The sequence below is a fragment of the Microtus pennsylvanicus genome, chromosome 12 (genome assembly GCF_037038515.1).
Source record: "Microtus pennsylvanicus isolate mMicPen1 chromosome 12, mMicPen1.hap1, whole genome shotgun sequence".
NCBI lineage: Eukaryota > Metazoa > Chordata > Mammalia > Rodentia > Cricetidae > Microtus > Microtus pennsylvanicus.
Window position 1 is genome coordinate 12,363,744 of NC_134590.1, and position 144,179 is coordinate 12,507,922.

Consider the following 144,179-nt stretch of genomic DNA (forward strand, 5'->3'; position numbering starts at 1 on the left):
TAGCCACCTTACTGACTCTAGAATTGTATTTCAGAACTGTTTCCTACTTATGTTTGTATGCGTTAAGTTTGGAAGCAGATATAATCTAACTGTACAGTAAAAGGATCATTTTGTTTAACATCTCTGATAATGTAGTTGTGTTCCTTTGTCCATTCTATCTTAGAAAAGCTCTACTTTCTAATTATACGAGGCTTTTCCTAAATTTAACCTCAGAAATGCTTCTAGTGGGTTTGAGGAGATGGTTCAGCTGGTGGTATTTGCCTCCTAAGCTCGAGGAACCGAGTTTGATTCCCTAGAATCCATGTAGAAATGCTTGGTGTGGTGGCTCACACTTGTCCCAGCACTAATGTGGTTAAAAAGATGACTTTCTGGAAGGAAAACCTAGCTTAAATATGTAAAGGACCATCATTGAAACTACAGATTTACTCTACATTACTTAAAATTACTAGCATTTTTTTCTTTTACCTGTAATATGTTTAGATGTATAATTTTTGTTATGTAATTTAATTTTTCTTTGCATTTATCTACTTAGGATATGGACACACACTTGTGTGTATGCCATGGCATTTGTGTGGTCTTTGTTCTTTACTTCTATGATACGGGTCTTGGGGGTTAAACTTGAGTTTCCAGGGTTGCCAGCATGTATGTGCCTTTACTCTTTGGGCTATCTCTCTGGTTCCTAGACTTAACAGAATTTTTCAAGGCTACAAATATAGCTGACCATGTAATTTTTGTTAGATGCACACTTGAGTCTTTAATTTATACTTATTATTTTTCAATTTTAGTCCTTTGGTTGTATTTAGTAGCAAAATTCATCTTTGTCTGTTACTGGGTATGTGTTTTCTCTGAAACAAAGGAGGCTTTGTAAGAAAGACTCCTTGAAGTTAAAGGGGTTTGTGAGTCACCTGATGTGTATGCTGAAATCAAGTCCTCTAATAGAGCAGTTAACCACTGAGCCAACTCTCTAGCGCCCCCCCCATGATATCATGTGTAAGAAGTCATTTATTCTGATAAAGATACTTCTTCCACTTGCCTGCTTTCCTCTCTTGGCTTTTAGTTTGTTTACTTAGGTTTTTGTTGGATAAATTTTGATTTGACACTGAACATTCTATTATTTTAAAAATGGTATAGCCTTAGTTATTTTATCTTTGTGGTGCTGGAAAGTCAAAGCAGAAGGTTCTGCTTCCTTAGCAAGCACTGCTGTTATGTCACATTCCAAACCTGTTGTAGAGAGTTCAGTCTTCCCTCTGGTGGACAAACTGAATTGGGACCAGTCACTGTAGTCCAAGGAAAGATTGTAGTCAAGGCTGATTGAGGGCTGGACTTCAGTTGAATGTGATTTCTTTACCTGTTATTAAAAATGAATCTGTGTGTGTGTTTGTGTGCGCGCGTGTGTGTGTGCCTAAGTTTTTAGATCTCTATACTATCCATTTTTAGGATTTCATTCAGGAAATATCTAAGAGGAAAATCAGTCTTAGAGTTTGCATATAAAATGTCTCCCACAGATTCCATGTATAAAAACCTAGGTCCCCAACTGGTGGCACCATTTTCACAGGTGCTGGAAACTTCAGGAGATGGGGCCTCACTGGAGCCAGACCTTGGTGGAATTTGTCCCCAGCCTCTTCCTCCCTTTGTTTGCCTTCTTCCTCTTTCCCCCTTTTGCTGGAAGAGCCTGTCTTGTCCTTTTTATTTATTTCTCTACCTCCTTCCTTCTCTCCCCTCTTCCGCCAATGCTACCACTATTGAAATCTCTGAAACAGTAAGGCACAATAAGTCTTCCCTCCTTGTAAATGGTTCTGCCAAGTACATGGGTCATAGCTCTGAGAAAAACTAATACCATCAGCCAAGTGGGTTTTTCCCCTTGAGATTTCTGACCTCCAACTTCACTAGTTCCTTGTTTTATAAGTCTCAGATTTTGTCTCTCATTCTGTAACTCTCCTAAATGCTCTACCAGTTTACTCTTAGCTGCTTGCCCGTATCTTAGAATGCTAATATCACTTCATTATTCCTCTCCAGAGTCTTGCTTCTTCAGAACCCGGTTGTTACAGCAGTGCAGTAACTTTAAAAAAAAAATACCCAGTGTTTTGAAGTGTGTGTGTGTGTGTGTGTGTGTGTGTGTGTGTGTGTGTGTGTGTGTGTCAAAGTAAAATAGAGAAAGGAGTATTTCTTCTAGAAGGAGCAATAAATCATGGAAGCAGGGATGTAAAATAATATAAGGAAGAATTAGAGTCCTAAGTACAGTTAACAGTATGAAGGTTAAGGCAGAAAGTGACATGTGTCCCTTGTATTCGTCTTTTATATTTGTTTAAAGTCAAGTGTACCAGATAAGAATATAGTCTGCTATTAGGGAATGTTATTTCTCCCTCTTGATTATATGTCTGACATGGCAGGATAGTTAGTAAGCTCCTGTTTCTTGTGTCTTCTGATTATTGTTCCTTTTCTCTCCAAAGAGCCCATTAACTGCATCAGATGGTATTGCTACCTCTCTAGTAAATTTGTTTATTGTTGGTTTATTTGGATGGCTGAATTTTCCTTAAGTGCACAACTTCTTAATTAGAAGAAACTACCTTTACTTCTCAGAGATCTTTAGGAAACAGAGCTAGATTTTATTGGTAGCACCATGGGGCTCTTAAAATACAGGAAATTGTGTAATTAAGGACCTTGCCAACTGATAGTTAATCCAGTTCCTAACTGTAAGGCTATACTGATGTCCTCTCACCTAAAGAAGCCATAGCTCTAGACAGTGGTGTTTTGTCAAAGGTTTGATCCAACTCACATTATTGATAGCCTGACTCTAGGCTCTAGGTGTAGTTCTGTTGTTTGACTGCTTGTCTAGCCTACGTGAAGCCCTGGGTTTAGTACCCAGCACTGTATAAACCAGGTGTGGTGGTGCATACCTGTAATTCCAGTAGTGGAAGCAGGGGAATCATCCTTGGGTACATAGCAAGTTTGAGGTGAGCCTGGACTTCATGAGACCCTGTCTTTTAAAGAAAAAAATTTTGACTCCATTTTTCTGTCAAACTGGCAAAAGTCTGCAGGACATAAATTTATCTGCTACTCTATGCAATTAGAATGTTCAGGCTGACAGCTTTATTTTCAAAACTGCCTTAAGTTCTTTATTTGTTTGATTATAGAATTGTAGGATTGATTCTCTGGGCAACAGTCCCTGGTTCTCTACCCACCTTATTCTTGTTTGCTCTTCAGCAGAGCTTAACTATGTTACTGCCTTGAGTTTGAAATCATTTCTATCCTCCATAGCAAAGACCATGGGCTTAAACATCAAAATTCCTGTATTTTGTAGCACAGAGGACTCCCTCACCTCATTTTTTAAAATTATTTATTTATTATGTATAAAGTGTTTTGTCTGCATGTATACCTGTCCACCAGAAGAGGGCACCAGGTCTCATAGATGGTTGTGAGCCTCCATGTGGTTGCTGGGAATTGAGCTCATGACCTCTGGAAGAGCAGCCAGTGCTTGTAACCTCTGAGCTATCTCTTCAGCCCCTCACCTCATTTTTTAAGATATGAGTTAGTTGCTATTTCTTCTAAGAAGATTCATTATACTCCCACACAGGGCCAGGTGTCCCTAGAGCACCATATGTAACTCTGGCTTAATACCATTTAATGGTCTGCTTAGCTATAAGACTTACGTAACTTTCACTCACCAACTTCGTAGTGAGTTGTGAATAAAACATATTGTAAATTATTAGTATTTTTATTCATCATTGTGATGTTGTTCCTAAAGGGTTGACCAGAAGGTAGGTGTATGTTAATTCTCCACTAAAAATAGCAATTATAACTGAGTTTGGAGCTAGATGTAAGAATTATACAAGTGTGTTAGTTGGCTTGGTGATGTAGAAGAACGGACAAAAGTGACAGCAGGTAGAGGAGGACTAGAGTGAGAGGGGTCAGCGGATGCAGTGGCACGGACTTGAGTGAGCAAGTCATGCCTAGTAAAACTAGAGGAAGCGAAAAACAATAACGTAGTTCTAGCTGTGATTCTTACTTGAGGAGCTGCACTCTACAGAGACCATCATTGAATATTTTAATAGATGTTAGGTAATTTTGTAGGATAAAAGAATTAGCTTAGGTTGACAGCAGTCAGGTAAAGTATTTTCATTGTACTGTACTTCATAAAGAAAGATGAGTTAGCATAAGTCAGGGCTTGACTATATTTTGTAGGATGATCCTTTATTGGAAACACTATTCCAGTTTGGTACTTCATTGTGTTTACATGGCAGTTTGTGGTATATGAGGGGCTGGGGCATATGGCTCTGTTGGTAAAGTTTGTCTCCTCATATGAAGCCCTAGAATCCCAAGAATTACATAAACTCAGTGTGGTGGTGCACCTCTGTGTCCCAGCACTTGAGAGAGAGGTGGATCTGAACTTTAAGGTCACCCTCAACTACACAGTGAGCTTGAGATATACCTGGGCTAATCTGGCCCTGTAAGTAGTCCTCAAAAGGACTACTTAGCATCAGGAGTACATTGATTGTTTAGTAGTGACTGAAACTCAAATAAAAGTAAAATAATCCCTACTGTTTTAAAGTGTATTTAATCTTTTAAAACATAGACCTTTACTCAGAAGTTCAAAATAGTATTTAGGGAAATTAAGATGATTGTTTTGTTTTTAGTGAATTAATCCTTCTGCTTGATAGTCCATTTATATTTCCTAAGATAAGCTAATGAGTGGTATTTCCTCACTCAGAGTTGAGAAAATTCAAAATTATCAATTGGTAATAATTTACCTAAATTTTAAAATGTTGTGTTTCCTGAATATCTGAACTTAATTCAATCTGTAGATACTTGGTGAAATGAATTGTGAAGATTTTAATAAAGTAAATTATAATGTTAAATATGATATAGTATTTTCATCTATCTCAATTTTGAATGACCTTAAAACATTTTAACTTATTAGTGCATTTTCTCTTGTATTTCCTAATGTTTAAAAATATGTCACATTTATTAATTTTGTGTTTGGGCATTTGTGTGCCACAGCACATGTTGGAGATTAGAGGACAACTGTGGGAGTTGATTCTCTCACTGCAAATCTCACTGATTGAACTCAGGTCATCAAGCTTGGCAGCAAATGCCTTTACCTGCTGAGCTGTTTGTTCAGCCCTGTGTTAGAGAACTCTAAATGTACACCTAATGATAACTGAAACCTTATGATCTTTTATTTTTTTTAATTATTCCCTTATAGAATGTTTCTCCATCCCAGAGAGATGAAGTAATTCAATGGTTGGCCAAACTCAAATACCAGTTCAACCTTTACCCAGAAACATTTGCTCTGGCAAGCAGTCTTTTGGACAGGTTTTTAGCTACAGTAAAAGTAAGTATTGTAAGATACACTCAGGCATAGCTTCTGTTCAGAGACTTCCATGTTAAACCATAGGTCACTAGTAAACATGCTGTCGTGGCAGATGGAGAGATCTTGCGAGGACAGTATTTGTTTTGTTTTAAAATTTTGGAAATGACTCAGGTTTGGAGCTTTACATAGTATTTAACAAAAAAGAAACTTAAGATGTAAACTGGGGGAACGGTGAGCTAAATGTATATTTCAGTTTTAAAAACAGTTAGCAAAGCCTCAGCTCAGTATGATCACTAATGTTGCTCTTCTTCTTTTCGAAATTCTAGGCCCATCCAAAATATTTGAATTGTATTGCAATCAGCTGTTTTTTTCTAGCTGCTAAGACTGTTGAAGAAGATGAGGTAATGAATCCTTCTAAGATTTATTCTTTATGTTTTGGTAGGTCTTGCTTGGAGGTTTTTTTCATTTATTGTTAATGAAACCTTTTTTGCTATGAGAGGAAAGGTTGGGAGCCAAGGAATGCCACAAAAAATGTCATATAAGAGTTTTATTGGGAAAGACACAGAGGGTGGCTGCCTCTGCTGTGAAGAAACACAGCAAAGAACTAAGGAGGCAGGTTTATATAGGAGGAGGGCTTCCTAGGGTGGCTCAAAATTGGTGGGACTGTGTGGCCTGATCTTGGTCTTTTTTTCTCTGTAGGACGGAGATTGGCCACCTCTGTCTGGTCTCAAGGGACTGGACAAAGCCATTAGAGTAGTCTGGGAGCAGGGCCTGACCACTTGTGCTTCTAGGGTGTAAAATGAATACTGTCTTATAAACTACAGTTTCAGTTAAGTGTTGAGATGTGCTTGCTTTAGAACATCAGCTATCTTTTTGAAATTTAATTTTATGTATATTAGTGTTTTGCCTGAATGTATGTATGTGTACTGTATGCATGTGTGCCTGGTGAACACAGAGGTCAGAAAAGGGCATTGGATTCCCTAGGAGTTAATACAGTTGTGGGTCGCCGTGTAGATATGGGGAATTGAACTTGGGTTCAGAAAGAACAGCCACTGCTCTTAACCACCAAGCCACCTCTCTAGTTCTTTTTTTTTTTTTTAATTTTTTTCTATTACTTTACATTTTATTTGTCAGAACAAATACTGAAAATGAGTTCATTTCTGTCCTGAAATTGAGTTCATTTGTTTCCTGTTCCTTTTGCTTGGATAGAAAATTCCAGCACTAAAGGTATTGGCAAGAGACAGTTTCTGTGGCTGTTCCTCATCTGAGATTTTGAGAATGGAGCGAATTATTCTGGATAAGTTGAATTGGGATCTTCACACAGCCACACCATTGGATTTTCTTCACATTGTAAGTATATCCAGAATGTTTAGTTCTTACTATGAACACACAGTCTTGGTCCAGTAACTTGGACAGAGGTTGATCTATTTTGTATAGATTTGGAGAAAACTTTGAAATTAGTCAAGGAAAAATTAGATTCTGAAAATATATCAAATCACTGAATTACAAACTTTCGTAGTGCCTGAGAAGTTATTTCTATGTATACTTAGATATTTTCCTTAAATAACAATTTTGTGGTTTTTCCTCCCCCCACCCCCACCCCCCACCCCCAGTTCCATGCCATTGCGGTGTCAACTAGGCCTCAGTTACTTTTCAGTTTACCCAAATTGAGCCCGTCTCAACATCTGGCATTCCTGACCAAGCAACTACTTCACTGTATGGCCTGCAACCAACTTCTGCAGTTCAAAGGATCCATGCTTGCTCTGGCCACGGTTAGTCTGGAAATGGAGAAACTCATTCCCGATTGGCTTCCTCTTACGATTGAACTGCTTCAGAAAGCACAGGTAGCTACCAGCTTCACTTATGTTCTTCACACTTTTTGTTTCCTTAATGGAACTGAGAGGGTACTGTATGGTTTTAAAGTAAAACTAAGAGGGATTGGCGATTTAGCTCAGTGGTAGAAAAGGCCCTGGGTTCAGTTCTCACTCAGCTTAAAAAAATACCAGTTTGTAACTGGCATTTTCAAATGGTTTCAAATATTAACTACCTCAGTATACTGAAAAGTTTAGATGTAGTAAAGTAATAGTGCTGTGTGTTAGTAGCTTTCTAAAAGCCTTGTTCTGCTCATGCCACTTGAGAATTCAGGTTTATATTTGCACATTGGTGTCCATAGAGACTGATGAATTTTTCCCTTCTCTAGTGCACAGCTCAGAGATGGTGATTTTCTTAATGGTATTCTGCCTACATATATTCTAGAGGACATCAAATCTCATTACAGATGGCTGTGAGCCCCCATGTGGTTGCTGGGAATTGAACTCAGGACCTCTGGAAGAACAGTCAGTGCTCTTAACCTCTGAGCCATCTCTCCAGCCTCGAGATGGTGATTTTCTTTGTATATGTTCTGGGGCTCAAAGAAATTCATTTAAACTTGTCTTTTCCTTAACTGATTTGATAGGATCTTAGAAATCAATTTATTCATCAATTAGTTTCAGTTTGGAGAATTTGAGAGTTATTAGATGACATAGAACTTCGTGATTGTGAAGGCTAAAAAGGAGCTGGTGGTAGTTTGATTGCTGTGTATATTTTGTGAGCTATCTGATATGGGTGCTGGGATTTGAACTTGAGTCCTCTGCAAGAGCAGTATGTGCTCTTATCCACAGAGCCATCTCCAACCCTTTTTGTTTAATTAACACCTAAACCTTTATTAAAGAGGCTAATTCTGGGCATAGTTCTATCCTTGCTAAGTTCATCTGTTTTTATTTAGCTCAGAATCTAAGGTCTTTTTTCTTTGTAAGTAGACCCATGATGAGACCTAGACTTGAGGTTCTAGTGTCAGAGGCCTTACATCAGATCGTGTCAGTGTTGCCCCCTCCCTTGAGTCACACCCCATTCTGCATGCATTTTGTTCTGTCTTCCCTCTGCCTCTGCTCCTTCTGAACTTGGCACATATTCTCTGATTTGAAAGGCAAGCTAAGCTGCCTCTTGTTCCTCTTACGTTCCCCCTACCCAGCCCATTCTAATGCTCCTGTGTCACTGTGCATCTCCGCACTAGGATGGCCACATCTTTCTCTGTACTCCTTTATTGTAGTTGATTTATATGGCTATGCTCATGTCATCTACTTTCTGACCTATAGGGGCCCACCCTGATTATCGTATCAGGTAGTAATTAGGTGTGAATTCTGTTGTGGTCTCTCTAGCTGCCTGCTAAGTAATTGTCAAAGTAAATGTTCTTATTTAAAACTAGAGGATTAAATAAGTCCTACCATGGACTCCTGGTGACTCTTGAAAGGTACCTGATATTCCAACAGGTATTTTCAGTGTTTCATGCTGCTCACCACGTGTGGGTTCTCTGGGACCTATCACATGTGTCATGCTATTCTGCTCCTTTTTATTGGGAACCTATGTGATAGTGTGTTTATTGCTACTTGACACAGTCCCCTGGTCAGCTGTAGTTAGTAATATTTTTGACAGTGGTTACTATATTGAAATGGGGAGAGACAGTAATAAAAATGGCTAGTAAGGTTCTCAGAGCTGATAATAGATGGTTCATTTTAAATGCTTAAATTTTAAGAGAAAGATCAAGGACTTGTTTGCATCCAGAGTTGGTAATTGTAGTATATGTTCTTAGAACAAGTACACTTTACTACAAAAGCAGAAGATTGGGGCTGACTTGTTTTAAAAGGACAAATTCATATTGTGCAAGATTAGGATTTATTTTGGACAAAGTTTGTTTTGGGACCCCAATGGAAAGTAGAATTCAAATAGAGGTTATTTATTTAATGCTTAATGTCTTAACATTTTTTGATGGTCTTCACCTGTAAAAAAATAACTCTCAGGGGCTGGAGAAATGGCTCAGTGGTTAAGAGCACTCTGGCTGCTGTTACAGAGGACCCGGGTTCACTTCCAAGCACCCACATAGCAGCTCACAACTGTCTGTAACTCTTGTTCCAGTGGACCTGATGTCCCTGGAACACAGGCATGCATACATATAGGCAAAACTTCAATGCACATAAAATGAAAATAAATCATTAAAAATAACTCATTGATCTTCATCAACAGTGTTAACATTGCTCCTTTTAAATACAGTTTCAGGATCATGACCAGTGTACAAGGGGTTAGAATATTTGTGGCACTTTTACTCTTTTTAGGATGCTAAGTGCTTGTCCATTGTGATTTTCTGTCTATCTGTTCTCTTTTATATGCTGCTTGAAATGATTGGAAACCCTATTTCTTATCTGCTGTTACTAGTTTTTTAGCAGGGCCTACATCAATGTGCTAATAATTAGATCTAGTCCATAGAAGCCGAGCCACCTGAGTTCAGTCTCTAGAGCCTGTGGTGGAAGGGGAGAAACAGACTGACTGCACATCCTCCATGTGTGTGCCATGGCATATGTGCCCACTCAGACATGAGCATGCATGCATGCACACACAAGCAAAAACAAAAACTTAACAGTTAGGGACTATTAATTTGTCTTACCATAGTGTCTTAGGTAGTTCTTTACAAAAGGGAAGGCTAAGTGAACCAGGGGTGAATGCCACATTTTCTGTTACGTATTCTGATAGTTTCATGTAATTCTACATGTGTATTCTTCCAGTTGATTCTTGATTAACACGGTGAATATATTTAGTGATCAGCTAATGTAACAAAATGTATTCTTTTAGTGGAATTTATTTCCTATAGGATTGCAGACAGTTCTGCTATGTAGAGCAGGCTTTGTTGGCATAAGTTAAATATGGGTAAGAAATGTGCAAAGTAAGCTGAGTGTGATGGGCACACCTGGACCCCAGCACCTGGGAGGCTAAGCAGGAGAACCAAGAGTGGTAGCCAGCCTGAGCTAGAAGAAGAAAAAAAGAGACAAGGAAAGTAACTTCATAGTGCTACAAAATGTATAGGCACGGGGCTGGAGAGATAGCTCAGAGGTTAAGAGCATTGCCTGCTCTTCCAAAGGTCCTGAGTTCGATTTCTAGTAACCACATGGTGGCTCACAACCATCTGTAATGAGGTCTGGTGCCCTCTTCTGGCCTGCAGGCATACACACAGACAGAATATTGTATACATAATAAATAAATAAAAATTAAAAAAAATGTATAGGCACAACAGGGACAACTTGATCCTCATAATTAAATGTTTAAAAAAACATTGTTTAAAAAATACTCATTTTGTTTAATGGTTTCCATTGCTAATAGAGCAGTGAACAAAGAAAGTTTCTGTTGATGTAAGTGCCCACAGGTGCAGATTTATGCTCGAAGCATGGATATAAGCATATTTCAAAGAATGCTTGGTAGGTGGAAGAATCAGTGAGTGACGTAGAAGATGTGGTAGAGAGAAAATAAAGCTCAAGGGAGAGAAGGCACAGGATGGAACAGTGGCTGGTAAAGGCAACAGTGGACTGTGTTTGTTAATGATCGACGTCGTTTTGTTTATTTCCTGGTCCAGATGGATAGCTCGCAGTTGATCCACTGTCGGGAGCTAGCAGCACATCACCTTTCTGCTCTGCAGTCTTCCCTGCCTCTAAATTCCGTTTATGTCTACCGTCCCCTCAAGCACACCCTGGTGTCCTGCGACAGAGGAGCGTTGAAATTACATCCCTCCTCTGTCTCAGGCCCAGGTTTCTCCAAGGACAACAGCAAGCCAGAAGTGCCAGTCAGAGGTACAACAGCCTTCTACCATCACCTCCCAGCTGCCAGTGGGTGCAAGCATACCTCTGCTAAACGCAAAGTGGAGGAAATGGAAGTGGATGACTTCTACGATGGCATCAAGCGGCTCTACAATGAAGATAATGCTTCAGAGAATGTGGGCTCTGTGTGCGGCACTGATTTATCAAGGCAAGAAGGGCATGCTTCTCCCTGTCCACCCTTGCAGCCTGTTTCAGTCATGTAGTTTCAGGTGTTACCTTCCAGTGCACACTAGGGCTGACAATAAAAACCAGGAAAGGCTGTAGAGAAGGGCATGTGCTTTATCAGACTGAGTGAAGTGAGCCAGGAGAAAAGAAAAACAAGTGCCCTTTTTGTTCCTTTGTGTGGCTACTTACAATTCAACATTATTTAATATAAAGGCATATATTTATAGATTCAAGATCCAAAATATATTTAAAGGTAAAGTTCTTTGCACTATGTCAGTTCCACTTTTTTCTTTGTTAAAATAATAGTTTGCCCCATATCCAAAAACTAAAATAAAAATCAACGTTTAAGGGGGAAAGTTGCAAAATTCAATGCTAGAAACCTTGTTTCCAGTGTCCTCGGTTTTTCTCTTGTGTTTTCTTGCCTCTCTGTTGGATACTTAATAATCTTTGTGCTTGATGTATGTGTTCTGACTCCCACTGAATAGGTAGCCCCACCTTTTTTTTTTTTTTTAAAAAAAAAAAGCAATTCAGTAAGCAAATTTTTGTGTGGCATCCATGTTAATCCATGGCTCAAGTTGGTTAGTTCAAAAAGGGCACTTTGAGCTATCCTCATGAATCAATGGTAACTGAAAAAGTTCTCTTACTTTGTGTGTCTCATTTTAGTTGAAAAACAAGATGACTTGTTTTTTTTTTTTTACCTTTTTGCTTATCTTAAAGTTTAAAAATGGTGTGTAATTAGGACATTTTGAGCATTTTTGACATTTGTATAAAGAATTTCTTATAAAGTTAATATATCTGGGTGCTCACCAAAGAAACATGTATGTAACACATACTTAGATTTTTGTAACTGATCTGTTCTCGTTATTTTAAAATGAGTAGGAGCAACTGCCTAGCTATGGGGCAGCCGTGATTGGAGTCTAACTTAAAATTGAATTCAGTACCCTAGTTTATATTAAGCTGTCAGGATTTTCTTGATAAGAAGTTATTCCCCTTGTTTTTCTCTGAGTGACTTCTGCATCCTGAGCTCCCTTTGCAGTCTGAAGGCACTGTAGTCTGAACCATGGACTGGTGATAAAGCCTCTGGTAGCAATAAAATGTTGTCCTTAACCCTGGTTTCTGTAGGATCTTTTGTTTATTTATGGGAAGGTAAGGTTTCTGACTTCCTGGGCACTTCATTTTCAACCAAGGAAAGCAGTAAAAAAAACTTGAGAACAATCTTTGACCACAGGGTGTGCCCTTTAGTGTTTTCTTGCTGGTGGGCTGTGAACCTTACAGTTAACAACAGGTTAATGGGATGGTCTATGAGGGCGGACTCTAGCTTACATATAGATAATATTTTTAGGTCATTGATTTTAAGTTTAGCAGAGCAAGAGTGTCTCCAGGTTAACATCTTTTTAGAAACTTGTGGAAGACTTAACCGCACATTTATTATGACCTTAAATCCAATTGGGGAAGCATTATGTGTAAGGATGGGAGTTGGGAGAGGTGGGGAAAAATGAAAAAATGATTTGTGTGCAAGGGATTAGTCTCAGATATTTGTAGAAAATTCTGATTTTTAGTTTTCTTGATTCTGAATTAATGGGAGCTCCAGGTTCATAATGTTTATGATATGAATGGAGCACCCCCCCCCCCCCACACACACACACTCAGATGGTATAAAACTTGAGTCTAAAAGTCTGCATAGCTAATCTGTAATCCAGAAGCTGCAAAGTACAAAAGCTGGGAGACAGTAGGACTTTAGCTGTTTGGTCTTCAGGTTTCTTAATGCTAATGGTAGCCTAGTGCTGGCATGCAACTGTGGTCCTACCTACTAAAGAGGCGGAGACAAGAACACTGCTTTAGTCTGGGCTCCCAGGCAGTAATGAGATCTCATCTTGAAAACCAGTAGAGTGAGTTTGGAGTATTGTTTCCATGGGACACTGAAACAAGTGAGCTCTTGGTTTGGTTCAGTGGTTATTATAGTTGAAAGTTCTCCTTTCAGCTAAATCTAGTAAATATCTGGAGCCCTCAACCATCCCTCAAAACCCACTCTTCAGAACTTCAGCCTAAGACCCAAAGCAAACTAGCATTTCAGTGAAGAATATTCCTGTATTAAGAACATTTGTTGCTTTACCTGGAGCTTAGTCTGCCTTAAACTGCTCAGGTTACTTCTTGGTATTGCATTACAAACTACCAAGGTTTAGAAGCTTGAGCTTCATCTGTTGTAATTGTCTACTGCCTCCTGGTGGTTAAAAGGTGCATCATCCTTGAATCCTCCAGAAAAAACAGGATTTGCAGGCTGAAACTATATGCAATTGACTGTGTCCTCTAAAAGATGGATGGGAAGAAGTTGGTTATCAGTGGAGAGCAAAATGCTTTCTCTACAAGGGTAAGGGGAGCTGGGACAGTGGTCCGTACCCCAAATGGAAGGTCACATACATTTCTTGGTGTTTCTGACACCATGGTTGGCTGAGGGAAGGTGGTGAGAACTTACAGGTTCCCACCTTAGTGCTTGCCTGCTTAAGAACTGTCCCAGTGGCTGTTGTATCTCCTTGACATGCCTGCTTCACTCAAGATCCTGAAGTAAGGCAAGCTGTACTTGAGCATCACTGTCCAAAGCAATGTGATAGCCTCTGCCTTGAAGAGATGTGGTTTACGCTATCATGCTCCTCAAACATGCTCTCAAGGGGAGAGGGAAATTTTTTTGTCAATGTTCTCACCATCCTGAGGTGGATATCTTCATTTCACAAACATTGAGGGGTGAATGATGTTATCTTTAAAGTATCTCACATCACCTTTTATCTGACAGGAAGTTCTAATAGGAATGCTATTTCTGAAAGCTCCCAAGTTCTTGAACTTTTAAACTATGTTCATGTTTAATAATGCCCATTATTAAATAATGATTTGAGTTCTGCTCACTAGATGGTGCTCTCAGGAAAAGAGTAAATCATCTTTTTAACTTGGTGAGAAGTTGAATTGTTTGGATTGACTGTGGTACTAGTAGGCAGATAAATGATCAATCACCTAGTTACTAAGTCCCTCCTGATGCATCCTAATGTTTTGTGGTTATAATTTAGTCCATTTCAGGGTGTGTATATGTGTGGCTGTGTATGGACAGAAGTCAGAAGACAACTGGAAGCAGTTGGTTTTCTTCTTCCATCACTGGGGTCCCAAGCTAGTGCTCGGGTATGCCAGAATACTTACTGAGCCATCTCATTGACCTTTGTGGTTGCAATTGTACATGGCTTAAGGTATATATAGGTGTGGGCTTGCGAGACTGAAGAAATTAGCAAGGGGCAGGTAATGGTTACATACCAAGTCTCAAGCAAATAATGCAGAACGACTAGTATACATCAAGTGCCCTGATGAGTAAGTTGTGTGTAGTTCTACAAAGGACATTAGAAATAAATAGAAAAGGTGTGAAGGCATCCAGATCCCAGGGTCTTGCTGCTTTTGGTTTGAGTTGGATTTAACCGATCATTGGGACATAAGAGATGAAGTTCATACATTTAGGACAGTTGTCATTAAGGAATTAAAGTTTTCTATTCCTGATTGATTTGTTTTCGGATACACCGATGTATAAGATGCAGATGCAGGACAGAGATAAACTGCTTGGGCCCGCTCTGTTACTCTTTCTTTGAAGAAAAAAAAAAAGCATTAAGAGGTAACCAAGAATGTCTTACCTGCTGTAGAAGTTCTGGGTTGAGAATAAAAAGAACAACTCTTGACTCAGTATAACCTTCATAGTCTATCAAATGCCAGAACTGTTTTAAACTTACTGTGTTACATGTAGCTAAGAAGGAAAGAACACCTCTATGTGTAGCGAACTTGCTGCTCGTTTAGTGGAAACCGTTTAAGAGTAGGACACTCGAGAATGAAAACCAGTGTTAGCAAACAGCATGAGATGTGCTTGTGGGAGGATGGAGCCTGCTGCTTTTCAGAGTAAGATTTGTCCTTAATAGACGAGCAAGAGACATGGCAGGCATCCCTTTCCTTTGCTCCAAACACTTGCTGTGCTCAGGAGGTACACTGAGGGATAAGTACAAGTAAGCATGTGGCCACATTCTCAGCTCCTGGTGTGGGCTGGGCACATAGTACACAATGCAGTATTCAGAGGGGGAAAGGGTAGATACGGACAGCTAGGAAGAAGAGCTGTCCCCGAATCTTAGAGAGAAAACATGATGAGCCCAGCTTTTCATGGGATGTTACTCCATTCTTCTCACACACTAAGTTGTGCTTTGTGGGAAAGGGTCAAGCTCATGGTAACAGCCTCTGCTCCACTCATTTGGCAGGCACAGTTTCCACAGAGGACTGAAAGGAACCACCAACAATGAGGCAGACATGGAATTTCTGCATCTCTCGTGATGTTCTGCAGTGAGGCTGGATTGGGAGGGAATGGGCAGTTAGGCTCAAATGAACACATTGATTCCTTTCACTAGTCTGAGTACGGTAGTTCTAGCGACTGATCTGAAAGCTAGATGGTAGCAACATGAAAGACTAGGTGTCACTATAAACACTGAAGCACAAGGATCTTTGAAGGAGCCACAGTGCCCTGTTGATCTCTATGGCAGAAAGATAGTATCTGCAAAGCAGAAGGCTTTGGGTAGGTCATTAAATATGGTCACAGTTGTATTTCTTAAACATCTAGAAATGATTGCCCCGTAGTCTTTCTCAGTGGTGAACAAAAACTTTAGAAAGTTCTGTATGATTGGTGTCATCGATGCTGAAATGTCTGGATGTTTGGGCAATCGCCCCAGCTCAGCAGACACTAATTCAGGACATAATTCTCCTTCATGATATACTGTGCTGGCCTCAAGCAGAACACCTAGACATCATATACCTAGATAAGCAAATATTTGAAATTGAGTAATATTTTTTGAAGCTTGAGTGAAAAATAAAAAGGCTGTTGCATCAGAAACAGGTTCTAGTAGCTTGGTTCTGTTTTTCTTTCCCACAATCTAGATTAGGATAAGCTAGCATGTTTATTATTGCTGGTGATTGTCCTCAGCATAATTTCACAGGAGGACCTGAGGACCTGAGGACCCACCAGTTTGCCGACATATGAGAAAAGGAGCCACCTGAAGCAAATGCCAGATGAATGGCAGTCTATCTTAGGACAGGTCACAAGGAGTTCCACAACCAGTGAATGGCAGTCTATCTTAGGAGACAGGTCACAAGGAGTTCCACAACCAGTGAATGGCAGTCTATCTTAGGACAGGTCACAAGGAGTTCCACAACCAGGGTCACCATGGTCACTGAAGAGGCTAGCCTGCTTCAAACTCCCTGACCCCAGCAGGCTGAATGAAGGGAAAAAGCAGGAAACTAGACAGTCTTCACAGGCTGAACTCTGCTTCCAGACTTGATTTTTAAACATTGTTCACACTATGATCTGAAACAGAATGCTTTTTCAAAACAAACGATAGTATAAAATTGATATTAAGTGATTGAAAGAAGTTAAGAATTAGGCAAATTATACTTAGTGGTTTCAGCATGACCTCAGGTTTAACAGCAACAGTCTGGCATCAAAGTTGGTACCTACTCCCCTTCTAGTAGTCACAGCAGTGAAGTTTTGCCACTGTACACCTTGAAGGCACATTTGGGTCTCTTGCTAGCTCCAGTGGAACTGACTTTACGGTTAGGAATACTTTCTAGGAATGCAAGCTGCTTGCTAACAAACGCATCCAGTTGCTTTCCAGCAATCAGAATAAGTACTACCTTTCTTACGGAGGGGACCACTCCAAAGGATTCTGACCAAATGTAACTCACACTAGTGCCATGAGCTACCTCCTTTATAGGAGATGAAAATATTTTAAGATGAAAACAAGCAAAGCTATAGCAAGTAGTGAATTTGGAAGGTAACTTCATTCTTGACACTAGATAGGCCTTGACTTTTGTCTGAGAGGTGACTTAAGAGTGTCCTAGCCTTGAGCCTGACAGACAGGTCTGCACTGGAAATCACAAGCTCACTCAACTGACACAAGTGTTTCTGGGTGTGGGTGGGCTTTTTGCAGATAGTATAGGGGAAAAGTCATGTGAATCCCTCTGAAAAGACAGGAATTGAACCTTTGTTACCAATGAAGTTACATATACATTATGTATACATTAAGGGTGAAGGGATATATACATTATTTGGTGTTTGTGATTTCAAAAACAAAATAAAACAACAACAAAAAAAAAACAACCAAAACCATGGACAGGAGGTCAAATAGGGCTTCAGAACAAACAGAAAAGCAGGGACGGGCCAAAAGTTATTTTAAGATATCTTTAAATATAAATTGAGCCTCAGAGGCAGAAAAGTCATTTACCCAACACTGGCACAATTCAAATGTAATTAAGACTTGTAGATCAAAACTCTAGTAACAAAAAGGGGCATTTTTCAGATTGCATCTAAGATAAGAACATATTAAGCAGAATTTTGAGCCTTAAAATTAACAGTACTTCCCCTTGAAGTGAGCTTAAGACTGGCATAATTTTTGTTACCAAAACTAAGTTTGAATAACATACATAAAGCAGGACTGGCTAATTGGAATCCCCCACCCCCAAAACGAACAGAACTCCCTCTCCAGACAGTTTATATAAGGGGTGCAGGTAACAGTCAAATAAAAACGGCTGCTGAACTTAAAGGAAGATGCCCACTTCTTTCTCTCAAGAGGCAGATGGTCAGCTGAAAAGTAAGAACACCGTATCAATAGGACGTTCCAGAGGAAAACTGCAGCCACCTCTGCACATGCAATAGCAAATATTTATATATTTTCTTAATCCCACCCGAAACAACCCACAAAACTAACAGAAGGCAAGGGTTGTCCCGCTCTTGTGACCTGCTGATGGCTGAGGATCCTGAGAGGCTGGTGAGAGCTGCCCAGGGGATAGATGAGATGGGGGTACCAGGAGCTAAGAGTGCTCCACAGGTGTTGACCACCTCAAGTGGGCTACATGCTCTCTTCGGTCCATAAGGTCTTAGATCAGGAAGTTCAAGAAAATGGCAGCTAAGCAAGAGGATTCCAGCCCGAGTCCGAGTCAGGGCCCAAGTTCTCTAGTTCACTCTTTTAATGAATATTATTGTCACTATTTTTGGTAGTTGAAGTCACTTCGGTAGCCACTGAGGGTGGTGGTTTGTAAACAGACATTGACAAATACAAACAGCGGTGCAATATTTGACCCAGACTTTAAAGGACAGGAGGCGATGGCGGAAATGAGGTAACTCTTCCCAAACTCGTATGAGCAGGCAGCTCCTGCTCTTCTAATGCTGTCCATTAAGAGAGAGTAGGGCTTGGCAACGGGATGGCTACATAAAGAAGAAGCTACAGAGAGAAAAGAGAAAGGTTCAGATTCAAATTGATTCTTAAAGCCAAAAAAAAAAAAAGGCGCCTCTTTACAACCAGCTGTGAGGGTAGCAGTGTGTCAATTGAAGGGTCAGTGTCACTAAGCACGGCTGGGAGGGGTGGGTGGCAGTGTGGACACCGGACCAAGGGAGGGGAGGATGCCTCTGCTGGACACTGTGAGCCATGGATGCACTACAGGCAGGGACAGGAAGGACGAGTGTGGGGTTGAGGACGCCATAGGGCAAGTGTCTTGGAGAAGCGGGGCCAACCAGACAGCAGCACTGAAGTCCACCACACAAGGCAAGGAAGCAGGAGACAGTCCATCCCCATTTCTTTATGTGATGTGACAATCACGTGTGTGTACATAGGCATGTCAGGCAGGGACTGGAAAGAACTCACAAACGGGCACACAGAACAACGGTTGGGTAAAAATATATTTCCCCGCTTTAAGTCTTGGCACTAGTGATAAATGCATAGGTCACCTGTCGGCACACCACGTTCACAGACACTGGAGTTACTCAGCGGGCTGTTGAGCCAGCACTTTCATACTTGCAGGAACGATACGCTTCACATCAATACAATTATTTTAGTTCTTAAAAAAGACACGTGTCTAACATGCAGCTTACATACATGACAATTCTGCATTAACACTGAAAGAATACACAACAGTTTAGAAAACATTGGTTATCTCCAAACAGCAAAAACGACAATTCTACAACTACAGTTTAAGGCATTATCAGCATATTTTAAAATCAAGAAGTAGACAAAAGTTCTAATGCTGTTCACAGCTTAATTTTCAATTTATTTTCAAAAATTCCCTTCACACCTACTTACAAACTAGACTCTATAGGTCATAATTCAGGTAACAACTCCATAATAAGCGTCCTGTCAGCGGAACTAGGACTTTTGAAACCGGACACCTGACAAGTCCATACCCTTGTGAATGGCAAAGGCAAGGGATTCAAATGGACAGTTCCGGTAGGACCACACAGAGACAGCATGGTTTGGGGGAGGGGCTGAACACAGACTCGGTGGAACACTTAGGGTGTGGGGGTGTCAGGAAAGTGAGACAGCCAAGTCCACCCATCAGAGGCGCAGAGGATGGAGAGGAGGCAAGAGCTGTTGCTGGTGAGTAGAGGAGGAGAACAAGAAACCCGTGCCCAAAATCAAGTGGAATGGTCCCCCTAGCTGAGAGATGCCCTTTGAGACCAATTAATACAGAGCCCAAGCCGGGAAAATAGTCCTGACCTGCCACTGAATTCTGCTGCTGGCCATTCCGTCATACCCTGCAGCACGGGAGAGTTACAGGGAGCACAGATGCTCAGAAAGGAGCAAAAGATGCTCAGGGAGGTCAGCCAAAGCTGTCTGACAGAAAAATAAAAAAATAAAAACGAGTGGCCACTGTGCAGTTAGCACAAAGAAGAGACCATTAGGCTAAGGTCCAAACTGTAAGGGTATAGAAAGGCCGCAGAGACATTGTTTTCTGGACTTTTATCCAGTGGTTGGAAGGAGTTCCCTTCTCCCATTGACAGAATCCAAGGCCGACCACATGATGCTCTGCAGAACCAATACCCTGCCTACTTCCACTGAGGTCAAGAGGAAGCAAAAACTGTGGGGCAAAATAGAAACGTGGCCAGTATATAGATGTTTTCACTTAAGGAAAAAAAAATACTCAGACTGTACCTTCAGGACCCCTTCCAAAAGAAAAACTCAGCTGTCCCAATGGTTTTCCCTCATCTGAAACAGAAAGATCTCCGAGTCTTAGTCCTGTACTTACATGCAAAGGCGAAAGCATATCCAACTAGATTTGAGAGTATCGTTTATTCCGTGCAGAGCCAGGGACTACTGTGAAGAAAGGCACAGATACGGAGAGAAAAAGAGCAGCAGTAACAAAACTACGGGAGGCTGGGCGCGGCGGGAGGAAACAGTCTCAGAAGCAATATGGTTTTGTTTTTGTTTTTAACTTTCTTAGGATTCTCTTAGTTTTTTTATTCCCTGACTCTCCATAGGTTTCATTTTACTGTGAAAAAATTAAATGCCAAAAAAAGGAGAAAGAAATCCAATCAATAATCTTGGCATCAAAAAGTCAACTGGATGGTTTTTGAAATTTTGTTTTTTTGCTGAGCTTATCTTAAAAAGCTTTTAGGGATGTGAGAAATCAAATGCAAAGGGTTATTTTCTATTACAAGGCACAAAAAAACGGCTCACACAAGCAGTGGCTGGAGCAAGCATACAACACGAATACTCAAGCTCTTGTGTGGTGCGCAGCGAAGAAGCAAATGCAGCCACGGTTAGTGAGCATGCCATCAGTGCCTGCTGCTCCACAGCCAGCTAGAGAGATGGACGCAAAGCCAGGGTCTGCCTAGGGGCACCTCAATCAGTGAAGATGATGGCGGTGGCGGCTCCTCTGTGGCTTCTGTCCCAGCCTGGTCTGCACCCCAGTGAAGCCCATTTCCTTACCGTGCCTAAAGAAGCCTAAATCAGCTTATGAAAGACCACCGCTTTCTTATGACTGGGAAAGGAAGAAAGGAAGAACATGAAAACTTGGCTGGGACCAGACAGGGACTGGCTGGACAATTCTCTTTTTATCAGTGTGTGTCACAGCGTGAGATGCAGCGTGTTTTACCTGACTCGCATGAACTGCTGATGTCAGAGGAGAAATGTGGAGGCGAAGGACTGGGTTCATGAGAAACGTCAGGAGAGCAGGAAAAGCCAGGGGATCATGTTAGCATGGAGCAGCCAAGCAGAAGACAAGAGAGGAGAGGAGAGACAATGCGCTCTTCTCCCCCCCTCACACAGCAGGCAGATGGGGCGTGTCCTGGCACATGAGTTAGCGCTGCCCCGGGGGAGGCAGAGTGAGTTATGACCCCAAGAGACAGAGCAGGCAGAACTAGTCACAGTGAGGGGGCGAATGTGGAAAATTCCTTAGAGACAACTGGGTCTCAACACGAGTAAGGAGCTGAACTGAAGCTGAAGCTGACCGACAGCCTCACCATCCTCTACGCTGAGTAATGGTGCATTGGGCTCAGTCCCATCCTGCCTTAAACTGAGGACATCCTTTCCAATTTGTGCTACGGGGAATGCATTGGATAGCATCCTTTCTATTTGAAGTTTTTATGGCAGTTTTTTTCATTGCAGTTCATGAAAATTTCTATTAGAAGTAGCCAGCCTGCTTGCAGCGAATGCAGGTGTGTGGGGAAGGGTTGGGGAAGGGGATGGGGTATACCCCTCACTGTAAGTGGGGACCCAGTGTCCTCAGTGGAAGGTTCCTTAGCTAAGCAATACTTAATGAGCTGCTCTTTGGGATTTGGGCCTGTGAAAGCATCGGGGGCTCCCTGGTGGAGGTGAACATAGTCATGTTCCTAACACCGTTCCACAGTAGCTGGGCCAGGCTTTAGAATGGGCATTCAGATGTGGACTCCATCCCTAAGAGGGTCTGAGCAGACCACAAGCTCGCGCCAAATAACCAAGCAATTCAATGAAAGAGTCAGACAAGCCGAAAGCTGTCTATGATACCACTCAGCATTCTGCCTACTTTCCAGCCCACGCTGGGCTTGCGGCAAGTGTGAAGAAGAGCAATGAATTCAGGGGCTGCGCAAGCATGAGATGAATCATCAAGAAAATGCAAGTTGTTGTCATGGCTACTCAGGGTTTTAGTTCAGCTGCTGAGGCGGTGAGCTCTCACGTCAAACGTACAGGTAGTATTTTACCCCACTTTCCTTGGTCCAAAGTGACATACAAGTGACAGACATGCTTCCTGCTGCCACTTGGAACAGGCATACGAGGCAAATCATCGACTTTCCAGAAACCCAGTCCAGCCGCACGAGCATTTGCTGTTACCCCCTTGTTCTACGGTTTTCTATCACCCGACAACATTCAGCAAAATGAGCTAAGGGTTACTGGTGTGTGGGGAAGGGTGCAACACAAAATCAAACAGGGCACAGACGACAGAGATGCGCTATTACTGCCAAAGCAGGTGAATGCGGGAGCGTCCTTGGCTCGCCCGGATTTATGTGAAGCTTGCACTGCAAGTTAAAAAAAACAAAACAAAAAAGTTAGAGATGATAACAAATTAAACAAAAAGAAAATTAGGAGCGCCAGCACCAGCATTCATCGGTGGCGAATGCTCATGCAATGATTATGGGACGGACAGAAATCAAAAGGCAAAAAACTCGAGTAGGCTATTTGCCGGAAAAGCAAAGCAAACCTTGAATACTGAATAGAGAGCACGTGCTTGCGTCCCTTTTGCATGGAATTTCTATCCAGGGGTGACTTCCTGAAACCAAGGCACAGTCCAGTGCAAGGACCAACTGCTTGGTTTGTTTTCTCAAATAACACAAAACCACCCTCTGTGAGGAGTGGAGATCACACTAGGCTAAAAAGAAACTTCATCTTCCACTTCTGGGCTGAGGAAGGAGTCAGAGAATAAACAGACAATAGGCGTCTCTGCCAGGTGACCGGGAGAAGAGGCCTAAGGAGGCTTGCTACTGGTCTAGCTGGGCAGAGCTGAACAGGAACACGGTCTGAGCTACAGCAAGGCCAGGAGCTTTCCCCCCACTCCTAAGACCAAAGCAATACCAAACCTGGGATCTGCAAGGCTAATTGTAAGCAACTCCAAACATGCAACTTTGTTACTTAGCAAAAACCCAAACCAATTAAAAAAAAAAAAGTGCAGAGACGGCTGTGGAGAGTGCAGTCGGTGCATGCCAGTATAAAATGAAGACTCAGTTTTCTCTGGGGTCAGATGCATCTCAACCAGCGAACGCCTCCTGGCAACCATGTAGATCATTTTCAGGAGAGCAAGGGGGACACTGTCTCCTCAGGCAGTCCTACCATAGCAGGGCAGCCCCGAATGAGGAAAAGTGGCTTGGTGGCCAGAGATGGCAGAAGGTGGGGTCCCACTAAGGCAGAGCCAGGGTTAGTTCTACTTTGGAATCTTAGGAAATGCTGTATGCCCTCATGCCACCTACTTACCCATGCTCAAAAAGGGAGTATGTTGTTAGAATAGAAAAAAAATTAAAGAGTTTAAAATTATTAGAAAGTGAATTAAGATTGGCAATGGGCACACAGAGGATGGGGGCGTGCGCAGCAGTTGGGGGAGCAGCACCCTTCTGAAGCTTTCTGCTCAGCACAGCCAGCTCCTAAGAGCAACGGGGTGACACCCACACCGGCTGCGCGGATGGCCAGGAGGAAGAACCTTCCTCTTCCAGCTCAAAGCGCTGCTCTGGTTGCCCCAGTTACTGTCTCTCTGCGGTCCTCTCTAGCCAAAGCCTTCCCACTGTCAGCAACAATTATCAGGGGTATTTTTGAATTCAGGCCTCCACTCAGCCTTTGCTTTCATTATACAAGCGGGAGTATGGGAAGTGACACACAAAATACATGCCACTGCCAGGCACTGAGCCTGGTGGTTATTGTGACCCGAGTCTAACACCATTGATAATAAATGAGAATATATAAATAAATCTAAAATAGATTTTTAACACAGGTTTCATATAAACTTTAAAAGCATTATACATTGGTAAAGCCTAGGGCGGGAAGGAAAGAAGCCAGCATGGTCCAGAGCCCAAAATGTCCATTTCTAGATGGAGGTACGATAATCATCAGTTCTTAGAATTTTTATTGCTAAAAGGCACATCTAGGATACATGAAATATCCTCTTTAACACTGCTGGTCTTTTATAATAAACATTTCTAGTTTAGAACTTGTACCTCCGCCCCTTTAATGCTTCAGGGTAAGAAAGCAGACCCTTGGGCTTCCTAAGATCTGAGTGAGCAGATCCCCTCCCCCGCACACCTGTAATTTTTTTTTTTCAGATAAAGGCTTTGGATCAGGGTTCAATACCAAATGGCTTTGCCTCTGGCTTGCTAGCTGGGGATGCCACTCACTGTGTAAGGATGCCACTATCAGTATTAGAAGCTTTTCCAACACACAGCAACAAAGCGTTGTATTGAACTAGATTATCGAGGCAGGGTTTCTCTGATTTGGCCCACAGTTTGGGCTGCTGAACCCCTTTGATGAGTTGGATCTATACCAACCCCAATTAAAACCATACGTTATCTACACGGACTACTCCTGTTATTGCTTTGTGCGGCTTCCCGCTCCTTTGTTCGCTGGAACATTTCCTACTGCCTCAGAGCTTGCAAACGCAATGTGTGCAGAGCATGACTTACTAGCCTTCCAATATGTCACCAGAGTGCTGCAAGGGCTACAGGCACACCACAGATCCTCAGGGGTAAGCCTGCTGTGCACGAGCCAGGACTAGGTGGCGACAGAACTGGGCTGGTTTGCCTGCCTCTCGATCAGGACTGTGCAGACTCAGTCAAAGAAGGAAGCCTTTGCTCGCACCAGCACCACCATTTGCGCTGTTTTCTCCCAGCACCTTAGCATTTAAGGATGAAGAATGAGAACCCCGAAGCGGGCTCCAGGGTTGCCTGGACGGCCGCACTAGCCCAGCAGGTTCTCGAGAGGAGCGTGGCATCCCAGGGCTGGTAATGGGGCCGTGGAAAAGTGGTCCTTCCGTAGCACCTTACTTGTCAAACCCACAGCTACTGTCCGAGCACCACCCACCCCCTCTGCTCTTGAAGGCGACTCAATGGACAGCTTCAAATCACAGAAGTCTAAGGAAGTGCACCTCTTCGCTGATCTGACAGCTCTTCTGGGGTGCCATCGGAAGTGACCACACAAGAGCAGCAACTGGCCCTTTGGTACTTGAAATCAAGACTGTGCTGAAACTGCTCCCGTGTGGGATCCAGGAGTGGCATGAGGCTTGCTAGGGGCTCTGCTAAATGGGCGGGCAATTTTGGTTGAGTTACACAATAAAATAGTCGTCCAGCTTGTTGAATTTAGGAGAAAAAAAAAAAACAAAAAATAAACAGCGCCCACTAGCTGCACTTGGGAATAACATCCAGTAGCCGTTCCCCATCCTGTCTAACAGAGCGGGGAACCACGTGAGCAACCGTGAGCTTTAGAACACTCCTTTACCAAGGGTCATGAGAAGCCCTCCAGAGGCACTAAGAGAAGCCCGCCCATCTTCTCTGAGTCTCCTAGAGTTGGCACTGAAGCTGCTACAAGAGGCACAGGCTACTCCAGTCCTGACTGCGCGATCACCACAGTGACGTTCATAAGTTAATCAATCTCTTGTACCCTCTAAAAACCTCTGTCATCTTCCCTGCACTGTAGAGAAAAATACTTGCTTTTATTTTTCTGGCCACAGACCGGTTTCCAGTCTGTAAGTAGGAAAGGTGGACATGCAAGAGGAAGAGATTGTTAGCGGTCCCCAGGAGGCGGGCGACACCTGCTTACTTTTTCTTATCCTTGTCCTTCTTGGTTTGCTGGGCCCCAGACTGTTGGGCCTGGGACTGCAGGAGCTGAGCCGCTGCCTTCTTCTTCTGGAAGTTGCTCACCTCCTCCTCGAGCTCCTTCTTCTTGTCTTCCACCTTTTTCTTCTCCTCTTGGTGTGTCCGCTTCAGGAGGTCAAACTTCTCATGAAGCTGAGAGGGAGAAAGGAAAATGGGCTCGGCGAAAGGAACAGAAACCTGAGTGGTACAGGCTGTGTGGGTACGTGCAAAATCAGTGTGTAAAATCAGGGTGCCGTCAATGGCTGTACTTACTTAATGGTGGTTTGGATAAAAATGTACCCCCATAGGCTTAGTCATTAGGATGTTTGAATGCTTAGTCATTAGGATGTTTGAATGCTTAGTCACTAGGGAGTGGCACTACTTGGAAAGGATTAGGAGGTGTGGCCTTGTTGAAGGAATGTCGGAGGGGGCTTCCAGTCCTTGCAGCATTCTCTTCCTGCAGACCCTGATCTCAAACTCTCAGCTACATCATCAGAACCACGTCTGCCTGCATGCTGCCAGGCTTCCCACTCTGATGATAATGGACTAAATTTCTGAAACTGCACACCAGGCCCAATTAAATGCTTTCTTACATAAGAGTTGCTGGGGTCATGGTGTCTCTTCACAGAGACAGAAGAGGAACTAAGACAAGAGGAAGAATCTGGGTGGCTTCTGGAGGAGCAAGACAGGCCACCGAGCCCTGAGCATCTGCCATTTGAGCTCCTTGGGGCTAAGCACCTCTTCGAGACTTTCTATGATAATATGATACTTGTTTCATTTCTTCTTATTATTTTTGGTATTTTGAGACAAAGTCTCTCTGTGTAGCCCTGGTGATCACGGACCTTACTATGGAGACCAGGCTGGCCTCAAACTCACAGAGATTTGTCTGCCTCTGCCTCCTGAGTGCCGGGACTAACAGCATACACTACTATACTCAAAAATGAAGTACATTATTTGTGAAAACATAAAGATGACCAGCAAGGTGACTTAGTGGCTAAAGGCTTGCTGCCAAGCCTGCCCTGAGTCTGATCTCTGGATCCTCCATGGCAGGAGAAAGCTAATTCCTTCAAGTTGTCTTCAGACCCACCCCCTCACACACACAATTTTAGATAATGTAGGGTTTTTTTGTTTGTTTTTGTTTTTAAAAAGCATGAAAAGGGTAAAAATTAACCATAGTTCTAATAACAAAGTCACTCTTATGACAAAGGTGGATTCTTGTTTGGGGGCCTTTATGAACACATATAAAATATTTAGAGATTCCACAGTGTTCATACATATTTATTGCCCCTTCTCTTTTCATACATATGCACACGTATATATTTTAGCTATACACACACTAACTGTTTAAATAAGAAATCACAATCACAGGCTGGGGCAGAGCCCAGTGGGAGAAGGTGTACCACACAAGTGTGAGGCTCTGTCTTCATCTTCAGAACCAAACAATAAAAATAACAGAAACGAAGCCAATAGGTTACCAGTCTCAAATTCAGCCCATCACTCAGTTTTCCTTTCTCTGCAGCAAAACCATTTTAAGCACTTAGCTACTTAATGACCTCTGAGCTTCACTAGCTTCTCAAAAAAGATTTATTTATTTTCAGGTGTGTGTGTGTGTTTTGCCTGCGTCTATGTCTGTGCACCGCTTGCATGCCTGGTGCCTACAGAGATGAGAAGACAGCTTTAGATCCCCTGGAACTAGAGTCACAGACGGTTGTGAGCCACCATGTGGGTGCTAGGGATTGAAGCCCTGTCCGCAGGAGAGAGCAGTCAGTGCCCTCACCCACTGGGTCATCTCTGCACTTCACTAGTCTTCAAAAACAAGATGCAAACATTATTTCAAAGACTACTGAGCCATAGGGAAGAGCTGTGGCAAAAATTCATATCAACAATGAGGTTTCCCTGGGTGGGGACCCAGGTAGAGTCGGAGGGTGCCATAGCAGGGAATGTGCTGGAATAGAAGCCGTGGGTAGGAGCTTGGGGCGCGGTAATGCAAAGCTCCTCTCCTGCTTAGTTAGCTGAACCCCAAATATCACATCTTAAGACTTATAAACTGAGGAACTCAGGAGCTGAAAAAACCACGTGATCAGGGGTAGAGACTTCAGAACTGGCTTTAGCCTTGGCGACTGTAAAAATCACTCAACTTCATGGCTCTCAGTTTGCCATCTGCTAGCAGGGGCGAGAATATCTGGCCGGCATCCCTTGCCTGGTGGGGAAGCTGCTCTTGAGATAAAGGGGAAGGAGAAGGCACCGTGCACCAGTGTGAAGCACCATTAATTACAAGTGCTGAGAGAAAGCCTGCCTCTGGCTTCAGGCTCCGGGAGGACGTGCAGCTCACCTCTTTCTCAGCCTCCTTCAGTTCCGCCTCTTTCTCCTTCACTCTCATCACAAACATCTGCCTCATCTCCTCCTCCTTCTTCTGCAGCTCTCCCAGGAACTCGTTCCTTTTTGCTTCATACGTCTCCTGAAGACTACGAAAAACCCACAAACCAAGACGGGGCATGAGACACCATCATACATTTCAGTGCACAGTGTCATTTACACACTAAAGTGCGAGCGAAATGGGCTTTCTTCCTCTTTATGCTGAGACAAATACGTCCAAAAGCACAGTGCAGTGCCCAAGGCCTGCAGCTACCCCGCCAGGTCCACAGAGTTCTGCAAGATGGCGGACCTAGTATCCTGGGTGAAATGGCAGAGCTCATGTACCACAAAGAAACAGGAGTTCCTGTGCAAATGGCACTCCCTTCTCTCCTTAGCAGTTTATCTAGGACAGCTGGATAGTAACAGAACCTGCAGGTGGCGTCTACCTTTAACGCAGACTGAATTCACACCGAGGGCAACTCTACTGCAGACTAGACGGCGGCCATGGGTACTCCCAGGAACCCTCTAGCGGCACTCAGAATTCACACTTGTCCACTCAGGTGGTGAGAGGAACACCCAGTGGGGAGGCACTCTGGTGCGGGAACACAACAGGTAGACAGTTACAGTCATATGAAGAGTGCGACTAGGTTCGGAATGTCACACCTCATTACTTTCACCTTTGTTTTTTTAGGTACAGGCCTTGGTTATAATGTATATGGGTCTTGGTTATAATGTATATGGGTCTTGGTTATGATGTATATGGGCCTTGGTTATGATGTATATGGGCCTTGGTTATAATGTATATGGGCCTTGGTTATAATATATAGGTATAAACATTTTTCTATTTCAGCATCAAAAAAGAAATTTAGGGCCTATAGAAATGGGACCAAATGGGGAAGGAGGTGGGGACCATAACTCCAGTGTCATCAGCAAAATCTGAAGCCTGGAAGATGGTGTAGCCTGCAGCCCTGCTGGGCCTCCTCCTGGGCTTGCAGGAGCTGCCTTAATAAAAATACCAGCAACAGAGTCAGTGGGGTGACTGGACGGGGGGCGGGGAGGCAGGTGGACGGACTGCTTGCCTGCACAGGTAGGAAGGCAGCCCTGGCCATCCTGATGGGAAGGCCGGTCTTTTTGATGAAAGGCAGACAGACCACCTGGCTTCTTCTTGCATTAGCAGGAACAGGTATCATCCCAGACCCTCTAATTTCTCAAATTCCAGGACTTAAAAGAACACAGGTGTGCAGAATGGTTTTTTAACACAATGAGAGGCAAATTACCCCCAACAACCTAAGCGGCAAGGAGTCCAGGCCATGACCTAGTCCAGGTGTTAGTAGATCGCGGAAACAGATTTAGCCTCTACTTCCTGTCATTGCCGGTAAGGTTTTACTGGCTGGAATGCAGACATGCCCATTCATTTATATTATAGTCTAAGGTGCTTCCCAATGAGACAAGCAGAACTGGATATGGTGATGAGACTCTGGTCTGTAGAACTGAATCAGTAAAGAAAGTCCTCTTGCTAAGTCCGCTTTGCTCCCTGATCTGGCCCAGATGGGTTAAGGACATGAGAAGCAGCAGAGCCAAGACTTGAACTCAGGCCCCTGATGCAGTGTTCCTCCACACTGTCTGGCCCTGGCCACTGCATCCAACTTTACAAAGTTTCTTTGTTCCACAAAAGCCATTTTCCATCAGACTTACTAACCCTTAAATGTGCTTGGCTTTATGAACTTGGTTTCTGGTTAAAAAAAAAAAAAACAACAACAACAACAACAAAAAACCATTGCAACCATAGAGAGACCTGCTATACCCGCCTTCACGGAATCCTACCTGGCTGAAGACAGTCCACACGCCTGCAGGACCAGATTACATGACGAACGGCTGGAAGCCAGTCCTTTGTGTGAGATTTACATTTGTTCTCACAAACTCAGGCATGCTTACGGGAGTCCAGTTTCACTGTGTGGGGAACTAGCCCAGAAAGTACTGAACTTTCTCTAAAGTGGTTCCAAGAGAGAACTCCTCCCACCAAAGGGGCTGTTCAGACGACTGGAGACTATTTCACTCAGCACTGGAGGCTCGGGTTCTTTAGCCAGCCATCAGTTCTGTGGCTCGTACATTTTACAGCGTGTCCTCGTGGTGGCCACAAGAGGTGGAAAACAAGTCGCTCAAAGGCACTGCAGCTTTTACCAGAAGAGGCTCAGGGTCCAGAAAAACCTCACATTGGCTCAACTGAGGTCATCCTTAAGAACACTGCTCAGGCTCAGACTGGACGATTCCTTCCTCTACCAGGAGGTGGCGATCTGGCCTTGAGCCTCACTTTCCACAGTGACTCAGAGCCATGCTTCCAATCAACCCAACCACCTATCTTTTCCACCACGGCAAGCTCTATCAGAAGGTGGGCAGTTGCTAGGGTGCTGAGCCTAGCTTGCTTTTAAATTTATTTTTATGTGTAGGGATGTTTCGCCTGAATTTATATATGCACCACACGTGTGCCTGGTGCCCAAAGAAGCCAGAGGAGAGTATCAAATCCCTTGGAACTGAAGCTTCAGATGGCCACGAGCCTTGATGTGGGTGTTGGGATCAAACCACTGAGCACCTCTCCAGCTCCAATAGTCTCTTCTTCCTCTCACACTTCACCTGTCCATCCATCCGTGAGGTGGGAAATACATAAGCTATTTAAGCTTTTCCCTTTCCTACCCGCTTTCAGAACTGAACACCAGTGTGAAAAATCAAGAGAACTTGAGGGCTAGAGAGAGGGCTCAGTGGTTAAGCCACTGGCTGCTCCTACAGAGGACCTGAGTTTGGTGCCCAGAACCCACATCAAGTTGCTCACCTGTAATTCCAACACCAGAGGATCTGACACCCCCTGCTTTCTGGCCTCTGTGGCAACACACACAAGCACACGCGCGCGCGCACACACACACACACACACACACACACACACACACACACTCTTTTTGTAAAAAAAGAGTATTTGAAAGCTAGTGGCCTTAGGAAGTTAAATCTGTTCAGCACAATGAATGTGGCGAATGTGGGGGTGTGGGTCAGTCACTACACCCCACAAACAGAATTTTGGTTGTTGGGGTCAGGAGCCAGGATTCAGAACAACCCCCTTTCCCTAACTATGGAACTTTAGGCAGGTTGCTTACATTTTGAGTGCTTTGAACGTTAGCACTTGTAACAACCCCTCCGGAGTGTCAGCAATAAAAACACCCACTTCACTGAGCAGAGATAAGTGGGTACCACAGCCCCCTAAGATTTGCGCTATTAACCCCTCCCTACCAAGCCGCTGTAGTACCAGAGCCTCAGTCCTGACAATCCTTTCCGGGGTGCACTGATACACCGCCCTGCACAGCCGAGACACCTGTCTGATGTGTGCGCCCCTACCTGAAGGGCTTGCTGTCGGGGTCGGTGTCCTTGAAGCCCATTTCCTCAAGTTTACAGCGCCGGTACAACTCATAGTGGCGAGTGTGCGTCTGCTCTCGCAAGTCCTCCATGTTCACGCGGATCAGCATCTCCCTCAGCTTCACGAAATCACAGTGGTTTTCATTCTCCACTACAGGAAACCAGCAAAGGGGAGGAAGGCCGTTACAGCGAAGTCACTGACAGCAGAAGTGACCCTCAAGAGGGGTTGTCCCTGTCCCTCCCTCCACTCCCAATGAAACACTAACCACGATGGTGTAAAGACGGTGCTGAAGGAGGGGCTCCCCAAATCTTTCCTTTACCTTCCTGACCATTCTGCCACGCAGACTGTGGCAGAGGTCTGGGGTGCCAGCTGACTGCCCAACAAGGGTAACGTTTGGCTCCAAAGTGGGATTCCTACCTACCATGCTGTGCTGCCCCAACCCAGCAGGGCAGTGTTTAAAGACCACCACTATTCCCGCTCACCCGATATGAAATAACATTTGCTGAAATAACATTTCCTTGGAAAACAGTTTTCCCAGCGACGAGGAAGAAACAAGAGCCCCTTGTTGGGAGGCTTGCGCTCTCTCCCAGCTTTCCGATGCTTTGCTGGCGCCATTGGCTCAAACTCCCTGGGAAGAACTCTTTCGTATCTTAGAAATTTTTATTAATTTCCCACACAGCCCGACATCTTGAGGGGCTGCCTCAGGCTCAGGGCCTGTAGCTGCTGCTTAGCCTGTCTACCTGACAGAAGACCGTTTCTTTCTTCCTCAGACCCACGGTGGCTAAATGGCACCACTCCTTCCCACCTGCACCAGGTGGACACCTCCCTAGACGACACAGGGAGAGAAGGACTGTGGCCATCATTTCTCCATCACACGCACTAACATGAGAGTCCCTTTCCCACGACAAGACATACCCTGCACCACACCCCAAGGGTACTGCCTGGCCTTGGCCATCTTATTGCCAATCTTCACTTCTTCAGTGCTGCCAACCACAGCAAAGGGGAGATGGACCTGTCAGGCAACAGAAGAGGCAAGTGGTTATCCTCGGCAGCTCCAATCATAGCCTCTGACCCCATCACTCTTCCTGCTAGAGAGGGGCCTCTTTATGTAGAGAAAAGGTGGTCACATGAAATGGGGGTAGGACGGGGGCGGGGGACAGGGATGGACCTACAGACCCTGTAGCTAGGCAAATGTCCTTCATGAAGTATATATACTCTCTCCAGCCCAATACAGACTAGATTTGAGGATCAACTTGAGCTTGAGTTACATGTCATCTATCACAGCTGCCACGTATTACCTGTGTCCACAGGATACTTAAAACATGACTTGTGGAGGACTGGAAAGATTGCTTAGTGGTTAGGAGCACTATTCGCTCCTCCACAAAACCTAGGTTCAGTTCCCAGTTCCAGAAGATCTGATGCCCTCTTCTGGTCTCCATGAGCACTGCATGCACGTGGTACATATGCAAAACACTCCCACACACAAACAAAATAAATCTTTTGACATATACACGGCATGTGAGATCAAGATGATCACTTTTAAATTTCAATTACTTTTTAATTGATTCATGTTTAAATTTAAAAATGAAAGCAATGTAAAATATCTTCCCATTAAATATTAAATTTATTGATTGGTAGGAGTTTGCATTTCATTTAGCTTTGAGCTCAAACCAAATCTTTAACAAGAGATACAGAAGGGCTTTATGAAGGCAAAGAAAAATTATCGTGGGTAACTGTCTTCATACTGAAAAACTGTAAAGCATGTTAGGAATGACGAATGCATGATTGGCCTCTTGATTGTAATTTCATGACAGGTAAATGCAGATCAATTGTTTCTGATGGATGTGAACTCTGACCTGAGGCTCGGGGTCGTTAGAAGCAAACAGTGGATTCCCAAGGCCTGCGGTGGAACCGTTGCACTGGTGAGGTATAAATGGACTACGCCCAGCTTATATTGTATTTCTACTGAATGTGGTTGTTCTACTTCCTGGCTTTGCAGAGGTGGGGTGGAACCCAACGCCCTGCATGAGCTAGGTGTGAGCTGACCACTGAGCTGAGCCCCCAGCTCCACAACTATTTCAGATGGCTCGTCAATACACAAACGTCAAGTGAGAAATATACTTGCTAAATACTGCCTCCAGCCTTGCACCCGAGCTTAGCTCAAGCAGAGATGGTACAGTGTCCAAGACAACGGACTCTTCCACACGGGGTTATCTGGTAGCTATGGCTCCCCCACTGCCAAGTGGGGGGGGGACTGCTTTCTACTAGCACACAGGAGTCAGGAGATCTGAAGTGGCTGCTCTGAGAATTGTTTACTGCTCCCTGTCCACTGTGGAAAAGGGGTCGAAGGTTTCCAAGATGAATCTTCTTTCACACAGAATCAGGCAGCATCCACAGCTCAGGCTGCACACATGGCTTCTGTGTGATGCACAAGATACCTGAGTTTCCTGGTCCAGGGTACCCGAGACGGCTCAGCAGTTACAACTGAGTGCAGTGCTCCTACTGAGGACCAGAGTTCTGCTCCCAGCAGAAGATTCATCTTGAATACTCACAGAAAGATACACACATCCACATAATTAAAAATACTTCTGTTTTGTTTTGAGACAGGGTCTAATTATGTAGCCTTGGTTGACCTGAAACTTGCTATATAGGCCAGACTGGCCTCAAAATTATAAAGATATGCCTACCTCTGCCTCCCAAGTGCTGGGATTAAAGGCATGTGCCGACCACCCTCAGCTAAAAATAAATCTTTAAATTTTTTCCTAATCAATCTGTAGGAAGGAGAGCACATTCTTTTTCTCAAATCCCAAATCTGAAATCAAAATGTAGTTCCTGTAGGTAAAGAGAAAGAGAGCTTGCTGGTGTGGGAAGTCCTTCTGGATATGTGCTGCTTTTACTGGTTAATGATTAAAGAAGCTTCTGGGGCCTGTGGCAGGGTAGCCCAGAGCGAGGCGGGGATTCCAAGCAGAGATAGAGGAGAAAAGAAGGCAGAGAAAGAGAGGCGCCATGTAGCTGCTGAAGGAGACAGATGCTGGATCCTTACCAGTAAGCCACAGCCTCGTGCCAATACACAGATTAATAGAAATGAGTTCATTCAAAATGTAAGAGCTAGCTAGAAATATGCCTGAGTCATTGGCTGAACACTGATGCAATTAATATGGTTTCTGTGTATTATTTGGGACTGAGCAGTCAGGAAACAGTCTGTCTATACCTTACCAAATAACATTCTAACATATTAATCCAGGAAATAGTGCCCACTCAAGGTGACAGGAGCAACTGCCAAGTCTAGATTTAACAACCAATACACATATGTGACACAAAAAGGGGGAGGGGCCTATAAATGGGGGGAGGATAGGCTTAAAGGGAGAGGAGTGTGTAGTAAGAGAGGAGAAAGGAAGAAACAAAACATCTCATGTTTCTTCTTGTACGGTACCCTAGACACAAGTGTGTGTGTGTGTGTGTGTGTGTGTGTGTGTGTGTGTGTCACATGAAAGCAAAGGGGAACTTTGAGGGAAGGAAAAAAAAAAACTACAAAGTTGGTATGGTGTTCAGCATGGCTCGTCCTGAGGCAGCGACAGCATTAAGAAAGGACAGACACCCAGACACGCACACAGAAACGCTGCGGTCAGGTAGGCTGTGTCCACTAACGGAGCATGCTAACGGAGCATGCATGGAACCTACTACTCCACCAGGCCTAGAACCCCATCCAGCTGATTACGCACAGCACAGGGGCAGGGCTGGCAGCCTCAGCAGGAGGTCTCTGTAGTGAGCAGTGAACCTCAGGAAGACACCGCAGTTGCTCGTCTTTGCACACACTAGTTAATTGTTAGCACACACTTGCACTTATTCACACCGTCAACATTCACACTCAGACTAGAGAACGGCTTAGCTACCCCCCTGAGCCTCAGTGGTCTTTGATATTGTCACCCAAGCCAACAATACATATTCCGTCAGGACTTCAATACCTCCTTACACACTGCTCAGGGCTTCCTTGGCTCTCCACAGTAGGCGTTAGTATGAGCAAAGTACAATAACATGCTTTTGAGAACCATTACTTCTGTACACTAAAAACTAATTTAAAAACAAAAGCCCTTATAACTCCCCCAAATAGGTAAATAAATTATGGTTGAGGGAAAAAGGCAACTGATCCAGTTAAGGTGGTTTATGCCCTAGCATTCAAGAGGCTGAGATCAAAAGTTTGAAGTCAGCCTTGGCTATACTTTGAGTCTGAGGCCCAGCTGGGCTAGAGGAGACCTGGCCAGTGAGATAACACCTTCATCCCCTGATAGCTACCTCTCTGCGGTGGACAGCATCTTCTTACCTTCCTGTTTACCTGCAGATTCAGGGAAACAGCTCAGAGGGGAAAGCAGTACTGAGGCAAAGGGAGCCAGGCAGCCGTATTTCTGCCAGCACGGACCGAGCAAGGGCTCTTTCCTTTGAGAGGCTTTGTATGAGGTCCCAGGCTAGTGTCACAAAGACTCCCCGGAGAAATCAGTGGTGGACAGAAAGCTAAAACAATCCTGACTCTCTTCCCTACTTGACAGCTGGGGAAACTGAGGCACTGGCTAGTTTAATGACTCGCAGCCACAGCAGAGCTAGAGTCCCACTGAAGACCCCAGCGCAGGCTTGTCCAGCCCCTCGATGCTGCCACTACACACGCGTTCTGGACGGCCTCCCTCCGCTCCCCACTTGACTGATGACTTACACTCATGGTTGCATTAATCTCGGCCACCGTTTCCTCATCTGTGGGGAACTGATAAATCTGGACTCCGTTGCTGACGAGTTCACTCATGATCTTGCTCTTGAATTTGTGCAATTCGTTCTTGGCAATGGTATCTGCTTTTGCAATTATTGGAATGATGTTCACCTGCAAAGCAAACATGTCCACGTTCACACAGTCCTGCTGCGAGAAAGAAAACTAGACAAAGAAACAGAAGCTACAGGGCACCACTGTAAGATGCAGGTGATGTGAGATGCAGGCACAGGAGCATCTTAGCTCGCCATCCTCGCATCCCACAATGGCTCTTGTAATTTCCTCTCCTGCACCGCCTCCCTCTTTACACGGTAAAAGGAAGTGCTTTTACTCTATGACAACAGTGACAATGGGGGAGTCAGGCCACTCTGAATAAACAGCTACTCCTTTCAGGGGCGTGGTTTATGGAGACCTAGGCAACTCTGCTAAAGCGGAACATCATCGGCACTATGCAGGACCCCCTTTCCTTTCTGAAAATTTGGGGGATTTAAGTGTTAAACCAAAAATAAAAAAATAATAGGATATTTTTAAATTACCTATTTTTTAAATTTCCTAACTCAGAGTTAATTCTTTTGAAAGTCAGTTTTTATCAAATGACCTTTTCATCCAGGATCAAAAGCAAGGCTCACCTGAGCGTGGTGGCACACACATCAAATGCCAGCACTAAGGAGGCAGAGTCAGGAGGATGAAGTGGTCCAGGCTATCTATCTTCAGCTACACAGGAAGTCTGAGCTGGCATGAGCTACGTGAGACCATGGCTCAAAAGCAGCAAGGCTCACTTTCAGTCTCAGTTAATGACAGACAGTCCAGGGTAAGAGCCAGGACACCTGGGAATGCAGGCACAAAGCCCCAAGGACGTTATTTCCTACTCCCTAAATCCTGTTGAAAGGACACAGTCTTTCGAGAGAGGGTCTCATGTAGCCGGCGGCAAACCCACTCTGGGCTCAGGCTGGTTGGGACTCTGATTCCCCTATCTCCACCTCCTTAGTGCCAGGATGACAAAATAACATTTTTTTTCATTCGTGGTTAAAGATGAACTTTCTCCCTCTCTCTCATAGGCACAGGGTTTTAGAGAATGTTACAGACAGCTATCTAGACTAGACTCTCCGCCCAGTTCAGGAGCCCATGGTCTTTCAGTCACATTTGAATATTTTGCTTTTCCCCTTCAAGGGCCAAATCAGAAACTCCTGACAAACCAGAACAAGAGATATGCTGAAGTCTGTCTTCAATCTCTGTCACATCCTCCCAAACGCCAAGGGCTTGGGCTTCCTCCAGTGGAGGGGAGCATCCTTGACAGCAAATAAAGGCTTCATCAGAACCCGAGGGACAAAGCTTACTGACTACCTGTGCACACACTTCAGACTGAGATGCAAAGACACAGACAAAACATGGCTTTCTCGGCCAAACTGACCAGGATAAATAGAGACACCAACTATCATATGAGCAGGTAATTACAATCTTCTAGAATGATCATAACTGATCATCTTCCCTTGACCTTTTTCAATGAAACTGAATTAAACAACACTGAAAGATGGCACCTAGATCCCCGATAATATCATTCTGAGTTGTCTGAAAGTTGAATCTGCTTAGCGGTTGGACTCTTTGGTTTGTTTGTGTTTGTTTGGCCTCTGGTTTCTCCCTTTTCCCTTTGACTCCTTTCCTGAATGTCTCTAACAAATGGATGCTTAGAGAGCAGAAGGGCCTGCAGGTTTCCAAGGACCACGTGGGATCTGCCACTACCAAGACGGGGCAAGGTAAAACTCCCAGGAACTGAAGTCCAGAGAATTGAACAGAATGAGGAAGAATGTCTGTTATCCTTGCAGAGTCTGGTGGGGATGATGGTGGTGGCGGTGGTAATAATAATAATAATAATAATAATAATACTTTAAGGCCAGTAGAGTATCATGAACGCTGGAAGCCCAAAGAGCCTGGCTGGTTCAGAAAGGAGCTCGGGGACAGATCAATTACTGAACATTCTATGTTTTAGTTCTCTGCAGAGAAAGAATCTCTTTAACAGTTTTTTTGTTTTTTGCAGGCAGGGGGTGGGTGGGTACAGCCAAAAACACATCCCAGGGCTTTGATCATCCAGTGAGAATCTCCACTGAGTGCCAGAGGGGCTCAGAGTCTGGGGGAAAGTACCACAGCTTAGGTTGTGGTTGTTCCTGATGTCCTTATGTCATCCATTTCAGAACATAGCGTTTTCTGTTTATTTCAAAACAGAAAACTAAGTTAATTATAAAACTGGAATCAGATTATATCACGCGGACGGGCCCCCTTCCTTCAAGAGCTGTAGAAACAGAGGCTACAAACATGCCAGGCCCAGGGCCAAAAACGAAATGCAGACTTTATTTTCTTTTGAGACGAGTGCAGTTGAAAATCTAGAAGGCTGAGTGTCCTCAAGCAGGCAAAACATTAAAATCTGATATCACACTAAATTCAAATTATAGCCAGGGCTTTATAGGCCTCCAGGAGGGCCAATAAACTCCATGCTTATCTACCAGTCCCCGTCTAAGAACTAAGGATAGTGCCGTGTGCTGGTTTTGTCTTCTCTTGGCCAACACTCACAAGAGGTTTTTAGGCACTTATCTCATTCGGACAACCTCTATCTCTGTAATCTAGGAAAGAAGAAAGCGTTAACAAAACCCAGCTACATGCATTCCAGAAAATAACCTGGGTCCTTAGAGAAATGGCGCCAGAGTGGACAGAACTGCATCCAGTACCTTGCTGTCTAGCTTCTTCATGGTGACCAGGTCCAGGGACTTCAGAGAGTGGCCCGTGGGGGCGATGAAGTAAAGGCAGGCGTGAATCCTTGTGTCATGGTAGTTGAAGAGAGAGCGTTTAATTTTCAATTCCTCTTGCAAGTAGGCCTCAAACTGGGCATCAATATATTCCACTATAGGCTTGTAGCTAGAATGCAGAAGAACCATTTTTCAATTTTTTTAGTCTCAAAAAAAATTTTTTGCAGGTTGGGACAAAAGTCTTCTGGGAAACATGGGTGACTCACTCTGCCCTAAAAGCCAGGACCCAAGTTCTTGACCTTCCTGCCTCGACTCCCTTCCTGCCTTTCCTTTCTGGGTTCCAGCAGCACACAGCCATTGTACTGGCCCCTAGACATCCGTCCGCACGTGCCTCATGCCTCTGCTGGCAAGGTCCTTTAGCTCGACCCTCTAAAACAATCCATCTTAATAAAAGTGATTCTGACAGCTTCTAATGCCTGCTTGGCATTGGTGCAGGGAAAAACACCAGCCTGCGACTTCAGAACAGGACATCGCTGTCCCCAGCTTTCCTCGGGTCCTCTGCACATCCCCTAGAGGCACGCAGGCTGAACTCTGCCTTCCCGAAAGTTCATCAAGACACTGAAGAGCCTGGGCAATTGTGATTTAAGATTCTGTCCGTCCTCTAACCATAACTTCTGTTCCCCGTCCTGCCACACCAAGTCACAGCTAACTCTGTCTTGGACGACTATGGACGAGTCTATTACCTGGCCATGAAAATCATCAACAGCCTACCAGAAACACATTCTTCAGGAAGTAAGCAACAGGTCCATTAACCCTTTCAGTCTCTAAGGGAACCAATCAGAGGGACTCGGTTTTAGCAGCAAAGGCACAGATCTGTTAGGAACGGAGGCTTTACTTCTCTCCAGACTTACTTTCTGCGGTAAGTTTATAAGAACAGTTCAGTAGTAAGAAAACAAGTCTTTCAACATCTAGATCCCAGACCCAAAAATTAAACTGAAAGCTCCCACAGGACGCTACAAAACCTTACAGTGGGATGAAGCAGACGTCCCACCTGAGGCGAGCGGAAGGGAGCGCGTGCGTGCGTGCGTGCGTGCATGTGTAGGTTAGGGGGCAACTTCAGCACTGCTCCTCAAGAGCCATTCTCTTTCTTTTTTTTGGGACAGGGTCTCTGGCTGGCTTGGGGCTTGCCAGGCAGGCTGCTAGCTGGCCACTGAGGACCAGGGATCCGCTGGTGTCTCCTCCCCAGAACCAGAATTACCAGCGCGCAGCACCACACGTGGTTTTTGGTATGGAGGTGAACTCAGGTCCTTATGCTTGCATAGCGAGCACTTATATGGAATGAGCCATCTCCACAGCCCCTTGTTTAGGTGTTTGGAGGCAAAGTCTCGATAAGTAGCTAGCCTTGGACTTGCTATGTTGCCCAGGCTAGCCTCTGCTCAAACTTGTGGCATTCCTGCCTTAGTTTCCCGAGTGCCCGGACTACACTCAGCTACTAAACACTGCTCACTGTATTCCTTCTTTGATGATCTGATCATAATCCACTGGAAGAATGTAAACAGTCTCTCTACAGGCTTAACAAAAAAAGGTAGACTATGTCTCATCAATTAAAATTAGAATTGTGAAACTCCGATGCAAAGGATAGCGGCTGATAACAAGAATCTTTACTTTCTCAGTTTTGAAATATAGGTACAAATTACATAACAATACCCACATTCGATGATATTTTCAGGTAGTTGTGTAAGAGAATCATGGATTCAGGTCAAAGTGCCAGCCAGCATCATAGTCACCAGCCCCGTGGCCTTGGACCAGTCCCTAAACCTTTCTGTGTTTCACTTTCCCATAAACAAGCCAAGCACCAAAATAACAGCTTGAGTAGATCCTAGTACACACTTCCAATCCTGGTACCAGGAGGCAGATGAAGGAAGACCGAGAGTTCAAGGCCAGCCTCAGCTGCGCAAGCTCCAGGCAAGCCTGGGCTACAAGAAACCCTGTCTTTAAAAAGGTAATACAAATAAACCCAGAATGCAGTAAATCCAAGGAAAGTGGTTGGGGGTTTTTTTAAAGGAGGGGGGAAGAGAAAGCGCCCCAAGAACTCCACACCCTTTTCAGTACCACTTCCCTAGTACTGAGCCCCACCCTATGGGGAAGTGGACAGCCCAGGAGGTCACCCATCATGTCTGGGGGGCTGAGCTGCAGGGTTTCCTAACTGGGGCAGGCTGTTCTTGTCAGCAGCCCCTTATCCCACCAAGAAGAAGGTACTAGCAATGTGTCCTTGCTTCCTTGTTTCTGAGTCTGGGCCGTCCCTGCCTTGTCTCAGGAGCAGCTCCAAGCTTGGTTCTGCTTTCTACTAATTTCTACTAATTGCCTCTGGTCTTAAGCCGCCTCCACGCTGGGGTGGAGTGGGGTGAGAACATGCTGGAGACTGCTTGGAGAGCTGGGATCCTTTGCTCTCTTTGTCCCTTAGGCCTCCTTTGCTGCTTCTACCAAACTCCTGCCAGCCCTTCACCCTCTCTTCCTCTGTGGTTACCCTGGAAAACCACATTTATTCTGACCATCCCTTCGATGACAAGCCACAGCCCTCTACCTCCAGCCCAGTCTTTCCGATGAGTCTTAGATCCCTGCATCCAACTGCTTACGAATCTTTCCGATGGGTCTTCTCTTCTACACCCCATAGGTGCCCTTCCTCCCTACTCGCTATGGTCAGCCTGTGGGTGACAAACCTGGAGTTCAACATGCAGCCCCTTTCCTTCCCAGCCAAGGGTGAAATCTCCAGCTAGCACAAGGGAGCGAATGCCTATTCTGTGAAATAGAACTGTCCCCACCAACATCACTAGCTAAGTGCCAGGAGGCTTTTTAAAGCAAGGAGGAGGGAGAAAAAGGACCAAAAAGAAGAAACGGAGAGAGGAAATGATATCATTCTAAACAAACAAAAGCCACTGGGCTCTCGGAGGGCTAAAGTTTCGTTATGGGAACGAGACAATGAAGAGTTTCCTCTGGGGAAACAGGCCGGCCGGCCTGTGCTTGCTCTCTCCCCAGTCTCCTTGAAACAAGCAGCCCACTGTGTCTCAACCCTTTCCACTCTTCTCTGCACTCCCAGATAGAGCAGAACCTAAGTGCCTTTTGTCCCCATCGCTATAGAAAGGACACCTGTCTAGTTTTGTGCTGCCGAGTCCACCGTCTGGATTGCGGCCCTATCACGTGAGCAGGAGGTAGGAGCGAGAACAAAGGGGTTGCTATACTGAACATAATCTCCTTCTCAGGGACCATCCCTTCCACTGTGCATTCTGCGTATACACTAGCCATGAGGACACAGTGAAATGAGATGTGTTCGCCCTCAAATCGCAGGGAAAAGCCGTTCTCTGTGGATTTTTTCTATGATCATTCTTGCAACATGGCCAGTGGAAACGTGACCCCATTTCCCATGATTACTGTGTGACCATGTTTTCTCTCTTTTCTCGCTATCTGTTAACCAAAGACTGTTTTCCTTACCTCTGGGCGCCTCTGCCAGGAAGCTGACTAGAAACCTGAATTGGAAGGGCAAACACTGCCCTTCACTGCTGTTTCCTAACTATAGTGGAGACAGGGATTCTCTCGGTGGGCTGGACTATCCACTTTCCAGGCAGGTACCTTACAGTTCATGGCACCTCCCAAAGGTGGGGCAAACTAATCTGGTTCTAGTTAGGGAGCAGGTCTGCGCTGGCTCTTGCCTCTCCAGATCCCCCTCCCCTCATGCCCCTCATGCATGAGTACAGACTGCCAGAGCAAGGAAGTCCTTAAACAAGACTTAAACATAACAGGAAATCCTCCCAGACCCCTCTTCCTGCCTCCTTCTAGCTAGCCAGGGCAGGGGCAGATAATGTTCCAAGAATGCCGACACGTCCCAAGTCTATAAACACACTGGGACATTCCTGAGGCCCTGAATCTATGGCAGAAAAAGATAAGCCTGACTTTGAGAAAGTGCATCCCTTCCTATACGGTTACACACTGAAGCAAAAATGCATATCCCACTTCCAATATTCTGATGGAAAGAGACTGTCCAGCAACTGCTTTTAGATAAGCCATTTAGGTTTATAGTCAATTGTCAACAACGCCTTTTGAGGCATGGGTCTAGAGCTTCAAAAGTCATTCAAAAAGGTTATGCGAGAGTTGTCAAGAAATTAAATAGGAAAAAATAATTGGTATCTAGGTTAGGTTAAAATCACACTTCCTGTCTTCGGAGTCTCCTTGGAAACTATTATTTGACCCATATGAGTCAGCTCATTTCTTAAAGAGGACTCCAGATGCAGAGATGAGGATCTGCATGTGCTAGCTTAGCTATTCGGCAGCTTGTTGCTGGCCATTGAAAACTAGTCTGAGGGGAAGTCTCGGTTAGGGTGAGGCAAAAGGAAAACCAGAGGCAGTGTTGAGGCAATGTGGTCCTTCTGCAGATGTTAGACGGAGGCCGCTGCTCAGTCCTGTGGGAAGCCTGACAAGAATCCAGCCAGGGAACACATAAACACGAAATTCCCCAACTCCCAGAAGAAATCTATCCCACAAAGAGACAAGAGACAGGCTTTCCACTGAGCATAGTCCTGTACAGCACAGGGAACAGACGCTGGCTCTGTCTCCAGCTCCCACAATGCACCTGGCTCTGTCTCCAGCTCCCATAATGCAAGTGTGCCCTTCTCCTGGTCCCCAGGATTTTCTCCTCACGTGTTGCACTTCACATTAAAATGGCCTTCAGACACAACCTCCCCACCACCACAGCTAGGTGCTGAAAGTCAGAGGGAGGTCAGACAGAGCCAGCCTGGCGGGCCCTTCCCCAGGGCAGTACAGATGGCCCACTTTGATCATAAGCAAACCAAGTCCTTTTCACTAAAGTAACAGTTGCCCACGTTACCACAGGACAGTGTCTACTGCGAGTGTTGAAAGTACTCTGCATAGAAAACAATAAAACAGACCGCATTGCTCAGCTAAAGAATGAATGACACATTTCTGTCAGGAACTGTGGTCCTTACTTTTACTGGGTACTGTTACAATATATATAGATGGCACGCATTCCTACACAAAAGATTTCAAATTCTACTTTACAGAATACATCCACAGAAATACACACGCCATTCTGAGGGAAGGATTTTTTTAAAACTCTGTCACAGACACATTTTGTAAGCAAAACATCCCACAACTGCTGAACATAAAAAGGAGTAAGACAGCCCCATAATGCAGTCACTATCCAAAAGGGTGAGATAGTCCCATAATGCCGTCACTATCCAAAAGAAGTGAGGCAGCCCTATAATGCCATCACTATCCAAAAATGTGTCTAGAATCATCTTTGGGTCCTAGATGGTTTCGGCCTTCTTAAATCGCTTTTTGTACGAGCATAACTCCTGAAGGTCTAGAGGCCTCCACACTGAGAAGGCAGGCAGTCTGCTACTGATGGAGACAGGGAAGCATCCTGGGGCAGGCAGAATACCCATGTTAGTTGTCCACCCCCCGGAAGGACCATGAAATCTACATGGTCTGGCCTTGGTCTCGTGGTTTTCTATAAATTATAAGGCTGCCATAGGCATGGTGGTAGAAATGAGGTTTTCTCTAATTGGTTTGGCCAACCTGCAAGGAAACCCACTTCACAGGGAAACTAAAGCAGGGGGTTATGGACCAAAGACTCAGCTCAGTTTGAGAACAAGTGGAACATTTTAAACAGTTAAACATCTGAAGTGAAGATGGAAGACCAGGGTCACTGACCAAGAAGGGAGAGGATGTGGCCCTGAGGACAGTTAACATACGCATCATGGCTCTCTGGCAAGTTCTAAGAATTAACAGCTTCCCTCAAAGAGAGGCAAACAGTCACTCGCGGGGAAGACCCACACTTCTGTGGCTTTACAAAGGGGCTGGGGTTTCCCAGAATAAAAACTCACTGCAGTATTTTACAGTATAGCTTCAAGTCTATGTGATGAGTCCCGATTTTAGGACCACACAGAATCCACCGGTATTGAGCGACCTCTACCTGTGCACAAACCACCATGCCAAATGCTTTTAAAACATTTCACTTCTTTAGTAAGAGTTGTTTCCCCACACATACACAGGAATTAGTAGTATAAATTACCTAGTTAGGTAATCCCCTCTGCACAGAGGAAATTTTAATTCATTCCATTGATCCAAATTCCGCATTAGGCTCAACTCCCTGACCCCCAGTTGTTATTCAGACACTATTTGGTAATTCTGCAACCAGAGTCTTCTTCAAGGCCTCTGAATGTATCTGGGATGGACCTTCCTTGAGATGGAGTTTCCTTGAACTGCCTCTCTCCTGACCCATGTCTACAGCTACAAAAATCTTCAGACATACCTGTCATCTTTATTAATCTGATCTCCAAATCCCACCGTGTCGACAATGGTTAGCTTCAGCCGTACATTGCTTTCCTGAAGTTCGTAACTTCTGGCTTTTAACCGGACACCTGGCTCGTTGTGAGTAGCGGGGTCACTTTCAAACTTGGTGTTGAATAAAGTGTCCATCAACGTGGATTTGCCAATACCCGTCTCACCTATATAACCACGAAAAGAAAACCAAAACTGGGTTAGGAGGGAAGGGCAATATTCCTGGAAATTCCACTGTGACTCCCATAGTTCTTTCTATGGATGGTCTATGGATTGAACACTTCTTTAGGAAAGCCTCTAAATCTATCAACTATTCGGCAGAAGAGGGCTTGAAGTCACAGATCAGGATATTTTCTAGTAGCCAAGCCTGATGGTGCAGACTTCCTATCCCAGCAACACAGGAGGCTGTGATAGCAGAGTTACACGTTGAACAGCTGAGTGAGACTGCCTCAGAATAAAAAGTAAACAGAAATGGCTAGGGATATAGCCTAGTGGCAGACCTGCCTGGCACACAGGAGGCCCTGGGTTGGAAAAAAGGATATTTCTAACCCCTAGATAGTCAGTACCTGTGAGTCTGCCTATGGGCACTTTGTATACCACAAGGATAAAAACTATCTTTTTTTCTCCTGAATCGGCCTGAAAAGATTATTATCAAGGAAAGATACATTAGTGGATTTAATGTTTAAAAAATGTATATGTTTCAAAACAACTCTTTGATAACAATAATCACCAAAGTTGCTAAGTTGCTACTTTGTGCCGGGCCCAAGATAGGAGGTCCCACACAGTCCCTCATTTATTCTCCCTGTTCCCCCATCACCTAGATAGGAGGTCCCACACAATCCCTCATTTATACTCCCTGTTCCCCCCATCACCTAGGCACTGGAGTTTCCTGCACTGGCACTAAGGCTCCGAATATCTTTCTTAAAGTCACAGCGTAAAGTGGCAGAGCCAGAGTTCAAACTTAGTGTCTATGGTCCTAGTGTTCACAGTTATTGTGATGATCTCTGTTATAGCTATGGCTCGGCATCTTTGCCAATTTCTCTGCTCTCCCCGCACTTTCCCCTCCCCTATACTGAGCTGAAACCAAGATAACAAATACTAGTTTACGGATTTCATGGCCACAATTGTGATGATATTTTAAGCATGACTTAAAGCAACGGCTCTATTGATTTACAGAGCTATTTCAAGCCAAGGCTGCGTGCCGGGTTCCTCATAGGCACAAAGCAGAGGGAAGGTCACCAAAACAACTGCACCAGGCAGGGAGAGCCAAATGTGAAGCCAGGATGAACTGAGGATTGTAAACCTCCAGCTTAGGACCAAGCAAAATCTCTCATAACTTTGGTTCATCTATTCCATCCCGGAGCTATGGGACAGGGAACTGAGCCTGTCGCTGCCCATGCACTGCTGAGGCCGAGGGTACTGTCATGATTAGCAAGAGGAGGAGGGAGCAATCAAGACGCACACATCATAAAATGCACCTTTTCAATGCAGTCGGCAGAATGTCCTCTTAGACTCAACATCTATCAGCCCCCCAGCAATCCCTAACCCTGACCTGGCAACCCTTCCTGCAGTCTCCTGAAGGAAAGCCGGAGTCATTTTTCAGATGGTGAAAGCCCACAGGGAAAGGAGAAATTCTAGAATCCATAGCCTTACGGCAACTTTCTCACAATATGGACAAAACTGAGCAATGAGAGCTTTACATTGCTGTAATCTTTGCTTCTCGACACAATGTAAAATAAAGTAGGATGGAGCTTTCTGGGATGCGCAGCCTGATGTGGCTTGCCACTTAGCATTGATTCGTTTCTTCAATAAAAAGTTGCTCGAGTGCACTTTCCTTACCCTGTAACCTTCCCAGTGTGTCCCCGACGGATAGAATTTCCTCACTCATCAGCCCTCAGCCAGCCAGTATTTTTCCAGTGCCTACTATGTACTTAGCCCTGTGCCAAGCTCTAGGAATATAACAATGAACTAGGCTGATACGGTGTTCTCTCATATCTTAGAATCTGGTCTAGAATGTAACCAAATACCAACCGGACGTTGCTAAGGGCGAGCTAGGGGACTATCATTCGAAGCGCCTGCGACAGCCACACTGTTCTCCTGAGCAAGACCACACCTTCTCCCCTGCGACCTCGTGAGTTGCCACAGAAACAGGACGACGTCTTGGCCTCTGACCCAAAGACAACCACAGAAGCCTGGCGCCTACAGCACTGCATAGGAGAGCAGTCATCCAAGTAGAGCGCTTCTCAAGAAGAGACAGTCAGCACACTGTCATGGCAAGAGATGTAAACAGGCCGAGATGACAAGGGAGGGAAGGCTACGAACTCATGGAGAAGGGGTTGATACAGAAGGGCAATACTAGATGCGGAGTTATAAAGCTGGTGTTTGAGGACTCAGCATCCTAATGAGGATAGGTGTGGGGATGGCAGGGTGCACAACAAACTGTTGACAGCTTGCACCTCGGTTATTGCCTGGATGTCGCTCCAGATGGCTCTGCGTCTGGCCGGATAGTATTTGAGACCGAGTTTGGTCTTCCTTACTTTGCTGAAAATGCATTTTCTTGTGCATAGTAACCACACACACACACACACACACACACACACACACACACACACACACCAGTATAAAAAAACATAAGCCAGTCTGCTTCTTCATGAGTGGCCCTTCCCAAGCCCATGATTCCCTTCCTCACAAATTAGCCATGAGCAAAACAAAATTACTGTGTGATAGACACAGATAAGAAGGAGCAGTCTCCCCGTAAGGGACGCAGACTGTGCTGGTGGCAGTGCCCACACCACCGTGCGCACCTGTCACGCAGGGACTGTTTGGGTCCCTGAAAACTGTCTCTGCAGGACACCAGCAAAGAGGCAAGCAGGGCCCCCACCCCAGAAGTTTCCAGCATGTCAAAGGTTGTCATAGAGTGACTTATTTCTCTCTCACGTTTCCCTGAGGGCAGCAATAAAACTTCCACTTACAAGGCAAGGATTCTACCCGAGCCTGCAATTCCTCTCTCCTTTTACTAGTTGAGGATGCTCGTGCCACTTGGGGATGCCACCCATCCTCTTTCTAAAAAGATACGGCTGTTGAGTGATCGTCTACACTAAGGTGGAAATTGTGAACAGTTAGCATTCCGGACCCTACTTACAGCACAAAGTTAATCTACCGGTTGCAAAAACCACTTTCCTCTAAATGTCCAAGTGTTTGGCTTCCCAGGTCTGTGCTCTCTCTGCGCTTTTAAGGGCTGTAAATAGATGCAGCAACACTAACCAAGGTTGGTTCACCAAGAGCAGTCGTGGGATGCGGCAGCAGGAAGGGTCACAGAACCAAGAGGGGTTTGTCCTTTGCAGTTCTGGGGTCCTGCTCAGGCTCCACAAGTGCTCCATCTCGTAGCTAACTGTTCACATGTCTTTGGTTTGTCTCATGTTTTTGAGACAGGGTCTCATGGCATAGCCCTGGCTGGCCTTGAACTCTGGAGATCTGCAGACCTTTGCCTCCCAGAGTGCTGGGACCCAAGGCATGTGTTATCTCTTGTTTTGACAAGGTCTTGCTTTGTAGCCTGGGCTGGTTTTGAACTCACTAATATAGCACAGGTAAGCCTAAGACTTGCAATCTCATGCCTCTGCCTCCCAAGTGTAAGGCTTAGAGGCCCACACCACCATGCCTGGCACAGGGGAGATTTTCAATGCACTGGCTGTACCTTGAAGCTCCCCTAAAGCAAAACCATGTCTTTTTTTCCCCTCCTTTCTAAAAAAGATTTACTTTTATTTGATGTGTCTGAGTGTTTTGCTTGTATGCTGATTGTCTTAGTTAGGGTTTCAATGCTGTGAAGAGACACCATGACCACAGAAACTCTAATAAAAGAAAACATTTAAGTGGGGCTGGTTTACAGCTCAGAGGTTCAGTCCATTATCATGGTGGGACATGGTGTCACGCAGGCAGGAGAAGGAGTTGAGAGTTCTACATCTTGATCCAAAGGTAACAGGAAGTGAACTGGACTAGGCATAGCTTGAGCATAGAAGACCTCAAAACCCACCCCCACAGTGACACACTTCCTCCAACAAGTCCCCACCTTCTAATAACACTCCCTATGAGGCTGGGGAGGGGCATTACATTCAAAATGCCACCTGATTGATTAACAGACAATCTACTAGGGACAGGACTCTGTAGTGGGAGGCTGCTTGTTCCCTTCTCAGCCACACAGACCCAAAATAATCACACAGAAACTGTATTATAACACTGCTTGGCCTATTAGCTCATGCTTCTTGTTGGCTAGCTCTTATATCTTAAATTAACCCAATTCTATTAATCTGTGTAACGCAACGTGGTTGTGGCCTATCGGTATGAGGTGCCATCCAGTGTCTGTCTCCACATCAGTCCTGCATCCGTCGATTTCTGTGACTATAACAAAAGGCCTGAGACAGAATAATTTTATAGAAAGTGTGTTTAGCTCACATTTGTGGAGGTCTGAAGGCATGGTGCCAGCCTCAGTTTGGTGCTAATGAGGATCTAATAATGGCAAATGTCATGACAACATGGACATACATACAACATGGAATACATATTAGAGAGCTCATGGCCAGACAGAAAGCCAGAGGCTGAGGAATGGCCGGAAAAAAAATCCTGTCATGCCCTCTCAGAAGGTCAGACACAAAGACCCAGGAGAACCACTCTCCTCCCTTCTAAGGCAAAACCTAAGTGTCTGTCACAGATGGCCCATTCTTAAAGGTTCTGCAACGTCTCAATACTGACACCCAGCCTAGGTCCCCAGCACATGAACTCAAACCACAGCCAAATCGTAGTGAAAAGAAATCTGGAAAACTTGAAGGATCACACTCCATCTTGGAAGTATATCCAGATTTATTATGGTATGAGAAAAAAATTAAAGCATGGAAACAGCGTGATCCTTTGTGTAAATCAAAACACCTGTCACCTGTGAGCGGTCCTTATCTGTCCAGGGTGTGGGGCCCCACACCCCTTTCCCTTCTGGTAAAGCCTTTCTTTCCTTAGGGAACCACTTGTGGTTTGGAGTAGATGGACCGACCTCCACTCCCAGCCAGGCTGGGCATGTGACACCACACTCAGAAAAATCTGTGATGTCCAGTGATCTGTGTCAGGGAATGGTTTGTTCCTTCCAGCCATTGTTAAGCTGGTAACTGCTGGAAGCCAGACAGCTGGAAGGAAAAGCAAGCAAAAACACAAAGAAGCTACCAGAAGAAAGCAAGATCAAGAAGTAGACAGTGTTCTGACCACATATTGCCATCCCAGGAGGCAGCTGTGTTCTCGTTCTCTCTCTGTCTCTCTCTGTCTCTGTCTCTCTCTGTCTGTCTCTCTCTGTCTGTCTCTCTCTCTGTGTGTGTGTGTGTGTGTGTGTACACACACATCCATGTGTGTCAGTGACAGCACCTGTATGAAAGCCTTGGTCTTTCCACTTTATTTGGACCAGGGTCTCTGTTGTTTTCTGGCTATGCATGCCAGACTAGCTGGCCCATAAGCTCCTTGCCTCCACCTCCATCTCAGAGATAAACTGGAATCATGAAAGCCTGCATCATGCACCAAGCTTATCCAGGCGTTCTGAACTGAAGCAAAGTGCCCATGTATGAAACAGGGTATTACTACTTACTCAGGAGAGGTGACATGGCCAGTGCTCTTTCTAACCTCACAGGACAGCATTAACATACGGAAATCCAATCTGCAGGTCGGTCACTAAGCCACTGTATGCGTACCCCGTTAGATCCTGCCCTATAGCAAGTCAGATCCCACAAGACAGCTCTCATTCTAGTGCAGGAGCCATGGCACCACTCTCAGATCAATTCACGGAACCATTTTGGAAAGGGCTTTGGGAAGGCTTGGTCAGGAAGTCAGAAGAGCAATTGGTTCAGAATTATAATCTACCACACTTTTCAATACAAAACCAGCAAATTGCTACACTAATGAAGAACTGCCCTCCTCTGCAAAGAGCACGTACCAAAAGACACAGGAGTTGGCCGCTTTGACCACATCTTTCCTGCCATTCTCTTATCCACGGTTTAAAACACGGTGCCAGAGAACAAGCTGGCCGAGAGTGCTGGCCAGGTGTCACATTCTGCATTGCTGACTTCCAGCTACATGCAACAGGCTCCCGAAGAAAAGCGCCCACTCCCCTAGTGTCCCTCATCTGAGCGGGCCAGCGTGCTTCTCACACTGAAGGCAAACCTTTCTGATTTCACCTCACTTAGCCAGGAAATCAGTCTAACCCATTCTGTTAGGTTTAGAGGGGGGAATGGTTCACGCGGCCACACGGAGGAATGCTCCTGTCTCAGAGTGATGTCTTGAGGATTATGCAAAGGAGACCATAGCAGCAAAATTCTGCGGCAAATGGGCTCAGGGCTCTTCATAAGAGCGTTTCAGGAACAGTTTTTAATCAAGATTACAGATTTTTATCTTGATTTTCGTGTTTGTCACCCTTTTCCACCTTCCTCATCTTAGTTTAAAAAGGAAGTAGCTAGAGAGAGAAAAGACACCACCACCTCCGCCACCACACCCTCCCACACCAGGGGTGACCTGGGTTAAGGCAGGACACTGGGGTAAGTAAGGTTGGAGGTGGGGCTGAATAAGACACACCGAGGTGTGAGAGTCAGATCTCTTTGGATTTTTCCCATTGTCTACAAGGAATAAAACGAAGGTCAAATCTAGATCCCAATCTAAGAGCGGCTGTAGAAGTCTAGATTATTTTGTTGTTTCTTTTTGTCCTGAGAGCTAAAGCTTGCTCAAGTATCAGAGTCATCTGAACTCTCCCTGACTCCACGTGTCTTTAGAAGGCGCTCACCGTAGTCAGGGACCCTAGGAATCCACTGCTTAGAGTAGCGGTTCTCACCCTTTCTAAGGCTGCGATCCTTTAACACAGTTCCTCACGTGGTGCTGACCCCCCAACCATAAAATTATTTTTGTTGCTACTTCATAATTTTGCTATTGTTATGAATTGTAATGTAAATATGATATGTGACCCCCCCCAAAGAGGCCGTGACCCACAGATTGAGTCACGGGGTTAGAGGCTTTTCCAGTACATACCTGAGCTACCTCAACTTCCTATAGTCTAGTGAGGGTCCAGTGCCTGCTCTCCACAAAAAATGACAATTTTTTTATAACAAAATAAGACTGACCAGCTGCATGACCACATGACAGAAATAAAGACAATTTGAGTACCACCACAAAACTGCAAAACACTTACCAAATATAGCTGGAGGAAACGGGGAAGCGGGATAAACTATCATCCGCCCGCCCCAGAAACACGCCCCCTTCATGAGGGGACACCTTCACTTACCCACACACAGGATGTTGAAACAGAATCCTTGAGAGGTGGATTTGTTGACCAGCTGGTCAGGAAGACTGTCAAATCCGACGTGGCCTGAAAGTGATAAGTTGCGTAGCTCTTCATTCTGGAAGTGAAGAGGAGACACGTTTGAGAGACCTGATCTGCATCACCAGACGTGACTGCCGCGATCCTCGTGACACAGAGACATGTCCTGGTGTCCATGCCTTCCCTGGCTTCTTCACTACCAACTCCAGGACCTCCCGCTCTTGCAGCCTCCCCAGGGGCTGCGTTCCTTGCATTAAGTGGACGGGTCCAGGAAACAGGAGCTCCTACAAGTGGCTAGTTCACACATGCAATGGTTGACAACACAAACATTTAACAGCTTCCATTATTCAAGAGAAACATCCCGTTTATCTTCTACACGTGCAAACATTCTTCCGGACGCACAAGGGGGCTCTGAGATGCTCACAGCAGAAGATATAGAGAGAGGGTTACAATCAAAGGACGCTGTTGTAACCACCATAACACAAAGTACTTAGACTCTCAACAAACAAAACCGTTCCATCTCCTCCATGTACTGTCCAGACATAGTGGTGCTTCTTCACGCGGGCTCTGCGCACACTGAACCTCCTCAGGGTGGACTGGCGGGGGCTGGGGGGAGGTAGAAGAGTTAGAGACTCATCTGTCCTGGATGACAGTGCTGACCATTTCCACAACTGTGAGCACATCTCATGGGCATTAGAGACCAACCATGAAGGTTTTCTTTCAGCAGAAACAGAACTTGCTGATGATCAATCAATTACAGGACCTTAGGCTCTTCAAGTCCGGAGGTGAACATGAAAAGCCTTCTGGGAGACAAGACTGCCGGTGTTCCAGTTATGTCACCAACGGGCTCTATGTTCAAAATACTCAAAGTGGGTGAAGAAACAAGCTTCACTGTTTGACTTACTGATGTATTTATGTACCCCCCCACCCCCCACCAACGTGTGGCCTGAGGTCTGTCTTGATTGGCTTCCTCGATCACACTCTACATTATTTTTTGAGACAGAGTCTCTCACTGAGTCTTGTGCTCATCAAATAGGCTGGGCCGTCTGGAACCCAGCTGTCCCTGAACCTGGCACTGTAGACACACATCATCACGCCTGGATTTTTACATGGAGGCTGGGGTTCTGAACTCAGGTCCTCATGTTTGTTCAACAGGCACTTTACAGAATGAGTTATTTCTCCAGCCTCACAGTTTCTTTCTTTTCTTTTCTTTTTTAGTAAAAAGGCTTTGCAAATCACTTAGTCAATAATTTTTAAAGATTTTTTATTCTACTTTTATATTGTGGGATTATGAGTATGATAATAATATAACCCAAGCAGGCTCCATTCTCAAATTTCTATGGCTACTCCATGGGCATAGAAATGTGACTCCTTAAGGCCAGGACTGATAAACTGTAGTGGTTTTGTGAACACTAGACTGGGTACATAAAATTCTGATTTTTATTAAATAAACTGAAAACTCAACCCCCTGCCTGTATGGTAGCAGCTGCAGGTTTGGTCAATGGGACAGAGAACAGATGTCATTCTATGAATAGTTTCCTTGAAACCTGCCAGCAGTAAACATAAGACCAGAGAGCAAGCTCTTAGCCTTGAGGGGAACAACACGGACCACAGCACAGCAAACAGCTTCGCACACAGGCCCAGGGGGACAACGGTCCCAGAGGATGAGAATGAGCGAGCGTCCAACAGTGCCGGACTTTCAACCCCAGTCCTTGTGCCTGCCCCTTCTTTTCAGATACCTCAAAAGTTCAATCATAGGTATTTTTAGGGTGTTTACCACATCCGCCGAGTCGTGGGGGAGGAGCGTGTAAAGTCAGTCCTAGATTATATTTAGAAATGTTTCCATAGCAGCTGTGTGGTGGCTGCTGGGCACTAGGCTTGGAGAAGCCACCATACCAGCCTTCAGTCCTGCCCAACTGCACACGTGAATGGTCCCAGAGACGGAAAAAGACAAGCAAACACGCGAGCCTATGCTTCCTCGACTGTCAATCACAATTTTAACTTCCAGGGGAAAAGCCAGGCTTGATAATATGAATTCTGGCTTGCTGGATTTCTAGATAACCAATATCCACCCATAAACCAATCCCAGGAAGGCACCGGTTGGTAATTATAGCTCTCTTCCCAGAGTCCAGAGCTCGGCATCTCATATTCTCACCGTTACCCAAAACACGAGAAACCACCCACATACCCACCGAGTATTTTTATCCCCATTGAAAACCACACACGAGTTGCAGGGTCATAAAACATTCTGGTCTTGAAAGCTTTGAAATTTAAAGCATGCTCTTTGTCCTTAGAGTATCTTGTGAGATATTTAAGATTTTAAATGTACTTTGAAATTTTATAATTTAAACCAAATTCTTCCCAGTGTTAAAGAAGAGTCACTGCCCATCAGTGCGCAGTGAGCAAAAAGGAAACAGGAAGTTCTTCACCAGCTCCACAATGGGGACGGGGACGCAAGAGTGACTAAAGGGCCAGCTGAGAAACTCACCTGGTGACTCAGACAACCAAAAGGAAGCTCTACTCCCAGGCTTTCAGGACACCCACCTAAGAACTCACTCTCCAAGACACGCAGTCCCTTCTGAGTCTAGAGACCCAAGTCTCAAAGAACTACATATATTCCCACAGACCAACACTATCACACATCTGGAAATGACTCCCGAATTTCATCCACACAACCCGCTGTTTGCCTGACTTCCAGTTCTGAACTGGGATTGGAGGGGGAGGAGGTAGTTCTCCTTGGGTTTTCCTATCTATACTGTAAATTGATACAACACTGCAAGCCTACCCCTCCCATCCTTAACTCGCCCTTCCCCAGAATTCCCTGTTTCTCTCCGTGTTAAGAAAAATCTTAAGATGGGCATCTCTACCGACGCAAAATAATTCCCATCAGACCAGATTAGACTGAACCAAAAATGCCCACGTTTAATAACTGCCACACTCCCAGGTGCATCAGGACAGCATGGCAGGGAGAGGAGCCCATGCAAACCCTGTAGACAACGTTCCTTTTATGCCTGTGTGAGTGGTCCTAACCCTCCCGGGGGAGGGGTCAGAGCTTGGCAGGCTGGGAGTTGGAGTCCGGACCAAGGCAATTCCCAGGCCAAGGGCTGGGGTCTCATTTTCAATCAAACACCCACCACTGAGACCTCTAACTCCTCAATTCTCACCAGAGATATTTCCTCTCTCACAGCCTCCCCTGGCTTCTGGGCCTTGCTTCTATCCTTCTCTAACCCTCTCTTTCTACCTTGATGCCAAAGGGGTCTCAGTACCCCCAGGTTCCCTCCAAACTCCCTGCCATCTGAAGGCTGTGCAGGTCTCCATTCTTCCTTGATCTACATCTCACCAGGAAGTACTTGGCACCTTGATGAGTCACTTTCCGAGCCTGGAACAAACCCAGGTACCTTCCCACTAGAGAATAGTGATTCCCATTTCCTCTGACCTACAAGGGCCTCATAGCTCTAATACAGACACAGCCATACTTTACGGGCCCCACTGAAATGTTACCGCCAAACTTACCTTTATTAGGAAATCTTGGGGAACATTTTGAGTAAACATTGCCATTTCCAATAAGAAGAAACTTCTGATGTTCTATGGCCATTATACCAACTAACATATCATAGTGGCTAATGTTCGAGAAGTGCTCTAAACAGAAACAAACTAATGCTGTTCCTCTCTCTCTCTCTCTCTCTCTCTCTCTCTCTCTCTCTCTCTCTCTCTCTCTCTCTCTCTCTCTCCTTTTTTGAGACAGGGTTTCTCTGTGTTGCCCTGGCTGTCCTGGAACTTGCTCTATAGACCAGGCTGATCTAGAACTCGGCTCTGCCTCGCGAGTCCTGGGAGTAAAGGCACGTGCCACCACTGCCTGCCCTGATGCTGTTTTCTTAACAACTGCATAAAACAGCTGCTAACACCCAAATTCATTTTATAAGTGAAGAAACAGAGGCAGAGAAATCAGTAATTTACCCAAGGCCGCACAGCTACTGAAGCTGAAAGACAGGAGTTTGAATCAAGAAGTGAGCACCTAGGGGCCGAGGCCGTGCACTTGGCCTTGGTGAAGACCGTGTGGGCTGATCTACGATGCTGCCAGGCATCCTTGAACACTGCGAAGCCTTCAGCTACTACAGACATCCAGTAGTTAAGATGACAACAACAAAATTCCTCTAAAATCCTGGTTCTTTGGCAACCATAAAGGCTGGAAATTGAGAATTGGAATGGGCAACCTATTCCCGGGATACTTTCGGTGCCCTGGCAAAGTCAACACACTTTGATTTCTGCAGCCATGGCAAATGAAGCCTGTAATAGAGGGCTTAGTTTTAACCATTTTCGAAACAAAAGTAGCAACAGGAAGCCACTAAGTAAGTGCTTAGAAGACCTTAATTGATTTAATGCTCCCCTTGCTAATCTAGCTAGTGAAGATTTGTTACTAGGTGAATTCCACAGCCCACTCCATCCTTAATGGAGCTGTGACCCAACTTGATCGTACAAAATAGCCAGTTTTTAATTTGATCATTTCGTTTTTGTCTTTTTGGAACATGTCTTCTTGGATATAATTATTTGTTCACCTAAAAGTGCTACTAAAAGTGTGTTGTTTTGCTACTCACTGATAAGCACTGTTCCCAGATCTAAGAAGCCTTACAATGTAGACAGGCCATAATAAACACAATACTATTGAGGATAAAAACAGGGGGACACGGGAAGGGAGAAGTAACTTTCAGCTGCAGAAATCTGGGGCACCATAGGCGGTCCCCTGAATACATCACTGAGACAAGCATGTAGCTTGTAAGAACAGTTTTAAGCGAAAGCTATGCACGTCCATGAGGTCAACCAGTGGCCAGGTGTGATGTCCCACGCCTTTAATCCCAGCACTAGGAAGGCAGAGGCAGGAGGATCTCTGTGAGTTCAAGGCCAGCCTGAAAAAAAAGAGGGCAACTGGCAATAAACGTACATTCTAAGTTTATGATCTGAAGTGTTTAAGAGATGCCCCGCTGACTTCATTATTGAAACAATATAAAACAGCTTATATAAGAATTATATAAGAAAGAATGGGCACCAAGTGGTGGACTTTAATCCCAGCACTTGAGAGGCAGAGGTAAGTAAATCTCTACTCAAACCAGCCTGGTCCACAGTGTGAACTCTAGGACAGTTACAAAGAGAAACCCTGTATCGAAAAACAACAAAGAAACAAAAAAGAATGTGTATCAACACCTAGTTGTGAGCATCTCTCTAAACTGTGTTCCACACCCTGCCCTGTGCATCCTTCCATCTGGCTGTCAACTCTGGGCTTTTTGTCATCCTGCACTGCAGCATGAACCTGTGGAACAGTTTAGAGAGACGCTCAGAACTAGGTGTTGGGATACATTCTTTTTTGACAGACCTGGGTTAGAATCCCAGCCCTTTTTCCAACTTGCTTTCTGTCTTTGTTCTCTCCCCAATAAAAATGCAGCTCTTGGCAGGACTGCATTTAATGGTCTTCAGGAAACAAGAGTTTCCTTCTCCAAGTGAGGGGGGAGGAAGAGACAGCTCCAATTCTAAAATCTGAAATGAATTAGCTCCGTGATGGCTGTTAGACATTGCAGGAGAAACTGATCGGCAAAGCTCTTGGACTAAACAATAAGTTAAAATCACTCCAGAAGAGCAGAGTGAACAAAAAGAAGGCAGGAGAGAGGCTGAGGACTCTGGAGTAGAGAGGCAGCTCCGTTACAAAGCTGGAAGAACATGGAGGATGCATTCCCGTTTGCAGAACCAGTGTTAAACGGCATCAACAGCTCCAAGGCTAGAAACCACTCTGCACCCCCACCCTCTCCCCTGCTTCTATTTTAATCCATCCCAGACTCTGGAAATTAACAAGCTTGATGCACCCAGATGGACTCTATTCTCCACATTCCAAGTGACAGACCCTTATTCTACTTTAGAGCCAAGCAGTTGAGCATCACATGTGGTTAGCAGAGTAGCCTATACCCTCTGATCCTTATCAGTGGGCGGAAGCAAGAGAGTGCGTTGCCAAGGTGATGTTTTGTTACAATTAAAACAGAAGGAGATTATGAAAGCAAGATAATTTTTACCTTTAAGGTCAAGAAAGGTTTCCACCTCTTACATATAAATTTTATTTGTGATATAATTTATGTCTTCAGAGAGCACGCTGGAGATTTTTGTGTACAGGAAAATCTTGCCATAGCCCCAGTTTGTGCACAGTAAATCATAGTGATCCAGCTGTGATTTAATTATGTGATTTAATTTAGCCAAAGGACCCTCTAAGTAGAGTCTCCGGTCCGATCTCCAATTCTAAGGGTTCCTTTGTCTGGAAACAAGAGGTACCTAAGTCCACAACTGTCACTTGAGGAAAGGCAACATGGAAGAAACTCCAGGGAGCACTGTTCTGATTGCCAGATCAAGACAGCTTCTTTACAAGAGATGGTGGCTAAAGAGTCTATCAGTCATCCTGGGATACTACAACCAATGGAGACAGTGTGTGTGTGTGTGTGTGTGTGTGTGCGTGTGTGTGCACACATGTGCACATGCATGCATTTCTCCACCTGAACTTCTCATTTCTGCTTGTTTTCCTGCAGTTAGTATCAATTAGTCAATAGTTGTAAGGTTAAGATAGCAGGCACAGCAGGAGAGGAAAGATGAATAAGGAGAGGGGAGGGGGAAGGAAGAGGAAGGAGAAGATGAAGGAAGCAGGAAGGAGGGAGAGAGGAAGAGAAGAAAAGTTTCCACCCCCATCTTCTCAATTGTCCTTTCTACTGTCTCCTGTGTCTGCAGTCTTTCACAGAAGTTTTGAAAAGGCCCCCAGTAGCTCATGTGTGAGTTGGTTATCTGTTGTCTGGGACCAGAGTGAATCTTTATTGACATGTTCATTCATCTGGCACTACACACACTGAGTAGAAATTTGTGCTAGACACCATGCTAAACACTAAGTGAAAATGCAGAGCGCTCCCACCTTGTGAAATGTGTCGGCCTAGGGGCAGGTGGGTGCTAGTCAAACAGCCACAAAGGTACTGTACGCTTACTGAGTCCCAGCGTGTGCATAAGCCAGCGCACATAAACCGTTGCTAAGTGCCCAGGATCTGCTGGTGAGGAAACAGCACCTGTAACTGTGGAGCCATACCGCAGTAGAGGGAAACCCTGTGTTACTCAAAAAGTTGAAAGTAAGGGATGCTTTGCAACTTTGTAACTCACGTAATTACTCAGACTTCAGGTAAATTCGCCATCCTACCTACCATATGTAGAAACATGTACAAATACCCAAGTACTTCTGAATACTAAGTAAGCAGTTTACTGCAACAGAGTCAAGTGCTGGCTATATACTTTAGGCTGTCTAGTCAGTGAACACCACGAGTCTCTCTGGGAAGAGGCATGATGGATGAGAGGAGGCAGAAGAGGTCATACGTACAACTTCAAGCAGAGCACAGACGTACCCATATGACAGCATGAATGGAAAGCACAGGTAAGTAGGGGATTTTCCTAATAAACATAGACAGTATGTTCCTTTGCTGTCTCTCCTCCCCCATGAGAGGGGAGGAGAGGAAACCTCTTCATTTTAAGAAGTTTCTATTTGATGGTTCTGTTGCAGGAGGACAGATAGATATGCTACCCGGCTGAAGAAAAAATGCAGATTCTCTTGCAAAATGTGACTACGCCACCTCCCAGCACCTGAAGAAATCCTGACCTCACAAACTGCCCAAGAGCTCAATTTCCCCCAAGTACTCTATCTCAGCATTTCTGTAAACACATGCCCTTATCAACTACAACCCAAAGAGAACCGAGTCGGTCTCAGATTCTCTTCTTAAGAGAGACCGGCGTGTAGATGAGATCTGCGCACGGTTCCCAAGCCAAAGGGAAAGCAAGGGAATGCGAGTTACTGACCCAAACCACAACTATGAGCCCACACGGAATCCTTTCAATCCGAGGCATTGCTGGGCCGACTTTCAAAAATACAAACGTCTCAGGCTTCTCATTACCACTGAGGGTCACATTCCTGAAGGATGATTTGGATAACACTTGCAAGTCTGCTTGTCATCTATACCATGAAATCCAAAGGCTGGAGCCAAGAAAATTCCCAGGGAAACTGTTCCACACACACAGCAGGATGAGCTAGAGAGAAGGGAGGGAGGGAGGAAGGCCAGGGGGGGGGGGCAGGGTGGGAAGAAAACAGTGTAGGTTTCTCTTCCAGCTATGGCTGGAACTGAGAAAAAGGGTGTCCGGGGCCTGCTCCCAGGTCAGAGTCAGGTAGCTGGGGGTAGATGCCAGCCCCAGGGGCACGCTAGGAAACTCTGGGTGACAGCCAATTCCGAGTACTCTATCTTTTGGTTGTGAGCCCTGAGCAGTTGAGCCAGCACTTCAGTCCCTAAGGGTTACTTCTAAGTAACTTCCCCTTTTAAAAGATTATTCAGGAAAGGGATGAACTATGTTTCTCCAGATCTTGGGAGTGGGGTAGAGGTGCCTCTTTTGTGGAGAAAACCAGAGTCCACTTTGGCCCCTTTCAGACTTTCCCCTACACTCTGACATGGTTAGTGGGGGGGCTTCTTAAGTCCTACCCACCAAGCTGGCTTCCCCATCTGTGGCCAAATGTAATACTTCAAACACCGGCATATCTGTTTTGTTTTATTTTTTTGACAACCTCTTCCTGCCGTGTTCTCTTACTGGTATCTCTGCGGCCAACCTACCAGCTAGTGCCTACGAAGCTACACCTGGAAAGCCAGGAATTCGCAGGTGCTGCCTTTTCCTAACCTTCTCCACCTAGACCTCGCTCAAGCCTGCCTCCTGTGTAGTCATTGTCATCCCTCAGGTGAAGACTTGGGCACAGCTGGCTTCTTGTACAGCACAGGGCCAGGGAAACAGAGGCAGAGCACTGGAAGAATCAATGCCCTTCACCACACACAGACTGGGGAAGAGCTCAGATGGGTGCTGGTAAAGTCTTCTACAAGGGGCCTGAAAACACCACACTAGGCTCACCCTGTCTTCTTTACACCCAACCTTCAGCTAAACAAATTCCTAAATGGATCTTTCCTGAGAGCGGGCTGTTTTGTCTAGGGCTAGCGTTTCGGCTTCATTCCTTCCAAAATTAGATTTTTCAGATACCAGTTAGAAAGGACACTGCAGGAAGGCAGACCTCAGCCAGGAGCACCCAAGGGCACTACGCCCCAACAGCGCCTTCCAACCCTAGATGGCAAATAACCACCCAATGTGATGACCCCAAAAAATACAAGTGGGGGCAAAACTTCCCTTGCAAACATAATGTTGTTCAAAATGTCTGTTTAAACTCAGAGGTCCGATCTAACTGGAAGCCAAGAATTAACAACAACAAAAAGCCATTTCTTGCATTTCTAGAGATCACAGCCTTCCTGCTGGAGTCTGGGCGACTAACGCCTACAAAAGTGCTGACCGGAGCAAAGTCCCATGTTTGGGAACGACAGGGTCCGTGTGTGCATTCCAGGAATGCTTACGTTTTAGAACACTGCTGGAGGAAGAAGGATGGGAGGGAAGCAGCGCGACAAACAAGCACAAAGTATGTGCAGGGGCACAGTGGCACAGGGGCAGATGCTGCGGCTGTCACCTCTGCACCACCTCCCCATCACAGCCACCTGGAACACTGGTGCACCCAACACGGAGCACCCACCACTCAGAGCCCTCGGGGTTTCCAGCGGAACCACACAGCTGCCACACAATCCCTCACTGGGATCACGCTGGTCCTTCCTGCTGCCTTACGACAGACTGCGCCTTTTAGACATGTTTTCCAAAAGCCGGGGTAAATTTGCCACCAGGAGAACTAGGATGCCGGAGTCAGCTGGAAGTCTCCCCCCTGCCCCCCAATTTTTATGCACCATTCTATTCCTCACGCTCAAAAATCCATTCCCCGGCATTTCCTGTTTCAACAACACCGTAGCTTAGTTCATATATTCTGTTTGCCGAGTGCATTAATCAGCAAAAACTAAAGCATGGATGGGACACTTCCTTCCCTAAGCCACCATTTCTACCACCGGACATAAATTAGCACTTCCTTTTTCAAAGATACCATTTACTTCTGTCCCTTTCTTAAAAGAGGGGCGGGGTGGGGGGGTTGATTACGGTAATGAACATGAACTGGCAATCTCTCAGAGACAAGTGAGGCCAACTCTGAAACAGTCAGGGCAAAAGTACCAGGGTTGGTCTTCAGCCACAACCTGGCCACTCTTTCCTCCCCATGTTAGTTAAGACTCCATCTTCTCAAACACATTGTAACACCTGATAATCGAAGAACTGTACCCAAAGTATCTCAAAGTATAATAAATACGCTCTCAGGACATAAACACACAAGTGAACACCTGACCTTATTCCACAAATAGCACCCAATGATTACGGCCCAAATTCACCAACCCTTGGAAGGGCGGCATGATGGCTTAGCCTCAGGTCTGATGGACAACTGCCAGGAAGGAACAGAGATTGTTCACATAAATTTGGGGTACATATTCATTTCTACTGTTTGGAATACACTCGCTTCTAGCTCTCTTAGTTTCACAGGTCATGAGTTGGGGATCACAGGGCTGGGGTCTTTGCTCAGGAGACCACAAGGCTGGCACCACAGGCTGACTGAGCTGGGCTGAGTTTTCACCCACAGGCTCCAGGGCAAGGTCTACAAACAAGTGCACTCAGGTGATTGACAGATTTGAGTCCCTGAAGACAGAAGACTATAAAGATGCCTTTCCTTGTTGGAGGGTGAGGTTGGTGCTAAAGGTCACCACAGTTTCCAGCGGCTACCCCCCCTCAAAGCCAGCAATGCAAAGTCTCCAGGAGTACCTCTCTCACTTGCGGTCACCTTCATCAGGAAGAGTTTCTCCTGGATAATCTCCACTTTTAAGTAGACTGCTTTAGAACTAAACCTGCTCACTCTGGTGCCAAGTCCCTGGAGATTATCGAGTGTGTGTTTCCTGGGCAACTGGGGTCGTGGACCATCTCAGGGTTCTGTCAATCTGGGAATGCATCAGGATGGGACATAATCAAGAATATTACTTCCTCAATTCAGAAAGGAACACAACCAAGTTTCTAGAGCAGGGACGGACATTAGTAATGGCAGAGCAAACTAGACTGCCCCAGGTCAGTGTGCCGTCTGCCTCTCATTTACACTGGGACGGTCCTACATGGCCAAGGACTGACTGGCTGGAGCCTCTCTGCTTGTGAAAGAATTTAGTGCAAAAGAACGTTGCAAAGAGGTGCTGGCTGTGTGACAGGAATCCTAGGGACTGAATGATTACTCAGAAGATAAATCAGTGCGATAAGAGAGAGAATGACTTCCAAGGGTTTTATGATGAATTATAGTGCAAAGGTTATAGGGTTAGGTGATGGCCGTTCACATAGCCAAGTAAGTCAGCAGTGATCAGAGGCACAGGAAACAGAAACAGAATGGAGTGGTTGCAGAAATGACCAGAGATTAGAGGAAAGAAAAATGCTGACGTTGATCATGAAGGCACCAAGAAAAGAAGTCCAAAGACATGGGAAGAAGGAACTGGAAAAGGAGAAACACCAGGAGCTGAGGCCCAGGGACTCGCGAGAGGCTTCGCGGTATAGTTTGCTAAAGGCTTCTTGGAATAAAGCATCATAAAGACAGAGCCAAGCAGTGGACCTTCATACACAACAGACCTGCCACTGCATGCTTCTGCGCTGTGTGGAAAGATCCAGAAACATCCAGTGAGCAGGCGTGTTGGGAAGAGTCCTGATTTCTCCCACCCAGTGTGCCCTGAACCTATCTTCCCATCCTCTAGCAGAACAAGGACTCTCGAGTATAGAACTGTCTTCTAGCCAAGGCTCTAGCCCACATTACCAGGCTGGTCAGCCATCCAAATAGTTTGCTATTTGATGCAAACTTTCCCCGGGGGGTGGGAGGGAGGCCACAGCTTGCAGAGAACTTGACAGAGTTATAGCATCTCCTCATTACAGCTATAACCCCTGTCCTTCTAGATGCACTGCGGGATTTCATTTCTTTCTTGGTCTTCTTTTCAAATAAAGGACCCTCCGAATCCACACTCCCAGTAGCATAAGGGGCAACTTTCTACCTGGCAAGGTTAACAGCACATCTCAGAAGCGTCCGCCTAGCTGGAAAAGCAAGCCGGCTAAAGGGTTTTCTCACATATGTCAGTGTGCTCGGGGAGGCAGACCCAAGAATGCACGTCATTTTCGAAGTGTGTGCTACTGCCGAGTGGTTTTAAATGTTGGCTTTCTTGTCTTGATCAGCTACTGGAAAACAAGCCTTGTTTTCCCAGGCTGCCTGCTTGGACTGCAAGAATGTTCCCACAGTGCCCTCCGCCCTCCATTGTCACCGAACCTCACAGAGGCATTTTTACTACTTTTTCAGGCGGATGATCCAGCAGAACTCTGGGACAACTTCTCTTCGGACAGTAACTCTATAAAAACCCCAGCAGCTCTCAAAACCAGTTGCTGAAACACATGACACCACAGGCTCTCACTCCGAGCAGGTTATCACACAGGCAAAGGGCTGGGTGGGCAACCCAGACGCTCACTGATGGCATCCAGTTCCCCTGCAACACTCAGATTAATTGATTAAAAGTTGGGGGAATCTATGACGGGGACTATTTCTGACCGCCTCTAATAACATGATTACAGGGAAGGATCACACTGAAATCAAAACCCAAAAGATGATACGGCCCAGCAGGAGACCACGCTTCTTAGATTCTGAGGAGAAACCTGTGAGAAAGTTAACTAACCCAGGGTGAACAAAAGACCAGAATTAGCATAAGGCTTAGGCCCTGGTCCAAGTAGCTGCCATAAAACACTCCCACTGCCAAGTGATTTATCAGAATAACTATTATCCAAGCAGAGAAAGTGAAAGGCAGGCCAGGGAGTAATCGACAGTCAACACTGGCAAAACTAAGGACTACCTTGGCCATGTGAATTGGAGAAAAATCCAAGTCTCAAGACCTGTCTTTTCAGACAGGACCAACCTGCCTATCTTCCTGTAATCATAGCTCCAGCTAAAAAAACCAAACCCTTTTGCCACAACTGTGCCTAATGTCAGTGGTGACCAGGAGCAGGGTTAGCACAATGTGGCAGCTGCAACCACAGGTAGGGAAATGAGGCTTGGCAGCTCCTCCTGGGATGGATCCTTCACCGTCCAAATCCCTCCCACTCGAACCACATACTAATTCATGAGACATTGCGACAGACAGACCGATTCATGGACACCTGGAGATCACCGGAAAGCCAGATATATTTGGACAGAGAACCTGATGAAGCCTCAGTCACCATGGAGGGTAGAAACATAGTAACAGAGTAACAAAGGTGTCATACATTTTATCTACTGCTCCAGCCCCAGGGTGGGAAATCAGTTCAGAGCTGAAAGAGGCTGACGTGGACACCAGAACACTCACAAAAGAACAAATGAATCCCCCGCCCGCCATACACACACACATAAATACTTTTTGAAAAGGATTTTGTTTCCACTATTATGAGTATGAGTACTTGCCTGTATATACATATGTGCATCATGTGTGTGCCTGGCTCCCAGAGAGGCCAAAAAGGGTGTTGGATCCCCCGGAGGTGGATGATGATTGTGAGCTGCTGTGTGGGTGGTAAGTGAACCCCAGTTTTTGCAGGAGGAGCTAGAGCTGAGCCACCTTTGTGGTTGGACTTTCCTTTGGACCACCAGCTCACAAATAATGACATGAAGACTTATTATTAATTATCAAAGCTTGGCCTCAGCTTAGGCTTTCTCTCACCTAGCTCTTATACTTTCAATTAACCTGTTTCTATTAATCTACGTCCTGCTACAGGCTTGGTCACCTCTCCTCTGTACCACATGTCTGCCTTCTTCAGTCTCTCGTGTTGTGCCTAGATTTATCTTGAGTTCCTCTTTCTCCCCAGAAGTCCCGCCTATTTTCTCCTTCCTAGCTATTGGCCAGTCAGCTCTTTATTAAACCAATCACAGTGTAAACAAATATTCCACAACAATATTTCTGGCACCCAGTTCTACCACCCAAAGAAGCAAAAATGAGTCTAACATTTCCCTTAACCAACCAACAGACATCCGCAGACCACTACCCACTGAGGTCAGCACTGAGCCTACACTAGCAAACCAGACAGGATCCCTGAGGCTGCTGCACCACCTACCCTCTGAGGTATCAGTATACCCCCTCCCACCACCACCAAGGGACAGCTATAGCAAGCACCAGACCCAGCACCTATGACAACACTCCCACCCTCTAACCCTGTGAGGCACATGGTTTTGGTCCCTTTTCACAGATGAGGAAACCAGAACTCAATGAAATGGCAAAGCCAGAGCTTAAACCAGTGCTACTAGAGTCCAAATCTGTCTCCACTCACGCCTTACACAGCATGACAACAATCAAACCTTCTCAAAGGAGGCCCATGCACCACCCACCTGTCAGCTCCAGTGCATCCTTGAGCCTGTAGGCAAAATGCTGCATTCTCCAGGAAGTGTCTCCGCCTTCCTTTTTATTTGACAAATGCCTACCATATTTGGGCCATCACATCTTACAACTAGCAGTACGCTGGGTTTTCATGCTTGTCGGGGCCCCAGCAGAATGTTTCTTGAGAGCAGGAATTCAGGGTTTCTTATCCATCTTACTTTGAACTGTCCATACCATAATACATAGCATCTGGAACAAGGGCTGTATGTTTTCAGACAGTGGCTACAGAGATGAAATTGTCAGAAAGTCTATCTGCCCTGCTTTGCCCAAGCATACCCAAATGTGACTGAGCAGCAATGAAGAAGACCTGCAGCACACGGACTGGGCTGAGATGCCTCAGGCACATTTGATGGAGGTCAAATTTAAGGGAGACTTTGGAAAGCAAAAACTGAGCCATGAATGCTCTAAACACAGCTGCAGTATGGACTCTTCAAAGCTCGGCCCCTAACCACTGTAAGGATCCAGTCAGAAGCAGGCTGAAGCCAAGTCCTTGTCGCCAGGATATGAGCAGCCCTAGAGAGTCTATAAAACTATTTCTTGGTAGCCTTTTATAAACAAGTGTGACGTGGCTATATGCTGACCAGAGCGGAGTACCCACAACCCCACTGGGGGTATCACACTATCTTCTGCAGGCTGCCATGTGGGAGCTTACGTGGGAGAGAGCGATGGAAGCTAAGGGGCAGGGGCACAGCAGGCAGCAGGAAGGAGAAGAATCTGAGGAGAGTCCACAGCTATTGCTGGAATGGATTCCTGAAGGCGGATCTCTGTGAGTTCGAGACCAGCCTGGTCTACTACAAGAGCTAGTACCAGGACAGGCTTCAAAACCACAGAGAAACCCTGTCTTGAAAAAAACCAAAAAAAAAGAAGAAGAAGAAGAAGAAGAAGAAGAAGAAGAAGAAGAAGAAGAAGAAGAAGAAGAAGAAGAGCAGAAAGTCTGGGCCAGGACCACACTGCATACACAGAATTCCAGGCCTCTGAGGAAAAGGAATGTGAGTTCAAGGCCAGCCTGGGCTACAAGTGGCCCCCCTCTCCAAAAACAAAACCAAAAAAGGAGTAAAACTTCTAATCTAAAGATCACGGATCAAGGTTAAGCAGCCTACAGCAACTACTCTTCCTCTCACGGTGTAAGATCTCCAAGGCTCCACTCGCCTTCGTGGAGCTGCAAGCAGAGGCCTGAAGGGCAGAAGGCGGCGGGAGGCAGCAGTACAACTGATTCAAACCACATGCTGAAGCATGGAGATTCCTATCACCCCCTCCTTGGCTTCTGACAGACCTCTCACTGAGGAACAAGCACACTGGTGCAGCCAGCCCTCTGGGCAGTTAAGAGAGAACAACTATTCTCCACACTCCTACCTCCCACATGGAAGTCATCCACCTCATCAAGTTAGTACTAAAAAAAGAAAAGATGAACCTTTGGGGAAAGAAGCCATTTCCACATCCATTCCCACATCCTGTTAGAGGAAAAGTGAAGGAGGCTTACTGTTGAGAATTTAAAATTAGACATGTGCACACACTTACACACACACACACGCACACATGTGCACACATTTGCTGATGGAACACTGTTATATGATTCTGAGCTTATGTAAAAAAAACACAAACCTATGGGGCTGGCAAGATGGCTCCGTGGACAACGGCACTTGCCACAAAGGCGCAGTGACAGAACCCAAAGTTGCCCTTGATTTACATGTGTTCTCCCATCAAGTACATACATGTACACAATAAAAATAAATTCAAAATTTCAAACACCTTTAGTTATTAGTAAGATTTTATCCTCACCGACTAACACTTAGTTCCCGCAGCCTGGGCTAGGCTGGGCTTCAGGGAATTTCACTTAAATTGTTTTGGTTGATATTTTATTTACTCAGGCTCCTTTCCCTGAAGGCATTTAAATTCTACTCACATTCTTGAATGTGCACTTTTCTGTGGCTCCCAATTGGGAACGAAGTTCAAGTCACCAGCCAATATGGCACCAACACAGAAGGCTCAGTGTGCTGGCCTTCCAGTGAGCTCCAGAACCAAGACACGAGTTTGCCTGGACCTTCGAAATCCCATCCAGTTGTTATCTACTTAGGCACTAATAATAATTTTTTTCATAAGTGCAACCAATAGAAACACCTTTTAAAAGCAAACTTGAATAAATTTCCAATCACTTATTGTGTGATATCATATTCTCTGCTGATGAAGAGCTAAAGCACAAGTAATAAAAACCCAGATACAGAAACTGGGGTTCAACCTAAAAACCAGAAAAGCAAAGCATCCAAGTCACTAGGGAAGTCTTACCTCTGCCACGGCTGGGCGACTGCAGACTAAACAGATAGCCTCTCTCTCCTCGCATTTCACATTCCCTCTAGTGCTGGGATGAAGGGTGTGCAACTCCCTAGTGCTGGGATGAAGGGTGTGCAACTCCCTAGTGCTGGGATTAAAAGCATAGGCGGCTACCACCTGGATTTATTTCTATGTTGATCTTGTATAGCCCAGGGTGGCCATAAACTCACAGAGATCCATCTGACTCTGTCTCCCAAATCCTGGGATTAAAGGTGTGTGTCACCATTGCCTGACCTCTAGCGGCTTTGCTGTTGGTCTTCAGGCAAGCTTTATTAAAATACAAATAACGCACCACTATAAAGATCAGCAGTCATTTTTCCCTGAGCCTTTTCTACATTCTAAACTCCTCTTCCAGCAAACGTTCTTCCTTTAAAGCACCGCTTTCTTCGCTCCACCTCAGACCACATGATGCTGTGTAGTGGGTCTTATATCAATACCAACAGGAGCAAAAACAAAGCTATGTCCACCACTACACTCCACAGCTCAAGATCCCCCAAGGCTTCCAAGATAACCCTGTGGAGTCAGCTTCATCAACATTATCAGCACCACCATCACCACCACCGTGCATGCAATACTGCAGACTGAATCCAGGGCCTCGTGGGTAGTAGGAGGAACCCAGCTGTGAGTGCAATCTACTCTAGAAGACATGGGGCACCATCCCTCTGGCCTTTACTGCCATCATCTGTGAGAGGGGCAAAAAAAGAAAAAAAGAAAAAGAAAATTGTATTTTGCTTTTAGTCATACTTCCCATGGTCTACATGAGATGCTGTCTCCAAAAGTCTATATATGAAATTAATAAATACAACCATGTTTGGTTTTTCTTTACAATGCTATTCCCACAGGCTATGAGAGACCTTGCCTCAGAAAGTCAAGACTGGAGCTGGAGAGACGGCTGAGATTTTGAGTACCTGCCGCTCTGGCAGAAGACTCAGGTTCGGTTCCAGGATCCAATGGTACCTCACTCTAGGACATCTGAGAACCTATTCTGGCCTTTATGGGCTCGTGCATTTATGTGTTACACATAAACCCACTCATGCTACACACACATACACACAAATAAAAATGTATCGTGTCAGCTGTATTGGTGTATGTCTTTAATCCCAGAACTCGGGAGGCAGAAGCGGGTGGAATTCTGTAAGTTCAAGGCCAGTCTGAACTTTATAATGACTCCCAGGATATAGTAAAAACCTATCAAGAAAGAAAGAAATATTTTAAAAAGAGAAAAAGAAAAATTGAGAAAGGATGAGAAAAAAGTGCCTATTTTGTCTTTCCTCTTAGTGTTATTTTACAGGCCACTTTTGCATGCAGCCACCAGAAGTCCTAACTCTGAAATCCCAGAACGTGCGCCTCCCACTTCAGAGGCATCCTCCAGGAAATGGAGGACTTCTCCCACCTAGAGCAGACTGAACAAGAACAGAGACTAGAGGTTACTTCCTAAGTGGCCCTGCAAATGCGGTCAAAAGATCCCTGGGGAACATTTCGCCAGTGCATGCAGTCAGAAGATCCCTGAGGACCATTTCCGGGGTGCACCAGTTCATTTGTTTCCGCCCTCAGAGCCTAGCAGGCCTGCTGGAGTTGCACAGCTCTTGCCTACCATGTGGGAGGCCCTGGGTTCAGTCCCCCACATCACCTGAACCCAAGGCAGCTGAGGTCATCCAGCCTCGCATGCACTGAGGGCTGTATCTTCATGTATTTCAGCTGAACCATTATTACATTAGCACCAATGGCATGCTGACCCAAAGACCAGCTGTCTTCCATTAAACAGGCCACTGAAAAGATTTGCAAAAATGTGGCATTATGTATCAACTCGACATTCCTGGTTTGAAAGTTTTTTTTTCATAAAACAATGTTTATGTTAACATGTAATAAGATTATCATTGTTACTTTAAGTTACAAATGCTCTGTTTAGTAACAGAAGATTGAAGTTGTAACAAGAAGCCCTGGGAACGCCCAAAAGACAGGCTTTGTTTTAGCACAAAGTGTACCAACTAACCAAAAATGTCCCAAGCTAACACCATCACAGAGTCCACTCCAGATAGTACAGCAGTCTCAAACGCGCCTTGTACTCTCTGGGAGGCCATCAATGCCCTTTACTACCCGTGCTGAGGGCCGCACAAGCAACCCAATTGCACCCAAACTGCTTTACACCGCCTTTACGAGGGCTTTCACTGTTTACCAAGGGCGGCTCCCCATAAACACTATACTGCACTGAGAACCAGAGTTAAACCATCTGCAGCCAGCTCCCGCATGCAGACATTGACCAGGCCCCTGAACAGGATCGATGACAGTGGCAAGAATTTGCCACCAGCCTATCTAGAACGCCTTCTACTAACCCTGAATTTCTAGTGTAAGCAAGTCAAGGGATTTGGCTCAGTTCTGGGTCTGTGGGCCGTAAGCAGGTCACTTACTCTCCTGGGCCCCGGCTTCCTTCTCTGTACAAGAAAAGAACTGGAGGACTGAGTTCTTTAAAAGTCCTTCCTGCACTAGCACTGCTACAAAACCCCAGACAACAGCAGCCGAAGGGGCTTTCACCCGCCTCCCCAGCAGCTCACCCTGACACTGGCAGAGAGTCAATGCGAACCTCCAGCCAGTCGAGCCCCAGCGCTGCGCAGAGGTATTAAGAAGGGAGAAGGCAGCAGAAAGGGGCAGGAGGAAAAAGTAACCCGGGCGCTTTTATCCTAACACTGGCTCCTGCATAGACAACTTACAAACCCCACACCAGAGGGAAGAGGTCCTGACGGCCCGGGCACACTTACGTGAGGCAACAACATCTGAATGAGCAAGAACTATGGAAAAGAACCATCTAGACTCAGAAATACCCACAGTGTTTCGTGCAGAACCTGGGTGTGAATTCACACATGCACACACGCACAACACATGACACACGCACGCACACAGTGAACTTTGAAAGAGGAGGAAGAGATTTAAAGGGAAGGGAAAGAGGAGTAAGACAGGGCCTTAGAATAGATATGACAGAAAGGCAGAAGAGAGGGCAAATAACGATATTAATAAGCACAACCATTTATTATATAAGGATGCATCCATGCAAGAAACTGCCATAGTGAAACCCATTACTTTATCCTAACCAAAAAGTTAAGGAAAGAATGAAGGTATGGTGGTCCACACCTGTAATCCCGGCAATGAGAAAGAGGCGGCAGGAGAATCAGCAGTTCAAGGCCACCCTCAGCTACCCAGGGAACTGAATGAAGTCCAATGTGGGCTACACGAGACTGTCTCAAAAACAAGTAAAATATAAATGCTGAAAATCACAATAAAAATTTAAAAATAGTATATGTTTACCATCTTAAAATTATTAATAAAATGATAAGAATTTAACAAACTTAGTAATTTAAAAAAACGAGTGAAGGTAGAAAATCACCAAATTTTTTTAAAAGAACTGGTGAAGATGACAGGCACGAAGCCAGGGCCATCGTCTGGGGCTCATACAAACAACACTTCTCTAGAAACCACGAAGATGCTTTGATCCACATAGAAAATGTGAGAGCATCAGTTCCCGGAAGGATCACTGCTCTAAGTCTAGCCTAAGGGCTGACCTCCAATAAACAAAGCACAGGAGGCCATGCAGAAGCTGTATGCAAACACCATTCCGTTTTAACAGGGGCTTGGCTTGGGCACTTCCAGATTCGGCTATCTTTCACTCTGAGAAGAATCTCTATGACTTTTATTTGAAAAACATTCAACGATCAGCCTGGCATGGTGGCACACTCCTTTCATCCTGGCACTCAAAATGCAAAGTTGATAGAGCTCTGTGAGTTCAAAACCACACTTGTCTCTCCATACTAAGTTCCAGGCCACTTAGAAACATAGTGAAACACTGTCTCAACACAGCACCAACAAACAAACATGTAACAACTTAAATCTACAGTTGTAGATTTAGTCCTCTGAAAAACAAAACAAAACAAAAAAACCTTGAGAACATTTGTTTGCCAAACAGGCAAGCTATTGACCCTCTGTGGGCTTTTGCCCTGGTGGCGCTGCACAGGGGGCTGCCTAGGAAATGAGATGGTATAGGTGAAGTGTTCAGAGAGCCTGCCTGCCGCAGCGCTGCAAAGTTAACTACTCAGTACTACAACCGCTTCTACTGATGGCTTCATTGCGATCTATAGACCACTGAAAGAGGTGTTAAAAAGAGGTCTCTGCCCCAACCAGCTAACTTTAAGGGTCTGAGCGACTCTCTTGCTGCCTTCCCTGCTCTCTTTTGCTCAGCTCAGCCTCCACCCAACGGCTAATTATGAGTTGCATGCTAATTATCTAGTAAAAAGGTTCTTCAAATTACAGAGCTTATTTGGCTGCCCCCCCCCCCCCCCCGCCACCCGTGGCACTAGATTCTTGGGCCTCTGCCTTTCATGTCCTGGGATGCAGCCTCTTCACTTTCTGGCCTTGCTGACTTGCTTCCAATGTATTATTATTATTATTTCAGGGCATCTCCCGGATGAATGAACACTTCATTCATGACAGTCACTACCACAGCTAACTACAGTTAAACAAACCAGTGAAAAGTGAGCTAGATGCCAAAAGTACAAGCCACGGAGGAAAGACAGCATGCTTTAGACTTCTGTGTAAGACAGCAGAGACAAAGGAAAGAGATCTGGATAAATAGGCGATATTTAGACTTCAAGAATGGTGTCTACAGACAGCGAGAAAAGAGAAGGTATGGAGAGATATAGGCTATTCACAAAAATAAATAAAATAAATACCAATGCCCAGCCTGGCCGCTAAACCTCTGGACCTGGGGACCACGATCACTAGGGTAAATAGGTATGGACTACATCTGCTTTAACCTAAAACTACGAAGGATGGGTAGGACAAAGGCACTAACGCCAACCACGCATAGCTCGGTCTTCCATATGACACAGTTCAACTCAGGAAATTTCAACCTTCCCCTGGCACCTCCCCCCCCCCTCGCGAAACTACCCAGACAAGGTTTCTCTGGGGCCCTGGCTGTCCTGGAACTCACTCTGTAGAACAGACTGGCCTTGAACTCAAAGACTCATCCCTACCCCAGTGCTGAGATTACAGGCATGAGCCTCTGCCACCCAGCCCCAGCTTCCTCTTACAGACTCTGTGTGTTGTGCGTGGTATATTATATGTACATGTTCACGTGGGTGCGCACATCTGAACTAGAGGCTGGAGGTCAACTCACGTCTTCCTCCATACTTTTTGAGATAAGATCTTTCCTTAAATCTGAAACTCATGTAAACAGTGAAGCTGGCTGGGGGAGGCGCTCAGGGCATCTTCCGACTTGGCCGCCCAAGCAGTGAGGTTGGCCCTCTTACTGCACAGTGCTGGGGGATCTGTGCTCAGTCCCTCATGCTTCTGGCCCTGTCAGCTTAGGACAGTTCTGACTTTGGGGGGGTTGCCTCGCCAAAAGGAGGGTACCTATCCCTGGTCTTTCAACATACAGTGTTATCACCGATTATCTCCGAAGTTGTGTTCACCTTAAAGTGGTTTCTCTGTCTCACTTTCCCAAGTGAATGCTACCATATTATGAAGCTCATAAAAGCCCCGCCTGTTCCTAACGATGGGATGGGGCTACACCTGGATGGTATTACACCTACACAAACTCAAAGATTATAATTAGGAGGCACTCTCTAAACCACCCCGACCTTCTGTTCCAGAAACACATGGAAAATGATGTGAATTTTTAAAATGATCTACGTTTCCTCTTATCAATATACACCCAGATGGATCTGCATGAAACAGGTGTTATTCTAGTTATCTAGTATCTAACTTAATATCCTAAATGACACACAGACTTTTATTTATATATATATATATATATATATATATATATATATATATATATAAATGATGCAGTGGGGACAGCGTCACAGCACTGGCTGGGAAGTCAACCAAGGGCAAAACCTCCGTCTCTGCTACTTTCTAGTTGAACGGCTTTTAAGTCTCTTTAATTGTCAAATGTGGATAATAAGTATGTGCTGTAAGTTGGCTATTGTTTCCACTGAGATAACACACACACACACACACACACACACACACACACACACACACACGGCACAAGGTAGTCGTACCCACAATAAGCTATTCAAAAGTAAACAGCGGTCTCTATCAACTAGCATCACGTCTGACAGGCACTGATGTTTGCATGAGATACTGCTGGACTTGTACAATAGGAGCGGTACTCTTCCCATGAAGTCCGTGATCCCCATTTTGGAGGTCACAGACATCTATTAATAACCACCTCCGACCCTATTAATTCTAGACCGTTTACCGTTCGTGTTGGCAGTTCTCGGGAAGGTAATTAAGCAACAAAAATGAAAATACCACAAGCAACCTGCTAATCTGCATACAAACGAGCGTCAGGGTTCGTTGCTATACATATAATTTCAATTATTAGGAAAAATAAGCCCCGGGGAAGGCCCAGAACACAGCATCAAAGAGAACTAGTCTTGCCATTTGCAGGGGCTGCCTGGCCCAGGGAAGGCAGTGTTTTCTGAATCCAGGAGTAAATGACATGAAAATGTCAACAGCCTGGGCAGGCCAGCACTGGCGAAAGTTATGCTGAGACAACCAAAGAGTTGACGTGAAAAAAGTCCAATCTTAAGCCGGCTGCACAGGCTCATTTCTAGACCTCAACGCTCCCTGCTGGGCCTTCCTCAGCCCTGAACCACCAACAGCTCTGAGGATTCCCCAGAGAAATTCAGCAGACTGTCATTAGTTCTAGAACCTTCTCCAAGCATGTCGTGCCACAGGCATCCCTCCAACTCTAACTCCTTGACATGGGAAGGGACCTGAGCTCGGAAAGACAGTTGATCTTGAGGCGCTTATCAAGCAATTCCTTGTGCCAGCTATTCGGTACTAAATTCAACACGCAGAAATGGGGGCTGGAGAGATGGTTCAGCCATTGGGAGCACTGGCTGTTCTTCCAGAGGACCTGGGTTCAATTCCCAGTACCCATATGGTGGCTCACAACTGTCTATAACTCCAGTTCCAAGGGATCTGACACCATCACATGGGTATACATGCAGGCAAAACACCGATGCACATAAAATAAATAAGTAATACATTTGTTTAAATGCAGAAATATGAGTAAGACATGAAAGCTACCACAATAAAACAACATGGCTGCTAGATACAGGAGCCTGAGTAAACAAGAATTCAGAAGCTCATCTCTGCCTGGGAGAAGGGAAGCTCACCGAGTCCAGGAGGATGAGGACCTGTGGAAGAAGGGAAGAGGCAGAGGGGAGGCCCTTCAGTGATGTGAGGCAGCGGGCACAGGCTGGGCCTGCAGAACACAGGAGCACAGGCATGCCACTGGGGAGCTGAGCCCTTGTGCATCCTGAAGGGAACAGAACATAGCAGGGCATCTATGCAGAAATAATTTAAGATGGTTAAAAAATAGATTCTGCGCCTTTGGGAAGTGTTTTATCCTAATAGAAAGACCGTATAGTTCAACAGTTTATGTGAAAGTATTGAGTTTTTTAGTTTTTTTTTTTAAGAACTAGAGTAAAAGTTGGGTAAGGTGGGCTATCTCTGGAACCTAATAAACACTCAAGAAACTAAAGCAGGGGGGTTCCAAGGTCAAGGCAAGCCTGGGTTACAGTAGTATAATAAATTCCTGGCCTGTGTCAAAACCACCACCACCACAATCACCACACACACACACACACACACATACACACACACACACCAACACCCTAGTCAGGCATGGTGGCTTATACTTGTAATCCCAACACTTGTGAGGCAAGGCAGGAGCCTAAGGACCTAAGGACAGCCTAGGGTACAGTGTGAGTCCCTGTTTAAAACTTCCTAGCGTTTGAAATCTTAGCGAATCATCAAAGGGCCTGGAAATGATAGATTTCCTAAATAACCGCTTGGCTAAACACAGTAAGATACAGCCATACAGCCGTACTTCCAAGCTGCTGACCATGAAGACCCCACTTGGGTTTATTCAGCTGTGGTGCATTCAGATCTCATGAGCTGTGGACTGCAGGGAACTGGACTCGCATCTATCACTTGAGCTTGGTGGGTTTTTTTCTTGAGAAAAATGAACGTGCATGCATTTATTAATTCCCTTGACGCCTAAAGTCAGAGATTTGTTTTCTTTGGTCAGAAGCCTGAAATATGAGTCGGAGATCACAACATCATCTCATTTTTTTCCATAACTTTCCATGTTAAGCACTCAAGATGTCTCTTAAGCTTCCCCCACTCCCCCGCAAAATGCTAAAATGACACATTTCCCCAAAAGTCATTCAGGTAAAGCAAACATTCAACATACTCCACTTAGAAAACTAACAGATTCAAAAGTCTCAAGTCTTTGGAGCTGCTCCCTCTGCTCTCTGCGCCAATTCATCTCCAAATCCGAATTAAAAGGGTAGCTGCAATAACAAGCGAGGCTTCCAGGAGTACCAGGCCCGGGTGCAAGCTGCGGCACTGACAGCTGCGCACCAAGCCGCTGTGCTCTTGACCAGTGCCAAGTGCGAGACAGAAGGCCAGCACCTGAGTCTGGAGTCTGTCCTTCAAGCCAAACATAACACATGAACAGCACATAGCTCCACATACGTACATGGAGCTTTTGACTAGGTGCCATGTTTTGGGGTACAGATGTTCCATGGAAGTGTTTTAGAGGGGGCAGAGGCAAGGCCACATGGAATACCCCAAATGTCTTTTCCAGTAGGAGGGTGCCCTGATCCTGCTTATTCCCTTTACTCAAGCTGACATCTGGAATCTCATAAAACCACCACTTCCGGGGTTGCAGAGTGGCTGAATATCAACTATTTCACGGAACTCAATCTTCTAGTAGGATATGTGGCCACTTCTTTTTAAAGTCCTTATGATGCAAAGCCCAGGCTGGCCTCCAACTTGTAATCCTCCTGCTTCAGTTTCTTGAATAACACAATTACAGAAATGCGGCCCCAGGTTTAGTTATCGCCCAGATTTTTACTATTGATGACCTAATTATTTTTTTGACATCATAGAAATGTAAGAAAGCAGGTTTAGGGAAAAGAGTATCAAAACACATATAAAAGCAACAGAAATGTGGTAAACAAAGTCAACTTTCTAGGAAGACATTTCTAAGTAACTTGCTAAGCAACTCTCTTTCTGGTTCAACCCAGACTGTTACTGTCCCCAATAGTACACAGACAATACATTTTCTATAGGCAAGAAGAAGAACAGAAAATGCCGTCCTCCTAGTACCAGGGAAGGGAGGAACAATTTATAGCTCAGCTCAACTTCCAGCCTTCAGCATCTTCACCAAAGGGGCAGCCCTGGATGAGGTGGCCTCTCACCTTTCTTCGGGTTCCAGAGCTAACAATTTATTGGAATTTGGCAATAGGCTTTCTTCTACCTATATCCGCTTGCGTTTTATATCATTGTCTTGCCAGATTCACAAATAATTTATAGTCTGTAGGAAGAGCCATTAACTGTCATTGGACCTAGCTGGAAAAGAAAGGTCCAGCCCTTCACTATATATAGCACATGTTCTGCCGAATATGCACTTGCTCACCTCCTACACACCCTAGAATGACTCCCAGGCTCTCTCTGGACAGCCATGTCATCAGCCAGACCTGAATCTACTCCTCTTCTCCAACGGGATGTCAGATTACAGTTCAGGCATTTGTTTCACATCTACTTAAAACAAACATATTACACACACACACACACACACACACACACACACACACGAGAAAGGCTTTAGTTCTTCCAGTTTATTGTATTCTAAATGGCATCTCAGGGCTGGGGATGTAACTCAGTTGATTAAATGACTGCCTAGCATAAAAGGAGCCCTGAACTCCATCTCCAGCATAAAGCCAGGTATGGTGATACATCCCTGAATCCCTAGCACTTGGTGGGGAGAGACGGCAGCCAACAGTTCCTCAGCCTTGACTACATAGTGGTATGGGAGGTCCTTCTGTCTTTGTGCTGCTTTCATTGGTTTTCCTTGGTTATGATAAAAGATAAAGTAGACATAAATATTGTAACTGCAATTCTTGCTTGATACCTGTTATATGTAATTTTACTATGTTAAAGTTTTCCTTTTTGTTTAAACAAAAAAAAGGGAAATGTGTGGGAGGCCCTTCTATCTGTGTGTTGTTTTTCTTGGTTAATGAATAAAGAAACTGCCTTGGCCTGCTGATAGGGCAGAACTTAGGTAGACAGGGAGATGGAACTGAATGCTGGGAGAAAGAAGGGCAGAGTCAGAGAGACACCATGGAGCATCCACCGCATGAGACAGGCATGCTGAATATTTGCTGATAGGCAACGACTTGTGGCGATACACAGATTAACAGAAATGGGTTAAATTAAGATGTAAGACATAGCCAATAATAAGCTAGAGCTAATGGGCCAAGCCGTGCTTTAATTAATACAATTACTGTGTGGTTATTTTGGGGCTAAGATAGCCGAGCGGCAGGGACGCACAAGTGGCCTGGCTCTCCTTGCAACAATATAGTGAGTTCAAGATGAGCCTGGGCTACACAGCCCTGTCTACATAAATAAATGCCACTGCATGTCAATTTTTAATGGTTTCTTTATTGAAATACAAGAAAAACCAAATGAATTTCTTCCAGAGGAAATCAGATTTCAAATTACCAGAGTCGGATTACTAATGTGTTTATGTATCCCACACAATATTTTCCAAATACATGGGTTTAATGTTGCCAAAATTTTCAAAAAAGGGAAAATTTGACTTCTAATCTAAATGCCCGTCTTCTTTTCCAACACTGAGTCTAAGCTCCATAGCCCCACTTCTCTTCAGAGCCCGTGTGGTAAGTGCTTGTGTAGAAACAGCAATAGAAGACTCTGGGTGTTGGCCTTTCTGGTGCTTTCTGGTCTCCAATAATGGTACTTGCCTCAGTCACCTAAGGGTGCTGAGCCAGACCCCACATGGACTCCTACTAGCTTGTGTGTATGGTGGTTGGGGAGGTCCGGGGGGGGGTGCTGCCTGAATAAATGTCTGAGCACTGCAAGTGTGCAGGGCCCTCGGAGACCAGAAGGTGTCAGCTGGATTCCCCCAGAGACTGGAGTTACAAAAGGTTGTGAGGCTCTGTGTAGGTGCTGGGGATCGAACCTGAGTCCTCTGCAAGAGCAGCCAGTGCTCTAACTACTGAGCCATGACTCTAGCCCCCCCCCCACTTTACAACCTTAGCATATATGTCATCAATGCTGCAATTCAAAAATCACATAAATCTACCAAAACCACATGATAAATCATAGAGACGAACTACTTAAAAAAAAAAGTAGCTAGGCATGATGTCACATGTCTTTAGTCCCAGCACTTGGGAGACAGAGGCAGGTGGATCTCTATGAGTTCAAGGCTAGCCTGGTCTACAGGCTGAGTTCCAGGACAGCCAGGACTACACAGGAAAAAAAAAACCTGTCTTGAAAAATAAATACTTCTTATTAATGTTATGGCAATATCATTGAGTATTTTGCATTTTACTAACAGCATTGATGTATAGGCACTAGATTTGGATTATGCAAATGTATTTTCTTTTTCAAGATATGTTACTGCTAGTTTAAATCCAGACTATATAAAAAGTGTTTGGAAATCTAGAAAATTAACATTAAAAAAAATCTACTCATACTAATCTTGTGCTTTCTTTGCTGAAAATGTTGCTGCCTTTGCTCCCTCAGGTCGGGCATTTTAAAAACCTGATGGCTTCCTTCCTGGAAAGAACAGTATAGTGATTTGAGGAAGCATCGTCCTAAATCTTGGGGCTTAGCTCTACCATGGATTCAAAGGCCTCCTGTCAAGTAAAGATAAGATTTGCCTCATGGGGGTATTACATATAAAATGACAGAAATCTTGACTCAGGAGGCAGCATTAAAATATTGAATAGGCTGGCCTTTGAGCCTTGACTGCCACCCCAGCCATCAGTTTAAATAAAGGTTTAGTCACCACCATCCTGATGCTATTGTGACATGGTGGAAACTTTAAAAGATGGGGTGTACAGGGAGGGAGGTCTTATGTCACTAAGGACCTGGGGACTTGCCCTTGAAGGGGACAGTGGGATCGAAGCCTTGTCTCTCCTTCTGCATCCTGGACAGATCACAACTTGGTCCCCCTGTGCGGTCCTCATGATGCGCTTGCTGCCCCACCGCAGACACCGTCATGGACAGGAGCCTCCAGAGCTGAGAACTAAAGCTGCTCCTTTTGTAGGCTGATTGCCTCGGGTATTTGTTCCAGCAGTGGAGAGTGACCACACAGGGTGCTATCTGAGTGTCCACTACGCCCATGAAACACAGAAAAAAAACCGATGCACTTAAACACAGACCCATCCCATCTCCCACAAACACTTCACAGAGGCAAGAGATCCCAAGGGGTGGGCTCTGCAGGAGATAAGGACATGAAAAAGAAGCCGCATCCTGATGCAGCTGAAGGTTTGTCGTGCTCCAGAAAGAGCTGACAGCTTCAACAGAGCCCTTCCTCTCCAGCGCAGTGTCTTCTAGCAACACAACCACTTAGCCGAAACCTGGGAGTGTTTCTGATGATACAGGAATCCCAGTTCCCAGCCATCGCAAATCCACCCCCCTGACTCCTGAGATCCACGTACAGGCTTCCAAATTTAGAATAGCCATATCTGCACTCTACCACAAAAAAGAAAATCATTATCAGCTCTTAAACTCAATATTGATATCTCAGCTACATATCTCGCTGCAGGGAAATACACTTCCAATATCTCCAAACAGGGACTCACACTGTCTGCAAGACTCCAATGCCCTTGCTACAAGGCTTTCTTCTATCAGCAGCATTTCCCACAATTATTCTACCAGAAATAAGCATAAAGTCAACCTCCCAGATACAGTTTCACAAAGGACTCTGCTATAGTTTGTCAATGGCACAAACACCTCCCCCAAGTGTCTGCAATACCGCAAGTGTGTCTGCCCTCGGGAGGTCACACCCTTCTAAAACCCCACGTAAGGGTGATGGAGCACTGTGAGGCTTAGCCCAGGGAATCAGAGCACCCAGTGTGCAAGCCCCGGTGAAGCTGCTTCTCTCTGGAGCCAAGCTAGCTGAGGAGTCTCGGCTAAAAATGGCCTCAGCTCTTTTACTCTTTTTGAAGCTTCCATGCTTCAGCACCACTGCTGTTCGATAAATACTGTATATGAGTAGAGTCTCCACGCTTTCAATTATGCATAAGCCCAAGGTTCAATAAGCGCAGGTAAGCAAGGCCTGGCGCGAGACTAGCCTGCTGCGGTTGATTTTTTTTTTTGACAGACGATGATGGTAGTGGTGGTGGCAATGATGATGGTGATGAGGGGAACAGGGCTGATGACAATGACAGTAGGGGTGCCGGTGGTGAAACAGTACAGGTTCAAAGATGCATTCGCTACTATCATTGGCAATCATAACCTTCCCTACCTATATAGACTTGGCACTCTTAAGTCACAGAATCCTCTGAGGGTCACGGTGTACTTCTTTCTGATGCCTCTCATTTCCCTCTCTTCCGGATGAGAGTTTGGTCCAGGTCTCCAACTTACTCAAACCCATTGAGGAGGAAGGGAGCTGAACAGACACTCGGAAACAGATGGCCTGAGACTGGTCATGAACTAGCGACTGCCCTAGGTAGCAGGTTGGAAGGGTTTGCCACACCATCCCCAACTCTTGTAGATGTTTGAAATTTTCACTTTAATAAAAAGGTTGCAGCTATTATGGTAGCTCTTGGTTATAATCCGTATGCTTTCTATTTTCAAAAAAAAATCTTAGAGAAAGACCAAATTACAATTATATTTCCAGACTATACTCTTAAAGTGTTATACAATTTGGGAGCCACTAGCCCAATGTGGTTGTTTCAATATAAATTCATTAAAATTAAGCTGAATTAATGGGCCAAGAGATGGCTCAGCAGTTCACAGCCCTGGTTGCTCTTGCAGAGGACCTGGATTCCATTCCCAGCACCCACACGGTGGCTCACAACCCTCTGTCACTCCAGTTTCCAGGGTCCAATGCCCTTTGCTAACCTCTACCAGTACCAAGCAAGCCATGTGCACACATGCGCACGCAAGCAACACACTCCTCATAAATGAAATGGATAAATCTAATAAAAATAAACAATTTTTACATCAAGCTAAATTAAAATGAGTTCTGCAGCTATACTAGACCTATTTTAAGGGTACAATCGCCATCCGTACATGGCTGGTGACTGCCATGTTTGACAATCCAGTAGAGGAATACTTCCTCCATCACTGAAAGTCTTATCTACCACAGCTATTCCGCAGTTGAGGCTGGTATCCCCGCTATGGTAAGAGGGTTTAACCAACATGCAGGGCTCAGCCTTGAGAACATGGCTGGTTGCAGGGAGCATGTCTCAATCCTGTAGGCACTGGGTTGAGGGGAACACCTAACAAACCCACTTGCAAAGCTGTCGTGAAGGCAAACACTTACCTACTGAACTCCAACCACAGAAAAATGTGCAGTTACACAACTTCCATTAGGAAATCATTGGGATGTGGACAAGGAGTCTAGGCAGGGCGCACATGTGAGGCCCACATGCGAGGCCCACGTGCAACACCCATATGCAAGGTGCACAAACATCCTCAGAGTACGTGTAAATGGCTCCAGTTCAAGTCTGAGGAATGAAGGATCACACATCACAGCCTCCAATTGTCTCCACTACACCCTTTATTTTAGAATAGAACAATAACTTCCTACTTGCTTTACTTGCCATTGTTTTCTTTTTCTTCTTTTGAAGATAAGGCTATAGCTCAGGCAGGCCCCAAAGTTACTACAGAGCTGAAGATAACCTTGAACTCCTGACGCCCCCTGCCCTCCATTTCCCACGTGCCTGGAGCTGCCACTACACGTATTTCTTACACTGTGTTTGTTTGATTTCACTGTGCATGGAGCCGTGTTACAGGAGGACATTTCCGTAAAGCATATTCTGTATGCTGAGCTACTTGCTCTCTTTTTACTATTTATTTATTTTATGTGCATTGGTGTTCTGTCTGCATGCGCACTGCTGTTCTGTCTGCATGCACATTGGTTTTCTGTCTGCATGCATGTCTGTGTGAGGGGGTCAGATTCCCAGGTACTGGAATTACAGAGAGTTGTGAACTGTCACGTGGGTGCTTAGAACTGAACCCGGGTCCTCTGGAAGAAAAGCTAGAGCTCTTAACCACTGAGCCATCTCTCCAACCCCAAGCAACTTACTTTTTTAACACCTAAAGATTAAAGGGGTTGGAGAGATGGCTTTGCAGTTAATAGCTTGTACTACTCGTACAGAGGACCAGAGTTCGGTTCTCAACATTTATATGGGATGGCTCACGACAGTCCCTAGCTCAGGGGATCTAAGGTCTTCTTCTTGCCCCTTAGAGAACCTGGACTCAACTGCACATATCTATAATATCTAGAGAGAGAAAGAGAGACAGAGAGGGAGACATGGGGAAAGAGAGACAAAGAGAGGGAGGGGAGAGAGAGGAGAAGAGAGAGAGACAGAGAGAAAATTGGTCATTTAAAAATATATTCTGAAAGGATTAAGGATTCAACAATGACAGACTGGCCAGATGAACAGCCAGTGTGTGCCACTTGGGGAAATCAGAGTATTTGAATGAATGCAAAGACCCAGGAAAGTTAATAGTTCAGATTGTGGTCCTAGGTTTCATCTCCGCATAAGGAAACAGCTTCCCCTTCCCAGACAGACAGACTAGAGAAAATCTCAAAGGAAGCACTGAGAAGCCTTTGCCAGGCAGCTTCCCCTTCCCAGACAGACAGACTAGAGAAAATCTCAAAGGAAGCAGTGAGAAGCCTTAGCCAGGCAGGACACTGGAAGCCTAGAGTTCTAGTGTCTGGAGGCCATGGAGAACATGAAGACAGGATCCAGTGTTGAAGTCCAGCCTGGGCTAGCTGGCACTGTATCTCAAAGACAAAAGAAAACAAACAAAAACTAGAAGTAAAATAAAAACCAGTAATGCTGCCTTTACAAGATGAGGTTCTATTTCTGCATCGAGAATCCTAGCTTCCTCTACTCTGGGCTAAACTAAGAGAAGCCAACCAAACAGGATCCTTTTATCTCTAAATCTTTTATCAAAAATACAGCAATAAGCCAGGCGGTGGTGGCACATGCCTTTCTTTAATCCCAGCACTCAGGAGGCAGAGGCAGGTGGAGCTCTGTGGGTTTGAGGCCAGCCTGGTCTACAAGAGCTAGTTCCAGGATAGGCTCCAAAGCTACAGAGAAACCCTGTCTCGGAAAAAATAGATAGATAGATGATAGATAGATAGATAGATAGATAGATAGATAGATAGATAGATAATTATTTGTATTAGATAACCAAGTGCATCTGAACATAAGACAAACCATTCATTTCTCCTTTCTTATAATTTGTTTTTATTTCATGCACATTGATATTTTGCCTGCATGTATATCCATGTAAAGCTGTTGGATCCCAGAGTTACAAATAGTTGTAAGCTGCCATGTGGGTGAGTGCTCTTAACTGCTAAGCCATCACTCCAGACCCCCATAACCACTCATTTAAAAGCAAATGTTTCCCCCTATTTAGTCATGTGAGGAGAAGCCACACACAATGCAAACTAGCATATAGGAACAATAAGTTAAAAGGGATAGTTTTGTTAAATAAAAGTTCTTTTATCCAAAGGAACAGGATTGATCTTAAAAAGGAATTTAAAGATTAAGATATTATAAAAAAAATTAGTCATAGCCTAAATATTTGATTTCACCTCAAAACATCTAAATATTTGTGAGGGGCTTTTTTTGTTATTGTTTTGCTTTTTGACAAAGGGCCACGGCGTTTTCATCAGAGGAATTTGAACAAGTCTGCCTAGGTTGCAATTCCAGTACAGACACACAGACATTGTTGGCGATTTCATTTATTTTACTAAAAAAAAAAAATGTATTTTGTCAGGCATAACTGGTGCATGCCTTTCGTTAATCCCAGCACTGGAGGGGTAGATGCAAGTGAATCTGTTTGAATTCAAGGCCAACCTGGTCTACATAGTGAGTTCCTGAATAGCTAGGGCTATGTAGAGAGATCCAGTCTCCAAAATATGTATACACTTATATATAACATATTTACATATAACACACACATATATTTATCTATAACACATACATATATTTATAGACATAATTTATGTATGTGTGTCTGGGTAGGGGTATGTGTCTAGTGTAGGTGCTGGGAATTGGACCCCAGTCCTCCACAAGAGCAGATAGTGCTATTTAACCACTGAGCCTTCTCCCAAGATTCCAGACTCTGCTTAAACCCAATCTTTTCCTCCATCTTTTTGACAAGTATCTTACCTATATAAAACTCACGAGTTCTATTTTAGTAAAATTCTTACCCTGATGAATCTCTCCAGCACCTCTAATTTAGAAGCAAGTCGATTTTCACACTTATATTTCATAGACTCACTGAACATGAAATTAAACCACGCACGTCTGATGACTTCTACACTTGGCATGAGCGGGTTTAAAAACAGACAACTGGTCCACCCGGCACACAACTGAAAGGACAGAGCCGCCGCACCTGTTGCCCGCGGCTGAACAACTGCCGCAACTAGCGTGCTGGTCAGAGCCAGCTGGCATAAGCTGGCTGCCCGAGTGTTCTGAGGAGAGGGTGGGCAGTGCAAAACAGCCAGCAGAGTCGGAAAACATTCTCTTCTGAGTCTGACACACTGCCGGTCCCTGTGTGTGCCCCTTCTAGCCCAGCCTTAAACCCGAAGAATATTCCCAAAAGGACAGCCTAAGAAAGCTCTTGGTTCGTTTTCAATTACTGCTCAAATTCCATAATAAAAAAAAAAGGAAAATAAAATAAGCCCCCCCCTTCTGATTACAGGAGACAAATCCCCACGTTCATCCAAGAGCAAGAGCTGAACGCCAATGATTACAGTACAAGACCCTCCAAGTCACGGAAGCTGGGCATCCTTGAGGCTCAGCCTGGTCTCATCAGAAACACTGTACACTTGCCAAGAGTCCAGAAGACAGGGCTAGAATCGCAGAAGGGTCTCAGCTACCACACTGGTTGAGGAAGCCTGTCAGAAGGAGTTAAGGCATGAGGTAGGAATGACAAGTCTGCACAGCTCACCCAGCCCTGAAACCAAGGACCAAGGACGGACCTTGGATCTGGTGTGGATGGAGTAGGAAAGTGAGAAGGAATGTGGTTTGGGTTTCTTCCTTCTTGCCTGGGGTCAGCTGGGGCACAAGGGCTGTTGACTTACAGAACAGGAAACAGGAAAAGCCAGTGAAGAATAAGAACAGCTCTTCAAGAAGGAGAAGGATTTCCAGCATGGATGAGGAAGGGCCTCATGAACGCACGCACGCACGCACACTGCCTGAGGGCTGCTGAAGGCCAGTCATTTTTCTATTCTTCAGGAGCAAAGCTGATAGTGAGTGTGCACGCCTCTGTAAACAGCCTCCCTCACACCGGTGCTCATACAAGCAAGCTTAATTAAACTCAGAGGGTTAATTTTTTTAAGACATGAAAGCAGGAAGGTGACTTGATGAAAAGAAGAGGGATTCCAGGAGTAGGAGGGGATGAGAGACACTAATGAAGGGGGTGAATAAATATCATCAAAATATATTATATAGATATATGAAATTATCAAAGAATACATTTAATTTTTTTTAAAGAGAGAGAGATCTGACAATATTTTGCAACATTGCCAGCTCCTCTAAATGCCTACATGAACCCTACCAGAGAATGTCAAAAAGTCGTCATCATCCACGACATCTTGAAACGGGGGTCGGGGAGAGGAAGTTGAGACAGGGTTTCTCTGTAGCTTTGGAGACTGTCCTGGAACTAGCTCTTGTAGACCAGGCTGGCCTTGAATTCTCTGTATCACCAGTTGCAAGTCTCGGGGAACACGGTGGAAAGGAAGATGAAGAGACTATATAAGCCAGAAGGGCAGAAGTGTTGTGGACCACTGTCTCCCAAGTATGGCGTGGACATTGCACATACAAGTACGGCATGGCCACTGTACATATAAATTCACAGTGGCTGTGATCACCTGCATACAATGGGGCCCTCCATACACTGTCAAGTGGGTAGGAGGGGCTCAGAAGGCCTCACCTCTGAGGACTGACAGCCCGTTAATTACTGATGGGAGCTGATGGGAGACGGAGATACTTTCTTCAACAATGTAGCCAAAGGTTGGGTGCCCAGGCAACATGGTGTAAACAGCTTCTCACTGTGCTTATGAGCAAATTTAATGAAACTCATTGGTCATCAAAAAAAACAAAAACAAAAGAATTGGTTGGCCAATACAAAGTGGCCAGTCCTAAAACCATAATATATATATGTGCATACATAAACACATATATGTAAAACTAATAATCAGAGGAGGCTATCAATTTATGGGGAGGCAGAGGTTTATGGGGAGGCAGAGGCACTTGGAAGGCCTGGGAGGAAGGGGAAAGTTACATAATCACATTTTAATTAGCAATAATATCAAAATAAAAAATTTTTAAACTAAAAAAGAATTTTTGAAAAAGTAAAAAAAGATGTGAAAGTAGAAGAGAATGGATGGGGAATAAATGGGGTTCGCAGGAGTTGGAGGAGGGTAAGAAGGGTAACGGGGGTGACGACGATCCAATACATTACACACATGCACGAAAATGTCGTAATTCAACACATTACTATGTATAGCTAACATATGCTAAATAAAACGTTTTTTTTTTAAAAAAAAGCCCATTTCAGTTGCAGATCCTCAACCACACAGTTAAAAGCCAGTTCTAAAGCTGCAACTGCAGACAGCGAAGTAATTAGTCATTTCGATGGCTGAAACCTTACTGTCTGCCTTACAACCAGAAAATGCCGAGGAATTTTAGCTTCACAAAGAGGCAAATCTGACGAGCAACAATTAGAAAACTTTCTTAGAGGGTTCAGAGATGACTGTGTGCCTAATTACAAACTCTGCAACCATCATTCCCTCGGGGAGAGGTGACTAAGAGGCTGAGGTGGGATGGAAAGAGCCGGAAAACAAAGAGATAGGGAACTAACAGGCAAACACACTAATCCAAGGTAGGTTCGGGCCCCAGGCCATTGGGGCACACACAAGCCAAAGGGAACCAAGATGGGCGGAGAGATGCTAATTAACGCAGGCAGAAGGAGAGCGTTGCAGAAGGTGACGCCTGTTGTGTGACCTTTCTAAGAAACTCTCCAGGATTTCAGAAACAGCTGCCTGGCCCAAGTAAAGAGATCATTTGAGCAATTATCCTAAAAACTCTTGGGCAAACAAACTAATCCAGGGCCTTAATATTGCTCAATCTTGAGACTTGCCTCACAGCAAGGAATTCAGGCCTGGTATTGTCCACCTGAGGCAAAGCTCGTGACCAGGACGGTCAGAGGTCCTGTCAGAGGGAGCCACTACTGTCCCTGTCCTCACTGGACAGGGTCACGCTGCCTTCTGAACGTTTGTTTGACCCATAGGTTAGTGCTGCTCTCAGCTTTAGTCAGACAAGTTTCTGTTTGCAGTAAATTAATACAGAGACCCAGAACTCTTCAAAGGGCTAAGAAGTCATTGATGAGAGCTCAGCCCTGAGAGGAGGCATCTCTATCACTCACCCCAAATCCTGGGAAAGACTGCAGAAGACAGGAGAGAGGATGGGAGAGCGGGAAGAGAAAGAGACATTCTGACACTGTCTTCTTAACAGACATGGCTGTGGTATTCATGAGCTCACAAGATAAGCATCCTGCTACACATCACAGGGATGAATTACATGAGTCCGATCTTTATGCTGTGTTTTATTCCGAGAGCCGGCGATCAGAGCGGGCTGAATTAGAACCCTAAAGATCTATTTGTCTTCTATCTTATCCTTAGCCAGCAAATTATACAGAGAGGAAAACAAAGGCGCTCAATCATTCCAAATTGGACTAACAGGAAATGAAATTTACCTGAAATAGGTAAATCCAGTCTTAAATGAACGCTACCCATTCCCAAGTAAGCACATCTAACCTGAGAACTCGGGAGTTCCACTCCGAAGATCTGCAAGTGAAAATCCCAAAGAACTCTCCGATACACTCTCTTCTTTTCAGAGGCTACTTTTTACAAAAGTTTGATGCCTGCCCTCCATGAAATGGTGGTAAAAACCTAGGAAATGCTCAATTTGTTTGAGCATTTTGTTTGTTTGTTTTTCTAGATAGGGCTTCTTTGTGTAACCTGAGCTGTCCTGGAACTCCCTCCTTCTGTAGACCAAGCTGGGCTCAAAGTCACAGAGACTGCTGGGCTGAAAGTCACAGAGACTGCTTGTCTCTGCCTCCTGAGCGCTGGGATTAAAGGCAGGTGCCATCACTACCCAGCACTTGAGGATCATATTATCATCCCAGGTAGCCTGCTTTTATAAAACATTCAGATTCCTTTACTACATGAAGTCAAAGAGCTCCCCAGACAGGAACATATGTGATGTCATCCAGGTTTCCTTAAAAGGCAAGGACCTGAGAGAGTTGTTTGGTGGGATGCGGTAGAACCTGAGTACAGACTAGACACAGTGAAACACAGAAGGAGGAGAAGCTAGTGGACAATGACTGAGAAGCTAATGGCCCCTGCAGACTGAGGCTCATGAGGAAGCCTCGGAAGGTCGGTATCCTGTACCTCAGAGTTGTCCAACTTACTGGCTGAAGTGAGTCTCAAACCACCACCTTCCGTGCCCTCGGTCATGGATTCCCGTTGGGACAGCCATCCTTTGTGCATCCAGATGTGCACATTGGCAGGAAAGCTAAGCCTGAGCTCATCAGCACAGCTGTGACTCTCATCTACCTGAGATTCACATAGCACCAGACCAAAGGAAGCCGTGTGGAGGTAGGGTCCACACGTGAGTTAAATGCAAGTATTAGGCAGCACACTTGCAGAATGAGATTTCACTTCTTCAGCCAATGTTGATAGGGAAGGTAGGTACACAACAGACATGTCCCTCACTCTGACACCCAGACTAAGGATACATGACCATGCCCAAGAGCTGCTCCAACGCACTGCCAATGTGATGAGGGCCTGCTTGCTTCTTACCATTCATATCAATATCTGATAATCCCTTGTTATTTATTTACAGATTTATTTATTCATTTGCTTATGAGATTTCTTTTTTTTTTTTTTTTGGAATGGGCTCATTCTGTAGCTCAGGCTGGCCTCGAACTCACAATAATTCTGCTGCCTCATTTTCCAGAGAGCTAGGATCAGAGGTACACTACCACCCCAACTATTCATTTACAAAAAGATACTGTAAATGGGATGATACAATGTTGCAGTCAGTCACTAGTGTGGGAATTCAAAGAAGAAACTGGCCAAAGCCCACATACAATGGGAGGTTTATGATGAGAGCTGGAATGCTTACTACATGATTCAAAGGTGTGCTAACTAGAAGACGGGGGGCTATACCCTTCCAAGGCTCAGTTCCCGCTAAAGTGAGGAGTTGGCAGTCTTAAGTTTGAACCCCGCCGTCAGCACAAAGCTGTTACTACCTCAACATTCACTGTCCCCTGCCCCCCACCAACCAGGTCTTATAGTAGACCATCAAGGTATCGCTGTAAGCATGGTTGAGGAAGCCAAATCTTTTTTTTTTTTTTTGATTGTATTGAACTATACATTGCTAAATCTTCTCATAAAGGACTGTTGCTAGTCTACAAAGGAGATGAGTAACTTGCCTGAGGTCACAGAGGTTGGCACACCCTGCTGGAGCATCCTGGTTTCAGAGACTGCAGCTGTCCCCCCAAATGCTGAGAGGCTGCCCCTCTCTCAGCAGAGGGAGGCAAGGAGAGGAAGTGAGACATCTGCATTTAGGACAGGCCGGCTGGGAACGGGCTGCTTTGGATGCCTCCCAAGGGAAATGATTCTGTCAAGCAGCTGGAAATCCTAATGGCCTCACAGCTATTTCCCATCGAGTAAAGTCCCAAGCTGAGGCAGCCAGCAAGCAGTACAGAAGGTCTTTCGGAAGGTCACCACATTGCTGGGCGATGAAGCCACTGGAAGCTCATCGCGGAGAACAACAGACGCCATCACTGTGTGCCCTCAGTTCGCTCCGGCTGTTCCTCCTTCTTTAGCTTTCCTTACTCCTTCGCCATCATCGCACCATGACAAGCTGTGATCAGAACAGGCTGAGGAGAGTGAGGACAATCACTAAAGACCAATCTTTTTTTTTTAAGGCTCTGAATTCAATTCAAGAATCCTGAAAGAAGTCGGGCGGTGGTGGTGCACGCCTTTAATCCCAGCACTCGGGAGGCAGAGGCAGGCGGATCTCTGTGAGTTTGAGACCAGCCTGGTCTACAAGAGCTAGTTCCAGGACAGGCTCCAAAACCACAGAGAAACCCTGTTTCGGGAAAAAAAAAAAAAGAGAAACTAAAACAAAGAAAAAAAAGAATCCTGAATGAACAATGAACCTTTGCTGAGTAAATCTCTCTCTCTCTCTCTCTCTCTCTCTCTCTCTCTCTCCTCTCTCTCTCTCTCTCTCTCTCACACACACACACACACACACACACACACACACACACACATCCCTACTAATAATAAGGACCCTTGGCTTCACGATGATCCAGAAGATTCAGTGCATAGCACACTATGGTCAATTGTCATTCAAAATACTTGCTGCTTCTCCCTGAAGGACCAACCTCCCATCCTATGGCTCGCAAGCTTGGCCAAGTAACTTCCAGGGCTACTCTTTACCAGACCATTATTCATCCTCATCCTGATGAGTTTGGGATGATCATTATTTTAGCCAATGAGATCCAAGGGCAAGTGACCCATCAAAGGCAGCTCAGGAGCCAGGATCTTTCTGCTCTGCCACCAGACACACAAGCCTGGGTTGGGTGCTGGAGTCAAAACAGACCAGCCCTCAAAGATGTAACTGGTAAGAACTTTCAATGAGAAATAACTCTTTGCTATGTAAACCACCAAACCTCAGTCATTTTATTACGTCAACACACTTTAACCTAATGGATACAGATGGTAAGCCTGTGTGCATATTGATCTAAGAGCTTTGGTTCCTTGTATGGCTCAAATGTCAAAATGTCACCCACAGGTTCACATATTTGAACACCTGGTTTCAAATTGGTGGCACTATTTTGGGGAGACTGTGTAAGCTTTCAGAGGTGGGGCCTAGCTGAGGAAGTGGCCTTGAGGGTTGTTACAGCCTCACTCCACTTCCAGGCTCAGAATCTCTGGCTCCTGGTCCTCCAAAATGTGAACAGGATGCCATGGAGCTGGCCACCACCATCCCTTCGGCAACAGGACAGTCTACAGCCCCTCAAACCTTGAGCAAAAGGCAACCCTTCCTCCCATCACTTCTTGTCCACAGCAATTGCAAAAAGAACCGTCCCATCCCAAAGCTTTACCCACCAACGAGCTGCCTCAAACCAGGTGAATGATGGCTCATGCCTCATTTTCCTGTGTAAGTTACTTCTCACTTGTCTCTCATACACACACTCTGTGGGTTGTATATTCTGAGAATAGGGGTATAATTGTTTCAACAGAAATTTGAATAAACTAAAAAAAAAAATCAAGATGCTACCAGACACGGTGACACAGATTGTGATGCCAGGACATGGAGACAGAAGCAGGAGAATTGTGAATTCTGAGACCACCCTGTGCTACTTAGCACTTACACACCTAGTTCAAGGTCAGTAAGACCCTGTCTCAAAAAACCAAAATCAAGATTCTGAACAAGTTCCTCATTCACAAAGACTTTTGAAGGCTGCTTTTTTTCTAAATTTCAAAATCAAGCCAAAACAAATTCAGTGGACACTCTTAATGAGATTCACAAATGTATATGGTATAAAAATACACAAATGAGATGGGTATTAAAATTTAAGGGAAGGTTGGTCTTTAATACAAACTCCTATTCTCATAGGATCCAGTGGGCTTTGAGATCCTTTTTCTGCTAATCCCAGTTGCAGCTAAAGTTCCCGGATCTTCAGGTTTCTCCTCTAAGGGCTTGGTGTGAATCCTTTCTCACGCCTCCTCGACAGAACCTGACCCTGAGGAATTAGTAGTCTGCTCATTTTCAGTGTCTTCCATCCACCAATCCAAGACTAAGAATAGTTTAGGCTGGGAGCAAGGCATGAATAGGATATAAAGTATCCAGAGAGTAGCAACAGCGAAGCCATGTCTACATAAAAACACCTGCACGACTTGTACCTCCTGCCTCATGTCAGTCCACTCCTCACCAACCCTGAACGCTAACAGCTGAGCTACACTAGATTGCTTCAAAAGGCTCTCTCTCCCTTCCAGAGATCACTGTACACACCGTTTATCCACGCGTGTCATTATAACTTATTACAAGCTTATTGACACTTGTCCGTGGCCACCTTGGACTTGATTTCCTCGCTCAGTCCTGCTGTCAGGAAAACAATGCCACCAGAGTTACAGGACTGGAGCCCTAACAGGCTCGGCTCAGCTACTTGGGCCAATACCTCAATTAAAGAAACAAACCACAGTAAGACATAGGGACTATGTGTGAATCACCGCAACAATCTCGGCGCTTGCGCACAAAAAGTGAGAGAGAGCACCGCCTGATAAAATAGATAAAATATTGCAGAAAAATATGACTGTTTTCAATTTCTAAGAAAATTATAAATTCTTCCCCAAGCAATGCTACTTATCAAAAGAAGTAAGCTAAGTTTCATACTAATTTCCTTTTGCACAACAGAAAAACAACAAAGCTTTGTGTGTTTGTTTTGAACAGAAGTCCTACTCATAGGGCCCAAAGTTACCTTCTTGGAGGATGACTCCTTCCTGCTTTTTCGAGCCTGCTCCCTCGCTCGACACACCGCACTCCATCACACGGGGCCACAGTTCCAAGAGTGCACAGACAGCGTCTGCACTCATGACTTCTGGTATCACTGGGCTTGAGTGCCGTGCTCCCATTCACGGGTACTGACACTAGAGAAGTTAACATTCGACTACAGTCACACCAGGGAACACACTCCTGATTTCTAAGTCAGGCCAGGGCTGAAACAAAGCAAATTTTATTTCTGATCACCCAGCAAATTCTTTTTCGAATCCTGCCTGTGTAACCTTAGCCCGTGTATTGTTTCTGTGTTCAACAGAAGCGGCATTGACGGACTGCCAGCAGCGCTGAGTGGGTCAGGAGAGGTATTGTTTAGTTGGAAGAGTTTTCTGTCAATCTAGATGTAAAAGACAAGGAGGGTAGCAGTTAAATTATAAAGTAGGGCCCCTTGGGAAAAAGGATAAAAGTTTTAGATTCACTTAGTCTTACACAATGGTTCAGCTTTGCTGACCCCAACTGTGACAGGTATAACCAGACCACAAGAGACAAGTCCCAGTTGGGGGAAGAAAGTCTAAATGCAGCCTCTCTTCTCCCTGAAACAAATTAAGATCCCATAAAGAAAAGAAACTGAAGCCCGCTCCGAGTGGCATCTTCAATGGGGGGAAATGCTTAGTGCTTTGGCAATCAATCAAAGCCGCCTCTCCAAATCGTGGCAACATGGAGTCCCACCGTCATTCATCCCTTTGTCCTGGCCGAGACACACAGTGGCCCATGCCCAACACTAAGCATCCAGTGTAAAAGCGTTTAGATGGTCAGGCTGGGCCAGGCACAGTTTGGTTTCTAATTAGCAGTTTAAGCAAGATGGGTTAGGCTTGGGGAAATAAACCTCCAGAAGTTGGTGGAAGGCCGTCACCTGACAGCGGTGGGCATGTTCCTTCTCTGACTGGATTCCTGAGTCCCACTTCCACTGTGGTATGGACACATTGCTAAAGATCATTTAAAAGATTTCTTTTAAAGAAATTAACTGGTTTCCAAGCAGTTTTAGAAGAAGCTTTACTGCACTTAAAATGTTCTTCTAACTCTTAATTGTTGACACTTTTTGGTCCTCACCGTACAAAGCTCCCATCACCCGCTAAAGCGTTATGATGGTTTAGAAAACTCCCCAGCCAAAGTCCACGCTTTGTATAGATGCCTCTTCCCTGGCTCTTCTCAATCCATCAATCATCCATCAATCATCAATCGTTCACCACAGGCATCAATCCCGAGTCCTCCATCTGCCCTCACATTTTCAAATCTCAGTAATGTCAACTTAGAACAAAAGGGAACAGCACGCCATTGTCCCTACTTCCTCACACAAGAAAACCCCCACCTCCTGAGGAGACAACCCCCACGTCTTGGAGAGAGGCAGTATCTTTAAAGCTTTCTGAAGTGATTCAGAGAAAAAAACGCCACCTGATCCCTAATAAGCATATACTTCCTTTCTCCCCAGTTTACAAATCCCATGTCACTTTAATACACAGGGATTTCTGAGCCTTTTAAAAATGAATAAATACAAATAAGTAACTGCTGCAAGGAAGAAGGGAGTTTATTCTCCGCAGCTGTACCCCGAACTCCAGGGACAGAGACCAGCAGGAAGCAGGCGCTCAAACGTGTAGTATCAAATGGGCAAACAAGTAATTTGGTTTTCCATTTCTTTCAGCTCAATGGATGAAAGGGCAATTAAACAAATTCCTTAAAGGCTGTCATATGCCATATCCACTGGAAAAGTTAAAACAGAGCTTTAGCTAGGGGAAAAAGAGAGGCAATATTTCTGCACTGGGGCAGAAACCATTTCACTCCTAAAGTTCTTCCCAGGTCCCAGACACTGTAACACAGATGACCTAAAAGAGAGCACATGCATCTACACAAGGCCTGGTTCCCAGGCAGAGTAATCACCATGCCTTGTTCAGAATCAACAGCTGCTTTGGGATGTGGACGCAAAATCCCTAATCCATCCAAAATGGAGCCATGGCCTTAGGAGAGAAGCCCTCCTGCTACCCTAGGTGCGCTCTGGAAACAGCACATGTGGGGTCTTCTCAGGGCCAAAGCCTGGGGCCAGTGGGCAAAGGAATGCAGATTAAAAATGGAAGAGCATCCCATCCAACTATGGCCTTTGCTCCGTCACCAAGAGCACATCTCTCTACCTAAGACACGTGTGAATTTAACCCGGAAATTTAAGCAGTTGGAACTGAATATACACATTCCATAATATAGACAACACAGTATTTGAAGGACAGGGCAGGTAGCTCAGCGGTAGACCATAAGCACAGGGACCTGGACTTAATACTCAGAATGTAAAACCACGCAAAAAACAGGCCCTCATACAAGTGTCTCTGTTCATTAAAACTCAATTGTCATCTACTGCAAATGTCACACTAGACTATCTAAAACCAAGAGCGACTTACTAAAAGTCATTCTTCTCTCTGGACAGGAATGGTGGTTTGTACAGGCAGGAGAAAGTTTTGTTTTCCTCAACTCTTTTTAAAATGTTTTAATAAATTCTAAAGAAGTAAGGCAATTCCACTTGTGAATAAGTCCACTTCGGGGTGGCTCTCTCCCTTCTCACCCCTTTCCCTTCTTTTGTCCAAACCCCAGGGCAGATAAAGGGACTGGGGAGGTTGAAAATTTCAACACCAGAGATACAGCACAGCCAGCTCGGAGCTGGGTTCGGAGACCTTTCTGCAACGCTGGCGCTGCTCTGCTGAAGATCTGCAAAGGAAGTTTCAGAGGCCACACTCAAAAGATCCCCCAGGGCAAACAGTCCAACTAGCCCATGCAAATGTGTCACACTTTCTCAGTAGCCTCCGAAGGGGCTATTCAGCTTCCTAGTTCTTTCCAGATCACACTTACAACTGGGGGTGGGGTGTCTTGTTTTTAAGTTTGAAGGAATTTGATCTTAATTCCAGTGACAACACAGGATATGCATAAGAAGCCGCCTTTTCTGTATACCCATACTTTATTATCTGAATGCGAGGTCTTACCCGAGAACTCTGTAGGATTAAGTCCACATACGGCTGGCAGACCCTGTGTTGGATATGATTACAGCCACACAACTAAATCTCAAAGCCACATATTGTTCCTATTTAACTGACATATATGAACCTACTAATTTATTGGAAATGTGCAACAAATTATTTCTTCCACCTCCCCCAACCCTCAAGAATGCACCCGCAATAAGTGTTGCTGAAAAAGACACCCCCTACACAGGATACTTGCATTCCCAGACGCTTGCTGATGCATCTAAAACATATATTGTTATTTTAGTCCTTTGAATCTGTGCCCTGAAAATAAATGTGGCGAGGGCAAGATTTAACCTTGGTTTCTAAAGAGATCAGCCCAGAGACTATGCAAATTCCCTCAGTAATGACTGCCTAGAACCAATTAACAAGGGCATAATTTGTATAAAGAGGAAGACAAAATTCTTAATACTATGTCATGAAACAGAGTTCAGAAGACATAAAAGATCCACGCTATGTCATGTAATAGAGTTCGAAAGGCCTAAAAGACCCACAGGAACACTTAGCAATGACCAAGGCACATTCTCTCACCGTGGAAAGTCTTTCAAAGCACCTCAAACAGCAGAAAAAGCAATTGAACCACCAAATGGAGGTAGGTGTTGCAAAGGGTGACCCCCCCATGAACTTCCTGCAGGGCTGAGACTCCTTAGGGGTGCAGAGAGGCGCAGAGAGGGGGGAGCCAAGAGTCTGAGCATCTGGGTTTCGTAGCTTTCAGCTTCTACCTAAGACTTTTCTCTATATCTGCAAATTGTCAGGCCACCACCTGCAGCAAGCTACAAAGTTCGAAAGGGAAGAAAAAGAAGATGGGGTACTAGACCGGGAAGGACCACACGGGAGGCGCCCCAAGGGCAGACCAGGCAAAAGTGGGCTAAGATCGTCGACAAAGAAAATGAGAAAAAGAAAAGAGGACTCCGCCTTTCCCACTGGGCTGGGCTCCTTTCAATAAAAAGGAAAGGCCGCCGCCACCGCCCCTTCCCTCCCTTTCACCCAAGGCTGGGAACAAGACCCTGAACTACATCCTCAAAGTACCACTGGGTCTGGCTGGCTCCAGAGTTGCACATACTCCAAGAGGCGCGGCCCGTGGCGTGTACCCCGGCCCAGAGTCCGGATAGGAGCATCCCCTCCCTGCCTTCGGGTGCTGGGGCACTCCTCCTCCAAGCACCCACCCTTCCTCTTCCTCGAGCCCCGCATTCACTACCGCCGCCCCCGGCCTGCCAGCCACAGAGTATTTCAGGACTTCCACCCACCCCGAAAGGGAGCCCTTTGAAAACTTTGTGTGTGTCTAGGGCTTTGTCCACATCCTGGGCAGGGCCGGGTCACCCGGGTGGGCTCCAGAGGGTGTCCGGAATTTCACAGTACACCGGGGGTAAGACCACGGAAATCCCACCTCTTGGACCCGCTTCTACAGCCGTGTGACACAGCGCTTCGGCTCCCAATTCCCGTGCCCCGATCGCCCCCGGGGCGCGGGAGAACCACGAGGAAACCCTCCGCAGCCGGCGCCTTCCTCCACGATCAGCAGCCGAGCGGCGTGCGCCGGGAGAGGGAGGTAGCTGGGGAAAGCAGCGGCTCAAGCTATCCCTTTAAAGGGCGCCTCGCAGAGGGGTCTTTTTTTTCCTCCCGCATCCCCGAAATAGGGGCGCGCCAAGAAGATCCACTGTTGCATCAGGTAGGCTCTGAGCCTGCCGGCTCCCCAAGCTCCCCTCCGCCCCAGATGCGCGCCTAAATGCATGCACACACCCACAGCCCCAGCAGCCACCACCCAGAGCCCCCTTCTGGTTCCCGCAAGTCTCCACCCGCACGCGCCCCAAAGCGGAGCCCACCCGGCGCCACAGGATCAGCACGCTGGGGAAGCGAGGCCCCGGCACTCACGCTCGGTCTCCCCACGGCCACGGCCATCGCGACTGCGACTCCGGCTGTGCCCGGCTGCTCTCCGCCGACACAGGCTGCTGCTGCTGGCGCCCGGGTTCCCGCTGGCCTCCCCCGCGCCTCCCTCGCGACTGCGCCCTGCTCGCACCCAGCTCCCGCGCGCCTCCAGCCTCATCTGCTGGCCCGCGCCGCCCCGCCCGCTTTATTCCAGCAACATGGCCTCCCGCCTGGACGCGACCATTGGCTGCCTCGGGACGGGGGTGTAGGGAGCTTCCCCGCCCCAGCCAAGCGATCGAATGCAGTGGGCATGCCATGATCCTGGACAGCTGGCAGGAAGAGAACGTCTAGAATGAGTCACCTTCCCTTCTGTGACTTTCTACTGTGCCACTAGGGTGTCCCGAGCCTGGCCTCTGCCTGCCTCCCCCCACCGCAACACGTGCTGGAGTCCGGGTAAAAACCTAGGCGCGGAGGTCCCAACCCTGGGCTGCCACGCGCTGAGCGGAGCCGGCACCTGGAGCTGCTATCGGGTGGGGCAGGGAAGCTAGGGGACTACCGGGAGCAGGGGCTGGATATGGAGGAAAGTTGCTCGGGTGACACGCCGCACCCGGTGGAACCCGCTTAGAAGGTGTAGTGGGCAATCCACTAGGGCAGAGCGTGCCCCACAAGGAAAGAATTGCCCGTCTGCTGGGCTTCCCATCAGAAAGGAGACTAAACCAGCTGCTGGAAGCCGTCGCTGTAGCGTGGGGACCGCTTTTGGAGAGGAAGAAGCTGTAGTAGTTGGTGCCGTGAACGACCCAACCTTCGGCTGCTGAAGATAGGAGAAAAACTCCGGTGCCCGCTGGAGAATTTAGGTCGTTGTGGGATTGCTCCAGAGCGTTTTCCACGGTCTCACTGGAGAGGTCGCTGGTGCGGAGAGGTCAGCCGACGTCATTAGATCCCCGGAGACAGACTCAATGACCCAGGGGCCGGAGTCATTGCATGCTCAATCCTGGCTGCCAGGTGTGGAGCGAAGGAAAGGCGCAAAGCGGTTGACAAGTGGGTGCGACCCAGCGGCGCGTGGGACTGGGTAGCTCCTCCACCATCAGGAAGGATTATTCCAACAGATGGATCATTAGTGTCAGGGTGGCAGGCGATTATGATGGGTCCTTGTGCATGCATCTGACATAGGCTTAGGCTAAACAGTGAGAGGTGTCATGTTCTGTACATTCTGCGGGGAACCTATGACCACAAGAGGCTAGCTACTTGGTTGAGGAAACCAGGTGGGTTGAGGCACTGGGAAAGAGGCACTGAAGGGCTGTCTGTATTCAACCCACGTGCATGCGCCCTCAAGGGAAACCAGGTCTGTTAACAAGCTGCCTCTTTGAACTGGGCACCTCAGAGTCTGACCTGAGACTTCAAACATCTAAGTTTCAGAAGGGCGTAAGTGTACCTCTCCTGTGCCACCCACTGTGGGCTGCAGGATTCAGACGCCCTGCCCAGCCTTCGGCTGAGGATGAGTGGCCCTGCGGCGCTGGCTCGCCAGTGGCCAATCTGATGCTGGGCTGCTCTGATAGGTGGGTGAATCCCACCCTTAGCAAAGGAACCTAGAGAAGAGTATGACGAAGGAAGGGTGGGGGCTCTGACATAAGGCCTGCACTAACTTCTGTTTTGATCGCTTTCTGTTCTATAGACATCAAATCTTTTGAGAATGGGGACCTCATTTACGCCAAACAAACACAGTACGCAAAACCCTGTCAGGGTTGTAAGATATCACATGGGTGGGTGCCGTGCAAGGATGCTCAAAAGCAAGAATTCCTTTCTTCTGACTCTAATGGCTTCTTGCTCTTTGGTCGAGGTGGGGGTATCAGGGCTGGTGGATGTATAGTTTCTCATCCAAACTTTAAACGTCTAAGATTAAAAAAGGGAGGCTCGTGCTGTGTATAACTTCATATGGCAACAAGCAGGATATGACTGACTGGCATCCTAGCCATTGCTGCAAATGAACCAGGCAGTTGAGAGGTTGCCATAGTAATACAGATGAACTCAGCCTAAGAGTATGTCTTTGTCTTCTGGCATCTAGCACACACGTACAGTAGTAGCATCTGAGCCAAACAACTGCCATCTTGGGGCATTCAGCTGTGCCTGTTTGCAAAAGACCATCCCAGCTGCGCCTGTTGACTGTTTGTATCCCCTCATGGTATCCAGCCACCCACTACCATGTTTTCTGTGTACCTCTGCCTTAACTGCACTCGGATTTTTTGGAAGGGTTAGAGTGTATAGGATGGAAAGATTAGGAGAGAGGGAATCAATCTTTTGGAAAGCCTTTATGGGTGATGTCCTTTGTCAGTATGGCCTCAAGGAAGAAAGCACCTCCCTCCAGTAAGCACCTCCCTTCACCTTTGGTCTAGGGAAGCCCAATAAACTCATTGGTTCCCAGAGTGAACTTTGGTAGAATGGGGCCTCAGTTTATCTCTGGACCTTAGGTAGATGTTGTTAGCATCTCTCCCTTTAAAAGAATTTGAGCAACACGACAACACTCAGTAAAGTTGAATGATCAATAAATATTTACATAGTCTATAAATGTTGAGTCACGTTTGGATGGAGATGGAACCAGGGACGAAGGCTATGAACCATCATCATTGGCATGGGCAGGATTCAGTGAAGAGCCCAAGGGGTGAGTAAGGATAGAAGATTTTTAGAAAAAATAATATAGTGAATGTTTAACATCGTTACTCATGTAGGATCGATCCCCCTTTTTAGTGGAACCCCTGATTATTTGGGGAGCTTTTCAAGTGAATGATACACTTTGGAGGGAGGTAAATGTCTCTTCTAAAAGATTCCTGAAGGTAAAGCATTCATCCGACCCTTCATTTTCTCCCCTCAGAGCCCTCAAGAGATTACCTGAGCTGAGCTTGAGGAGTAGACACTGCTAAATTTGGATCTGGAGTTAAGGGACGTGAAGACAGGACTTATGCATTCTAGAGTTTATTGTTATTTTTAAGTAAGTTATCTAGGTTGTTTCTGTAGTTCTCCACTTTCTTCTTTAAAATCTAATGTAAGAGCACTTGGACAGTACAAGAAAGAACACAAAACAGATAATAAACAATACAGTTGCAATGAGAAAGACACAAAACAAATACAAGAAGATAGACTACAAAACAGCCTGGTCTATGTAACCGGTTCCAGGATACACAGGGCTACATAGTGAAACCCTCGAAAAGAAAAAAGAGAAAGAAAGAAGAAGAGTCAGAAACCATCACTACATTCCATTCAGAGAGTAAAACACTAGGTTCTGAACTCCTTCAATATTGCGTTAAGATATTCAACAAAAAGTTTTAAATACATGCAAATTAGAGAGGAAAACTTGAAACTTTTTATTCATTGATGACATGAATTTATACAGAGACAATCTTAAGAATATTAAACCTAATAAATGTGCTCAGCAAGGATGTATAGGATACAAGAACAATACTCAAAAAATTAATTGTATTTGAACACATTTGCAATGAACAATATGAAAATAAAATTTAGAAAACACTTTCATTTATATTCACAGAAAAATGAATAAAAACTTAGGAAAATGGTTTTTGGTTTTTTGAATTTTTAAAGATTTTGTTTATTTATTTATTATGTATAGTATTCTGCCTGCATATATGTCTGCATGCCAGAAGAGGGCACTAGTTCCCATTATGGATAGCTATGAGCCACTAAGTGGTTGCTGGGAATTGAACTTAGGACCTCTGGAAGAAGTCAGTCTCTTAACTTCTAACCTACCTCTTCAACCTTATTTTTGGCTTTTCAAGACAGAGTTTCTCTGTGTACCTCTGGCCACTTTGGAACTAGTTGTGTAGGAAAATGGTTTTAAAGACATGCAAAAGTATTTCTGGAAACAAATTTTAATAAGACACTGTGAATCGAAACCGGGATCTTGCAGAGGGTTTGCCAGGCAAGCATTCTATAATGAGATAAATTCCACCCCAATTTTTGAATCCAAATAAATGGAAAATTATTCATGTGCATGAATTGAAAACCATGAGGTGACATACTCTATGCTGATTTACAGAGTCAGCATAGCCCTTTCAGCAGCTCAGTTAACCTGTGGGTAAAAACTGGTGGTTCGATTCCCACATTCCTGTACAAGCTCAGAGACCCCCAACAGTCACAAGTTCCAAGACTCACACTCCGGGCTTCAAAACTTGACCACAAAGCAGTAGGAGCCACAGTAGCACAAACAGATACAAGATAGACCCGTTAATAATGGGATAGAGTTAAGATCCAAAAACAGATCTCTGTCAGCTGTCAACTGATTGAACAAGGATGGTAAAACCACTCAGTGGGGAAGGTGTACGCTTTTTTTGTTTTCTGATGCAAGGAGAAACAGCAACTAGGTACAGTTCACATTCATTAGGACAGCTATAATATGTCAAAGGCCACTGAGCATGGTGGTGAAGGCCTTTAATCCCAGCATTCCGGAAGCAGAAGCAGTAAACAGTGAGTTCGAGGCCAGCCTGGTTTACATAGTTCCAGGACAGCCAGTTTAGAGAGACCCTGCCTCAAAAATACAAAACAGAAAACCCTCAGGCTCTGACAGTGTGTTGATGAAGACTGAGAAAAGAAAGGCCAGAAGCTTCATAGACTGGTCCTATGGATAATGGTGCAGCCATGACACAGTTTGAAAGGTTTTTAAGCACAGTTATGCTATGACCTAGAAATGTCACTTCTGGATAGATGCCCAAGAGAAACGAAAACACATCCACAAGGCAGTGGGTACAATGACATTCACGGGGTTCAACACTATAGCCAAACAGTGGCAATAACCCCATCAACTGATGAACAGATAATATACGGTATAGCCATACAGTAGAGTATTTATTTTTCCATAAAAGGGGTAAGTACTGATACATAGTACATGAATGGACCTTTCAAACATTATGCTATGTGAAAGCGGAGAGTCTCAAAAGAGCCCTCATGGTATGACTCCACTTATATGTCTGAATCTGGAGACAGACCGCTCATTGTTAGGGAAGAAGACGCCTGGAGACGGCTAAGAGGCGTGGGGTTTGTTTCCGAGAATATGCAGAAACTCATTTCTATGCCTAAAGGAAGCACTACCCAGCTCTTGGCCACAGTGTATTTGGCCCGTTAAGTTTTACCTGTGTGCACGGTTCCCTTGGATGACTTTAATTTACTTTCTCTTCATCTCTGATGATGTTCAGCATCTACTTGCCAAGGATACACTTTCTTGGATGTTGTATCCCTTGCTTCCTATTGGGTTTTGGGTTTTTCCATTTGGTTGGTTGGTTTTGTTTGGTTGTTTGAAACATTGTTTCACTCTGTAGCCTTGACTGGTTTGCACCTCACTAATCAGACCAGCCCCTCAACTTGTGAAAATCTTCCTCCCTCTGACTCAAGTGCTGACATTAGAATCACGGGCTACCATGATTGGCTCTCCCGCGGGTTTTTTTTTTTTTTATTAAAGATTTCTGTTTCTTCCCCGACACCGCCTCCCATATCCCTTTCCCTCCCCCAATCAACTCCCCATCTCTCAAATTGAGTTTCCTGTTGTTTTGCATTCAGTACAGTGGCTGCACCTTAAGCAACAGCTGTCCCAACCACGGCTACCAGCAGCGAATATTCGGCCATTAGGGGCAGCAGCCAGGTGGTAATTCGGTTCCCTCAGGCACCGGCTCTTTCACAATTGCTAAAGGAAACATCTAAATCTCTATCCCTCTGTAGAACTCAGGATTCAAAGATTGAGGTGAAATCCTGCTGGCAAGTAGCTAACCTCCTCTCCTTACTCCCGGCTCCCGAATAAATGGCTGGCCGCCTGCTCAGCCCCCACTAAAGAACCCTCACTACACTGAGTTCCTCCCTACCACTTCCTGTCAGCTAGTTGCTGACTCAGCCTCCTGACCCCAGGCTAATTTTCTTTAATCAAGCAAATGTAACACTTCTTTGCATCCTTAACAAAAGCAGTAGAAACAAATGTAGCAGGCCTTTACCCAGCTAAAACAATATTGCACAACCGTTTCCTGTTAGCTTTGATATAAGCCCTCTAACAGGTATCTCTGAAAAGTTTTGCATCCCGATAAGCCCCTCCACCAATCAAATTGAATTAGATAAAGCTCAGATTTAATGGATACCAACGCTCCCGGATGGCCTTCCAGCCCTCCAGAGAGGACACAGGAAAGGAAGTCCGAACATTATGCGGTTGTTCTCTGGGGGAGCAGTTTAAATATCCTGTGGGAGTGGTCTTGAGCATCTCTGGGGAGGGGTCATCTTTTGGCAGGCTTTCTCAGGGGTGGAGTTTAGACTGAGGCAACTCCCAGGAAAGGGGGCTTGGGATGGAACTTCCACCCAAGCATTCCAGACTCTTTGGGTATATGGATGCCAGGGGCTGGGTGACAGTTCCGCCCAAACAATGTCCTTTACAGATATTTACTCTTGCCCAAACTTGGTGTTTCCTTTTCTTGATGGTCAAAGCAGGGATTTTTATGTGACTTTTTTTTTTATGGATTATGTTTTGGTTTGGGTTCTGTATTTAAGGAGTCTTTGTCACCTTTATGGCTATTTTCTCTAACTTTCATTGTTCTCAGGATTTTTATGTCGTTCGGTTATTGTTTATTTGTTGAGGCCTCCACCTCCTGTCTGCTGTGATTACGGGTGTGTACCACCACACCTGCTGTATTTCTTGATAAGCTCTATGTCTGGGGCTGGAGGGGTGGCTCAACAAATAAAGGCACTCGCTGCCAAGTCTGTCAGCTGGAGTTTGTCCCTCAGGCCTCATGTGGAGGAAGAGAACCAGCTCTGCAGGTTGACTTCTGATTTCTTCATGTGTGCTGTAGTGCGCGCGTGCACACACTGGCACACACATGCATGAGTGCACAAAACACATAAATTCGTCTATTTTCTAGTTATTTTGTGTATAATATGAGGTAAGAATTAAAAGGGTGATGACTTTCTCATTTCTTCCATTATCACATGTAGAGAAGTTTCTCCCTCCCCTGCCCCGTCCTTCTCCCATCCCTGGATTCCTTTTGTACCTTTGTTAAAAATGCATTCAGTAGAGGTTAGGGAAAAAGCTTAGTGAATAGCTCGCTGTTCCTGCTTGAGGACCAGAATGTGAATCACTGGCTTTGCCTCATTGATCTCCGTGCTTTTCATCATGGTAACTTTGAGTGTTGAACACAGGAAAAGCGAATCCTCCAACCCCATAATCCCCTTTCTAACTTATCTGGCTACCCTAATTGCCTTGCCTTCCCACATACATTTTATAGTGTCTGCAATTCTATCCCAAATGTTGGAATTCTCGTTGGAATTGCATTAAATCTCTAATGTAAGGAAAATTAACCTGTAACAGTAGCAAATATTCCAGTCATAAAATACTCTCTGTTGCAAAGAAGAAGAAAAAGGAGGAGTAGGGGGGAGGAAGAGGAGGGGAAGGGAAAGGGGAAGAAAGAAGAAGAAAAGAATTATTATTATTATTATTCAGGGGCTGTGGGGAGCTGGTCCAGTGGGTAAACTGCTTTCCAGACAATGTGAGTACCCATGTTCAGCTCTCCAACACCCATGTAAAAGCTAACTATGACAGCATACACCCATAGTAGTGGTGCTCAGAAGCAAAGGCAGGGAGATTCTGAGGGCTCTTGGGCTAGCCAGTCTAGACAGTCAGTATGCTTGAGGCTCAGTAAGAGACCCTGCCTCAAAGAAGTATGGTAGACAACAAATAAAGAAAGGCACTCAATATCAACCTCTGGCCTCCACAGGCAGTCACATGTGCACATGCGCACACCCTGCACCATATACACACACATGCAAAATTGTTTAGCTGGGGATATAGCTAGTTGATAGAACAATTTCCTAGCATATGTGAGTCCCAGGGTTCAATCCATAGCACTGAAGAAAAAAAGAACAAAAGCCAATAAATACAAGTAAAAAATTAAAAATAAAAAGCAAAAGCAAATAGATAAATACAAGTAGAAAATTATTTAAAACTCACTATGTTAAATTTACTATTAATTCTCAAACTATTCCCATGGCTTTTATTCTCTTTGAAAAATCAGGAGTGGATTTGTCCTTGTCAATCCTCTTGTGTCTTAGTTTTCCAAAGCTGACTAATACTGATGCTCCAATTATCAGGTAGCATCTTTTATGGATTATTCACTTAGGCCTGGACACTACCGCATTTAAAACAGTTGGTTGCTTGTGTACCATATTGGACTTCAGTGGCCTCATAGCCAGGTATTATGACATTCATTATGACATTCTTCTTAAAGGTTTACCTTTTCACACTATCCTATGGGCACTATATCATCAGCATCTAACTGGACTTTCATCCTTGGTCCCCCTCTTCAGGCAAGTATGACTCAGGAAAGAAAAGGCAAAATTGAACACTTCTTTGTACTCTTTTCAAAAATGAAAACTACCTAACCCTATAAGGCATTTTGTGGGTTTGTGCCACTCTTTAGTGCTTTAAAATCTATTTGCATGAAGAGTTACACAAAGCAGCACACTCCCTGGGGTCTGATGACACAGCCTGCTGGCCACTGTCCTTGGCAGCCAGCCCTGGAGCAAGATAGTGTCCCTTAGCTCTGTCATGGCTCACTCCTTGAGAATTCCTCTCTTCCTGGGACCCGTAGTCACAGGATTATTTTCTCATGGGTGTAGAAACTTTACATAGTTAATCTCTATGCCTACTAAATATTGCCTCTAGACTAAGGTAACCGTACATATCTGCACATTTGGGCGGCACCTTAGCCTCCCATGCACTACAATCAGCCACTGTCTCCCCTCATCAGTGTCACCAGATGATGAGCTCTGATGCACGAGGACCACTCTGCAATCTCTTCTCCCTTATTGATGGCCCGGTCCTCTGAGTGAGTGATGTAAAATTTCCTCTGTTTAGCTCACTCATCACCCTGGCTTCTTCATCTACCGATGCCTGTGAATTATGTTCACATTTTGTTTGTTTTTCCAACTTCTTTTCCTTTGCCATTAATTCTACCCCAATCTTAGATTCCTGCAATAATCAACATTTCATGTGTCCTCCTCCCAGTGCACCAGTCTTACCTGGGCCAGCAGAAGCAGACATTGACTGGTTGGTGTGAAGGATTTTGACAGATTGTGCCTCATTTGATTACCATACCCTGTAATCTCAGCACTTGGGAGATAGAGACCGAATCATCAGGGGTTCAAGACAAGCATAGGTAACGTGAAATGGGAGGGAGGAGGACAGAAATAGGGCCTGATGTATGCCTATAGGACCAGCACGAAGGAAGGAGATTGAATGAGGAGGCTGTATTGTGAGTTCAAAACCAGCCTTTGTAGTGAAATCCTGTCTCAAAACCATAGTAACAATAGTAATGGTTTGTTGGTGTGAGATTCACCTCTATATGCTGTGAATATGGTTTATTACCATTGGTTAATAAAGAAGCTTCTTTGACCTATGGTAGGGCAGAATAGAGCTATGGGAGGAAACTAAACTGAATGCAGGGAGAAAGAAGGTAGAGTCAAGCAGATGCCAAGTACCCACCAAAGGAGAAAGATGCCAGAACCTTATCAGTAGGCCACAGCCTCATGATGGGACATAGATTAATAGAAATGGGTTAATTTAAGATGTGAGAGCTAGCTAGGAATATGCCTAAACTATTGGTCAGTGTCGTAATTAATACAGTTTCTGTGATTACTCAGGTCTGGGCAGCTGGGAAACAAAAGAACAGACTCTATTTACAGTGTGTTTGGAATTTCTGCTTGCCACAGGCTAGATTCACTGGAAGCCTAAATGAGGGAGGATTGTCTAGATCAGATTGGCCTATGGGCACGTCTGTGGGAAATTTGTCTTGATTGTTGATGTAGGAAGATCTAGCCCATTGTGGGCTACACCATTCCCTAGGCACAGGAAATGGTGCTGAGAGAGTTAGATGTAAGAAGCAAGTAGCATCACACGTTTCTCTGTGCTCTTGGCTGTGGGTGTGATATGACAGGTGCTTGAGTGATTTCCCCTCGCTGCTGTAGGAATTCCTACAGCCTTTAAGTTACCCACGTACTTGGGCCTGGCCTCTTATACTGTAAGTGCCGAGGTAAAGCACACATCCAGCCTCTCTTCTGGCTACAGGATTTGGTTATAGCAGAGGACTGTCATCTGTGGATCTACCCCTAAATAAGTAACCCTCTGTTTTTCTCAATTCTGAGCTAGTGTGGGATTCTTTTAAGCATCCGTCTTCATCTAGCACCCCACGTGGATCCGAACTCCACACCTACTGGGTGGACCGGCTTGAAGCCTAACCAGTCCACAGCCCAGAAAGTCTCCCACCCCACCCCACCCCACCCTGCCCACCTGGTTTGCTTTTACCTAAGCAGTTTTTGTAAAAACTTCTGCCACAGCGAAGCTAAATGCGTGCAGCGACTTGGAAATTTCCTAAGCACGCACCGCCCCCTGCCCCCCCTGCCGCATTCCCTGCCACATTCCCTGCCTGTTCCCTGCCACGTGGCGACTTGCTCAGCTTTCAGTTTGTACTCCCGGCTCCTGAGTTCTGGGCTTCTTGCTCCATGTACAGAATTGATGTAATTGCTTTTAATTTGTCAAGCAAAGCATATTTCTCAGTATTTAACCAGCACCAAAGCCAAAAAAACCAAAGCAGCTCAGGACTGTTCATGGTACCAGGTTTGTCGCTAGTCGTGACTCTTTAAACACGACTCCTGCTAGAAAATAAAGATCATTGCACCTAAAACAATTTACCAGACCTCATAACAGGTGATTAATAAATCAATAAACTTGAAAGTTATATAATGGCAAACAACATTACCATGGAAAATTATAGTAACTTTTTTTGCTAATACTATGGATTGCATTCTGCAAGGGTCATATGGTTATTGTGATGCATCCATTTATTGGATATTGGGTCTCAGTTTTTTTTTCTTCATATTATATTCTTAAGAAAATGGTTTGATAACAGAGCCAAGAATGAGGCACTTTTAGAAATGGTACAGTCTTTACAGACTAATAATGAACGGCTAGCTAACAGGTTTAATAGCATTGATAATCAAAAGTTACTTGAAAAAAATTAATACAATTGAAAAGGGTAACATTAATTTGACAGAAAAAAAAATGAATCCATGTCAAAGGATACTGAGAAATTATCTGAAAGAATTCATACTGTTGAATTTGACAATCAAAATTTGTTAAAAAGTTATGATACGTTAGCAGATAGAGTATCTCTCCAGGACAGAAATCTGCACACTATCTAAATAGTGTCCAAGGATGAGATGTTATCTTTAAAGGAAAAAGTTCCGACCTTGGAATCACATGTGCAGAATGAGGACCAGAGGCTAGGTGCCTCAATGAAATCACTAGAAATATATACAAGCCAGGAGATTCAGGCTTTACAAAGGACAGTAGTAAGAAGATTTAAAACAATTGAGGAAATTAATGGAGCTGATGAGCAGGGAAAGAAGGTACAAGGACAGGATTTAACATTGCCAGTAGCCTCTGAAAAGGCTGATTCAGTAATCACACATTTATTAGGAAGTTATGGCCATCATGGGTATACCTGCACAAATAAAGTCAGATAATTGTAGTAATAAGAGCTGTGGGGCTGCGTCCCCAGCACCCCGGCAGCCTGGCTAGCTTATGCCCCGAAATAACAACACACAAACTGTATCCATTTAAACACTGCTTGGCCCTTTAGCTCCAGCCTCTACTGGCCAATTCTGATATCCCGATCAACCCATCTCTAACAATCTGTGAGCACCGGTCTTACCAGGAAGATTCTAGCCTATGTCAGCTCCTGGGTCGGAGCTGAATCGCATCTGCCTGGGAGCGGGGAGCATGGCGTCTCTCAGAGGCCTCTGCCCCCGAGAGGAGAGCTGTCGAGTCTGAGCTCACTTCCTCTTCTTCCCAGCATTCTGTTCTGTTTTCTCCACCCACCTGTGTTCTCAGCTATGAGCCCAAGCAGTTTGTTTATTACTTAACCAATGAAATCAACAGATTGATAAATGACACTCCCACATCAGATAATGGTCCAGCATATGTCTCTAAGAAGATGAAACAGTTTTTTGTTAATCATAATGTAAAGCATATTCCAGGTATATCACACAATCCTACAGATCAGGCAGTTATAGAAAGATCAAATTGCACTATAAAGGATATGTTAAAATAACAGAAAGGGATGAAAAATACCCCCAGAAATAGATTACATAATGCTTTATTAACCTTGAATTTTCTTTTTTTTTAAACCTTTTTTTTAAAAAAAAGATTTATTTATTTATTATGTATACAACATCTGCCTCCATGTATGCCAACATGCCAGAAGAGGGCACCAGATCTCATTACAGATGGTTGTGAGCCACAATGTGGTTGCTGGGAATTGAACTCAGTACTTCTGGAAGATAAGCTAATGCTCCTAACCTCTGAGCCATCTCTCCAGCCCAACCTTAAATTTTCTTAACACTAACGAGAAAGGGACAATAGCAGCAGAGGGACTGGATAATAGAAAAGTCTTCTGAATTAAATCAACCAGTGTATTTCAAGGATGTGCTAACCTCACAATGGAAGCCAGGAGATGTGCTATATTGGGAAAGGGGTTTTGTTCTTGTTTCAACAGGAGAAGAAAAATTATGGATACCATCAAAATTGATAAAGATTCAGTTTTTTAAAAAAAGAAATCTCTTGAGAAAAAGAAATGACGGCTCATCTACAGAGTTGACAATCAATCAGGTGGTAAGGAAACCTCCTAAGGGTTGGGACAGGGTTCTGTTCTTGTCTTTGGAGGAAAATACTCATCTTCAGAAAAATCAAGAGACCCTGGATATCTAGATGCCTAAAAAGGAAAAGATAATCATCTAGATAGGATCACCAGGCAGAGAATTATCATTTGTGAGGACATGTAATCTGAGGGTAAGAATCTCTGAATACTAAATAAAATAATAATAACTCACTTAAAATCAAAGCTGGCTTTGGAGTTGGACACTGGCTCTGTCCTTCTCTAAATACAAGCATGTTTTTAAAATAAAAATTCAGAGTTTCTGTCTCATGTCAGGAACCATGATATGGAACAGAAAGAAAAAAGAATTTAGAAAAAAAAATTTACTTTTCTTCATACCTATTTTTGTCTCTATCATACCTTTCATTGAATAGATATGTCTGTATAAATAATGTTTAAATTTTCCACAATGAACAAAGAATTTTCCTGCAGTAGTCTTTGAAATTTTCAGGAAGAAGATGGGGCCCCACAACAACTACTCCACCTGGTTGATATGATGTCATGATGCTGATAGCACTACTATAAGACCTGTTTTTGGGTACCAGCTGTTTGATGGTTCCAACTTGGTTAGCTGAAATGATGTCCTCTCTCTCAACAAAGTTTGTCCTCAGGGTTAGGGACATCATTTATGGGTTGATTATAACTATTATAGGGTTGGGGATTGGGAGGAAATTATGTAGGCTCAGGGATCTCTTTGAAAAAAAAGGTGGGGGAGAAATTGGTGGATGGGATAAAAGATTAGTGTGAATTTACTCACACTAATATTAATAGTGAGTAATGGAGTGAATACTTGTGAGTTATTATTTACATTGGTATAGATTCTTGTATATTAATACAAACTTAAATTATATTGAATATGTTCCTATTTTCATCTACAATATTTGTATACCTAGGCAAAGTTATTTTGTTATATTGTATGTATGCATGCTTCTACCTCTGCTTAAGACATTTTGTATGTTGATACAACTTTAGGATATATTTATCATATTGCAATATACATTTCTACCTCTGAATAAGATATTTATACATTGTTTACATTTTGAGATCATTGTTCTTATTTGTTACACAGTTGTGTAAAACTTATTTAATATTCTAATATGAAGTCTTAGTCTTTAAGTTATATAGTTATTATGAATTATAGGACAATAATCATCCATGTTTATCATAGTTATAGTTAGACTAATCAGGTTCTTTAGATACATAGAGATTATATTCTGCATAGATAGGTAATCTTCAACCTCTTCAAAGCTGTAGAATTTGGCATTTAAATAACTTAGGGTTCTGTTGACAGAAGACACAACTGCTCCTGGCATCACCAATCTATTCCCGAGAGAATGTTGAGCACCGAAGACACTCCACTTGAAGCTTGTTTTCTTCTTGGCAAAACTGGCCTTTGGGCAAGAAACTGCCCATGCATCAACCACTGACAAAATGCATGATGTCTGGACAGGACAAGCAGGATACAAGAAAAAAAGACTTTCAAATCTTGCCAAGACAGGGTAAGATGGTTTTGGAAAATTTCTGGCCTCTGAAAATGGTCAGTTACTCCAGACCTTAGCCAAAGTTTGTTGCTCCAATGATGCAAATCAGACTTTGGGTGATTGCCCAGGTGACCAGTTGTCTCTGTCATTTGTTGCATATTTTGGAAGTTGCTTGGTTGTACTTCCTGCTTACTCAAGTAATATTATTTCCCTTCTTCGGTCTGAGATGGGGTTGAAGACTAGATAGTTGTAGTTACTTTCCTATCACGACTTGGCCAGGTTATTTATTATACAAGACTTAAACTCATTAAGATTGGATAATTATTGAAACATTTATCATGTTTCTTGCTTGATATTGTTTATGTTGGTTGTAATTCCAGTTTTTATACCTGATATTTGTTCTTATTGAATGTAATTTTATATTAGGCATAGAACTTTCTTATTTAAACAAAAGGGGAAGGTGCTGTAGGAATTCCTACCGCCAGTAGCCTTTAAGTTACCTGCCCACTTGGGCATGGCCTCTTATAGTATAAATGCTGAGGAAAAGCACACGTCCGACCTCTCTTCTAGCTGCGGGATTCCAGTTTCTGTTCCTTGTTTGAACAGAGGACTGTAATCTGTGAGTATACCCCTAAATAAATAACCCTCTATTATACTCAGTGTGAGATTTCTTTTAAGCATCCATCTTTACCTCAATAAAGGACTGTCACCTGGAGTTATAAGTCCAATAAATCCTTACTCTCCTAAGATGATTTTGGACAGGGTGTTTGCCACAACAACAAAGATGTACCTAGGACAATGAGAGAAAACTGAAAGAGCCCCCAACCAATCACAGTGATGAGAATGCACTGAGTCCGCATGGTGCTGAATGAATGACCCCAACAAACACACTTATCTTAAAAATGGGTATGGAATATTGTGTATAATCATATAAAAAGGTTGTAGGTAAAAATTTTTTTTTAAAAAAAAAACATTGCTCTACTGGTGTTTGGTTTGTTTGCTTGTTTGCTTGGGCTAGGAAAGGTTTCATGTACAACAGGCTGGCCTAAAATTTCCTCTATAACAAGTGGATCACCTGAGCCCCCTGCTCCATCTCCCAAGTGTTGAGATCACAGGTGTGCCATTACACCAAGATGCCCAGGCCTCGTATTGTCAGGCAAGCACTCTACCAACTAAGCTGAATCCCCAGTCTGTAGCAACTTTTCTGTCCCACCTGCCAGCTCCCAAAGAACCACACAGAGACTTATTATTAATTATAACTGCTTGACTGATAGCTTAGGCTTGTTACTAACTGGCTCTTACAACTTAAATTAACCCATATTTCTTATCTACACTCTACCATGTAGCATAGTACCTTTTTTCAACAGGAGATGTTCATCCTGCTTCTCCCTGCATCTCCTGGCGGCGCTCCCTTCTTCATCCCTGCTTTATCTCAGCCTGGCTTTCCTGCCTAACTTCTTCCTACCTAGCTATTGGCCAGTTAGCTGTTTATTAAACCAATAAGAGAAACACATCTTCACAATATACAGGAGGATTATTCCACAGCACCAGCCCTAGTGTTGTTTGGTTATATCAAAAACTCTAAGTGAAGGTATCTTTCTTTAGAAATCAGAGATCATCTAATTTTGTTTATATTTCTTGAGAGAAGAATCAAGAGGAGGGCAGAGAAGAGAGGAGCAATCTCACCAAACATCTAGGACTTAAGGACAAATGTCTTAGAGCCTTTGTCCAGTTCCTGTCATGTGCTGTGTCACTCACGTTTTAGCAAAGTCCTTTGGAGTTCACTCAGAAAGTCTAAGAGAATCACGTGTGTCACTAAAACACTAATAAACATTCCAGTTTTGCTGGCCTGCGAGCTTCAGGATGAGTTTCTCGTTTCCACTTCTCTTCTCTTCAGAGGTTCCGGGATTATAGATGTCCCTACTGCAGCCAGCTTCTTACATGAGTACTGGGGATTAAGCTCAGGTTATTGGGAATGCATTGCAAATGCTTTTATCCAATAAACCATATCCCCAGCCCTATTTTTCTTTTACAATCATGTGAATGTATGTGGGTGGCTGGAGATAGATGATAGGGAGAGAGATTAGAAGTGTGTACTGTGTTTTAGGTGCTAGAAAACAAAGACTATTTAAGGAAAAAAAAAATGCCTTTAATCTCTAAAAAAACAAGTCCCAGAAGATGTGGTTTCTAAAGAGACGGGTTCAGCCATCCACACTCGTGTTTGATTTATTCTTACAGAGTTAACATAGGTTGACCTCCTCAAAGCTGGCTTTTATGTAGGTCAAAGCGATTAAATATCAGCAATACAATACAAAGAACTAAGCAGGAGCCACTGTGGGGAGTGAAGGAAGCCCTGAGTGCTGAGGTCCCGGCAAATGTGTGTGGTTGACACGGGCCCAGATGGAAATAGCAAAACCTTCCTCCTGGGGTGAGTGTCAGAGATGATAGCAAATCCTTCCTCAGGGTTCAAAAGTGGGTATTGATAGACAGTGTGTGCAGAAAATGTCCATGTTAGCTTTCTCCCCTCAGCTCTTTACAACCTGAAGACCATTGCCCTACCGAGACTGCTCCTACTGAGATTAGCTAAGCCCGTGTCCTTGATCCAGCTGTGTATAATAACCCCGCCTCCATGTTTTCTCTATGTAGTAACCCCACCTCCTCCAGCTGCATGCAATAACCCCGCCTCTCTCTTCAATTCTATAATAAACACTCTGCAGATACAAGGTGCTGTACTGCTCTATCAGAGAGTCAAGTGCACCTGAACCCATGGCATCCATGTCTTGTTTTTTTCTTTTCTACATTCCCTCATTGCTCTGATTCAGGACAAGTCCCTGGGGCCGCACAAGGACTCAGCAGTCAACATACCCATGTCTTGCCTGCCAGGGTCTGGGATAGCCAGGACACTGAGAAACGTTTCCCTTGGGTTTTCTCCATGAACTGTTTTCATCACTTCTGCCTTAGGTCACAGAGAGTTGACAAAGACAAGAGCCAGATGTTCAGATTGTATACTCACCAATTATCAGAAGTGTTGTACCTGTCTTCCATCAGTCCCTCTAGCAGCAATCCCATGCGTCCTTCTGACGACAAATGAAAACCTGCATCTTCCCACCATGGGCATCCTTATGTCCCTACATGTACAAACTGATATTTTCGTTTATAGCCTCAGCATTCCTCCTCTTTCCCAAAAATGTGACCCCATGACCTCGCCTTCTCTATTACCTTTTGTTAGATCAGCAGCTAAAGAAAGCAAAGATCACATGTATTATGATATAGAATACCGGCTAGCTATAACAAGTGATCCAAGATGAAGCAAAGAGGTCTTTTATGGGCTAGTCATAGAAATCACCTCCTGCCTGCCTACAGTGCCCTGTTGCTTATTGCGTCAACTCAAGCCTGTATAGAAGATGATTATAAAAAGGTGTTGGTGCCAGGAGGCAAGACTCACTTGGCACCATCTTGATTAGCATGGAGAGCCACTATTGTCTCCATTTCACAGATGGGGAACTGCTGTGGGATAATGTTCTTGTACCCTGTAAAGAAAGATCTGTCACTTGCATTAATTTAATAAAATGCTGATTGGCCAGTAGCAGGCAGGAAGCATAAGCAGGTGACAAGAATAGGAGAATTCTGGGAAAAGGAAAAATTCAGTCTGCAGTCACCAGCCAGATGCAGAGGAAGCAAGATGACAATGCCTCACTGAATAAGGTACCAAGCCACAGGGCTAAACATAGTATGGGTTAATTTAAGTTGTAAGAGCTAGTTAATAATAAGCCTGAGCTAATAAGCCAACCAGTTTATAATTAATATAAGCCTCTTGTGTTTTGTTGGGACTGAATGACTGCAGGACTGGGCAGGACAGAAACTTCTGTCTACAGGGAACAAATGCCTTCAATGAGAAAGTGGTAGGGTGTGACGGGACATGAGGCACTTTTGATTATTAAGTCCTGCCCTAATACTGTGTCTCCTCCTCTGGTGTGGTAGCATACTGTCGATTGTGGCTTTGAATTGTTGTTACTGTTTAATGAATATTTGAATTTTTGACTATCCGTGTGGTGGTGGCTTCTACTTGTTAACCTAACACAACTTAGAATCACATGGTAAGACTGTCAGTGAGAAATTACCTACACTGAGTTGGTCTATGGCCATGTCTTTGGCGGACTGTGAAGGCCCATCCCACAGTGAATGGTATAGCAGTGCACAGTGGAGCTGAGCACAAGCATCAAGCAAGAAGCAGTAAGCAAACAAGCATGGATTTCCCTTTTCTCTTCACTAAGGATGTAACAATAGTGATGTAACCAGCTGTTTTGAGTTCTTGACACCTTGACGTCTCTGAATCTGATGGACGGTAACCTGAAACTGTGAGCACACATAAAACCCCTGCTCCCCCAAGTTGCTTTTATCACAGCAACAGAAATAGAAGCAGGACACCAAAGTCTTGGTTCCCACTTACCACCACTTGCAGGTGGCAGAAGCTTCAGAAGCTGGGACCCTGTGGACACCATCTGGGATTGGAGCGTGTGGGACCCTGGTCTCTTCCTTCTTTCTTTTGCTTTTTCATACTGCTTTGCTCCACCATACGTCCCTGTCACAATGTGATGCTTCTCCGCAGGCCTAAAGGCAATGGTGCCAGCCAACCCCGCCTAAAACCTCCTAAACTGTGCCAGAATTCATTATGAGTTGATTATGGCAGGTTTGGTCACAGTGGTTCAAGTGCCTGGCACAAACACTGTTCATATATCAGATGTCTATTCAATACTGCCACTGAAGGCCTCAGACAACACCAGTTTGCAAAGGGCACTCACAGTGGGAAGAGGTGGCTTCCTTGGTCAGTAGGAGGCATGACCGCTGGGGGCTAACATGGCGTGCATATCTATGATCAGCTATATTATGTACTAGATGAATAACTGACCGAATCAAATGGGTCCTCAAAGATGGGTTGGGGAAATGAACTGAGGTTTCAACTCACCAATCCCTTTTAGAGTTAATCCCACAGTAGATTCCCAAATCTGACCAGCTCGTATACCTCCTTTCCCTCCCCTCATCTCTTCCCCTGCTTCCTCCTCCCTCTGTTTCTTTTCTTTTTATTTTTCCCAATCGGATCAAATACCCCAATCAGAAAGGTCTGGAATTTAAGTGTATAGTGAACTCCGTCTTTGTTTACAACAGCAGGGTTTACGCTGCTCCTTGGTTTAAATTTGGTTTTGTTTAAATAAATTACATATTTTTTGCAATGTTAAAAAACATGCATACTGGGAACTGGAGAGATGGCTCAGTGGTTAAGAGTGCTAACTGCTCTTCCAGAGGTCCTGAGTTCAATTCCCAGTGCCTACATGGCAGCTCACAACTGTCTGTGACTCCAGTTCCAGGGGATTAACACCAATGCATACAAAATAAAGTTAAACAAATTTTATTTTTATTTATTTATTTATTTTTTATTTTCGAGACAGGGTTTCTCCGTAGCTTTTTGGTTCCTGTCCTGGAACTAGCTCTTCTAGACCAGGCTGGCCTTGAACTCACAGAGATCTGTCTGCCTCTGCCTCCTGAGTGCTTGGATTAAAGGTGTGCGCCACCACCACCCGGCACAGATTTTAAAAAACATGCACACTTATTTATTTTTAAATATCTGAGAATCTTTATTCTAAACTAAAAGAAAAGCATATACAAGAGTCTATTTTCTTCCAAGATAGTGAATGTTTTATAGTATTATGGTGATAGCACATAAAAAAAATTTTTTAGAAATTTTCTCTGTGTATCCCTGGCTGTCTTGAAACTCAGATGGCCTCAAACTTACAGAGATCCGCCTGACCACTGCCTGGAGCACTTTCATATATTACTTTTATATTGCTGAAAGTCTTTCAAAACACTGCTTTTAATTTTTTAAAGTTTTAGTCTGAATGGAAGATTGACTCATAAATATAACTGGGGGGGCAGGATAAGGTCCAGTGGAAGCTTTTAGAGGTTAGGGCCCACCTCTGGAGGGGCCATGCTTAGGGATATATTTGGTCCAGTTCCGTTCAGGATGAGCAGTTTCCTGGTGTCTTCGTCACTGTTCTCCTGACGTTATGACACACCATGACCAAAGTAATTCTTATCGAAGACAATTAACTGGGGGCCTGCTTATAATTTCAGAGGCTTGGTGTCCTCGTGGCAGGAAGCCTGGCAGCAGGCATGGCAGCCATGGTGCTGGAGAGCACTAGGAAGCTGCATCCTGATCCACAGGCTGAGAGAGAGAAAAAGAAAAACACCGGACTGAGTGTGGGCTTTTGAAAACCTCAAAACCTACCCCCAGGGACACACTTCCTCCAAAAGGCCACCCGTCCAAATTCTTCCAGTGCTATCAAAAGTTCTATTCCCTGGTGACTGAACATTAAGTATATGAACCTATGGGGGCCATTCTTTTTCAAAACAGACTCTCTGTGAATTTTCCATTTTTACGTGGCTTATTTTTCCTTATTACTTTTAATCTCTTAACTATCTATACTCTGTCTTTTTAAAGACTTTACCTTTTCTTTTTGAAACCATTAACTTTATTCTCTATATTCTTTTTCTTCTCTCTCCCAAGCCTACATACATTCATCCAAGAGTGTCACTCATTTAGTGGTCTGAATCTGTCCTATTGTGAATCTGCAATTTTTTACCATCCAGGAGCACTTTTGATTTGCACCTTTAAATTACTAGGCACTTAAGAATCTAAGCTGTGACATTCCTAGGTTAACTTTTTGCTTTTTGAGCGTATATCGTTGACCTGGAATAATTCTGTAGACCAGGCTGTCTTTGAACTCTCAGAGATCCGCCTGTCTCTGCCTCCCAGGCATTGGGATTAAAGGTGTTTGCTACTACACCTTGAACTCACAGAGATCTGTTTGTCTCTGCCTTTTAGGCACTGGGATTAAAGGCGTGTGCTACTACACCTTGAAGTCACAGAGGTCTATCTCCCTCTGCCTCCCAAGTGTTGGGATTAAAGGTGTGTACTAGGACACAAAACAACTCTCTTCCTTTTTTGTTTTTTGCTTTAAGAACTTCAACTTTCAGCTTGCATATATTTTTAACACACTTTAAACCATTCAGAAATTTTCTCTGTCTTTGAATCTCTCTTTACTGTATATCTCTCTTTTTCTGACCACAAGAGCCTTTAATTTACCAAGCAATATCAGTAGGACTAAAGCCGTGGCTTTGCGGGCTAGATGTAGCCCATTCCTTAGCTTTCCAGCCTCATGGCTGAGGTACTGGCTGTAGCCATGTTTACTGCTACAACTCTATGGAATTTCAAGGTCCCTGCCAGCCAGCGAGCTACAACAGACAACACTCAAGTCCTCTCTCTGTAGCCGGCCCTCCTGCCTCAAACAGTCAGAGTTTGCCCTGGCAGGATGGCCCAGAAAGCCGGCATTTTTAAATGGTGCAGCTTTTTTCCTGCTACGGCTGAAAACTGAAAAGCATGCGTTCAGCTTTTCGTCAACACCGTTTAAGTGTTTCGTGGCAGGACCTCTTAATGAGCTGCAGGGTTTTGCAGCTGAAGCTGAGTCAGGAAGCCTCTCTTATATGAGAGCGCTTGCTTGCCTCTAGCAAGCAGAGCAGACCCAAGAAATTGCCATAAGAAACATGCTTTACTCTATTCTTTTCCAAGCTTTCTCAGGCTTTCTGTGGACTCAGTTAGCCACACGTCTGGGTGAGTGTAGTGAGCATTGCAGTAGGTGAAGCCCACCCCTTTGAAATGGGATTCTTCTGTCCATCAGTCAGGGAACTTAAATTTGGCTACTGTGCCTTGGGCTTCGAAAGGCATCCCACTCACCTGTCTGGAGCCTAGACTGGGGGCAGTGTGAGATCACAGACACGCGTACCCAACATCAGGGTTCATTAGAGAACCCGTACAAGCAGAGGCCGCATGCACTCCCAAGGGGGCTGCTGCTGGTACCCATTGCACACCAGGTCCCCTTGAGAAAAGGAACCTGATTAGTTTAACTGGTCACAGAGGAACACTGCTTTTTAATCGTTAATTGATTACCTAATTATAGATTACAGTGGAACAAATTGTATCACACTCACCAATTTTTCACAAGCTCTTCTCAGCTACAAACCTCTTCACAAACCCTGTAGTTCTGCCTCTCCAGAATGTTGTGGAAATGGTCGCTCCTTGTTCAGCCTTTCAGACCTAGGGTCTATTTGGTACTTCCTTTCTAATTTCTCAGTATCTAACTAGCTTTAGCTAGAGAGACAACCAGAAAGATGGCCCAGAGGGTAAAGACGCCTTTGCAGCTGAACCCGATAATCTGAGTATAATCCTGAGGAACCACAGAGAGAATGGAGAGAACAGATTCATGGAAATTGTCTTCTGATCCCTACATGCATGCATGGCACACATACACACATGGATATAAGGATATACATACATTATGTAAGAGAGAAAAAGAAGTGGCTGGGGAGATGACTCAGCAGCTAAGAGCTCTGACTGCTCTTGCAGGGAACCTGGGTTCGATTCCCAACATCCACATGATGGCTCACAATTACCTGTAGCTCTAGTTCCAGGGGATCCAGTGCCCCTTTCTGCCTTAGTAGGTTTGTGCACACACCTGATTTCCATTTTTAAGATTTGAGATGGGGCTGAAGAGATGGCTCAACCATTAAAGGCTAGGTTCACAACCAAACAGACAAGGTTTAAGGGGGTGGATGTTTTGTTGGTTTTCCTTGATTACTTTCCACTTAATTTGTTGAAGAGGGTCTCTCACAGAATCCAGAGCTCACCAGTTCGGCTAACTAGCCAGCTTGCCCTTGACTCCCTGTCTCTGACTCTCGAGTACTGGGAATACAGTGGCCTCAATACCTGCCTATTTTTAAGTGGATTCTGGGACTCAAACATTGATCCTCACACTTGAATAGCAAGCGCTTTATCCATGCCATCTCCCCAGCCCCATTATTTCTTTGTAAATTCCATGTTTATATCATTTACCTGTCTCCAAGAGGGTATTTTACTCCTGTCTTGAGCAATAGAAATTTTTGTGTGTGCAGGTTATCAACCATTGCTCTGCATAAAGTATCTTTGTGGATATATATATATATATATATATATATATACACATATCTCTATATATATTATATATATGATCCTACCCCGTGGTTATCAACACTGTCAGAACACTTGAATGCTCTAGACAGTGGTTCTCAACATTCCTAACACTGTGACCCCTTAACACAGTTCCTCATTTTTTTTTTTTTTTGGTTTTTTGAGACAGGGTTTCTCTGTAGCTTTGGTGACCGTCCCGGAACAGTTCCTCGTGTTATGGTGACCCCTCCCCCATTATTTTGTTGCTACTTCATAACTGTAGTTTTTCCACTTTTATGAATCATTATATAAATATCTGATATGAAGGATATCTTCCCACAGGTTGAGAGTCACTGTCCTAGATACTATGGAGAATATGGAATTCATCATGGAAATTTGAGACCTCACTAGACATTGCCAAGTTTCTAGGACAGGAACTGTACCCAAAAAATACTAAGTAGTATGATAAACCTGGTAACTAACAAAATCTTTTTGGTTTTTTATGTTTATGGGCATTTTATCTACATGAATGTCTGTGCGCCAAGTGTGTTCCTGATGCCCAAGGAATCCAGAAAAGGATGGATCCTTGGGGACTGGAATTGCAGGCTGTTGTAAGCCGAGAGGGCTGGGATTTGAACCCAGGTCCTCCGAAAGAACACTCTTAACTGCTGAGCCATTTTTCCAACCTCTGTCTAAATCTAATGGAATCTTAGCTTCTATAGAGATTTTTTCCTTCCTGCTGCTTATTACTTTCCCCCTATGAAATCATTTCCTAAATAAAATTGTTACTGCTGAAATTAAGTTAGCAGTTAAAATAAATGAACTGGTTATAGTCTCTAGGAACGTTTTTGATGAGCTAAAGTGTTGTTCTGTTAGCAAGCTAAAATTGCATAATTTTACTCATGTTCACAGTTCTCTGGAGGCATTATCAACAGTTTCATATAGTTTTGAAATATTAGGAAGGTAACGCATGATATCATCTTTTGCACAAAAGGAAGTCTATGATACCATCATGATAAGACTGATCACAATCTTTTGAGATGAGAAAAATGCCATTATGTCCTTCCAATTATGATTTGATGAAGTATATTGGTGAAGTCATGAATATTTCCATGTGAAATAACCATTAAGAAAAACTATTGCTTCAATCCGGTAGTAAAACAAATTTTCTTAAAAAAAAAAAGTTTAGGGTTGGGAATATGGTTTTGAGATAGAAACTTGCTTATGTGTACAAGCCCTTGGGTTCAATTCCCAGCACTACCCAAACAAACAAAATATAAACAAACACACCTTAAATAGTGAGATGTTTTTAACTTATTTACTAAGATCAAGTTCCAGTAATGAGCATATTATGCCTCAAAAGGCAGACTCCATCCTCTCTTGCCTTCGCTACCTCTTCTACACTTTAACGATGTCTTTACTGTTTTTTTTTTTAGACAGTTTCTCACTATGTAACCCTGGCTGTTCTGGAACTCAGTATAGACCAGGCTGGCATCGAACTCACGGAGCTCTGCCTCACCTCTACTTCCCGAGTGTTGGGATTAAAGTTGTGCATTATCACATCGGATTCAACCTCTCAGAATCTTTATTGAGGGTCCAGCGTTTATTAAGAGCAATGGCTGCTTTCCAGAAGAGGGGGGTTCCAATCCCACTACCTACATGGTGGCTTACAACTGTCAGTCCTCTGTGACCTCGGCTCCCAGGGTTCTAACACCCTCTTCTGGCCTCCTGGCTTCCACGGCTGTCAGACATGCTTGCATACACAAAACTGTGTACACAAAACACCCTACACAGAAAATAAAAATAACTAGTTCTTTTCTTTTCTTTCTTTCTTATTTATTTATTTATTTGGCTTTTCAAGACAGGGTTTCTCTGTAGCTGGCATGGTGGTGGTGCACGCCTTTAATCCCAGCACTCGGGAGGCAGAGGTGGGTGGATCTCTGTGAGTTTGTGGCCAGCCTGGTCTACAAGAACTAGTTCTAGGACAGGCTTCAAAGCTACAGAAAAAATAACTAGTTTTAGAAACCTATTTTAAAATGGTCACTTTGCAAATATTTAGTCTATGTTGTACCTCATGAACTGGTTTAATGTTTCGTCCTTCTCCAAATCTGAAAGTGTTCCTTCATTTGACGGCCCATGCCCTAAGGATGCAAAAGCAATAGCCCTTGCCCCATGTCCCTAAAGAGATGTCATTTCTTAAAGTCTTTAAAGTATTTCTGCCACTATGCTGTTCATGGTACACTTTTCTAATGTCCTTCCTATGAGGGAGTAAAGGACGTCTTAAGGCCAAAATTAAACAGTTTGCCTTGCATATCTTCAACAGCTTTACTTTATTTATGACTCTGGTAATACTTTCACTCCGTAAAGCAGAACATGAGTTTCAATGCAAGGGGCGGAGCAGAGATGTTTAATTCATTTTTAAAGACAGGGTTGTTGTGGATTATTATTTTAACTGGGCAAAGATGTATTACTGTGGAATATTACTTTAACTGTGTAAAGGTGTGTTACTTTTGTTTTTGATGTATTTGTTTAATTATGTGACGCTACATTGCATTTGTTTTGCCTGCCTAAGGCACCAGATTGGTCTAATTAAAATGAGTGGCCAATAGCAAGGCAGAAAAGGGATAGACAGGGTCTGTAGAGAGAGGGAATAAATAGGAGGAGACAGCTAGGCTGAGAAGATGAGAAACGAGCGGAGGAGAGGAGGGACAAGCCTCGGGCAAGAAGTTGGCCAGTCAGACAGAGGAGTGGTGGAAGAAACTTACACAGAAAGAACAGGTACAAAGTCCTGAGGCAAAAGGGAGGTGAAGAGAAGCAGGTTGATTTAAGTTAAAAGAGCTAGCCAGAAACGAGCCTAAGCTAGGTCAAGCATTCAAAACTGATAATAAGTCTCTGTGTCATGATTTGGGAGCTGAATGGTGGCCTCAAAGAAAGGGCCTGGCGCACAGAGTCTCTTATCTGGCTGGCTGCTTCTCCCAGTGCTGGATGCTGCAGCTGAGACTGGAAGTTAGTCTCTGACCCCCTGCCTCCACTCTTTGAATGTTGGAGTTACAGACATGTGCCAACAGACGTGGTTTTACGTGGTGCGTGGGACAGAGGCAGGGCCTGAGGCATGCTACTCAAAACGCTCTACCAACCTCCCTAGAGCCCAAGCTCTGAGCGGGTTATGTTAAAGTTACTTTCCTTTCAACCAGGAACAGGGAAACAAAGTAAGAGAAAAACCACCCCCAACCAAGGGATTGCTTCACAGCAGCTTACTTCCACTCCTGGTCAAGGGGAGGGGTGAGGGTTAGCGCAGGGGAAACTGTATGTCAAGTGGAATTGTTCTTTTGGGAAAATTGGCTATTATTATATCTCTCCTGGTGTCTCAAAAGTTCTGAGAGCAATCTAGATTCAGTTTCGTTGCATAGAACTTTAAAAAGAATGCCTTCATTTTGAGTTTTAGTTCAATTGGTGTGGTCTGGGAGCCTGGCCTGAAACAAAATTTAACAAGTTGAATAATGGGCAGCCAGGTAGAAGAGGTGGAAACAAGTGTGGAAACAATAATTCCTCTAAAAGAATCGATGTAAAGACCATTTCTATTGAAGGAAATAGAATTTGTTCTCCTCAGAGGGCCAAGCCCAGGCACTGCACAGCCGCGGCTATTTTGTTTCGAGTTCCCTGATGGTAGAAAACTGAATCAAGCCACTAACAAAGCCTTCAGCCGGGTCTACACCTCAAGACAATTTTGTGTAAACCAGATTCATTACCTTTGATGGGGTCAGTAGAACAATAAGAAGAGACAGTTGTTTGTGGTTTTTACTGTTGTTGTTTATTATATACCTTGTAGCATTTGTAAAGTTAAGAATGACTTAGTTCAGCCTGGCAGTGGTGGTGAGTGCCTTTAATCTCAGAGACTTGGAAGGCATAGGTAGGCGTATCTTGGTGAGTTCAAGGCGATCCTGGGCTTCAAAGCAAGTTTTAGGACAGCTAGGACTGTTACACAAAGAAACCTTGTCTCAAAAACAAAACAAAACAAGAGACTTTAAATAATTTTCAAGGGCAGGAGAGATGGTTCAGTAAGAAAAGATGCCCATTGCCAACCCTGAGAACCTGAGTTTGATCCCCAGGGATGGAGGAAGTGGAGAATGGACTCCCTCACACCACCCCTGCACACAAAATAAATCATTTTTAATATCGATCCTGGGACTGGAGAGATGGCTTAGAGGATTAAGAGCACTTGCAGAAGACATGGGTTCAGTTTCCAGCAACCAGAGTGGCTCATAACCCATCTGTGACTCCAGTTCCCGGGGATCTGACACCCTCTTCTGACTGAAGGATGAGGTCTGTACATGGTCTGCCAACAGATGTGAGCCAATACACTCATATTCATAAAATAAAATAAATACACCTTCTAAAAAGTCAGTACTGTAATCCAGTGCTTCTCAACCTTCCTGATGCTGAGACCCTTTCATACAGTTCCTCATGTTGTGGTGATCCCAACCATAAAATTATTTTTGTTGCCACTTCCTAACTGTAATTTTGCCATTTATGAACAGTAATGTAGACATCTAATATGCAGGATATCTGGTAGGCAGCCCCTGTGAAAGGATCCTTCAGTTCCCAAAGGGGTGGAAAACCCATACATTGAGATCTACTGCTTCAATCTCACTTGAAGAAACATCTCTAGTCACACAACTGCTTCTGTTTAGTATTCAAGAGTTAGTTCTTGGAGGCAGAGGCAGGCGGATCTCTGTAAGTTCGAGACCAGTCCGGTCTACAAGAGCTAGTTCCAGGACAGGCTCCAAAGCTACAGGGAACCCCATCTCAAAAAACCAAAAAAAAAAAAAAAAGAGTTAGTTCTTCAATGCCGCCGCACGTGCTCCAACACTTCCTCGGCACCAGCTGGGCGCCTGGCAGTTACACTCAGTTCTCTCTAGACCTGCAGTTTGCACAGCCCTGCAGGTCTGGAACTCAGCCCACGGACACCAGCGTGGGTAATCCCAGGGCCTTACCCATGGTTCTTACTGCCCAGTGCAGCTATCAGTTCAGGGTTCCCAAGACTCCGCTTCAGAACTGAGGACTTGCCCCTACTCACAGAACCCAGCAAATGCTGAGAGCCCGCCATCCTTCTGTTAGAAATAGCCACAGGATTGTTTTGTGTCATTTGGTTTTTCTTCTTGTTGCCTTTTTATTGCTTAGAAACAGTCTCACATTAAAGACAACTTGGGTGAAGTCTGAAGGAGAGGTGGCAGTTCTGTCCCTAGGTGTGTGACATGACCCCTGTCCACATTGCATGGCATCAACTGGGAAGCTTAACTAACTGCTAACCATGGGACTGGACTCATTCTTTGACCCCTCTTCCCTCCCTAGAGGTGGAAGCGGGCGCGATGATGCCACTGTGAAATGTGGCCCACAGGCTCATGGTGTTTGCTGTTTGAGGAGGTTAGCGAACCTCCAGGGCTAGGGACAGACCTATGGACTTAGGCCACTGGGGATGGGTTGTGGGCGTGGCTCTGCTTCTGATCCATTTCTTTGCTTTCTTTTTTCTCCTCTTCCTCACTCCCCTTCCCCCCATGCTCCCAATTTACTTAGGAGATCTTGTCTATTTTCCCTTCCTTGCTTTCTATTCCATTAAAGTGTGGGGAGGAAATACCACCCGAAGCTCCCACAACTACTGAGAGATACCCTCCCCTCATTCACCTGACGAACCGTATTCCCTGAGACCATCAGCCAGACCCAATCCTCTCCCTTAAGAGGCCGGGTGTTTGTCACAGCGATAAGAAAAGCAACTCATTGACGGCAGTTGACAGCCCAACCCTCCAGTCATGTCCGCAGCCTTCCTGGTGTGACTGGCTCATCTTTGAGCCCGACTAAAGGTCTGTTCTGAGTCACTGCATTGGCACAAGTTCAGACAAGGCAGGAAGGGACTTACGTAGGGATGACAAAGGACACACCTGCTGACTCCAGAAGTCATAGAGAAATGACAAAAGACTCCAGAGTTTGCGAGGGCTTTAGGAGGATCTGGAGGTACATAGCCAGTGTAGATGGACGGTTTCTGTTAAATCCTAGCAATTGTGCTTAGGAGCTGGCCATGGGAGTTTGCCCATGTTTCAGTGAATATATGGACAACACAGATTAGACTTGCTCCTTCTTCTCCTCTTCCTCCTCTCCCTCCTCTTCCTCTTCTGGGGGAAGTCACAAAGGTGAGAATTGTGGATCTGGAAGGACTGAGAAGTAAATTTGGTTGGAGTTCATGATATGAAATTCCCAAATAATCAATAAAAATATCACACACACACCTAAATATATATACATACATACACGCACACACACACACACGTATATATATATATACACACATATATATATGTGTGTATATATATATATATATATATATACGAGCTTACTGTTGGGTAGGAAGAACATGATAGTAATAACATTGAAGGCTCCTGAACATGCCATTGGCAATGGGTAGTACACACATGCCCGCTTTTACATTCAAAAAATCAATATTTTGCTGGGTGGTGATGGAGCATACCTTTAATCCCAGAACTCAGCAAGCAGAGGCAGGTGGATCTCTATGAGTCTGAGGCCAGCCTGATCTACAGAGTGAGTTCTAGGATAGCCAGGGCTACACAGAGAATCAAAACCAACAACAAAACCCCTCAATACTAATTTGCCGATTTGTAGTTCAAAACAGCATGTGTGATGCATTTCACATCTGAAAAACTGAAGTTATGGGGCAGGAGCTGGAGAGATGTCTCAGCAGTTAAGACTGCTCTTCCAGAGGACCCAGGTTCAATCCCAGCAGCCACGTGGCAGCTCACAACTGTCTGTAACTCCTGTTCCAGAGGATCTGACACCGTCACACAGACATACATGCAAGCAAAACACCAATGCTCATAAAACAGAAACAATAAATTATAATAAATTGAAGTTCTGGACTTGCGCGTGTTTGTGCCTGTGGCCTATTCAGTTTTCCCCAATACGGTGCGAGTTTCTTAAGACTTGGTAGTGGGGAAAATTGGCCACAAGCTGTTAGAACCACTAACTCCTCCTCACCCTTCTTCTCGCTCTCCAGAAATCTAGCCCTGTTTAGGGATTTGTTTCCCACATATCACATAACAGGAACCCTATAATGTGTGGTTATATGAGATTTCTTCTTTCACCTAGCATGTTTTCTTCAGGTTCCCTCCATGTCACAGTGTGTTTAAGGCAGTGGGCTTCAACCTGTGAGTCACAACCTCCTTGGGAATTCCAACGACCCTTTCACAGGGGTCACCTAAGAACATCGGAAAACATAGATATTTACATTACAAATCATAACAGTAGCAACATTACAGTTATGAAGTAGCAATGAAAATAATTTATGGTTGGTGGTCACCACACATGAGGAATAATATTAAAGGGTCACAGCATTAGTAATGTTGAGAACCACTGCTATAGGTATCCATACCACAGTTTGGATATAATGATATATATCTAAAGTATATACCATTCGTATATAATAGTATCTGAAAACTATCTCTGGAAATCAGTCACACTCCCTGCCTTGGCACTGTCACTATCGGGAGCTGGTAGAACCTCGAAGGGGTGAAGGTTACCGGGAGTGTGTCCTTGAGAACAGTGGGGCTGTAGCCCCATTCCAGCTCTCTGCTTCCTGCTCACCCTGAGGTGAGCAGCCTCCTCCTCTACACATCCCCCATCACGACACACCGCCTCACCACAGGCCCAAAGGCAACAGGGCCAACTGATCTTGGGCTGAGACCGCAGAAACGGTGAGCCACAGACAAACTCTAACCGGGGCTGGGGAGGTGGCTCATTCAGGAAAGTGATTGCTGCAGGAGCAAGAGGACCTGAGTTCAATTCCCAGCACCACGGGAAAATGGCATCAGGTGCAGAAACACAAGCTGTAACCTTAGTGCTGAGGAGCTGGCGCCAGCAGGGTCCCCGGGGCTTGCTAACCAGCGTATTTAGCCAAATCAGCAAGCTCCAGGTTTCCTGAGAGATTCAGTCTCAAAAAGGAAGGTGAAGAGAGATTAAGGAAGACACTCAACATCAACCCCGGGCTTCCACCTACACACAAGTTCATGATCATCCTGCCTACAAATGAATGAGCATATAAATACACAAAGCCAACTAAATAGATAAAGTAAGAAGTAAACTCTAGCTAACCAGCTGGTTAACCCTAACTAGCTGACTAACACTAACTGGCTGACTAACCCGTAGACCCAGGAGTGCAGCTGCTATGCCATTTGAGTCTCTGGAGAGAGGCCCCGTTATTTTCCAAAGGATGAGTTCATCTTCCCCACCAGCAATGCGCTGTTGGCACAGGTCCTCTGTCTCACAGAGGAACTAAAACTTCTCCCCTTGGTCCTGATTTTTAAAATCTGGGATAAGATTTTATTTGACTTAGCCTGGGTCAGACACTGACCTGGTTTCTCATCTGTGTAAGTAGAGGGGAAATGCCACCCAAGAATTCTGACTCCGCACACGGCTGCAGAGATTCTCCCTGAGAAAGTGGCACCTGGGCATGTGATGATGTGATGCGACACAGAAACTTAAAGTTTCAGGATAGTGTCACTCCCTATGAGTAAAGTAAGTGTATAGGAGTCGATACTATGGCAGAGAGGTTGTGATTGATGTTTAGGTGTCTGGGCCCTAGAGGGAGAAAAGACCTGAAATATTCAAGATGATGTCATTTAGTAAAGACTTGACCTGCCCAAGAGGCCAAGAGTGCTTCAGGTGATAAAGCCAGTCTTGAAATAATACACTTCTTGTTTTTAAGTGAGGGCATGCCTACCCAGAACAAAGGGGTTTTCTTCACAGCCTTCCTCCCCACCTACACATGGCCGTGAGATTACACTCTGAACACGGAATGTAATCAGCAGTATTGTATGCAACTATTTTTTATTTTTATTTATTTGTAAAGCATCTTTTGGGACTGACGAGATGGCTTGGTTGCTTGTCACGCAAGCTTGGCAACCCTAGTTTAATCCCTGGGGCTCAGTTTGAGCCCAGAAACACAGGTAAAGGTAGAATGAGGGAACCACGTATGTAACTGACCTCTGACCAGCATTCACACACACTATGGCATGCGTGCATGTGCACACACACACACGTACATGCACATACACATATCCATCTCTTACACACACAGAAATAATAAAATTTAAAACAAACTTACATATCTTTTATATATATATATATCTTATATATAGCATATGTATATATACATTTAATATATTTGAGACATGGTCTTACTTCATATTCCAGGCTTTGGCAGAGCTTGGTGTGTGTTCTAGTCCAGCCTAAAATCACGATTTTCCTATCTCAGCCTCCCAGGAGTCAAGGTTATAAGCATGCACCGTTATGTCTGACTGTGTGTGACTTCTTCCAGACATCAGCTTTGTCCTATGCTCTGCCTCTTTTCCTCCTACCAGCTGGAGCATGGATACGGTGACCCATGCGGCGACAGCCAGTTATGCTCTTGCGTGGAAACCCCACTTTGAGAACGGATAGAACCCTGCCAGCTGGAGCATGGATACAGTGACCCATGCGGAGACAGCCAGTTAGGCCCTTGCGTGGAAACGCCACTTTGAGAACGGATAGAACCCTACCAGCTGGAGCATGGATACAGTGACCCATGCGGCGACAGCCAGTTAGGCTCTTGCGTGGAAACGCCACTTTGAGAACTGATAGAACCCTGCCAGCTGGAGCGTGGATACAGTGACCCATGCGGCGACAGCCAGTTAGGCTCTTGCGTGGAAACGCCACTTTGAGAACGGATAGAACCCTGCCAGCTGGAGCATGGATACAGTGACCCATGCGGCGACAGCCAGTTAGGCTCTCGCGTGGAAACCCCACTTTAAGACAGATAGAAGATAAAACAGCAGGAGTCCGGGCAAATGACAATTGCTTCCGCACCAGCTCTGGGCTGCCCATGGATCGTGGGAAAGAGGCTGCTATTTTAATGTCACCATTGGTTTCTGTCGCTCTTTGCTGAGCCAGGTCCTAGCGGATGTGCGAATGCCAGGTAGCTTCTCAACGGTCTTGCTGTATTTCTGTTTGTTGACCATACTTTCCCTGTAACTCCCCTGTGTAGCTCAATGCATGGGCCAGAGGATAACTCTGGGGAATCAATTCCTTCCTTTTCCTATGAGGGTCTGGGGAATTGAACTCAGGTCAGCAGGTGGTAGTAAGTGGCTTTATCCAGGCCAGCCTTCTCACTGGCCACCCCCATTGGAAAAACAAAACTAGCACCCGCTTATACTTATATAGCAATAAAAACTGTAGTCAATCCCTCAACTACCTCAACATAATAGTTGATATGTGGTAAGAAATTAGCTTTTAAGGATAAAAATTTAAGAAGAGGGGAAGAGAGGTAAGAATGGGGAGGTGGGCATACGTCTGTGAGGAGTTAAGGGGGGAAAGGGTAGGGAATGAGTATGACCCAAATATACTGCATGAAATTCTCCAAGACAATAAAAACATTAAATCTTGAAAAAAGAAATTAGCCTTTGAAATTTGGGGGAAATCCAATTATCTGCCTAAGTGTGTTTGCCAAGGATTTTTGGGCTGCCAGACTTATTAATAGCATGCTAAATTAGTATCCTCAGTTCTCCTCAGATACATGCCAACCGTAGTATATAAATATCAAATTTTAATATCATGTTTAGTTGGTGACTAAGATGTCACCACCCATAGCTTCACTTAAAAATAAAAGCCCGTGGCATTCATGTGTTTGCCATTTAATCAATAAAGACAAGAAGTTGCTAACATTAAAATTCCAATTTATTATAACCAGATTTGCACCACAATCGGCTTTCCATCTTGACACTCAGCCCTGCCTCAGGCCCAAAGCCAGCAGCCCAGGCAGCCATGGACCACAAACCAAAATCGAACCTTTCCTCTCTTTAGTTATTTTCTTAGAGATTTTTGTTATAGCAACAAAAAACTGCCCAATACATGAACCAATGTTATATGACTTATACAAGAAGAAGTATAAATTGTAAAAGAAAATATGCAAAACCAAACAAGTCTTAAGGTATTGCTAACCATGTTAGTTCTTACGCTGTAGTCAGCCAATACCACAAGCCTAATATATCATTAAAGACAGAGAATGCTGGGACAGAGGGTGTGGGTAGATCCCTTGAGTCGGTGATAGCTGAGTCAAATCTTGAAGGAAATTCTAACTAGCTGGAATGAAGAGAGAAGAGAAGGCAATAAAAAGACATCCTTGAACTTCTTTTCCCCATTTAATGGGTCAAATGACAGCCATTCCCAAGGCTAGAAGAGGAAAAGAAAGATGTCCCCAAAGACTCCAAGGGAGGGGGGCTTTGTCAATACTGCCATTTCCAGTGTCTAAGCTCTAATGTTGCGAGAAAGTTAACTCCTGTGTGTATATATGACTTGGGGCACAAAGACAGAGACACCCAGAGATCTCCGTGATGGGGAGTGCTCTTCCAGCCTGCTCCTCCTCCCTCCCCATCACGTGGTCTCTGCCTGTTTCTCTGACTGTCTTTCCCTGTTTGCCCTTGCTTGCCACTTTACCAGTTGACTTTTGTGTCTGAGCGCTTCCAGTAGTGGGCTTTTCCGTCTGTTTTATGTATATTGCCACTCTCTTTCCCACTGAAGTCTGAGTTTCTGGAGAATAAAGGTTCTGCCTGTTGGATTATACTCTCAGTTCCTAATATATACATCTGGTAGACCCTCAATAAATATTTGACAAATAAATAAAGGCTGGGGGCATGGCAGCAGAAGAGATACAGACGCCTCCCACTCAGTTATGAAGCCCAGGCTGGCCTCAGACTCTTTACATAGCCAAGGATAACTTTGACTTTTTGATCCTCCTGTCCCCACTTCCACAGTACTGGATTTACAGGCACATATCAAGCTAAGTTTATGCCTGGATTATACAGTGCTGGGTCTCAAACTCCCTATACACGCTATGCAAGCATTCTACCATCCCAAGCCGCCAAATGCAATACCTCCTTCCCTTCTGTTTCTCTTTTCTTGTCTTTTGTTCCCAGGCTGGGGATGGAGCCAAGGGCTCTGGCATGCCAGACAAGGGCTCTGCCATTGAGCTACGCCCCTTTTCCTCTATCTGTTCTCGATGGGGGAGCATGGTTCTCTCCTTCCCCTAAACTCTGGACTCCAATGCCACCCCCACTTCCTACTGCATCAATTATTCACTCGGCTCTAGATCTTCGCTTAGCCTCCCTTGGCTTTTTTCCCTCAGCACATAGGCAAGATCATATCCTGTCTGAGAAGACGTAAACCTTGGTTCCGTGATTTGATGATGCTCTCTGTACCTACATCTGCCTTCTTTCCTTCTCTCCAGGGGTGAGTAGGTCAGTTCCCCCAACACTCTCTGACCCCACCTACCCCCCAGGTTTCTGCAGCCTGCCCCTGTCCCTACACTGTTCTGGCACTGTTCCAGATCAGCCCCAGTGACCTGCCAGCTCTGGTTCTATTTCCTTTCTTATCAGCCTTGGCACCGTCTGCAGAAAGCTGTCCCTCCTGCTCCGGCTCTTCTGAGACACAGGTGTTCCTCTCCCTCTCCAGGTCCCTTCCAAGTTGCCACAGGAGGCTTTTCCTCTTCCTCTCTGGGAACTGCCTTTCGGCCTCGTGCTCTTGCCCTCCTGCCTGTATCTTGTTAACCAATTTTCTCTCCTGTGGTTTAAATGACCATTTATGGATGTGAATGTCATACCTTTGGTGACCTAAATTTATATTGCCAGTTATCTTCTAGATGTTTCTATTTTTATGGCCCTTCAAATTTAATATGCCCCGAGTCAAATTCACCATCCTTATGTATTTCCACAAACTACCTTTTCTCTATTTTCTCTCCAAGCGGAGGAGAGATGGTGCCAACCACCTCTCAGCTACTCAGGAGCTTGCCAAGCTTGTTCATCATCCCCTGATCGACTCTGGTGCCAGGTCCTATTAAATTCACCTTCTAAGTATCTCTTGAATCCATCTGTTCACCTTTCTCAGCTTCTGCTGAACTCAAACCTTTTTCGCCTCTTTCCTGGGCATCTCAGCAGCATCTGGACGCTTTCTCCTGGGAAGCTTAACCTCCCCCCCACACACTGGTCTTCTTTTTCCCTTTGGAGAGGTAGTCTGGCTGTTTAGCCCAGGATGGTCTCAACTCACAATTCGCATTTGCCTGCTCCTGCTTCCTGGATTAAAGAGGTGCACCGACATATACAGCTTTGTTACTTTGTTGCTCTTAAGTGTCGTTTTCAAATGAAAAAATAACATATTCTCATTTAGTCAAATGATTGGAGGATTATTAAGGTAATAGGTGCACCGACATATACAGCCTTGTTACTTTGTTGTTCTTAAGTGTGTTTTTCAAATTAAAAAAAACCACATTCTTGTATAGTCAAATGATTGTAGGATTATTAAGGTTATTATTAAGGTTCTTATTATTATAAGAAACTAAGGTCACCACTGCTCTCAAGTAGTCCTCAAATCTAACTCCCAATACACAGAACATATTCTTCCTTTTCCTTTCTTTCTTTCTTCCTTCCTTCCTTCCTTCCTTCCTTCCTTCCTTCCTTCCTTCCTTCCTTCCTTTCATTTCTTTGTTTTTCAAGACAGGGTTTTTCTGTGTAGTCCTGGCTATCCTGAAACTCACTCTATAGACCAGGCTGGCCTCAAATTTACAAATCCACATGCCTCAACCTCCTGAGCACCCAATTCATTTTTTTCTTTAAAGAAATATTTTATTTTTACATCCTGAAATCCCCCTTCCTTTCTTTGATATAGCCCTGGCAGGTCTAGAATTCGGCTATGTATTCCAGGCTGACCTGTAATTAGTTCATTGAGATCCATCTGCCTCTTCCTTCTGAGTGTTAGGATTAAAGGCATGCACAAGGCTTATGTATTTATTTATTTTGAAATTCCTGTATTTTAAGAGGTACTTTTTTTTTTACATTTTAATATCTCTGATGCCGTCTTCAGCTTGGTTAAATTCAGCTGTGCATTGTGTCATGTTCTGATACATGATTATTTTTATTCATTCTGATACAGGATTATTTATTAACCATAATTCTAAATTAGTGTTTACTCTCAGATCTTTCTAAAGTGCAAATCTGATCTGGTTACAACTCTGGAAAATTCTTAAAAGGCTCTCTGCCTTGGGGACAGGGGTTGTCTATCCCTCCCCCTAACTCTCCCTCCTCTGGCCCCCACCTTCCTACACAGCTTTACCTCTTCTACCTTAAAGCCAAGCAGCTATATTTGCAGCTAGTTCCCCAAAATATTTGAGCAAAGCCAGAGCCCTCTGCCTAGAAGCATCTTCTGTCTTAAAGGTCTTGTTTACTTTTTTAAAATGTAAGTGGTCACTCACTGACCCAAGCCCAAGCTCTTCCTTCCTGTAACCCCTGAACCCCAGCTTATGGTACACGCTGTTCCTAAATCAGGTAGCATGCAAACTCATGTCATTTCTCTGGTCTTTTAACAACAACACAGAGTTCCATATATATATCTCAACATATTTCTTTAAATATACCCACTTCTAACTGTGCCCAGGAATGTAGCCAAGAGATAAATACCGTTGGAAACAATGAACTACATATGTGAAGTGGGGAGGTGCCTTATATAAGATGTAGAGTCTTCTAGCTAACCACCTCCTTATCTCAAGACAAGAGGACACTAAACCACTTGGGTATCCAGAAACCAAACCAACTGCGGACCTAGTAATTCTACCCCCAACTGAGGGTGAATGGTGTCAAAACTTTTAACATCTGCCCCTCCCTTCTCTCTCTTACCTTAAAGTATTGGAAGTTGGGACTCCCATTCTACCTCTTGGCCGCTTGTGCAACTCAACGTATATACATGTGCAAGTCACCAAAGAGGGCTTCTCCTGACTGGCCCCCTGAGGTTTCCAGTTGGTCCCCTTCCACACCTGCAAAGCCCACTGAGCCCCAACACCAGCAAATAATGACGAGCACCGAAGTTGAGTAGAAAACATTGGCTTGAATGATTACCGTAGGGGTCTCAGCGTTATATGGAGACATCAGTGGGAACGGTTTCTCCATGGCAACCCACTACTGGATTTCCATTCTAGAAACTGCTCCAAATAGACAGTCCTTCTTTCTGACCTAGATAATTTAAAGCCAGAGATTCCAAGTCATTCATGGAAAAGTACCAGGACACTGTTGGGATTTTAAACCAAGCACTTTAGATGTGGCCTATCGGGCAATCCCTGAGAATGGTCTGTAGTAGTGACAGTGCCTAGCAGGAACGAGGCCCTGGGTTCGATCCCCACTCTCCATGTCAAAGCGTGTTGACACAATCGGAGGACCGACATACTCGAGATATTCTTAGTGAAGGATCCAGAACTGCAGAACAAAGCCGAGTAAGAGATGAGAACAGGAGAAAGGTGTCAAATGCCAGGGAGGGAGGAAATGGAGTTTATCGCTCGAAATGTGGCTGTCACGGGAGGATGCTGACGCTGGCATTTGCGCTGGCAGTTGGGGAAAAGTGGGGAGGGGCAGCTGCAACAAGCCGCGCTGAGATAGGAGGGCGCTTGATGCTACCATAGACAGATCCCGTAGATAAAGCACAGCATGCAAACGGATTCAAGATAAAGGAGAGGCACCCAGACCAGACAGAAACGGAGGGCAGTAGCAGCTGCTGCTGAGAAAGAGAGAAAGCACTGTACGTTAACTCTCCCCTCCTCAGAAGACGCCAAGGAAATACTTGGTACCACTCTAGAAGAGGCTCTGGATCAGGGTGGACCACACAGTCCTTCCACAGATCAAGCTAGCATTCAGCCTGGGGGTGGACTCAGACCTGTGTCACGTGTTCAACATTTTAAACGCGAGGAGGAAAACTTCCATTCTCGGATCAAACATTTCATCAAGTGGTCAATATGAAACAGATGGAACGAATCTCTTCTAGTCACAAATCTTAGACTAAATAAAAAACAAAACAGCCCTGGTATCAAATACTTTAGCCGGGGAGATATAATTCCTATTGGTTTTGGCTCCCCAGGCAATAAACTCCCTGACAGAGAATCCCCCTCCCCCTGCACTGTAACTGCAAGACAATAATGCAGGAAAAAGAAAGGCAGAAACCACCCTTGGGTGTAGCTGTCAGTGGTTTCGCTCTCAGCACAGATTTAGGGAGGTGCATTTGAACTACTTGAAGCCGGTGCCCCGGGAGAGGCCTTCCCAGTACTCGGTATCGCCAAACCAGAAAAGATTTGGTCAAGATCAAGGTGGAGTTTCCGGGTCCCAATCCTGCCACTGGGAACCCCAAGCCACTCCCTAGAGTCAATAAAGAGAAACAGTGGAGAGCGTGTCTATTGGACCCCCACCCGCGTGGACTGTAACTTGTGCGGCGGGGAGAGAGGAAGGGAGCCGACCTCCTTTTGCTTCCTGTGTGGAGGGCACTCTGAGGGACAACCGGTCACCTACCTGCCTTACACCTCCCGGGCCCGGGGAGCCTGGGCGTCCTGCAGAGCCGTTCGCCCTCGGCCTCACCTCCCAGCGCTGTCCCCAGGTGGACCAGCCTGACTCACCCAGGATGGGTGGCGGGGGCTGGGGGACACATCAGAGGGCGGAGGTACAGGAGGCGGGCCGGGCCCTTCCCCCAGAGCCCAGGAGGCGTAGCCAGCGCGCAGGTGAAACCGACTCCGACCTATCCCGGGAACTTTCGCTGCGGGGACCGGCTGCCACAGGCCAGCGTCGCTCAGGGGCGGCCTGGGAGCCGCCCTCTGCCACCGGGGCTGCGCGGCGCGCGGGGACTCAGCCTGGGCACCTGACCCTGGGGACCCTCGGCCCTCCCGAAGCGCTTCTGGGATGCGGGCGGCGCCGGTCTCCGCGGCTGATGGAGGCGGGTGGCGCCGCCCCGGGCGCAGGTGACACTCGCCGGGCCCGGGTTTCTGTCGGAGTGGGAGTGCGCTGGGAGCTCGAGAAGCAGCCGCCCCGGGGACCAGGGACCTGGCAGCGATGGCCGGAGAGCTGAGCCAGGAGGCACTGCTGGACTTTCTGTGCCAGGCCGGGGGCCGAGTGCGTAACGCCGATCTGTTGAGCCACTTCAAGGGCTTCCTGCGCGACCCTCACGTGCCTCCCGGCCAGCAGCAGCAGCGTCGCGAGCTCTTCAAGGGCTTCGTGAACTCAGTGGCCGCAGTGCGCCAGGACCCCGACGGCACCAAGTACGTGGTGCTCAAGAGGAGGTACAGGGACCTGCTGGGGGAGGAAGGCCTGCAGCGACCCACCCCTGCAGAGGGACCGCAGCGGGGCCACCGCCGCCCGCGTGACCCGGAGGCACAGAAGCCGCCGGCAGGTGCGGCGACCCGAGTGGACTCAGGTGGCGATGAACCAGCGGGCAGCAGCGCGCGGAAGGCGACCCGGGCACATCACGGCCCGAGGGACAGCCCGAGCCGGAGGACACCGGGGCCCGCGGCTGCTCAGACCAGAGGCAGGTGTGCGGCGGTGGAGACGCGGGGTCGCTGCTGCTGGGAATGCCAGCAGAATGGCTGGGGGGACCCTGCGGGACAGCCTCTTCCCGGAGATCTCGAGGACCCAGCGGCCTCCCGCCAGGAGTCAGAGTTCACCGCGCCTGCCCGGGATGACCTCGGACCTCCCGGGTGGCTGCGGGAAGGAGCTTCGGCTGAACTAGCACCGTTGTCTGCGAGGCCTGTCTGGCCTCGGGCTGCCGTCGAGGCTGCTGGGAGCCCGACGTCCCCGCCCGCTCTCCCGCCCCTCCCGGCTGCCTCCAGTGAACCGCTGGAGCTGTTTACAGCCAGCTTCCCGAACCATTCAACCCAGCAGCTGCAGCAGCAGCAGCAACGCACTCGAGAGTGGGTAGCCAGATACCCGCAGGTGCCCGAGGCCGGGAACCAACGACCCACTCGCGCCTGGTCGGTGTTGCCAGACAACTTCCTTCAGCTATCCTCGGAAACCGCCTTTGGGGTCTCGGAGACGCACTCGGCGCTGCCAGAGCCCGAACTGTCTTTTCATTCCCTCCTTCCTGTGGTTCCTGATGAGTCCTCAGAATCCTGGCCCGGGAACCCTCCACCCACTGTCTTTCGAAGCATTCGTTGTCAGCTGTCCCTCCAGGATTTGGATGACTTTGTGGATCAAGAGAGCCACGGCAGCGAGGAGAGCAGCAGTGGACCCAAAGAGTCTCCTGGAACCCCCGAAGAGTGGCTGCAACCCGTCCTGAGACTTTCCTCTTGGGGAGAGCTCAGGGATCCTATTGAGGGTCTGTCTGTGTCTTCAAATGAAGGCAGCCCCAGTCGGATCCGGAGGAGCCTCAGGAATAGAGGGAATGAGCCCAGTTCTCAGAAGGTCCCAACAGTGGCTAAAAACTCCGGAGACAATTTTCAGGAGGCTTCGCCCTGGCCAGCCCCCAAGTTCCGGAGGTCTTTTAGGAGGAGCGGTCGAAGTGGGAGAACCAAATCCTCCTCCTCCTCTGATGAGGAGCATCTTGATGAAGACTTGTTGAAAAGAAGCCGGCGCCCACCTCGGTCCAGGAAAACTTCCAGGGCAGGAGCCCTGCCCAGCCCAAGGGTGGATATTGTTTTGGTACAGAAATTGCCAGACGCTAATGCTGTGGCAGGTCAGCCACACACCTCGTGGGTCCCCAGCAGGGATGGATCTGCAGCCATGATACCCCACAGATCTCCTGAGCATAGGTCATCACTTGTCCCCCTAGATGCCAGGGAACATGAATGGATTGTCAAGCTTGCCAGTGGCTCATGGCCTCGTGTGGAGGCTTTGTTCTGGGAGGACCCCCAGTTGGCTTTGCATAGAGACTTCCTGACTGGGTTCACAGCCTTGCACTGGATAGCAAAGCATGGTGACCTAGTTGCCCTTCAGGGCTTGATTTCTGGAGCCCAGAAGGCAGGGGTTGCACTCGATGTCAACGTGAGGTCCAGTTGTGGCTATACCCCGCTGCACCTTGCAGCTATTCATGGCCACCAGGGAGTCATCAAATTGCTAGTGGAAAGGTTGGCTTCTCGGGTGAATATCCGGGACGTCAGTGGCAAGAAACCATGGCAGTATCTGACGGGTAATGTCACTGGGGAAACATGGCAGCTCCTGGGTGCACCCCGGGGCAAACCCATCTTCCCTGTATATCCCTTAGTGCAAAGCTCCTCCCCAGCCAGGAAGGTCAAGAGCCGGGAAGTGTCTAGAAATGTCACCCGGAAGAGTTCCTTGGCTGCTAGACTCAAAACTCAACACAACAAATGGAAATTGGCCAACCAATATGAGAAATTCCACACTCTGAAGGAGAGAGAAGAGTACAGTGACTGAGGTGGGCTTGTCTCTCCAGAAGGTAGAGTCCCCCACCCCCATCCCCACACCAGCTACTAAGTAGGTGAGAGAACCCAGGGGAAACAAACTGTTAGGGGTTGGTAAAGAGAAAGGACCAGTGAAATGGCGTCCTCGAGGGTCACCTCAGCTTCTTAAAGTCTCATATGTCTGGGCTATGAAATGTATACAAAAGCAGAACCAGGCACTCAAGCCTGGGAAGGGTCCCTCTCTCCTGAATCTGCCCCAGGTCTGGGCACAGGAAGGCACAGTGTTTTCTGAGGCAGTGCCAGGCCTTACTAGAAAGGGAGCAGATGCGTCAAAGAGAGGCAGTTCACGGAACTGACGCAGCTCGCAGTCTTCTCTGGCTGGAAGCTCCCTGGCTTCTGTTCATCTCCAGAATAAGCCTTGGCAGATTGGAAAGCATCAAGTTTGGAGTCAGATGGCCTCGCTTCACTTTCCTGAGGTGCCTTTTGGCATTCCAACCGGTGAAATAAAATTGTTACTGGAGAGTGTAGAATTTGATTGACGTGATTTCCTCAGTCCTGTGCCCAAGCCTTCTTGTGAGCAGCATCTATGGTGTAAACCTATGACTTTCTGCTCTGGGTATCTTCGCCAATGGTCAGAGAAGCAGACAGGAGAGATCAAGTACGACCTTGACTCTATTCTCCAGAGAAACGACACCATTCAGGCCCTGTTTGTGTTTGTTTATTTCTGTTTGTTATTGTTTGTCTGTTGTTTAGCATCAACCCAAAGTGAGCTTCCCAGGTATAAAAGCAGTTTGGTTTTTTTACTTGGGTAATGACTGAAAGTCTTCATCCCACAGGGAAAATCCCTGTGTAGCAAACAGAATCATCTCTGTCAGCTTCCCGTAGGCTTCAAGGTCAAAGCTGGTACTCAGGAGAACTGGGGTCGCTCCGGGGAAGCGGTAAGGGTTAAAACCATCAGAACTGTGTCAATCTGCTAAGTATAACTTTATTTGCACTAAACTTTTTGCCAATTAAGATTAAATATTAGCCTTGAAGTACTGAATGTCTAACAGGAAGTGTCCCGGTCTCAGGAAGACTGATCAGTGCAGGTCCCTGGCTGAAGTCAGAGACTGACAACACTGGAAATCCCAGAAGAATGTACAGATCACCCGACGGAAACCCAGAGAATGCTGGCAAGTTCAATGTCGATCAGAGATTACTTTTTTATGGAAATATTTTCATGTGTAGTGGCAATGATGCTGTATTTTTTTAAAGATATTTTTTGTGTTTCTTCTGGTTATTCTCCTGCATTAAAAGATCAGCAGATCGTTATAATTTGTTATATTGTGCCCGGCTGATTATTATTGTTTTTTACACAATGGGCTCGATGATAGCCAGGTCTTTCTGTTTCTTTGTAGTTTAACTTTGTGTTGCTGAATTCAGTCTCTTTCTTTTCTCCGTCTCTCTCCATTTCTCTCGGGATAGAATCCTGGCCCTCATGTGTGTTAGTCAAGTGCCCCTCCCCCAGCTCCTATCATTTTTAAACCAAAAAGGCAGAACAATCAGTTTTAGGAGTTTTCCCAATTACATAGCCGTTTCATCCCTTACCTAAAGGACAAACCTGAAAAATCAAATCAGAAAACATGATAGAG

At 45.2% G+C, this 144,179-nt stretch overlaps 3 protein-coding genes and 1 non-coding gene across 14 annotated transcripts in view; 2 read left to right on the forward strand and 2 right to left on the reverse strand.

The window, feature by feature from the left end:
- Window positions 1-11,658, forward strand: part of Ccni (cyclin I) — an 18,232-nt gene extending 6,574 nt beyond the window's left edge. For all 3 annotated transcript variants that reach the window (XM_075943284.1, XM_075943283.1, XM_075943282.1), the window contains 5 exons: window positions 5,204-5,332; window positions 5,638-5,712; window positions 6,521-6,661; window positions 6,925-7,155; window positions 10,749-11,658. In XM_075943284.1, the coding sequence (XP_075799399.1) occupies window positions 5,204-5,332; window positions 5,638-5,712; window positions 6,521-6,661; window positions 6,925-7,155; window positions 10,749-11,192 (1,020 nt within the window). In that variant the 3' untranslated portion in view covers window positions 11,193-11,658. The remainder of the gene's footprint in view (window positions 1-5,203; window positions 5,333-5,637; window positions 5,713-6,520; window positions 6,662-6,924; window positions 7,156-10,748) is intronic.
- Window positions 11,659-17,381: 5,723 nt separating this feature from the next.
- Septin11 (septin 11) lies at window positions 17,382-100,221 on the reverse strand. 9 transcript variants are annotated; one of them, XM_075943277.1, is made up of 11 exons: window positions 100,045-100,221; window positions 52,690-52,804; window positions 45,364-45,559; window positions 39,021-39,207; window positions 36,253-36,414; window positions 32,463-32,559; window positions 31,529-31,697; window positions 28,125-28,257; window positions 25,758-25,945; window positions 20,233-20,297; window positions 17,382-17,797 (listed from the first exon to the last, which is right to left on the reverse strand). In XM_075943277.1, exons 1-10 carry the CDS (start codon window positions 100,069-100,071, stop codon window positions 20,276-20,278), a joined length of 1,296 nt encoding a protein of 431 aa, XP_075799392.1. In that variant the 5' UTR covers window positions 100,072-100,221; the 3' UTR covers window positions 17,382-17,797; window positions 20,233-20,275. The 9 variants fall into 9 exon arrangements, with proteins under 9 accessions (XP_075799392.1, XP_075799388.1, XP_075799391.1 ...); XM_075943273.1 differs by having other exon boundaries at window positions 17,382-18,434; window positions 20,233-20,300; XM_075943276.1 differs by having other exon boundaries at window positions 17,382-18,434; window positions 100,045-100,212.
- Window positions 100,222-122,098: 21,877 nt separating this feature from the next.
- Window positions 122,099-122,231, reverse strand: LOC142833203 (small nucleolar RNA SNORA70). The gene has a single exon (XR_012907340.1). It is a non-coding gene; the product is annotated as a small nucleolar RNA SNORA70 (small nucleolar RNA).
- A 17,772-nt stretch (window positions 122,232-140,003) lies between these two features.
- On the forward strand, window positions 140,004-143,867 carry Sowahb (sosondowah ankyrin repeat domain family member B). Its single transcript, XM_075943285.1, has one exon. It carries the CDS (start codon window positions 140,249-140,251, stop codon window positions 142,559-142,561), a length of 2,313 nt encoding a protein of 770 aa, XP_075799400.1. The 5' UTR covers window positions 140,004-140,248; the 3' UTR covers window positions 142,562-143,867.
- The last annotated feature ends 312 nt before the right edge of the window (window positions 143,868-144,179 follow it).

Excerpts from the sequence above, each read along its gene's own strand:
- Septin11 (XM_075943273.1), bottom strand. The coding sequence starts at position 100,071 with ATGGCCGTGGCCGTGGGGAGACCGAGC. Across the intron at positions 39,208-45,363 it reads CAGATTAATAAAGATGACAG|CTACAAGCCTATAGTGGAAT; the intron begins GTATGTCTGAAG and ends TCTGCATTCTAG. Across the intron at positions 20,301-25,757 it reads AAGGACAAGGATAAGAAAAA|TAGTCCCTGGCTCTGCACGG; the intron begins GTAAGCAGGTGT and ends CTTTCTTCACAG.
- Sowahb (XM_075943285.1), top strand. The coding sequence starts at position 140,249 with ATGGCCGGAGAGCTGAGCCAGGAGGCACTGCTGGACTTTCTGTGCCAG.